At 34.6% G+C, this 144,179-nt stretch overlaps 1 protein-coding gene across 2 annotated transcripts; it reads left to right on the forward strand.

The window, feature by feature from the left end:
• Positions 1–4,192: 4,192 nt before the first annotated feature.
• 5-HT2B (5-hydroxytryptamine receptor 2B) lies at positions 4,193–116,296 on the forward strand. Of its 2 annotated transcripts, XM_076124889.1 has the most exons (8): positions 4,193–4,355; positions 57,382–57,844; positions 68,451–68,553; positions 69,014–69,143; positions 78,475–78,673; positions 94,273–94,396; positions 111,870–111,977; positions 112,105–116,296. In XM_076124889.1, the coding sequence occupies exons 2-8, from the start codon at positions 57,508–57,510 to the stop codon at positions 112,997–112,999; spliced, it is 1,896 nt and encodes a 631-aa protein (XP_075981004.1). In that variant the 5' UTR covers positions 4,193–4,355; positions 57,382–57,507; the 3' UTR covers positions 113,000–116,296. The 2 variants fall into 2 exon arrangements, with proteins under 2 accessions (XP_075981004.1, XP_075981012.1); XM_076124897.1 differs by lacking the exon at positions 111,870–111,977.
• Positions 116,297–144,179: the final 27,883 nt, after the last annotated feature.

The following is a 144,179-nucleotide window of genomic DNA, read 5'->3' on the forward strand; positions in this document are numbered from 1 at the left end:
TGCCTCTCTAAGCGTTATGGTTAACTGTGGGTGACGGGTAAGGTGGGCTATATTCAGCAGACCTGTGTATTTATGCTCTCATAAGACCTTAAACTACATGGAACCTTTGTAAGTATCTCAAAGAGAAATCGCCACTGTTTAAACGTTCACAATTTCAGGGGATTTGTTGCAACTACTAGTCTTAAATATTAGTACCATAATATTATGTCGGGGCAAAAGTATTTTCGCATTATGGTATGTATGAACTTGTAATAAAATCTCTTTGGCTTCACGGTTCATTAGGTTTCCTTTTGTGAGCTCGTGAGGTACCCAAATATCGAGCTATTTTGTGTAGAGAAAAGATTTTATTACAAGTTCATACATACTATAATGCGAAAAGACTTTTTCTCTAACCTAATAATACGGAACACATCAAGGTTTAATTTAGGGAAATTCTTTTTTCATTTTATTTAATCAAAGGAGCATGTTAATAGAATAAGAGGGATTAGTTTCTAAGCTCACGCTAACGAAAAGTCGGGTCAATAATGATTAATATAATCATAATACCACTCTTGTTTTACCCTAAGGTGTAGGAAGAGGTCGTATAAGATACCCACATTTCGCCTATGTAGTAGGAGGTGAGCCTATTGACATTTACTGAACACGCTACCAATCTCCGGCCCACTATGGAGAATTATTCTAGATAGCTGACTCGCGCAACTTTTCTTGCGTCACATAAGAGAGAATGGGTCAGAATTTTCCCGGTTTTTTTGACATTTTTTACTGGTACTCTGCTCCTATTTGTCGTAGCGTGATGATATATACTCTGAAAGAATTTTTCAAATCGGACCAGTGGTTCCTGAGATTTGCGCATTCAAACAAACAAACAAACAAACTCTTCAGCTTTATAATATTAGTATAGATTAAATTAGAAAACTACTTTACCCAACGTGGAAATCGAACCCAAGACCTCACGGCCATCAATCGGAAACATTACCGACCGCGGGACAGAGGCAGACTAGTAGTAATTTTTATGCAAAATTTACATTTTGTAAAATATAATCGATTATCGCATTAATCGTTCAATAATAAAAAGTATCGATATACAAGAAACATACAAGAGTGGGTTAGGCTCTATACTAAATTAAAACCTTTACAAAGTTGGATAGCGATAGTGTAAGTGACCCAGTAACCCGATTTGGACCCCATTATTCCGTCGGTCACAGAAGTTCGCAAGTATATCTATTGGTGTACTAAATATACGCCCTTGGTTTGTCTTCCAAGTGGCTGAGAATGCTGTGCAGGGGATTTGACTTGAAGACTTGAGGCTGAATAGTAGAGCCAGTAGTATCTTTAAGAATTGTCTGGAAAAGGTTTGTGGAATTTGAAAAAAAAATTACTAGTTATAGGTATATTACTAGAAACAAAATAAATATATTTTTTTTATCAAATATTTTAAAACTGACTCTTTTACCGTGACTAATCATTATTAACAATATGTTGGGTTATATCCTTTAATCAATGTTTTTTCATTATGTATAAACGATAATAAATACAGTAATATGGATAAAAGCTCGACCGTGAGTGCATTTTATACACCTCTGCCTACACCTTAAAGTGTAAAGTTAAAATACGAGGACGTTGAACCCTTTAGTATTTGAAAATATTTTTATTCACAATTTATTGTTTGTTCTAAGAAAGCTCAAGTTTTAATAGCATTACTGCATTTGTTTATAAAAACACTCAATTTATATTTAACTTTATGATCCGCTTACCAAGTTTGTCGGGACTCCTTTCTTTGAAGCCAATTATGTAGCGATTTACAAGGGTCCAGGACCGCGTGTGAACGTCACTGTCAAAACAATATTTATTCTAAAAATAGACGATTTTGTACAAACAAAATGTTATTGTATCTTAGTTGGACAACTTACGCAGTCATCTGATTTAAAATCAAGCAAAAAATTGACTACAGTAGTATCCAGATATCTATAGTTTTATAACTTTGTAAAGAGCTATCATGGGCATACATACCTGTATTGCACAGATTCCGTGTAATGTATAAGTATAAATTGGCCCAAACAAAGTAGCCGTAGCAAACCGGCAATCGTTAACAGCACTATTAGTGACTGATTTTCTAAATTCTGCATTTGAAATACATTTGTGACCCGCGCACCTTGGCTACGTGACTTTCTACTGATTTGATGGAGTATAGTTTTACTTTCTTACATTACAGGGATTGACGTGAGCATACGTTTGATCTTGAATTGCTTGACGTTTCAACGAAGGTTACATTGGCCATAATCTCAGAAATTGTCAGTCGGCTACGTCATTCAAACATGCAATGCGTAAGGTTAAATGTTGATGTTATGAAGAAATTTAGTATCGTGGATCATTCAGTACCGATCAATCAGAATAAACAATTAAATGATGATTAAAAAAAACATATTATGGTGGCGCCTCTACCCAAAGAAATGTAAAAAAAATGTATCAAATATTTCGGTCCGTCATTTTGTGGTTGGAACTTGTGACAAATTCATTTCAAAAGTCCAAGTGATTGACGTCATCAACAACTTGGGACTCATCTTAACTTGCAAATGACGTTTAAGATTAATCAAAAGTTTTTGGTAAACGAGTTACCAATTAAAATTGCTACGCCGTAGCTTTCGTAGCACGCGTAGACTCTATTGTATTCGTAGCACGTAGAAGTTACACTTCGCATACTAATATTCGTAGGCTCTATTTTTATAATTCGCAAATAGATATTCTGTGAACTAATTTAAATAATTACAGACTTCAATTTGAAATATTTAAGATGTATTCTTTGGGGACTGTTCGATTGAATATTAAACGCAAAAGCAATTACGGCTGCGTAGGCTCTACTAATTTATTATATTTAAAAATAACTTATTTTGCACGATTGCAATTCAATTATAGAATTATATTAAAAAATATATTCCAAAAATCGGTACTCCTAATTACATTTATTGTCCTCATTGTTCGACCTTAATACAGGTATTTTCTTTTACTTATATACTAAAATCTCCAACCCGGACTTGGCCATAGTGGAGGACTTAAGGCCTAACTTCTCCCTTATTCCGGGTGAAGACCCTTGTCCAACAGTGGGACAACAATTTATTATTACCTATTATTATTACTTACTAAAATATGCATAATAACTCATGTATCAACCTCTAGATTTAAATTCGCAAGAATTAAAAGCAAAACTGCTATGCTAACTTGCATCGTTTTGCATTCGCAACAGTCGGCGAATGGAGTTATTGCTAAGTGATTTCATTATGGCGTCTTAACTTTATTATTGCATCCCTTAATAAAACTTCATAACATCGTAAAAATACCATTAATAACAACAGTAACACACACATACATCTGCAAATAGTAATATTCTATACATATTTAATAAACTAGCTGACCCCGCACACTTCGTATCACCTAACAGCAAATTTTTAATAAATAAATAAATAATTCATGAATCTCTTTTTTTTCAATTCTTTTTCTCCATCAGAACCAACCCCGTACTTCAGGGAATAATATATATAATACAAGAATTCGTTAAATCGGTCTAACCGTTCACGTGTGATGGTGTGACCAAGGGAAATAGATATTAATTTTTATATACATATACATATATTAATCCCTGATTGAACTTCATTTATTTTTCGTTTCGACAACTTTTATGACTTCGTTTATGACAAACAGCGCGGTTGTAATGGTGTCTTGTCAACTCTAATGATAACACTTCAACAGAGTCAAAGCTTTACCTCCAATATAAACCGTTTAATAAATAAAGCAAAATGGGAAAACTCATCATTTGACCTTAACGCCTGTTAAATTTCCAATAGCAATCAGCCGTGACACTATTAATTGCAACTTTATTTCTGTAGTTGTGAAGATCATGTAGATCTTCATGCAACATTTTTTTTTATTTCTTGAATACAGTTAAACAACAGTCTTTCTTCTATATTCAAAAAAAAAGTTAAGATGTACCTAAGAAATTTTTGCGTAACAAAACCTGTTTCTGTTCATAATTTATAATCTTTTGTTTCACGATGTTGGATAAAGAAAGAAGATTCGATAGTTATGCTTTAAGTGTGAAACTGGCCCTTACTAAAGTAGCATTTTAGCGCTACACCAACTTCATAGGCGAGAAGTAAGTCCCAACAGGTGCGCCGTCCATTCGGCCGCGTTCGTCGTCGTGGCCGCACGCGTCTCCGCTCCTCCGCGCCGCTGAAAACTAAACAAAAAATATATATTAAGTGTTTGTGTTAGTGCGAAAGTGACAGTTAAAGTTTAAATTCTTTTTTAAATTATTACTTTTTTTATTTAGTGTTGTGCTTATTATGGAGTAAGTTTTCAAGGTATGTTTTTAATTTTTTTTTATTGTTTCTGGTTTGTTTTGTACGTGTGATAAATATATTATTAAATATGTTAATATGTAATAAATATTGTTCGTCAGTTTTTTTATGCATCGCGTCTTTTCGAAAATTTTTAACAGCTCTTTTTTCTTGTATTTTTTTTAATTTAATAAAAATAAATATTAACTAATGAATATCATAATTAAAGAAATATTTTAACCAATAATAAAGTTTTTTTTGGTATACGTATACGCCTACGGGTTTAAAAAAAAAAAGCACGCGTGTAATCAAATTCATGCGAAAATAACGCACACGTTATAATAAGTACATTTTCACAAAATAACATCACTTTTGATGAAACTTTGTAACGAATTGCGTTGCAATGAACGAAACCATAGGATACGAAACGATTAGTTCCAGATTGATTAAAAGCCGTAGGACACGACTGTGCCTGGTTCATACTAGTATGTATCTCGAATTCACTCGCTACATGGTTAATACCAACTGCCCTGTCTTTTACATACTTAACACGTTCGCTGCCCCTGACGCGTATGTGCGTTTTGTAGAACGCACATACGCGTCGCGGGCAGGGAACGTGTTAAATAAAATATTATGAAGATCGAGACTAGAATCAAGTTTTGGATTTTAATAAAATACGTATAGCGGGGCATTTAATTTTATTAATCCTAAAGCAATTTTATTAAAAATTTCGAGTGTTTCTCGACACATTGGGTCTTCCACTGCGTTCCAAAATTGTTAAAACTGCGGCGTTTTTTTGATAATATTCAAATTACTTAAGATGAAGCATAAATTGCTCACAATGTGATCTTATAGAAAACATGTACAATGTGACATCATGTGACATCAAGCGTTTTTCACACTCTATAGAGATTAACTGATTACCATAATTATGACGTGAAAAATATACTGATGTATTTACATTGGGATCATGTGATGATTAATAAATATACTGTTTTGATAGTTAACTATTGCAAATTTCAACATGCTGAAGGAAAGAATATTACATGCTTAAAGATTTCAACACCTGTATACACAAGATATACTGGTTTTTATGTTTTCCGATGACTCAGTGAAATGATCATTTGCAATACACTTTTAATATGACGTCTACTTGCTTTTTCTGGTACATTTCAAGCATTAAATATTACTATAACATGATGTCTTATTAAATACTAGCGGCCGCTTGGGACTTTTTTAGTTTTCCCGTTTTCACCTTTATTACTGCTGATTTTCATAATTAATTTAAAAAATCCGCACTCACGGCCGTTTTCTTCATCGAAAGTAATAGCCAAAGTATGGGGGTAACAGGAAAATTTGTCTCTTAACGAATTGAAAAAAAATGTCAATGGCTTTAGCTGTTATTTTAGATCTGTTTTTTATGTATGAAGAAACTGGCAGTTAGTTCTTTTCAACACTTGTCAAGAAATCTTTATACTCAATTTTAACTTCCTACGCCCAATAGTTTCGACTTTGTCCATAAGTCAGTCACTCAGTAAGGGAAGAGTTTCATAAAGGACTATGGGCGGAATCGTCCCCACCCATCAACAAAAATGAAATGTAGCTCAGTTGATATATCTTGGCAAGACGATATTTTTATACTATGGCGACATTGCCCAAATGCATGGGGTTCTCATAGTATCTTACGTTCAAACAAATATCTCGTTAACGTATTATTGACGACTAATTCCAAAATACATGCTCATTTATTTATTAATTAGTGCACAGCGGCGGACGCCGCATGCACATAAAGATAGCTGGGTACAAAATAACCCCCTCCCCCCGCTCTCCAACCCACGATTTTAGATTTGATCAGATTTTAATCTGCCAGCGCATCTGTTAGACAGCATTATAATTGACGAGTAAAAATAATTATTGGAATATGAAATCAATAACATGTATTAACCATATAATGGAAATTATATAAGTATATACATATGAGTGCCTCTGTGGCGCGGTCGGTAGTATATGCGACTGCGGTGCGAGAGGTCTCGGGTTCGAATCCTGGGTCGGGCCAAACAGTCTTTTCTGAGATTTTCTGTTAAAAATTTCCTAGAGTTGCCCGGAGTTAGGAAGTTGGGGTCGAAGACCTCCGTGCCTCGGAGAGCACGTAAAGCCGTCGGTCCTGCGCCTGACCTCTCACTGGTCGTGTCGGTTATCCGTCCCACCAAACTATGAGAGTGATGGAATAGAGAGTGTACCTGTGTATTGTGCACACACTTGGACACTATAAACAAAGTCCGGCACAGATGGCCAGTTTCAATGAAACTGATCGCCGTAGCCGTATATCGGCTAGGAGGACATTATTATACATATGAGTTAGTACTGTAATATAACAATAATGTTAAAATAACTTACAAATGTAAAATAAAAATATACGTTAAATAATAATTACAAATTGTTTTCTTTTTTTTTAAATATATATTCCCACTGATGTATCAAAAACAAAGGAATTTAATTAAATAGGGGGCACTTTATGAACACGTTGGTATCAGTTCCATGTTTGTTGGTAGGTGGGGACGGAGCCCATACATTTTTGCCCATAGTCCTTTTATTGAATAAAAATTTATAAAAAGGAGGATACATTTTCCATTACTAATTTGTCGAAAAAAAAAACTCAATTCAGGTAACATAAAACACAGTTGCCTATAGTTTTCGGTTACATTGAAAATTGGGTCACACACAGATCATATCGGGGATGTTTCAATAAGGATAGATGTGTAGTATCGTAACTGGTGAGCATATGCGATGAGATATGAATGTGGTGCGGAAAAATATGTAGTGATCGTAGCAAGTCGCGTTCGGGCAATGGTAACACGTGAAAGAAAAAAGGGGTGCTATGTAATGTTTGTATGAAGTGAGCAATATTTAGTACCTGATACTTCCATAGAAACAAAATGTAATGATCTGTAGCTCAATTCTCTACTACTATCGACTGCCGACAACTGGTTTGTCATCGCGAAATTTTGTATGAAAATCTGATCAGCGCCTCTAACGGGCGTCGTAGGAAATATTTTGGCAGTACATTCTAAATGTCAAACTCTCGATACTCGAAAGTTTTGCTTGAACAGAATTGCGCTACTGTTCCAGACTCTTAGGACCGTTTTTTTATCGTTAGATTGTATTCGTTGAATAACTGCGAATGCCTTGAGAGGTTACTCTACATTTTATTTGTAAAATATGACAAATATATTGGCACCAAAAAAGAATCGGCCTTTGATTTCTATGACTAAGCGCTTTCAGTAAATAATTGGTAAAAAAAGACTTAGAATGATTTTGAATGACAGGTAAGAAAAATAATGTTTTTTTTTTTAGATTACGGCCGAAGTAGCTTGTCATTATTAATTGCCACATTAAAACATTGAAAAATGATCACAATATCTATAAGTTTAGCATTAAATAAAGTATAAATGTATAAATATAAATATTTATTCCGTTTTTTTTAATGGTATAAAATTTTTATATTCCCCGATTAGAGAGTATAGATACACTACATAAAATATATACCCTATTAGCTTCTGCCTGGAAACTTACCGAAAAGACTTTCCTAGAAAAAAGCCCATGTTATTATTAATCCGGGTTATAAATTATCTGCACCAAATTTTATCAAAGTCCTTTTTGTGGTTTTTGCGAGATAGAGTCTAAATACATATGCACACATCGTCAAAACATTCATATTTATAATAAAAAATATGCTTTCCACTTCACGATTAAAGAGTACAGACACAAATGAACTATTCCCTATTTCATTCTATGAAGTGATGTAGTGATTATTTCAGAATGACGTCAAACCCTATTGCATTGAAAGCGCCATTTGCAAAGCCGTCTTTGTTGCTTTCGTAGCAGGCCTTTCATCATGTAAACTAGATGCGCTTGAAAAATTACATTCCTCGGATGTTATTTATTCTAAAAGCTGTGATAGACTATATCTATAGAACTACTTCTATTATAAACGCGAAGAATGTTGAGGGTGTATGTATGTTTGATATTTAATTATGCGGAAACTACTGAACGGTCTTTAATGGAAGTTGCCATATAGATATTACTAGCTGACCCGGCAAACGTTGTTATGCCATATACCTAATTAAAAAAAGTGTCACCTAGAGGTATGAAAAATAGATGTTGGCTGATTCTCAGACCTACTTAATATGACAATTTATGTAGAGACTGTCAAAGACACTAATATTATTCCTATAGATATCGCACGATGGGAAAAATCGGCTCTTAAACGCGATTAAAACTTAGCTATTATTACCTGTAGTAATTTACTATACTCCGACAAAATTAATATAATATTTTAAACTTATAATATCTTAAAAGGATGCCATAGAATTCAAAGTCATCTAGCGGATTTTCTCTCCAAAGCCTTAGCGTGCGCGACAAAGCAAAACTTTTCTCTTGAAAAGGTATTCGAAGGATTTCATAAAGGGGCTAAAAATAACTTGGAATTAAATAATGCTTACACACAACGTGTCATTTAGTGGAAATTCCTAACATTTTCTTTTAAGTAAAATTTAACCTTATTTTCGTAACATTATAACTCATTCCATATGAAATACTGGTTCGATAGTTCAAGTTAAGCAATGGTGTAAAGGACTGGAATTTGATGGGTTACAGTTAAAAAAAGTATATTTTCTTGTTTGGGGTTTTCTCATAAATATACAATAATATCATGAATTTTACCAAGGATTAGACAATTTACAAAGTCTTCAAAAGTATAAGATGCTTATGCGATGCTCCATGTCTGTTTTTATTGTTCGTTAACAAAAACACTTTTTTAGAAATTAACTTCGACATGCACAATAAAGTAATTTGCCAGAGTTCTGTAGCGCGATTCTGTACAGTCGGTACTGTCAAGTATCGAAATATTTACATTTAGAATGTACTACCAAAATGTTTAATAAGACATCCGTCAGAAGCGCTGATCACATTTTCATACAAAGTTTCTCGATGACAGTCGGTTATCGGTGGTCGATAGTAGTAGAGAATCGAGCTACTGATGACCAGAAACACCACTGTCTATGGTAAAGGAGTGTCGGTATTCTTAATTATTACTATTATGTTTGCATTATTAAAGTATCTGTTCTCCCTGATTGTTGAAACTGACCTTACTGCAGCAATTATCAATTTATTGCTTTGCTGTTTGATAGCGCAGGAAATAGGATAGATAGTTGATTATTTATAGCATATAAACAATACTACTGCAACAATTGGGTAGTTGACTGGGTTAACGAAAAATTATTATACTTATACTCGTGAAAGGTTTACCTAAAATGCTCAGACTTTGTAACTTTTTTCGTAAATTATGTTGAAATTGTAATTGTTACAGACTGAAACATTTTGTTAGACACTCATTTGATACCAACGAAAATATGACATAGTGACGTCACTATATCGTATTTCTATACTAATATGTGTTTTTGACATTTCATGAAGAGTTGGATTTCATTTGACGGGTAGGAAACTACCGTATAACCTATAACTGTTTCTGCGGAACAGTCGGCAGTGTATCTAACCGCTGATCACGAAATCTCGGGTTTAATTCCAGGTTGGGGTAAAGTGCTATTGATATTTTCTAATTTATACTGAAATTAGTCTCAAATATAGCCTGAATCTAGTAACGTGTCAGATATATGGCAATAGGCTCGCAAAACGTGGGTGTATTTAATACTCCTTTGGTAGTAATCTTCCGATTTGGCAGGCGCGATACTATGTATTATTTATTGTATTTAAACACTGTTAAATTAGTATTAAATACTGAAACAATTGTGTGAAGACGATGAGCTCATCATATCACCTGAAATAATTTAAAGAAATAATACTAAGCTAACCATTAAACTAAGGCCGTAACATAAATTACAACTTATCAAAATTCATATTTATTATATGAATTTTGTATTTTTCATTTCATATTTATTCAACAGCTAGTTTTTGAGTAACAAACATCACAACAGCTAAACATTCAAAATATAAGTACAATGAGATATGACAACATACGTCCAATATTGAAAATCTTTGGTACAATTTTTCAATAATTTAAGAATAAATGAATCAATAAAGGTGCGTTTTTCCAATAACGGTTAACAATCTTCGCTGATCTTGTTCGAGAAACAAGTCAATTATTGTCCACTTTTGTTCGTTGCGAGGGTCCGGGAGTGCTACAATTAGATTTCAGATGCGGCTCAAAGCCTCTTTTATTTGCCTTTTTATTGATTGGTTATCTTAATAAAAAACTTTATAGGTTTCTAGATTCGTGTAAACTGTTGAATGAAAAACTGTTTGAATGGTGAATACATACTTAGATACATACAAAATATTATATGCTTACATAATGCATACATACATACATAATATCACGCCTTTTACTATAAGTGTAGGCAGGGAAGAACGCCACTTTGTATGATCCTTACAAACTTCCTTAGCCTCACTTACATTGTTACGTCATTAAATGATGAATACCTAGATAAAAATTACAAGCAGAGAGTTTAAATTGTTTAGTTGTTTGTAAAATTGTTGTAGAACCCGAAGCATTGTGCGTAAATATACGATTGAAAAAGATTTCTAGTGATACACTCGGGGACAGTGAATGTCCTGCTATGCGTGTCGCCAGCGACATAAGTTGCGTGATGTCGCTAAACAAGATCACACTACTGCTTCGTTGTCGTGCGACAATGAATTTGTCTCTTAGTGTAGCTCTTGCTTCGAAGTAGTTATAAACAGTAATAAGAGAGATATGGGCTATCAACTTATCTCTATAAAAAATTTCTACGTACTTGGCCAGTCTTAATGAAACCGGCCATTTACTTCTAATATCAACCGGGAGATTATTATTACTTGTATCCACAAACAATATATTTAGCCATGAATGAAGCTACAACACGTATTCTATAATTTCGTAATTAGTTTTTGTCTTAGTCGAACTTCGAACCCGAGACGTGTAACTAAAAGGCCGCTCATTGTTTTTGTTGTATATTTTCCTCGTGAGGCAAAAAATCAATTATACCTACAGTTATTGATTAAATACAAATTACCACCAGCTGTGCTGTAATTTGTATACTTATTTAATAAAAATGGCCGCGTTTGGTTGCCTCCGTGGTTTTAGCGACTGCCTATACTAATGTCTCGGATTCGATTCTCGTGTTAGGTAAAGTAAATTGTGTCGGAATCCCACTAGTATTTTAGGATTTGTATGTATGTTATGCTCTCACGCATTAAAACTAAACTGATTTTGATGACATCAGATATACAAGGTGTATGATCTGGATTACTACATGCTGCTATTTATTCCCAAGAATATTTACATCTTATGTGCTAATCGCGGTTATAAATTATCTTCAAAATCCAAATGTAGTTACCAAGTTTCAACAGAATTCGTTTATAACCTATATTTACAAATGTTACTTTTTATTCCAAGAAAGTTTTTCAGCCCATGTGCTTATGACAGTTACTGTACAACAAATTTCATCAAAATCCGTTCAGTATTTACGTGAAGGCAACAAACACATACAAACAAACCGTAATCAGAAACTATTCGCTAATACCCCACACGTGTAACGAAACATCACAAAGCAAATATATTTGATTTGTGTGCGGATGTTAGACTATTAACCGATACAGGAAAAGGAAGCGGGACTGTATTCACTTACCCGAGAATGCGTGATAATCGCTTATAAACCGGCATAAACCTGGCGTGTTTTCAAACTACCCTACATTTATTTTATTGTTATGCTTTCCGAGGTTTAGTGTTTGCGGGTATAGATTTGTTTAACGAATAACTTAGTTAAAACGTCTATTTAAAATAACTTATTGTATTTTTTTTTACACAGTTAGAGATATCGATTTTTCCTATCGGTAGACATAGTACGTAATCGAAAGGAATTTATAGAGTTTCAGCGAAAACACCACTTCAGCTTACGTGATAAGCATCAAAAATGTCAAAGAAGGAAAATCTATTACCTTTCTGTTACTATGCTCACATCTGTATTTTGCTATTCTTTAACACAAGCTGTTGAGAAGTGTTATCTGAAAATCTGATCCGCGCCTCTAGCGGGGGTTGTAGGAACTTTTTTTGCAGTATATTTAAAATCTCAAACTCTCGATAGTATAGGCTACCAACTATAGAGAACCGCGCAACAGTTCTAACTTCTTAAAAGAAAAATTCCTAAATACATTTTATTTAACCTAAACATTTACTTTACACAACAGCTTAGATAGTAAAATGTCTGTACCTGCTCTAAAAATAAAATACAATGTTCACTAGACGTATTTATTTATTAAAATGTATACAAATACTGCGACATCTTTCATTCATCTGTATGCAAACTGTTTACTAAGCCACGTACTTTGAAACCGGTGTAAAGTAAGGCTGCAACTGAAATATAAGCGAAGAGAGAAATAAAATGTACCTTGATTTTCAAAACTCAACACTCAACTTACTTTAAAATACTTTAGAAAAAATACACACCGCGGAATATCCTAGAGTCTAATCAGAAGCGCAATTTTTTACCACTATTGAGTGTCGACAACCGGTTAGTCAACTATTGAGAAAAGGAGAATGGGCACTCCTGGGCGGTCGGCGGCCATTAATGAAAGTAGTGTCAAATTAAAGTAATGATAACTAGGAACAACTTTTACTAAGAACGTTTCGCTGCAATCCTTTCAGGAAACAATATATTGACATGTAAATATAATGGAATTTCATAGAACAAATACAATTATTTCGTGTCTGTAATGCATTTAATGTTGTGTAATAACGTTACATCTTCTTATAACGATTGCAATGCCATCAAAATGAACAATAATCGTAACTCGTATCTATCTACCATATGGTTCACCTAGTTTCAAAGTTGTTCAAGCCGCCCGAATGTTATCTTAGTTGACAACAACCGGGACCGACTTTTTACGTGCCCTCGGAAGCACAGAGAAGCTCAGTTCAAATACCACAATGTGGTCACCCATCTATAGAATGACCGCGCCAACGGTTGCTTAACCAACAGATCGTTTACCGACCAGTGAGCGCAACTGGCTATGAACGCCTCGTTTTTAAGCTGAGATATTTATATATTTACATGTTATGATTGTTCGAATATTAATAATGTCTACATTTGTATGCAATAATATAAATAGTACTTTTTATTTAATCTCCGAATATGAGCCAAAAATATGTTTTTATACTATTAAAAGTGCTCAAAAACAAAAATGTATTTTGTTCGTCATATAAGTGCGTCGCGGCAATAAAACTTCTACACGGTAATTATAGGACTAAACTACATTAAAAAACAAAAAATCAAGTTTGGCCGCGGATCGCCCAGGCTCCATACTATTTTGCCCATTCTCCTTTGTATGAAAATCGGATCAGCGCCTCTGGCGGACGCTGTAGGAACTACTTTTGCTGTACATTTTAAATATCAAATCTCGATACTCGATACTCGATAGGAGCGACTGTAAAGAATCGCGCTTCAGTTGCCAATAATATTATTGAAAAAGTAATCTAGTGTGATTGTTACAAGTAATAACTATTTATTTAGCGTTCGAGCGCGAGCAATGACTTTAAAAAAGAATCGCCGGTGAAATCACTTTTCTTTAAAAAAGCGGTTTCAAGCAAAACTTTTCTTGCAACACTCCGCTTACCGCTGCGCTCATGTTGAATTGCAGCCTAAGCAGAGCTTATCGCAGCACTACGCGATGTATTCTGTTACTTTATTGCAAGAGTTCTTGCCTCTTTGTAAGAGAATCACTTTGTTGTAGTGTTTCTATGAAAACGTAGATTTTTCAGTCGTGACCTGTGTTTCAATGTGTTTTCACAGTTATATTCTCGGTATATAAATGTGGCGAGTATATTATTTCTTTTTTTGTTGTACACGTTTTTTGCTTTTGTATTGTCATTTTGTTTTACTTTTTTTTCGGTTTTAGTTGCAGGTTTTTTAAGTAGTTTGTATTGTCGTTCTGCAAAATTTCGTTTGAAATGGTTCAGTTGTTTCATCGTTATAGCATAACATACTTGCAAAGTTACTTTCACTCTTTATTACAGATTTTAGTTCGGATTTAGAAAAGTTCTGGGTTCAGTGTACGAGTATTTAACTTTTATATGCCAAAGATTTTTTTTCTAGTTATGGCAACTATATCTATGTAGATCGGATATTTCTAAACTGAATTTGATAAACTTGATATAAACACGCAGCTTATAACCAGGATTAACACACGATACTTTTTATCCCAAAAATCGCTTTACACGCGAACGAAGTCGCAGACACGAGCTAGTTGCACATAGGCAATGAAATGTAACTTTTTCCTTTTAAAATATGCCGCAGTCGTCCTACATTTTGTGCTTCACTCGGACGTTGAATAAGAAAGCTTATTACCATAATCACTTGCTATTCAGATGCATTCTACTTACCAATAATGCAATGGAAATTAGTAGTTCCAGTTCACTTTAAGTTTCGAGTTTGAAAGAAGCACTTAATGCCAGTTGGACTGGTTAAATTGAATAGAAGGCGTGATTTTCATAGGGTTTAAGAATTTTGTATTTCATTTACTGTAGTTTTACTTGATTTACGAGCAAATACTCAATCGACACCCAATACGCATGCTCATAGTCATATCCATCGCGAAAACACAATAATTGCACCTTTACTCACCTTTACTCAGTAATATTAAGTAAATGAAGCCCATCTGGTCTACGTAGGTACTCATCAAATTGTAATGATCAATGATTTCTATAAGCGCATCAATGCGTTCTGTACTTTTTAATGTTACCCCCTCGTACTAACTCAAAAAAAAAAGTTTTGCTCTTTATTAAACTCGTAGTATCATATTGTAATATGTATTTACTAGCTGACCCGCGCAACTTCGTTTGCGTGTATCCCGCTACTTCGACAAATACAGTGACGCTGCCCCCGCCGCCGCGGCCGGCCCGTACCGTGCCGCAATACTAATATCGTGATATCTCCTAAACTATATGTCTAAATAACAAACTGTAAACTGCAAAAATAATCTAAATTAAATGCTCGTGATGATGAACTTACTTATTTTGATAAGGATATATGTATTATTGGTTATATCACCAGTTAAACATCACCCAACGAATTAAATGTTTTTTTAATACAGAAAAGTAGTTTTTGTGACTTAAATAAAAAAGCTGGATATATGTCATCACGGACTTTTTTGTAGAACTAATAAATACCAATGTTTTTGCTATGCATTGTTCTTACTTGTATCCAACGGTATAAGCGGCGCACGCACAAATGCAATCTTCAATTAGATTTTTTTTCTGACTTCTTGGACATAAATCGCTATAACTCAGCTAATATAGTTTCAATGTATTTCAATTATATATAAAAACCTGTCGGAGAAAATATTCTTTCTATTAGTGAAAACCGCATCAAAATCCGTTGCGTAGTTTTAAAGTTTTATGCATACGAAGGGACTACAGACAAAATGGGCGACTTTGTTTTATACTATGTAGTGATTTGGCATCATGTGTTATATAGTACTAGCAGTTTTGTTAACCGATCTAGCAAAGGTTTCAGGTAGCAGAGTATTCCTAGAATTAATTTCACATAGGGATTCGTACCTAGGACCCTCTACTCAATTGCAACACCGCGACCACCACCACAACCACTTGACTGGTCCACATAACAACTAAGTTCATATTCCATTAGTTCTAAGAAACTGCGTTTTCTAAAGTTTCCCTGAACCTAATAGAATGTCATCATCACACAGCTATTTCAGACTTTGTTCTGAAACATGGACACTCGGAAATTGCTATCAGGCGCCATAATGTACATGACAGATAGCAGTATTAATAAACTCTGAAGTTTTGTCATTACATATTGTAATGTTACGAATGCGATTGTATGTCAGTCTGTTACGTTAATGCTTAACCACTGAACCAATTTTGATAAAATTTAGCGTAGAATTAGAAGATACGACAAACTAATGTTATTTTTCTTAATAACAGTGAATCATTGATTTTTTTTATTTTACATTTAATTTACATAAAAATATTAGGTAAAATATAAAGACAAAAATAAAAATCGGGCAAACTTATAAAAACTATACAGCAGTCTAGTCAAAGAGCTGCGGAGTAGATTTTTTATAGTAAAGTTACTAGTGTAATGGATAACTATTAGCAATGAAATTAAAGCCTTCCACTTAGTTCTTGGGCTCATTGAAAGTTGAAAGTAAAGTTCTTTATTGTTTCAGCGCTCATATTCTATATCATAGGAAAGCTGGCAACCTGGCATGCCAACGTAGTAAGTTCGGTCCTAAGTGTACCATATATTATGACCACAAAAAAATGCATTTGATTTGATTTAAAAATCAGTGCTTCATTAATTGAATTTGACTAAACCTGTATGTGAATACAGAGCTTTAGATATAAATTTTTCCTTTTTAAAAGCAAAGCCACGCTTAAAGCACAGATTATAATTATTAATAATGAACTAGCTTTTCAAACGGTTTGGATGACACAAGCTTGATCTGTAGGCTTACTTGCAATCTTCTCGGGCAAAGGCTTCCTGCTAAATCTACCGTCAAATGAACGTCGGGATATATTTTGAGGTGTCAGTGCTAGCGGGGACTCTAGCGTTTTAACCGACTAACCCCCGGTTTCTGTGGTACATATATTTGGCGATAGTTTATCTATTTAATAGCGTTTAAACTCATATACGCTAAATGTATTCAGAAACTGGGGGTAAAAAAATAATAAATAATGAAGGTTCTTAATCCATCTGTGTTTTTGTTGTACTTGAATTATGTAGTTTTAAAGAGACAAATAATAGTTCCACAATAAAAACTGGACACACAGCAGACGAAATGCGAAGCAAGAATCAGAGTATTAATTTTTTTCATGCAACCATTGTTGCTATTTCATAATATATGATTATGGTGAAAAGTTGTATTAAGTTTTTTAATATAACCTTATTAGTAATTTTAATAGTGAACTCTTTAGGTTTACATCTATTTCAGAATATTTAGAAGTGCGAGTAAAGTAATTGTTTCACATATATTCCCTTGGGAAAAGATCATCCCCGCTAGCACAGAGACTCGAGCCTTATACATAAAACCGTACATTAATATATTTCCCGTCAACGGACAGACATGATAATCCCTTGCGTAAAGGACCGTAGGATGTTTGGTTTTAGCTTCACTGAAGTTACCCTTTGAATAGGGCAAGAAATATCACTAACATTATCGGAAATTCCTTTGTGGTTGGTGTATACGACTGTCGAGTCGTATACACCAAGTAGTCTGTTTGATTTTTTTGTTTCAAAATGCTATTGTTTTTTTCTAATTATAAATTAGAATATTATTAGTATAAGTTGCATTATTATTGTACTTTAAATTAGAAAAATAAAACAATAGCATTTGTAGCTCTGGTTGGATTTCATAGTCGACAAAAATGCTTTTGGTCTTTTCTAGCCCGGAGTTTAATAACGACTCGCTCTCTATTACATGGGACTAACATTGTGAATGGTGAATAAATTGTAGGTGTATTTAATACACCTTGGCATCTTCGCTTATAAACTGTACAAGTCAGTGACGTCACTGGTCATATCAACTGATCGTATACTGTTTTCTCTTTTAGGCTATAAAGAAGAAATACATATCCATAGCAATCTGAAATTTATATACAAATACATAAAAACGTAAACATCCCTATTGGAGATTTTTGAAGATTACACATAAATATATGTTAATGGAAGTCAGAATCGATTTTCAACGTAATATATGTACATATTCTGTATGATTTATGAAAAGGAACATGCAAATACTATCGCTTGTTTATATTTTATAGAGCTACTTGGTAGTTCGCGAATATCTTACGAAACTGATATTGATTTTAGTATGAAATACTCTCGTACACGCGGATAGTCTCATGTAAATAGGAAGCGAGCCTATTGCTACATACTGGACCCTTTACCAAACTCCGTGCATGAACAATGAGAAATGAGATTCTTATAAATATTCTAATATAAATTAGATAACTCTTATTTAAATCACAGTTTTGGGGGAATACAAAGAAAGCGTGGTGAACTTAAGGCCTAACCTCTCCCTTGCTGCCTAGTCTGGCAGGGGACAGTCATGGCATAAAAAAATTGAAAACTTTTTCGATTTCATCTGAACAGAGAACCAAACTCAAGACCTCTTTCAAGACAGTCTAAGTTCTAAGAAAAGCAGTGTTATTGCTTTCACAAATATTACGTTAGTGTGAAATTACAGCTTCATCGCGAACAAACTGGATTGTCATAGGATCGTAATTTTACTTCAAAGTTCTAGCAGAATGCAATTTCTTCCTTCTGGAATGTTCATTAGAAGCCTGACGAGACCTTTGTGACGGCTTCACTCAGTGATAAATGAAGCTAATCCTTTTAAGCTGACGAATTCAAAAATATGTATAGCTCTGTCCCTTTCTTGTTAATTGTGTGCCTGTATTTCTATCTCGCTTTGCTTTGCAGGGTTGTTTAAGCTGTATCTGCGAAGTAAATTACTATTTTAATTGTTAATGACTTCTGAAGGTTTGTTCAATATTAGCTATATTTTTTCGTAGAATTACTAAAAGTCTTTGGTTTCTTGGAGTTAAATAGTGTTTATTCTCAAAATGAATCGTATTATATTATACCTTCGATTTTATAACATCTCTACAAAAAGTTTTGTCAAAAAATAATAATAATTTCGCCTGAAATATTTGCTTTTTGTAAAGTTTAAGGCCACCAAAGGTTTTTAACAAAGCTTACTTACTTCTTGAATAGTCGACAACATAGATCGTCTTTCCGAAGCACGGAGATAATAAGCTCAAATACTACTAAGCGACCACCCATCTGTGGAAAGTCCGTCCCTGAGTTTGCTTAACACATTATTCGTTAACTAAATACAGCTTTGAATACCTCTGTCCAATAGATTATTACTTAATACTAAACCGAAAACAATTCAAAGATTTGTGGGTAATTAATTCTTAAAGTCCGTTTCTGTATTATGCACAGTGGTTTAATGAATTTCGACGAGTTCCCAACGCTCAAATATTTATGGTTTAATTTGAAAAATTACGCGGCCGTTTGGGATTTTATAGCCTTTGTTTACAGCTTTTCAGGTGAATATATCTATGCTTTTTCAGTATTAAATAGGCTTTTGGGTACAGCAGTTTTCAAAAGAAAAAAATATGTAAAATATTTTTAGTCGAAGTGCTAAGTTTTTGTTATTTATTCTGCCCATTAGACATTGGTATGTCTAAAGTCAACTACGTCTTTTTTCAACATTTAGCAATGGCATTTATGCAGCTGCAAGCGCTCACCCCTCTGTGATATATCCGCACCGAAGGCTCTTTAACACATTGATTGTTTACTCACTGTTTAGTTAAACTGGTACCAAGCTGCCACCAATCTGGAAATGTCCGCTCGAAAGGTTGCTTAACCCGCTGATCGGTTACCAACCGGTGAGTTAAACTGGCTGTGAGCGCCTTAATGAATTCCAATACATTATATTCATAGAAATATCCAGTAAACATTTAACCGATTAATAACTTTAGCTCAAACATAACAAAAACAGTTGTTTGTGTCTTGAAACCTTTGACCTCAATATGTTATTGTCGATGTTAAGTTAATATTATTTCTAATAATGATGTCATTGTACCTTATTGAATTAACGTTATTAATTTTATCAGGTTTTCTTCCATTTGACAAACGTTTTTTCCTTGTAAAAAAACTGCCTAGCAACACATGAACAAACTCATTCCTTTCATGCTCTTTTAGAGACAATAAGGGGATGAACGACTACACGTGAAGTTAATTTGAAAATGTAATATAAATAAGACAGAAATCCGAACTTTCTCCTAAATTTTCACTTTTTTTATCACGTGGCTCCTCACTTATTTCATGTTTTATTCCCCATTTCGACCATCGAAAGATTGTTTTTTTTTATTAAACTTAGTTTTCTATTTTTGATACTAGGTCTTAAACAATCTACATACATTCTAAATTTCATCAGAATCCGTTGAGGGATTTTATCCATGAAAGTTTAGTGTTAGTTTAGTATGAAAAACTAACTATATAAAATGTATAAATACTACCGTTAACAATAATTGACGATAGTAGAAGAACGTCGGTGATACGTCGACAACGTATTTGTTTCTCATGTGAAAAAAATTAAACCCGCAAGTCATTGTTTCGACTTGGTTGCACTTTTTGTTACTTGCTTATTATCAATTTAGATGGAAACGGTAATCGCTGTAACTATTGGTTTGTTTAAAATTTATTTAGTTTGAAGGATCATTTAAGTACATATATAATTTTTGAATGTAGCCAGAGGTATTCTTCTCATTGACGGCCTTAACATTCGCGTACGATTTTTTGTATATAGGTAGGTACTCTTGCCTGCGACAAAATTTTGCATGAACTACAGTTTAATGGCTTATCATCCGCATAGTCACTGTTCCCGTGGGATTTCTGGGATAAACCTATCATATCAGTTTCTTGGGTCTTTAACTATCGTTATACAAATTTTCATTCAAATTTAATCGAAGATTCTTCCGAAGCATGTAGAAGAGACAGACGGATTTCCGCATTTATAATATTAAGTAGGGATATAGTACGTAAATAGTAGGTATGCACGAATATAGTACGTAAGCCAAAGCATTTTCGTCAAGGGAAATATTCGGGAAAACAACGGTAACCCGACACTTGACGAAACCAAATCTACAAAAGGATGTATACTAATCAAATCAGATCAATTGGAACCAATTGCGGTAGTGACCAAAACCAAGGTTAATATTTAACTAGAATCGACACGCACCGGTACAGACAGTTGATGACGTCACCATGAGATCATGTAGGGTCTTGACCAATGACCTTTTATGTGGTTATGTGAACATTGTTACTAATGCGGCTTATGTAATAAATAGCTTCGATTACTTGTGGGAAAATAAAATAGATTTTTGATTTTATCACAATCGGATCATTGGTTTACCTGTGAAAGCACACGTAGACTGATAAACTGGTGTATTTATAGTGAAAATCAATTTGCAATTATATGATTATGTTGTCATTTTGTTGTATTGAAAGTTAAGTACATAATAGTTGTATGTATAACGTCGTAGCAAAATAAATCTTTTTCAAAATTTTGAGCAGCATAATCAATTCAGAGAAATTTCCAAACGAACAAACGAAATATCAAGTTTTTCAAGAGCAACCTTAACATCCAGTCCAACTATAAGAAAAGAAAATATAATATTTTTTACTCTCGAAAGCGGCAAATACAGTTTTTGCAAAACAGTCCCGCATCTTGCAAGACCGAAACGGTGATCATAGTGTCACAATAAAAACATGTCAGAGAGTAGCGCTTGTGTCAACGTAACACAAAGAATGAAAAGGAAAAACCGGCCGAGAATTTTCTTTGAAATTCCTCACAGCTTTTTATGCCGAACATTTTTAAGGTAATGTACATGTTTTCGATTTGAATGTCGGTTTAATTAAACATTGCTGAGGTTTGTGACATTCAACTTCTTAAATTCGTGAACACAAATATGCCTTATAGATTGTGGGAACTTGTACTTTTTTTAAATATATAGGTACTGTAGCTCGATTCTCTATTACTATCGACTACCGACAACCGGCTAGGTACCTAGAAATTTAACACGAAAATTTGTTTAGCGCCTCTATCGGGCTTCGTAAGAACTATTTTGGCAGAACGTTTTAAATGTCAAACGTTCGATACTCGACAGTACAGACTATACAGAATTGAGCTACAGATTATGGCATACCTACCCTTTAATGTTAAGTCAACTTTACTTGCTGTAGAATACAATTATTTGCTCTATGCACCATCTTTTGGATGAAAGTCGAGAGTAGGTAGCGCATAATACTTTTAGTCTATGGGGAAACCACATCCAGGATTAAAAGCTACGGTTAATCGTCACTCGAGTTTCATGTTCATAAATAAGTATAATATTTCTACTCAAGGCCTAACCCCTCCCTCATACCGGGAGGAGACCCTTACCCAGTAGTGGGACATAAATGGGTTTAATTTTATATTTCTACACTTATCATCAAATTATCGATAAGAAATTATCATGTTAAATTCTACGCGTAAACATATTATTGTCCAACATTAGAGGTCGTTTTATAATTATAAAAATAACTCGTGATTAGCAGTCGTATTTACTACAAAAGACCACAAAAGCACCAATTACCTAAATACAGTTGTATTTTAGTAAATTTTAGTTCTAACCTTGGAAAAAACTAATTCTTCACTAGAATTTAGGTAGACGGTTGTCGATAAGGGCCGGGAGAATAATGACAGTAGTTCGGATCGATTTAGTGGTACCGTTGCCAGCGCCATTCGTCATTGTCAATTACTTTCTACCTTCGTGATGGCTTTGTATTGGGGTGAACAGATCCCAGCTGTTGGTGTATGATTTAACAAAATGTAATGGATATGGTTAAATTTGTTTTTATAGGTTTTCATTTTGATAATTATTCTATTTATGGTATAAAGCTCATTTTAGAAATGAGAGAGATATTCTGCCAAATAAAGTACCTAAATCTTCAGAAAATATTAATTATTTTTGTCATTTTTAAAGGTTCACTCACAGCCTAGTGTGCAGTGAGACAATCAAAAACAGGGTCAAATAAAGGCTAAGGTTTATTTTTAATCTTCTTCTTATCGTATGGTCAGTCTAGTGTCAAAGTTGTTCAAGCCGCCCGAAGGCTTTTGACATGGCTTAACGACTGTTACCTTAGTAGATAACAGCCGGGACCGACTTTTTACGTGCCCTCCGAAGCACAGAGACGCCCAGTTCAAATACCACTATGTGGTCACCCATCTATGGAATGACCGCGCCAACGGTTGCTTAACCCACGGATCGTTTACCGACCGGTGAGCACAACTGGCTATGGGCGCCTCGAAATAAGTACCCATAAGTGGCTGAAACTAAAAGCGAAGAGGAACTAATAAGTATTAACAAAAGCTACATTATGGTTCCTATCGATAATGATTCGAATACATACTGTACACAGCAAACATGTATATACCTACTAGCCGAGGAGCATAAGTTATAAGGTGACATTACCTTAAAAATGATTTGCAGCTCGCTCGTCTCCCTTGCCCTTTCAATCTGCAACGTCATAACTTCCGTAGCACCTTATCAGTGGGTGTCCCATTTTCAAAAAAAGTAGGGTAAGTCATCCGACTTTCGCAACGGAACGTTAATTTTAAACGTGACACGTCTTAACAGATAAGAAGGTAATGGTCGAAATATTTTAATGGCTTACAAAGTATCATCATTTATCTTGAAGCTAATCTTAAGAAGATGAAATGAATTTTATGCTCTGGTTTATAGTTGTGAATTAAAATAATTACGTGATGTTTTTGAACTTTGTTTGCTTGATGTTTAGGTATACTTGGGGATGTTCGTAATCGGTGCTTACATTAAACAAACTAATGGGAAAAGGCAATATGTTTGCCTCCTGTTACAAGGGACTGACTTTGTCAGTGGCAAAATGCTTTAGTTGGTTTATGTTAGTTGCAAAATGTAAATATTCACTAATAGGCAGCTCATGGCTCCGCTCACTATATTATAGGAGTCTATGCACTTCTTTACGAAATAATCTAGTACCTACCCTGCACACTGCACAGTTCCATTTAAATCTATTTAACTGTTTTGACGCAAAAGCAGGACAAATAAACACATTTTCACTTTCATTCGTACTTACTAAGTAACGTACAGGTACATAATGTAATATATGTGTACATAAATATAATGAATATTACAGCAAGAAATCACTTAAACTAAACTTCGAGTAAGTTGGGAAACCAACCGTGAATACCTGATAAGTAATATCTTACTTAATGTTCATATAACTTAGACGTTACTTATAAACTAAGTCTGTAGCGTCATGTCAAACGATTTTAAGTTGCTTGAAAAACTTTGACATTGGGTTCACTACTAATTACAATAATGCCTTACTAGCCGATATTCAGTTACCAGTTTCACTGAAACCTGTTAACTGTGTTTGAATTTGTTTATAGTGGCTAAATTAATGCATAATATACAGGAATACCAGTGAAAGAATGAGCTGAGCTGAGCTGGTATTCTGAACTGCATAAGGCTTAACGTGCTCTACGAGGCACAGATGTCTACAACCTCAACTTCCTTATTCTGGGCAAACACTGTGCATTTCTTGATCAATAATAGCTTTTAGTTTCGAATCAAATACCTGTGCATACCGACCAATCATACGAAAGGAAGAAATCAAATATTTTAATAATTCTCTTTTAGACCTCTTGTCTGTTTATCTGTGAAAATTTCAACTGTTTAACTAAATATACAGCCTGATAATAGTCAGATTGAGAAGTCTCAGTAATAGGGTCCTTTTGGTACGGAGCCATTAAAAGGCCATTCTAAAATCTTTCAAAACAATAGTTTCAATACTAGTAAGAACACTTTTAAAAATGGTAGGAAAACTACATAACCACTTGTTTTACACCCTTTTCCCAAATCAGTTTAAAAGCAAACAAAACCGCGTAATTTCACAAAATGTACAACATTTTTCTTTCTCCCGCGGGACACGTAACACGGTATTACAAAAAATTCTAAAAGCTTTCGTGTCGGTCGTTGTTGAACGTTGTTTAAGCTGGACGCACATTCAGCACAATCGGCACTATCCAGTATCAAGGCACTCTGATGTGATTTTCATAGAAAATATATGGAAAGTTTTTGATAGTCGATATTGGTAGAAAATTGTTCCTCTGTTCCGTTATTTGAATAGTCATTCAATTTGTAACATTTTCACCGCAAGGCGCTCCACACTTAATAATTTGATGAATTTTCATCCGTGTTTCGTCATTTACTATGTTAGCCGGTAGGTACGTTTAGGTAGGTACTGCTAGGTACGTTTGAAAACTTCAGGCTTGTAATTCTAATCAAATCATTTATTGGTGTGGTTAAAAGAATCGATGGAATATTAAAAGAAAAATCCCAAAACATAGTTGTACTACTATCACAGCAAGCACAGCTTAGTTTGAAATCGTTCTGACCGAGTTATCTGAAGATAGTAATTTAATTAAATCGTCAATGTGCGACAATCCTAATTCCTTGACGCGCCTTACCGGGCGAGCTGGGTAATGAATACCAGTACTTAATGTAATGTCAACTGCAATTTTAAAGCCTTTTAAATACATTGTTGGGTCTTTAGTGGTTCTTAAGTGAAACCACTTACTAGTGGTGCAATGTAAGACGTGTAGATAAAGTTGTCGTGTTTTTGTTTAGTTGGACTAAATGTGTTTGTTACTCTTTCTTTTTGGCCTTGCCTTGTTTGATAGTATGTACAGAAAGCACATTTATGCTCTACCAACTTCGTATTATCGGTAGCTGAGAAAAGATATTCTCAGCATGAAAGGATTTCCCATGATAAAAAGTTATATACGTTTTGGTCCAAGCTATAAACTATCCATATGCAAAATTTCTTCAAGATCCGTTGAGTAGTTTTGGCGTGACTAGGTAGTTTGGTAGGACTAAGTGGTTTGGTAGGACTTCAAATATTCGGTTTTTTTAAATAAGTAAGATAGAAAAATAATCATGCATGAAATCCAATAGTAGTTTAAAGCCAGATATAATAAAGCCTTATAAAATTCTATCTACAAGTATTCTAAACTCGGCTGCAAGCTTACCTGTTCAACTTTAATGGACTATTTTTAAGTTCTAGAAAGTTTCGCTTCGGTTACTCTCGTGTCCACTTCGGCAATTTTCGTTTCTATAGAATCTGCGGTTCGGAAGTTTCTTAGCAAATGTCTTATAATTCTTGTTTTAGCTATTAAATTCTTCAACGTTTATTAACTTTACATTGAATATCGTTCTGTGGTTTTGGAATTCGAGTTTGGGATGTTTATTTCTGATATTGTAGGAATCTTTGGCTTTTCAAGGTATTTAAGGAAATACCTTGAAGTTTGAATCTTGTTTTCATCTTCATGAATTATTTATTTGGAACGTTGTGATGTTTCATAATTAGTATGTACAATTTTATGCTACTAACTGATCCTTCTTACTCTGTTTGTGCTAAAAGTTTCATTTCCTACTTAATCTGGTAAGGGGTTGATTTGTAAAAATATATTAGCAGCGACAGCCGTGGCCACAAGTTATTTGTAAAGTAAAAAAACTGCGCAGAAACGTTTAGCAATGCAAAGTAAAGAGGTATAGGGCTGAGGCAGCTTTGTTTTAAAATGAACCCATAATTGGTCATTGATAGTGTAAGTCCCACTTAATAGGTGGCGAGCCTATTGGCAAATGCAAAAGACTCGCTACCAATTATTGCTGAGCTCGTTATGAAACTATTAATATTGAGAAAAATCCAATATAATTTAGAAAAGCATTTCACTAAACCGGGGAAACAGACACAAAACCTCGTCTGTCGCATACCCGCTCAGACGACTACAGTACCTATAGTATAGTAATTGACTTTCCATCAAGTGTATTATAACACAAAAAAGTAAGGGACCACAGCTGGGTGCCGAATTTATTTAATAATGTAAAAAGCCTTGACGCAAGATTGAACGTCTTTCGAAATCGGGCTACCTACGTAAGTGAAATGAGGGCAAAAATGGAATTGCTAACACTAAATTTTTATTAGCAGCTAAATTCGTGCGACCAGGTGACCCATGATTGGACTTGTTTGGTCTTTGAAGGGAAAATTGGTTTGAATTTTGGCTTATACGCAGGTTTATTTACATAATGATTATGAGTAGTAATTTTTTAGGAACTTTACCTATACAATGTTTTTGAAGGCTTAATTTTCCAAAATGTTCATTTACTTCTGCACAAAAAGTTTTCGAACAGGCAGTTCTTATAAAATCATATCAATTATTTTGGTCTACCTCTGTTGCGAGGTCAGGCAACCTGTTGGTTTTTTCTCATTTTAATTAGTATATTTGTCAATAGTAACCCGTAGTTTCTTAACGTTCCCTGTATATGCAATAAGCTCGCTCACTATTTCATGGGACTGGCTATAAATGGCAAAACGTGGGTGCATTTTCATACACCTCTATGTGCACCTTCAAGTACAACATAACTTACGTATCAATGATTTTGATACCAATAATTTATGCTGGAAGTCACTTCAGTATCGTAACTAAGCTTCAAATTTAATTACACTAAATAGTTCAAAGCATTTCCAAAATGACATAAATAATAATGACTGGAACATTTGTCATTGAAGTTAGAACATTTCGGAACTGAACAAACTTGTCAACTAGTATACTAAGTAATCCTACTTCAGGCTTATGTAGGTCTATTAGTTAAAGTTTGTATGGATGTTCGTGACCTTTTCTTGCAAAAACTACTCACTGAATTTCGAAACGTTAACACACTAAACACAGATGGTATAAGTTAATTATTACAAATTATTATTAAAAGTATTATTGCAATTAATTATTACACACTAAAACGTTATATAGGCATCCATTTTTAGCGCAATTCTCTACAGTCGGCACTGTCGAGTATCGAGAGTTTGACATTTAAAATGTACTGCCAAAATATTTCTTACGGAGCCCGGTAGAAGCGCTAAACAGATTTTTGTGTAAAATTTCTCGATAGCTAGTCGGTTGTCGGTAGTCAATAGCAGTAAAGAATCGAGCTATTGATATATCTACCTATAACTGTCGCATTTCTGTCCTAAAATGTGTTTTTGACATTTCTAAATAAGTAGTTGATTTGACTGGTAGTCAACTAACCTATTTTTCAAAATTAACACGTGGGCTGGCGAAGGTATACGTTTTTTTAATGTCTGTCACCCGTACCTCGATTCTCTATCACTATCGACTCCCGAAAACCGGCTAGCTATCGACATTTGACATTTAGAATGTACTGCCAAAATGTTTCCTGCGACACCCGTCAGAGGCGCTGATCAGATTTTCATACATTTCTCGATGACAGTTCGGTTGTCGGTAGTCGATAGTAGTAGAGAATCGAGGCACTGATATATGCAGCGAACGGTTGCCAGTTAGCTACGGCAACTTTTTAGACTTACATTGAGTTCAGTAAGACAAAAAAAAATCAGTCCAAGTTTACAATGTTTTTAAGAACCACACTAGGCGTTGCCTGTATCGTGGCATTCAATTGATTACCAGATAGGACTAGTTAATTAATTATATTATTAATCACAATTAGATTAGTTCCCTACTGCTGAGTAAGTTTGATCCGGATTGAATGAGAACAGATTACTACTTCATATAAAATCGTGCAGCTACTTGGTACTTGTTTATAATTGCAAGGAAAATGCCATTACGAGGTCCAAAATACCGCTGTCCTCAAGAAAAACAATGGAAAGACGAAAGTGTTATTTTTATTACAGTTCCAAATGTGTCGTGTAAGATCCTCTACGTACATTTAATGGCTTCACTTGGGACTTGAAGGTCCAGGTATGATAGTGGACACTTGATTTAGTGTTATTGTCTGTGGAGTCACGAAGTAAGCGGTCAGTTAGTTTTACTCGTGGAATAACTTTTAGTAGCGGTTTTTTATGCCTGGATTTATGAAGAAAAATAAAAGGGAGAAGCTGTGGGACACCTTTTTTTGTTCAAAGTGTTTCGTTGCAGATTTCGGTGTTAATCGGTCTTAAAGTAGAGCATAATAAAAATTGAAAATAATTTTCAAACTATTTCGAACACACAAAAAACTTTAATAATATGATTTTCCCGTTATAATCAAATGTAAACGTTACTATTTTTACATCCGAAATTGTTTTTTTAATTATCAAAAAAACATACACGAGCCGTCTGAGTAGAAATTACGCGATAATTTGCCTTATTTTACAAACCTGCCCCATACAGTCAGTGCCTAGTGACGTTATCACAGTTCTATGTAAAATATTGTAAAACTGAATTGATAATAAATCTTTTTTTACACCTCTTATTCCCCTTCAAACTCAATCAAGTTTCACAAAATGGACGACTCTTTATCAACGAAAAAACAGAGTCCAATATCAGTAATTCGAAACATTTCACCGTCAACAATACCTAAAGCTCTCAATACAGCATTTATTGCCGGTTTAATGGCCCCAATCTCTATAAGTCGACTGCGACAATTACGAGCCTTCATTGCTACGTTCCAACTCGTTCAAATTACACCCACTTTTCTTTTACGCAGGCACCTTTGTGTTGACATCTTAATTTGCCTGCATTATAGCCTTAAGGAACTTATTAAGGTTCTCTTTTGAATGCAAGTTCTTAGAGAATAACTCTTTTACTGTGCTAGTTACCTGTTGCGTACAATGCATATTTTCATACTTATTTGTACTTCTACAGTATCGTAGTTTGTACTTTTGTTGCGAATGCGAAAGTTTGAATGTTCATGTTTAAACGTTTCGACTGATGTTTGTTACTCAATTACGCCAAAAAATCTGAACCTATTGTTATGAAATTTGACAGTATTGAAGCTCTAACATTGGAGTGGTACATAAGCTATTTAAACATCAGCATTTGCTTATGGTTTTAACAATAACATAACGTAAACTATGATCTGGTTTGTAATAATATACACACGTAATATCACGCCCATTATACCCAAAGATAAAGGCAAAGGTGCAATATACTCACGTTTCCCCATTATAAAGTTAGTCCCATGAAATTATATATACTCAATATTACCCAACCATCATGTTAACAAATCCATGTACATAAATTTGCCCAACATACATCCATCTCTTTTACTCCTATAATTTAGGTATGTCACTTTTCTCACTCTACATCAAATATAGCAAAATTACACAAAGAATCGTCGTAATGACAAATGGGACACTTTTGTTCGCTTGAAACATTCATTAGCGCGACGTAAATTTTGTTAAACGCCATCTAGCGAGCTTTGACAGAGATAAATGCATTATACGAATACACGCAGTAATTTTATTAATGTATCACAATTTGTATGTTTTATCCTACTTATTCCATTTACCTGAAGTAAATGGAGTAAGCCATTTACTATAGGTAAATATAATAAGTATTTTAAAAATCTGATTTTGATTATGTTTGCCTGCTTTCTATTCACCTCTCATTTCCATTTTGGAAATATTTATTTGCAGACCGTATTTTTTTGGAGTCAATGGCAATATCAGTGCTAAAAATCTTCAGTTAAATTTCGTTATTTTAAATTCAAAACCAATCATACATTCATATGTCAAAATAGTTGATTGTACAGATTGTACTGAAACGTACAGCTACCGCCATTTTTTAAGAATTCATTTTGAAGATAGGGCCGTTCAGAAGAACTTACAGCAAACTCTTGACCGCTTTTTCAATTGATTGACAATCGCAAGTGGTAATCCTAGCAACAAAATGATTCGATATATAAGCAGTTTCTCCAACTGAATTTAAAATAATATAATTTTCCTCACTATTAGCCCTTTTCTTAATCCAAGCATTGATTTTGATTATGCAACTGATTGTTTTCGAAATTGGTTCAGTAATTGGAAATTTAGAACGATTGCCGTATCTGGTATCTAATGATGTGCCCTCATCGGAATTGGTTTCATTTAAAATCTTCAGGGTCCAAAATGTCAAATGAGGCCGGTTATTCGGTTAAATCGTCCACTTTATTTGTAAATTTCAATGGCGGAAAGAATACAGATTATTTAAGTAAAATATTGTGTTTTTTTTCGTTAGGTAAAACGACCTTTCTATATTTTTTTGTACTACAAAAGAAGTCAAATCTCGAAAATCTGTGCTATTCTATTGTTGGGAAAAGCTCAACATCGTCATGATCGTTGGGGTCCTGGAAATATTCAGATTATAATACTATGTATTTATAAATGCGAAAGTTTATCTTTTTATCACCCTGAACGCTATGACTAAAAGCATAGAGAAAGTTAGATGGATTAAAACTGCTGAACGGTTTTTTGAATTTGGTACGCACCTAGTTATCAGTCTGGTTAACATGGGGCATTTTCAACTAGCAAAATTGCCATAAGCGCGCAAAAGCTATTTCCATAAAAAGATTATATTACAAATTAAATTCTCAAACGAGATCTGCATTCGTTACAATAATGTACTTTATAAAAACTTCAAACAAATGTGCTGGAGAGCGGCGATCCTCATAATTTATAAAGCAAAATGCTAATTTGTTACAAAATATTCGGAAGAGACATAAAACAGTTCTCAAGTTTTAACAAGAAAAGTCGTCCCCTTACTTTAACGTTTTACATTAAAACCATTTGTTAACAAAATTAATGGATATACCTGGGAATTTTTAAACTATCATTAAATTTATTTCTCATATCGCACCGTTACCGCCACCATCACTTTAATTCTTAAAGTGACTTAACTCAAGATTAAAAAAAAAATAACTTTAATACGCTGAACAATTTTGAAATACATATTCCATCACTTCATTATTTTGTTTTCGCTATATTATGGCTAGTTCAACCTAGGACGCAAGTTAAACCGCTTGAAGGCCTTTAATATAACTAAACCACTTATTACGTGCCCTTTGAAAAATGGAGACACTAGCCTAAAATACTTCTAAGCGGCTACCCATCTGCGGCATGTCCGTGCTAAAGGTTGTTTAACTCACCGGTAAAATGGGATATTTTTATTGGAAAAAATGTTTCCAATTCCAACGACACTCTATTCTATGTAGATTTCAATTTACTGCATTTTAGCACTCCTTTGCACACCACCACTGAGTTTTAATTGGCTCTTCTGGAAAATCTAATGCAATTTTCACTAATGTTTGACGTCCTTTCAGTCGTATAAAATTTACCTGTTAGGGGAGAATATATTATGCATATTTTTATTTTACCCGCGACTTCGTTCGCCACCTGAATTTTTGCATGAGAATGCGTCATTTTCCCTGGGTAAAAAGTAGCCTATGTCCTTTCTCAGATATCAAAATATCTTCATACTAAATTTCATGCAAATTGGTTCAGTAGTTTAGGCGTGAATGAGTAACAGACAGACAGACAGAGTTACTTTTGCATTTATAATATTAGTATGGATATGCATTAGCGTTTAGTGTGTTCACTATGTATGCATGTACAATGCGTGTTAACGTTTTTTCTCACTAGTAGTATATCATGCTAGAGGCCGCCTGCGACTTCGTCCGCGTGGAAACCCTTCCCGTGTAAATCCCGATCCCTTCGGAAACTCCGGAATAAAAAGTAGCCTATGTGTTATTCTGGGTCTTCAGCTATCCATAGACCAAATTTCATTGTAATCGGTTCAGTAGTATTTGCGTGAAAGAGAAACAAACATCCATCCATCCATACATACATACATCCTCACAAACTTTCGCATTTATAATATTAGTAGGGTTCTAACACAGTGTATGCAGATTTGTTTGCTAGTTATCTCACGGTTCCTACTAACAAATTAAATGCAGGTAATCAACACAGTGCGCGTTGATAATTAACAGGAGCTTAATCACTAAACCGTTGATAGAGTTGCGACAAACTAATTAAGATTATTTTGTTGATTAAAATATAATCTTTCAAGGTTATGGAAATAATCATGATGAAACCTCATCTTGCATGCCTAAGAGTTCTTTAAAGTATTTTAAATTGTTGAAGCAATCGGCCGGTGTGATGGGTAAACCTAACCTCTCTCATTCAGAAGATTCAGCTGGAAAACAATAATTATGGTTGATAGTCCGGAATACCAATTACAAATCTATCAACATATACCTACCAATAAAAGGATTTTCTAAGTTGACTATAGTAACTACAAGTATTAGATTGGAGTTGTAATTTTGGCAAAATTTCAATTTTTGTAGTAATATTTTGTAGAATAGTTAGTTATTGTTAATTTGAAACGCATGATATATCTGCAACATTGATAAAATACCTTTATAGATTAATTAGGCAATAGATAAATCAAATAACATATAAACTAATGGATGCAAAACCGTCTCTACTATTCCTTTAAAACACAGAGGTGATCAAACTACCTCTGATTTTCAACTATAGAAGGCTTCAACTAGTTAATAGTTAATTCAAAGATTAAACATCAGGATAGACGGTCTTGATTCAACATCGCGTTATCGGCGCCAACTTTGTAGGGTCCGTACTTAACCTAAACTGTATCACGCGATGAGAAACTTACCTAAGCAGTTCTATGTTTAGAACTATGTATTGAAAGCAATTTAGACGCTCACCGGTTAGTTATAAATTAGTCTGTTAAGTCTTACCGCCGACATTTTAAAGATGGGTGACCGTAGTTGGGTTGCGTCTCCAAGCTTTTGAGTTAGAACTTGCGTTTTAAGTTTCAGAAACAGTTTTGAGGAGTTTTTGCGAAAGTAACGTCACGCGTAGCCATTCTTTGATTTCCAAGTTGACAAAAACCAGTACAACCTGGCACGAAAAATGATACTGTATAGCTGTCTTAAGCGGCTAAAGAACGGAACTGATTTATAAAAAATTTTCCCGATTTGGTGATGTTTAACTTCTTTATTTTAAACTCTTCGTACGAATGAAGCCGTGGTAAAAAGTAACCATTAATTAAATCACAAAATGTCAACAGAACCTTTATGCAAAAAAAGCGGTAAAAATTTAAATAAAAAGCGATAAGGTTACTCTTAAAAAAACCTGTATAACGAAGGCACGTGCCTGTCTTTTACACGAAAACAACACTCGCATTCTTAAATACGATACGAAGCTAGGAGAGTAGTAAGTTTTATGTTAGGTACTCATTCAATACTTAAATGTCATTGGACTCATCATTGGACAACTCACACGATCATTTGATTCCAAACTAAACAGAACTTGGGCTATGGCAACTAAATAACAGATAATCATACTTATACACTTCTAAATACATACTAATATAGTTTATCACCAATATTTGTCATGTAAAGGGGACTAATCGTCTGGTTCTGAGCTATCCTACACTCGAAACTATCGCATATTGAGCGCTGATATCACACAAATTTTCTCGATATCTGCACGATTGGAATAGTCAACGTAAAGCGACAGTGTTTGAGAGTGGCATTACACATAAACATTTTTTTATAGGCCAGCATGGTGAAGAAAAAGTGCCCAGCCAGCGGTAAATGATTGAATTCCCTCCTATTTTGACTAGAAATAAAAAATGCCCATGTATAATTGATCGTACAAGCCTTAACCAAATTTAAATTTATCTAAAAACAACCGTAAGGGGAAGAAAGGGGTGCAAAGGGAGGCTTTTAACCAACACTGTTACATTAAGGTCTAATGAATTAATGTATGTATAGCTCATGCGTTAATTTCTTAAGGGGTAAACATTGGCCGTACCGTGTAATTTCAAAGAAAAACATTTGACTGCCCGAAATATTCAGTGTTAGGGTTATTTTTCAGGCATTTGAATAACAAATTAGATGCTAAAGGCAATGTTTGTAGACGAAAAATATTTAAAACTTATATTCACAGTGTAAAAGTCTGTAAAAATAGCTAACAGCATGATACAAAAGGGGTGAATGCATTTGTCTCCTACATCAGTGGTTGACTGTTCGAACCCAAGACTGCAGTTTTCATTGAAACAGTCAACTACCTATGTTTTTTTTAAATAAAATGTTACTCGTTACAACGGTTTTTTAACGAAGATTTTAAAGACATGCAAACTCTTACCCAACGGTGTGACAACAATGAATGAACTGATACCCATAATTATATACTTCTAAATACATAATTATATAGATACATTAACATCAGAACAAATTTCAAAACATTCGACTCTTGTACTATTAATCACATGTAATATGTGGCCTGAATAGAATAGTGATACTTTTTACAGTTTTTCTCCTCAGAAATACCTCTACACAGTCGAAAAAATGGTGCATATAATATAAAGCTTTGTATCCCTACGCTCAATAACCTGCAGTCTTAGAAGTGCTTTAACCGCTCTTTATCATACGTTATTGAATTTCTTAAATAATTAATTAGACTAGATATCTTATCTTCAATGAATATTATATCCAAGTGAATATTACAGGGAAGGCTTTGACGACAAGGCTTCAAGTTAGAACAGATTCGGGAATATTATTTTGATAAGTATTAGGTTTTAGCCCCGATTTTCATCATAGTACTTAAAAATAATGAAAATAGACTGGTATAAATACCCTTAGCAGTAGGACCGCCTAAATACACCTATGTATGTACATGAAGTTTCAAATAAATAAATAAAAGTTACAGACAAATTATATAGAACTAGCTTATGCTTACTACTACGTCCGTCCGTGTGAAAACATTTCCCGGATAATCCCGGATATAAACTATCTGAGTACCACATCTATACAGGAACTTCTGGTCCGATTTGAAAAATTATTTCAGTGTTAGATAGCCCATTTATCGAGGAAGGCTACAGGCTATATATATATCATCACGCTACGACCAATAGGAGCAGAGTAACAGTAAAAAATGTTACCAAAACGGGGAAAAGTTTGACCCATTCTCTCTTATGTGACGCAAGTGAAGTTGCGCGAGTTAACTAGTTTCATATAAATCCATTCAGTCGTTTTTGCATGAACGAGTAACAAACATACATTCTTACATCGAAACTTACAAACTTTTGCATTTATAGTAGCTTGATAGGATATCCGTAATAATACTAGAGGAGTCTACACACCCCAAACCACTGACCCACAAGCCATAACATATTTTTTTTTGAATTTTACTCGTATCTATGGGAACTAAGGTTTCGTAATAATTACTGAACAAAGTAAAATATAGAATCATGTTTTTTGGCATCGGATCTCCTTAGATTTTACCCTGTCAACTTCATTCTACAGGCAGAACTATATACAAGTGCAGAAAGGGTAGTAATACGAAAATAAAACGTAGCACTAATGAAAATAGCCTGCGTTATTGTATTCCCAAACACAAACAATACAGGTCAAATGTTTGTTTAGTTCGCAAATGTTTGAACGAGAGTCCGATCCATAACAGCCTGGTATCAACACAGTCATGTGGATTTTTGATAAGCAACTACTATTTAGACGAAAAAGGAGTTATTTTTGGAAAAATGTAAATAAATGACTAATGTGTGTGGAGAGATCATACATGGTCATTTCTAATTAAGTAAAGCTATTGAAAGAAGAGATAGATAGACTGCCTCCGTGGCGCAGTGGTTAGGTCGCCACGCCGATACCACTGCAACGGGAGGTCGTGGGTTCGATTCCCACACGGAGCAATTATTTGTGCGATCCACAAATAATTGCTTCGGGTCTGGTTGTGCTTTGTGTCCGTAGTTTGTATGTTTGTAAAAGTCCCCGCGACACAAGAGCAATTCTTAGTGCGGGAGTTGTCTTTTTCAAACAAAAAAAAAAAAAATATAAGAGAGAATTATTGACCAAAATTCAAAAATATGTATACTCGTGTTTATCTCGCATTTACTGGTCCCGGGTGATATTTGGATCTACCACACACGGTCATAACAGAAATTTTACAACAACTACTGTGTATGAATGTGTACTGCTCAATCACGCTAAAATTACAGCATCGATTTTGTTAAAATATGGTACACTAGAAACGAGTGGAAGAAAAAGAAGACTCTGCAACTGACCCTATTTTACTTATCATTACAAGGTTGTCAATTTCTAGCAAAAAAAAACTACGCAGGCGGAACTGAGTGCATAAGCTAGTATTCAAATAAATCTTTACAAATCTTTATTCCGTGGGATGACCCAATTCTGTCCCCTCAATTTCAGATTATTTAATTGTTCGTAAGCCCGGAAGCAAAAGTAATTGTTTCAAAATATTTGCTGAAAGTATCATCTTCTAATCTTTTTATTGTTATTTAATAATATAGCTATTGCCTTTTCTTCGGATTTTGACAACGTTTTTTGAAGGTTTTTTCTGTTGAAACATTTTGGACCCAAAAAAGATTTTTTAAATTGATTTGATGGTAGGAAAAATCCGAAAGCGTTTTAAGTCAACATGGTAAACCAAAGACCTCTCATGATGGGATGAGACCTTAGCCCAGAAGTGGTACAGTTGAGTTCGTTACAATGATTATTTAATGATTTTTCTGTCCGGAGACTCTAGCCCAGCCGTGCACAGTGTTTTCAATAATAGTAAGACAAAACATTCTCGAAGCTAAAGAGTCGTTTTGCTTCGCAATGTCACAAATGATCCGGATTTTCCAATGTGTTTCCAACCAAAGTTCGTACGATAATCATGTTGGCAACATCAGCTGTCAAGGATTGCGGTCGCATCATTCTCGGTGTCGCCCGAAAATATTTCGCATTTGCCCCAGAAATGTTTGGCTATTCGGCGTCACTGCTACCGGCGTGGAAGAAGAAATGACATTACTAAGTGATAAAAATGTATTTTTAAGCTCAGTTGCGCGATTCTCTACAGTCGGTATTAACGAGTATCGGGAGTTTGACGTTTAAAACGTATTGCAAAAATAGTTCCTCTGTCGCCCGCTACAGGCGCTGATCAGATTTTTTCATACAATTTTTATTAATGGCTGGCTGGTTGTCATAGATCATAGTGGTAGAGAATTGCGCTACTGATATGACAGCTTCTTAATAAGTATTGTTTAACTTAATAGATGAAGTTTTGACAGTTATTATCATACATGTTACTTTATCCATCAGATCCTTATCAATGAGCCATGAAACTCGCACTTAAACTTTGAAATTGCATGATTTCAAAGTTTAAGTGCATTATACTTTTTTGAATAATTGTAATATTGTAAATGGGGAAGATATGATGTATGTTATTGAGTAACAGAAATTTGTTATTCAACAACTCGGAAACTACTGAACAGGTTTTGATTAAACTTTACAGTTTGCCTAATATCGTGCTATCAGAGTCGCGCGAGTCGAGATGCATGCACACATATCACATTTACTATACCAGAAAATTTAGGTAGAGATGTGTGAAATACACCCACGTTTCACCATTAACAATGTTAGTCCTAGTACCTATTACATGGGACTAACATTGTTAATGGGCGAACCTATTGCCATTTACCTGGCATAAACTTGGCCGAGCGGGTCAGCTAGTCCCTAACTGTATTAGAAATGTTGTAGTAAATAACTTAAATATGAGACAAACTTAGGTTTTTACAGTATCCGTGTCGTATTAATTAAAATCTTGGCTCAGGTCCCGCGTAATCACATTTAAAATAATAATGTTCTACCTCGTGTATATTCATGATGTGTTCCTTTGAGAGCTTTACTAAATACCGATTACACTAGCTGTACGGCTTAGAATACAGTAAGGTGTAAATATGTTAAAAAAAGGGGTACATTAACCCTTTTAATATTTTAAATTTTTATAAATTAAAATGCTTAAACGCGCGGCTCTGCCCATATACAGATTTTAGCCCTTAAGGATAGTCTGGTATGTTTGATTCAAAATTTTCCACTATTTTCGTGCAATTTTCAAAAAAATAATGTCAGCTTTAGCCGTGAAAACTATATTCTTGCTTCTTATTTATAAACGATCTACGATAAGCGACATGTCAAGCGGACATTCAATGGATGGGTGGTAGCATCCCCGTACTTCGGATTAAAAGTTGATCTCCCTTGCTGTCAATTACGACAGCAGTAGTTAAACCACGTTATAGGCCTTTCGAGCTGCTTAAACAATTAAAATTAATACTATGTAGACTAGCCATACGATAAATAAATAATTGAAGGCTAACCTTTTAACACGAGACTGTAAGTACTTCATGTTTCAATAAACGTATTTATATTGTACAGCAACAGGTGCGTGAGGGAGAAATCGATACGCTATTAACACAATGAATACTGAAATATCAATAGTTGTTAAGTATTCAGGTTCGTGAATACATGCCTACTTTTATACTATTCTATCTCTTTATAGACCGTCTAGCCGATTTTCAACTTTTGTTGTTAGTTTTACTAAGCCAGCTAATTGTGCAGGAGTTTATTCACTCTCTTTTCCCTTTTTTAAAAAAGTCTCACACTAAGAATTGCTCTTAGGTCGCGGGGACTTTTACAACCATTCAAACAACGCACAGAAACTACAATCAGACCCGAAATAATTATTTTTGCGATCCGCATTGTAATTGCCGCAATGGTAGCGGCGTATTTTCATACAACCTTTCATACGCCATTTTATTCCCCTGGAGTTGATCAAAATCTTTCTTATTTTTAATTTCTTAGTGGATGCCTACGTCATAACATCTACCTGTATACCAAATTTCAGCCCGATCCGTCCAGTAGTTTGAGCTGTGCGTTGATAAATCACTATCTCAGTCAGTCAGACAGTCATCTTTGAGTTATATACATTTAGATGTCAAAGTTGCACAATACATAGATATACTCTCTATTCCATCACTCTCATAGCTTGATGAGATGGTTAACCAACATGACTGATGACTGACCTAGTGACGTATTCTGAGCACATCATTCAACTAATAATATTCAAACCGTCCAGCTAGAACCAAACATCTATTTTTCATGCCCCTAAGTGACACTTATTTTAAATGGCACAACAACGTTTGCCGGTTCAGCTAGTTTATTTTTATTTTTTAGTAATGGTTGTTATAGCGGCAAAAGGAAATACATCATATGTAAAAAAAAATTCTAGCCATCACGGTTTATGAGGTACAGCCGGCAGACAGACAGACCAACAGACAGACAGCGGAGTCTCGTTTACCTTTTGGGTATGGAACCCTTAAAACGATCACACTAACAAAACTCTAGGCTACTATTAAAAACATTCCAATTGAAATCGGATGAACTATGGCACTTTTTGGTGATCTCCAAATCGACCCTAAGACTAGTCGTAAACACTAGCGCACCACGTCGGCGTTTAGATACTAAATATTTAACTTTGTCAAAGCACAAAATATTATAGCTCTGTACATAGGGCGTTTGTCGCGGTTTCACTCCAGAACAGACTTACCGCAACAGAATACAATATCAATTCACCCAGTGTTTACGTTGAACCACTAAACGTACAATAAACTATGAATAGTTAGCACTAGAGCCTAGCTAAAGCCTTTTCTTCATTGCTTTAAAAATCGTAGTATAGTAATCTCTTAAGACGTTTTCAGACTAGCGTTGTTCTCTGCACGTTTCGGCACACGCGTTTCACGCACTGCTTATTATAATTATTAATTACTAGCTGACTCGCGCAACTTCGCTTGCGTCACATAAGAGAGAATGGGTCAACATTTTCCCCGTTTTTGTAACATTTTTTATTAGTACTCTGCTCCTATTGGTCATAGCGTGATAGCGTATAGCCTTCCTCGATAAATGGACTATCTAGCCCAGAAAGAATTGTAAATCGGACCAGTAGTTCCTGAGATTAGCGCGTTCAAACAAACTCTTCATCTTTATAACATTAGTATAGATTATAAGCGCATCGATTTGATTCGATTAACGCTTATGGCAAATGGCTGGCCTTTGCGCGCCTAAATTGGCTCCCAAAACGTGTTTAAACGCGTGTACAAATCGCAAGACTGAAACCTCTGTTATTTTATAACTTTATTGCATGACAATCGTTTACGTTCACAATTTTATAGAAAAACTAATGAAAATGTAAAATTAAGTGTTTACGATTACGAACTATATTTATTTTCTGAGTATATTATTATGGTAGTTATTAAGAAAATTATAGGCTTTTTCCGGTAAACTATAGCCGTATTATTTCAAACAACTTTATTATGAGTTTGAACAAGCAGACTTCAATATCGGGTTCGGTAGGTTTATTTTTACTGATAGAACGGTTTTCGGCCACGATTATTTGAAAAATACACTGGTATAGAAAAGCATATTTGTGTTATACGGTAGCAAAATCGGTTGATAGAAAAATGAACCAAGATTTAGCGTGGTCTGATTCACTGTTTTTAAATCCAGACTAGAGTAGTGATACTTTAAAAAGTATTCCCCAAATCGAAGCATCAACAATAATCAAGATAATATATTTCAAATGTATATTGAATCGTATCAAGATTTTCATAAACTCTTAATCTACTTTAAAAATATTTGTAACTATTTGAAAACAATATGAAAATTTTTAATATATCGCAAGAAATCAGACAGATACGGCGAGGTACTTTCATTTTATAATAATAATATGAAGTGATGCTGAAACTATTATTTTGGTCCAAAGAATCTATTTCTATGCTTAGAATAAAGTATGAATACATATTATCGAATTTACATTTATATTGTCGCTTATGGTATTAAATAATGGATAATGTTTTTAAAGATGAATAGATGTATTATATATACCAAGGTTCATTTTTTCTATTTATAAAATACAGAGCGTAAAAAGTGTAAAAGGTTTCATAATTCCATGAAAGAAATACATTGGTATTTTGCAACCAAGTAGTGTAAATTGTACACGACACTATAATTATGAAGCATTGTTACAGTGTGTAAACAGAAAATAATATTATTTTATGAACTTTCCTATGTATAGATGTGTGTAAGTTTACTTTTCTTAACTATACCGAAAACATTTATTTTCCTAGGGTTGTAAAGACTGCCCAGATGCGTTAAGTCCGCCTACGCTAATTAATTTCCCATAAAACTAAAAAAATATAAGTATAAAGAAACCTCGCTAGTCCTTTGCCAAAACTAAATTCAAACAAATCCTAAGAACTCCTAATACGAAAACTCAAATTTTATTGCTCCCAAGAATTTTAATAATACTTTTACGATAGGAAGGTAATTCCATGGATATTGCTTTATTTTGTTTTATGGCCGGGCACTGGCCATTTAAATATTATGTCTCCAATGAATGAAAAAAAAGAATGGAACACACAAAAAACGAGAGCGTTTTCAACGCGTGAGTTGGACTGTGCATTGACGTTATAAACAATGCAGGTACAGGCCGAATGCTGGTTATTTTCATGTGCTCTTTAACTTTGTGTGATTGTATATAGCAACAAGTTGCTTTGCAGATGACGAAAAAAAAACAAAAGATCTAATGAGGCTGTTCTTCAGGTCTGTCACCCGCATTTTACCTATCCTTATTAATTTTCAATTTTTATTCGCACGAAGATTGAAAATAGTGTTAGCTGCAGCGGTTGCTACAAGTAACACTTATCACCCGAACTAAGCCTAACTCACTTGTGTTTGTAGAAAACGACTATATATTACTTTGAATAGGGATTTTTCTGAGGTAACAGAACATAAATTATAATAAGTCCGCCAGTCAGGCAAAGAAAAATAATAGATACGTATTTTTTATTAAAAACCAATAAAGTGACTTACTCAAAAAGCATTAAAGTTATGGAGTAGGGGCTAATGACGTCACGGTGTTGTACATCTTCTACTCTAAAGTGACGTCATACGACTTTTCAACTCAATGTATCGCGGTAATAATTTGATTATGCACAAAAATTATCAATACGTATGTTATTATTTTTCACAAACTACTACATGGAATAAAAAACAAAATTAGTCATCATCCCTATTAACCTGCCATACTCAAGTTACGTACCGCAACCGTCCCGCAACCGCGCGCCGTGTGGTGCTTTAAGAAAAAGTTGGATTTTTACTGTTGGTTAGTAAGCGTTTTCTGTGCACTGAAAAAAGCTGCCAGCTTTAATTTTGTTTTTTGTTTTCGCTCGCTTTATGCAATATTGGAGTAAGTTGGGAAACTTGTTGAACTGAATTCATGGAGTAATTAAATCGAATTTTTTGTTTGACGAATCTATACGAGCGTTGCATGCGACTGTTGATTGCTAAGTCGATTCACAAATCGAATGAAGTGAGTTAATCTCATAAATTGGATAGGTTATATGAATTCTTTGCCGCTTCTATTTTGGTTCATATTTATAGGCTAGAATCTATGCATTAATGAATATTTATGATGTTCCTGTGAAGAATAAAATAATTAGCTTATACTTCTTTTGGAAATATGTACGGGATATGATCCGTTACTCTCTCGTTTTTATGCGATAGAAAAATAAACCAACATTTTTCTACGTTTATAATTTTAATTTGATAAAGTGGTAGTAAATCATTATAATAGCCCCACGATCACTCTGAAAATAATGCTTAAAATTTACAAACATAAAATCCTTATCATATTATCCTGTAATGTCTTTCTAATTATAGCGCCATTTTCACCCTAAACCTCGGAAAATTTGCCTTAAAATAAACAAATTAGAGTCTAATTTAGAACAAATAGCCTGTTCAAATATCTAATAATGATTTTTAAACTTCACTTAATGGCCGTTGGTTTACGATTTCCGTATCAAATTAAATAAATTTAAAAGGGTAAGAGCAAAGTCGGCAACGACAGTAATTTGATTACGTGATTTAATTTCTCTAATTTAAATCCTTGGTGTAATAAAAAGGCCAAAAAAGTTTCCTTGAATTTCCATTCAACGCTGAGTTTCCAATTTGTACGGAATGCTTACAGATAAATCTGGTAGGATTTAAGTCACGAGCAAATGTAGTACGTAGGTATGTTATATTTAGCTTTATTGTTATCAACGAAACGAAAATGTTAAACAATAAAATTATCTATAATGACATACAAAATATCACACCTGTTATACATCAAGGTGTAGGCAGAGGTGTATTAAGAACACCCACGTTTCGTCATTTTCATCTATGTAATAGTGGGCGATTTTGAGGGGGGGGGCGATCTTGGGAGTTATCTTACCATTAACCGAGCACGTTACTTATATTACTATTGAGAAATATTATAATTTAAATTAGAAACGAGAACTAGCACTATACCCGATCTGGGAATCAAACCCGCGAATTTCGATCAATTTTGAGACTGTTTTATGACTGAAAAAGAAAAACACTGTTAAACTCAACAGTAGTGCGATTCTCTACAGTCGTCGTCCTATCGAGTATAGACCGCTTGACATATAAAATGTACTACAAAATAGTTCCTGCGATGACCGCTGGAGGCGCTGAGCAGATTTTCATGTAACATTTCGACAGTTTCCCGCTTTTTGAAAGTGGGTAGTAGTAGAGAATTGCGCTACTGAGCTTTCACGGCGTTTATTATAAAGACAGTGATTGTTTCATGTCTATAAATAAATAAACAAGAGAACATTCAAAGATAATATTCTCAGTGACAATAATATTACTTTGTCTAAATACCCACCTACGACGAACAGAAATATTATGAGATTAAATGAGAAACTGGTGTTATTTGTGTTCTATTTGTTATTCATAATAATAGGTACTCGTGTGAGAAATATGTGCTTGTTAAATATATCCTAAGGAACATAGGCTATAATAACCAACCTACACGTGGGCAATTATGTTCTGTTGTTGAATTAAGGCCATTATAATAAATTTCAAAGTTCAAGTAAAAGTAATTCCTGTTTTCAGTGTATGTTTACGATATTGCGTATTATTCCCGTTTGAGACAAAAAATGCTTCGATCTCTAATTTATCTTTATCTAAATTTACAGAATCAATAAGTTTTCTTGCACTATTCGTTGCTATACAGTTCAATTCTGAGAAACACACACTACAAAATGTAACGAATATAGATCGGGAACGGCAAAGCAATACAAAAATATGGCGAAAAACCACAAATACCACGAAGTAATTTTCGCCAAAATTATCTGGAAGTACTTCATCAATTCTAATCAAAGCGCCGCATCAAAACAGTAATCACAGGAAGGGCCCAAATCAACATTTTTGTAGGAAGCAATCCAAGTGAAAAGATTAAAAAAATAAAAGGAAAAAAAATGCCTCGCTCGTTCCGTTTGAATACAAAAAGGGGTAGTCGTGATTGGAAACTTATTTTAGATCTAATTCATTTATAGTTCTGCTCGAACTTTTGTTCATGGATTGCAATGGCCGTTTTAATTAGTAAAGAAAGAAAGTTCATTAATTAAGAGTAGTGGTCAACTTTGTGGTAACGCTTTGTGGTTCAATGGACTCTTTTTTTACTTTTGTAGACGGACTCGAAAGCTTGACACGGGTTTTCTGGGGTCCCTCAGGGATCGTCCCTGGGCCCTCATTACAATAATATGTAAAAAAGTAGATACATAAGAGAACATTCTTTTTTGATTCACGCAGTACATTCCTTCACCCATTTATAATTCGTTCACTGCATAACTAACGTATTACGCACACTACATGGATGTACGTTTGTTATTTAATTACACCAAAACCACTAAATAAAGATATTGATGGAATATGGCGCACAGATAGTTAATAGCCTGGATAAAAACATTAAATTCCTTTTACTCCAAGAAATTGAACGAAGTCGCAGACAGAAGCTAGTTTATTAAACGTCAAGATTAGGCAAAGTATTTCATCATACCGCAAAAGTAAGTTTAACTGCCACCCACCCGTATAAGCCTGCTCCCACGTAATGCGTAATTCTATTTGGAGACTGAGCTTCAATGATAATATTAAATTATTTAACGCATAAAATTTATGTTCTGAATTACTGCTGTCTTTTTCTATTATTGCGTTAACAAGTCATAAAGGACAAGTTATGAATCACATGATAGGCAGGTCTACGAGAATACAGCCGAGTGCTAGCCGAGCACTATAGCTCAACCATTTAGTAGAAAGCTTTATTGCCATGTTCACAATTTAGAACTTCTATGATCAGGAGCTGACAGTGACCTGTTTGACACAGCTACCTTTTTCGGAAATATCCAGAAATATTAACTATGATCTAGATAGGCTATGCATGCCAAGACTCTCTACTTGATTGTCCGGCTATCATTTATTTTAGAGGCGGTACTCTTTCGAGGCATGTAAATCATTCCATAAACTGGTGCTACGGTCCGGACTCGTCCTACCTTGAAACTACCTGGCTATTGACGCGGAACGAGGCTGTGGTGCGGAGAAACGGAGAAGTATTAACTAATCGGATTGAACCATACGCAACGCATACATTAACTAATCTAATATATAAAATTCTCGCGTCACAGTTTTCGTTACCATACTCCTCCGAAACGGCTTGACCGATTCTCATGAAATTTTGTGAGCATATTGAGAAGGTCAAAAAATCGGCCAACATCTATTTTTCCTACCCCTAAGTGACACTTTTTTTTATATGGCACAACAACGTCTGCCGGGTCAGTCTAGTCTATATATAAAAGAGAGTGGTGCTAGTTACACTACTTATAACTCAAGAACGGCTAAACATATTTAGTTGAAAATTGTTGGTGAGGTAGCTTAAAACCGGGAAACGGACATTGGATACTTTTTATATTTTTTTTAATAAAAATATGTTGCTCCGCGCAAGACTCAAGATTGGCTCTACAAGTTCGACTTATTGTTTTGTGAAATTGTATTGAAGATACGGGAAAGGAAGGTTTTTATGGAGAGAAGAAAGCAAAAAAATGCGTGAGCAGAGCAGCATATTTGTATATTCCTTTATTTTATATTCGTAATAAGCAGATTTTATTAAATATCTTGTTATAAAGTACCGGCATTGAAACGCAAAGTTTTGTAAGACAGATTTCTCTCAGCAAAATCTGAAAGTAGATTACGCTTAGTTTTTTCATTCTACAAACTTGTATAAAGTTTAAAACACTACGAATCAGTTTATGAGAGCTCCTTCCAGAGCATTACTTAGACTAATGAAACAGAAACTGATACTTTTATATGAAATTACTTTTTTTTTCTTATCTCGTTCCTCTGATATCTTCTTTGAGACGATTTGAAAACTCTTTAAAGTTGAACCATTGGAAGAAAATTTGCAGAAAAGCAACACGATTAAACCGTCCACGGCTTGTTCGGGATTATTTATTTATTTAAGCCTTTATTGCTGATGAAGTAAACATTACGCAATAGCATTTAGGCTATTATTATTAATGTATTTACTTAGTAGCTGACCCGTGCAACTTCGCTTGCGTCACATGAGAGAGAATGGGTCATAATTTTCCCCGTTTTTTTAACATTTTTTACTGGTACTCTGCTCCTATTGGTCGTAGCATGATGATATATAGCCTATAACCTTCCTCGATAAATGGGCTATCTTACACTGAAAGATTTTTTCAAATCGGACCAGTAGTTCCTGAGATTAGCGCGTTCAAACAAACAAACAAACTCTTCAGCTTTATAATATTAGTATAGATATATTATTTCAGTACATCGGATTGCCAGATTTAATGTTCAGCGAGTCATGTGTCTTCCAAGCACTTATATTCTACCCTGGCTTTTGCAGCAGCTTTTGTACATTTTATAATAACTTTATCTATCAAATAAATTATCCAACAGTTATCTATAACCCTTAAAACTATCATTAGCAAACTTACAAATATTTCTCCAGAAGTTGTGAAAGCCGATAAAAAGCAATAGATGAACCTATCCAATAGTTATCTAGCAGTGAACAAGGCCTGATCAAGTTGTAATTAAGTTTCGAGTCTACTGTCAGACACTGCCTGTAATTACTCGTCACCGTATCAAAGGCAAGATTATGTATGCATTTTCTTCTAGTATTAAGTCTTGCTACATGTATAAGGCTTGCGAATTATGTTCGCTGATCAAGACTGAGAGTCTATTCAATTTTTTATTTTATTTTATCCTATGGTTAGTAATAGTCAACCTGGTAAAGTGGTAAATGTAAATGCCATCAAAAACATTCTGTAAAAACCTCAAGTCTCGCCGTAAAAAGTTGTGAGATCGATATAATACCAAGTCGATTAATCTATTTAGTCTCTACTTAAAGGACCTTCTGTCTTAAGTTATTACGTATGTTATTATCATGCCAATTAAAAAAAAAATACCTTTAAAACAAATAGACCGACCTGGCCATCGCATGATTTCATTATTAGTATGTATCACACTACACAGCACGACGAGAAGTTACCTGAAATGTTAATGGCGAATTTGTGTTTTCTTGCGATGACCAAGTCGATCTTTTTGTTTTAAAGGTATTTTTTTTTATTGGCATGATAATAACATACGTAATAACTTAAGACAGAAGGTCCTTTAAGTAGAGACTAAATAGATTAATCGACTTGGTATTATATCGATCTCACAACTTTTTACGGCGAGACTTGAGGTTTTTACAGAATGTTTTTGATGGCATCTCACTTCTTTTTGTAGAGCGAACATAAGTCCAATTTGTATGGACAGACGTTATTTTTTCATAATTCAACATATTTTCCTATGGGAATGTTGTTCAGTTTCATGGGCTAAACACCCTTGCCCACCCTATACCCCCTCCCGTTATGCCTCATATAGTATGTACCTATTTACACCTATTTATTTTATTTTCTACAGTAATAATAATTCATTAACTGCAAATGTAACCTTGTAATCTTATACATTTATATGGGATTGCAAAGTTATTGTTGCAGTTGGTGTATTTAGAAAACTGGACCGAAATTAGAAAATATTAAATTTTTCCCATGATTAAGACACTAAACCCTATTTGTATTCTAAATTTTAAGCTTCTAAGTCTGCTAGAAGTACCTTAGACTTTTGATGATCGGTGAGTCAGTGAGTCAGTGAATCAGTGAATCAGTGAGTGACAAAATTCAAAATTTTAACAAGTTGTCATTCTTAAACTACCGGTTCAAATTGACTGAAATTTTAAATATACCGTATTTATACAATGACTGATTAGTTGCTGAAAATCCAGGCTTCTTGTTTTATCCACAACGAAATTATAGGGGTGTCAAAAATAGCCCGAATTGCTTCGAGAAAAGGATGTTACGGCCGTGCCGCTTTTTTTTTGCTCGACTTGCGGGGGCACTTCCGTGCCCCCAGATTTGACTGCCTCCGTGGCGCAGTGTTCTTTTCGCCACGCCACTCTACAATTGAGTCGGGAGGTCGTCGGGGTTCGATTACCACACGTAACAATTATTTGTGCGATCCGCAAATAATTGTTCCGGGTCTGGTTATAGTTTGTGTCCGTTGATTGTATGTTTGTAAAAGTCCCCGCGGCACAAGAGAAATTTTTAGTGCGGGAGTTGTCTTTTAAAAATAACAAATTATCCAAGACCGAAAGCTCTTTCATATATCTTAATTAACTAGGACCGAAGATTTACGTGCCCTCGGAAACGTGGACACAATCAGCTCAAATACCACTATCCGATCTATGCAATAACCGCGTCAAGGGCTGCTTAACTCATACGAAAAAACCCCGGCATTATAAATAACCAATAATTATTTTATTTATTTACGTTATGAAAAACTATCAAAGAGGAATCTAAACATCGCTATGTTTTCTTATAAATCCAATTTTCGGAGTTACTTGAATATTTAATGCTGTAGTAAACACGAAATATTACTTAACTTTAAGAAAAGGATAACAAGATTATAAAAAAAAATATAAATGTTTTCAAACAAAAGTTTGGATTTAATTTTAACCACGAACCCTCAAAGCTGCTAGGGGTTGTTTGCGCTGCTATAGATTTAAGTTAATTTGTATTGTCCTTTGCCTAAATTTAGAGCCAGTTTCACGGCTCATAGATAACTTTCGGATAAAATATTCGGTAGATAAAGTGACAGCTAATGTGTGAAAACAACCGTCAAAATTCTACGTGATGATTTGATAATAGTTAAACCGTATCAGACATACTGTATGTCTGATACGGTTTAACGTCAAGACTCTGTTCAATGAAATGAAAACTAAAATCATGAAACTTATTTACAAACGAAATACGCAGCTGTTGAACCGATAGTGATAAAATTTTGTATTAAGATACTGTCAAATACAAGCTACTTCACTATCCGACATCCAAACAAACTCGCCGGCAAAAATACAAATACATACGAAAATAACACTTTGCATACCAAAACAATATGCTTCTCCACCCATTTCAATATAAAAATATCAGAACAAAATATACTGGCAAATGAAGTCAACGATTGCGTCGTATTTGGTTGCATATTGTCAAAAGCCTCTTCCTCTGCAAATAAAATGATAGTCGAGTGTATTATTAAAATATTCTGTACTATATACAATGCGGGATGTTGTTCGTGCGGAGAACATGCAATCGAAATGAACACGCAATGTATTAAGTAACCATTTTATTGGTAGTCGGGGGTTTTCATTCTTGGTAGAAGGTACAAGTCTAGAAATGTTCGTGAGATAGAAAATTTATGTTCAAAACCGGCGTTTACAGAGTTTTTACAAATAAAACGGTCTCCGGAAGACCTTTTGAAGGGAAAAACCGAGGTCAAATAATCAGTAACAAAAATACCCAGGTGCCAAATTTCATTTAAATGTTTTTTCTCAATCTGACTGTCCCGTCTTTAGCTCTCTACCAAATTCATATGTAATAGTTTTTTATTTAAGGCAAGCATCCATATTCTCTCATCGGTTTCATTATATCGATTAGCCGACTCGTTTGGGCTCCTCAGCTTTTCAATATGGCGTTCCCAACCACATCAAATTTGATTTTTGAAACAAATTGTGTCATATATTTGACCTCAGATCTTCATTTATCTCTAAATTTAGTTTAACCAAGTTCAAGGACTTAGCCGTGAAAGCCCAATCGATTGACAAATAAATTTCATTTTTATGACAGTGCATGTATAATATTAATAGGTAATGTTCTTAAAATGTGTAAGTATTTGATCTTCCAATCACCAAACAGTTTAGCTTAACACGGCTATAAATTAAGCTAATACTTAAGCAAAAACCCAATTACACGTAAGGCCTGAAAGCTTACCCAGAATCTTGTAAGCGTTGGCCTCGTTTTTGCTAGTCTAGACCTTTAGGTTAACGTAATTGATACTTTTACTCCCACTTTTGTATATACTTGGTATATAGGAGGTGTATATAGGTTATATTAAACTTGTGGTTCTTCCTTTGCTGGCTTTTTTTGAAAAGCCAACTCCCGCACTAAGAATTTCTCTTGTGTCATCTAAAAAACAAACAACAGATACAAAGTACAACCAGACCCGAAACAATTATTTGTGGATCGTATAAATAATTGTTCCGTGTGGGAATCGAACCCACAACCTCCCGACGCAATGGTAGCGGCGAGGCGACCTTAACACACTTGCGCTACGGAGGCAAAAAAAAGAGGAGGTTTAAAAGACCTGTATTATTTTTCGACTTCATTACGTTTGTTACGTTTTCATTCAATTTTTAACTTTGAGGTAAATGATGATTTACGCGTTATTATCAAGATTTATTTCTTTTGATAAAAGTATTTTTGTCTTTAGAAAATTTTATGATGGTTAATTTTATTACTCCTAACAAATTTAAAACCACTTAAAAAAATATTTCCATCTGTTCAAACAAAGTACGACAATATACAAAAAAAAAATACAATTTCCATATCCATTTATAAAGTTCAAACTTAAAATAATCTGGGGGCACGGAAGTGCCCCCGCAAGTCGAGCAAAAAAAAGCGGCACGGCCGTAACATCCTTTTCTCGAAGCAATTCGGGCTATTTTTGACACCCCTATAATTTCGTTGTGGATAAAACAAGAAGCCTGGATTTTCAGCAACTAATCAGTCATTGTATATACACGGTATATTTAAAATTTCAGTCAATTTGAACCAGTAGTTTAAGAATGACAACTTGTTAAAATTTTGAATTTTGTCACTCACTGATTCACTGATTCACTGACTCACTGACTCACTGACTCACCGATCATCAAAAGTCTAAGGTCCTTCTAGCAGACTTAGAAGCTTAAAATTTAGAATACAAATAGGGTTTAGTGTCTTAATCATGGGAAAAATTTAATATTTTCTAATTTCGGTCCAGTTTTCTAAATACACCAACTGCAACAATAACTTTGTAATCCCATATAAATGTATAAGATTACAAGGTTACATTTGCAGTTAATGAATTATTATTACTGTAGAAAATAAAATAAATAGGTGTAAATAGGTACCTACTATATGACGCATAACGGGAGGGGGTAAAGGGTGGGTAAGGGTGTTTAGCCCATGAAACTGAACAACATTCCCATAAGAAAATATGTTGAATTATGAAAAAAAAAGTCTTTCTATACAAATTGGACTTATGTTCGCTCTACAAAAAGAAGTGAGATGCCATCAAAAACATTCTGTAAAAACCTCAAGTCTCGCCGTAAAAAGTTGTGAGATGTATATAATACCAAGTCGATTTATCTATTTAGTCTCTACTTAAAGGACCTTCTGTCTTAAGTTATTACGTATGTTATTATCATGCCAATTTTATAAAAATACCTTTAAAACAAATAGATCGACTTGGTCATCGCAAGAAAACACAAATTCGCCATTATTAACATTTCAGGAGCATTAACTTCTTGTCGTGCTGTGTAGTGTGATACATACTAATAATCAAATCATGCGATGGCCAGGTCGGTCTATTTGTTTTAAAGGTATTTCTTTAAAATTGGCATGACAATAACATACGTAATAACTTAAGACAGAAGGTCCTTTAAGTAGAGACTAAATAGATAAATCGACTTGGTATTATATACATCTCACAACTTTTTACGGCGAGACTTGAGGTTTTTACAGAATGTTTTTGATGGCATATATCATTCTGAAAGATACCACTTTACTGTAAGATTCTTCTAAGAGACAGAAAACTACACCATCCACTATATTTGAAGACATGACCACGCTCGTGCGATGTCGTAGTTTCTAATTATAGATAATATATATACTAAAAATCAAATAAGGCACCACATTTATGTAAATTATTTTAACTCGTACAAGTGCACTTACAACGGCATAACGACATCACTAATTTGTTCAAAAATTTTAACCCGCGTCTAAAACGGCATAAAATTGTACATAATGACCTAGTACAAGTTTGACATATTTTGTAGAATTATTTATTAATCTAATTTTGTTCAATTATGCTTATTATATTCAGCATTTTCTTCACATTCAATACTATTATTAACACTAACCTCGATATAACACAAAACCTAGAGGGACAGCAAAAAGTTTCTGACAAATTTGCGTTAAAACACGTGATAAAAAGCAAAGCGCATGAACGTGGACATAGCTGGAAGGTTTCGTCTGTGGTCGCAAATAATTTATAGCCTCGTTTTCCGCAAGCCCCCGTTATCCAAGATTGCCAACGAGCTACGTTAAAAGGGGACCTTTGAAAATGACTAGTTAAAAGGTTTTTTTCAAGCCAAAGGATAAGCGGTGACGGAGATTTAAAGTTGTTGAAACTGTGTGTAATGGTTGCAATAAATTGTTGAAGATGTGCAAATGGTGTGCTTCAGTATTTATGTCCTTTTGAATACAAGTTGTTACGATGTATTTTTTTACCGTGATTCGTTGAAATGGAATGTTTACTTTTACCGACATAAGGAGGTGGTTCCCAAATATTCTGTATTTTTTTGTTTGTTTGTTTCCTCATAATTATATTTGTATTGGGTAAAACGATTTCAGACATTCGATTCAGCTCGAACTAATGGATGATAATTGAAATTGTTTGTTTTTGTCTAGACAAAAACGTTTGCAATTTTATTAAGCTTGCACATTTAAGGTTACACATTAAATCATCTATTGAAGTACATCAAATATTAAAAGCAAAATTTATTACTGAGATAGAATCTTTAAAAAGTTCCATCCAGCAAAACTTTTTTCATAATATTTCCTTGATATCCAAACACACAACAGAAATATGATATTTGTTGAACACAACTTAATCTTTTCTCCAAAGATCGAAGGTCGGCAAGCTGCCTGCAACAAACAGAATCCTAAACAAACTTAACATCTGTAAGCCGAAGACCAATAAGCCGACAACCCATAACCGATAAATATCTTATAACGGGAACCAATAATGGCTATTGGTACTGGCTTACCAGGAAGGTCGACTTGCACCATACATTTGGACTCTATTAAATCCACGTTATAGGCAATTTCTATCAATTGATATCGACAATTGGAATAATATACGATATCTATTAGTATCTTAGTTAATATTAATGATAATTGCTTATTGCACTGCGTGATATTATAACTACATAACAGTGAGCACAATGTATGTAAACGAAGTAAATCTATCCTTAGCGGTAAAGAAAAAACATCGTGATTAAGCCTTGATGCCTAAAAAATATATAATACATGTCTTGAGTGCATGCAAAGTCCCCAACCTACATTTGGTCAGCATAGTGGACTCAAGACCTAACTCTTCTCTCGTTAGGAAGGAGACCATTGCCCAGCAGTGGGACAGCAATGTGTAAAAAAACACTATTTTCAAAATTCATTATGTTACATTTTACCTTACAAAGACATGAAACATGCTCCCTATTCGTATGATATATCTAGCAACCCCAGACTATTGGAATACAAAATCAAATACTGACTAATAATCGGTAAATATTTATCAAATCGATGCAAGATTTAATTAACAAATTACCGATACATCAGTTGTAAACACAAGAAAAGTTATCTTAACAATGCTTGAGACCTATATTATTCACCCGCCCACATTCGAAATTGCACCCTACACTACGATTTTAAGGTTGATTTTGTATTGAAAAAGAATGTGTGTCAATAATGCTCGGAGTTGAAACGGTTGTGAACTAAAATACGACGATTATGTACATATGATACAGGGTGAGGATTTATGAAGGTTTCATATACAGAGTGTTCATATATCTGATGTGGCTGAAATCCAGATAAATCTACATATTTCGAACCAAATTATTTTCCGAAACGTGTAAGAAATTGATAAACAATTTTTTACAGCCAGGCATGTTTTTTTTACAATTACAAACTACTTGTATCGCTAATTATTTGTTCCGTTGGCCAAGGAAGCTGTCAAAAATTAATATAGTTTTAATATGAAACAGTTTTTGGCTATACACCTTGACTGTTTTAGTGCTAGTCATACTTCTCCTACGGGATTGAGAGATGGGCTCAGCCTTGAAACCGGAGCTAAGGAATGCTAATATGTAAAGTAGGTATTTAATACATAACAGCAGTGGCAGCTTAATTCATTTTTGCATCGGACTTGCCATCGAGATTTCAGAGGGCTCGCATTCCACATATATTTGAAGAGATTAACAAAACAAATACTCAAATCTACAAAACTTTCATACTATCGTCTTTTCTTGCTACTAGCATAATTTTAGCAAAACTGTAAGCGCAAAAAGAGGAAAAATTAAAACCAAATAAGGCTTTCATAAGTAGCTATACTCAGCGACCTTTGTACAGAAAAGCTTTCTTGAACCTTGAACAAGTTTCCAAACTCTTTACAGTAAAGGGATGATGAAACGAGAATTAATTGATATTATTAAGTTAGGCGATTGACAGCCTGTTGAAACTTGTCTGGCCTTCGTTAACTAAAGATTTCCAGGGCTCCAGTTTATATGCTCGGTCGTAAATGTTCCCAAAATTTAATTCTCTTAGCGAAATTCTTGTGGCGTCCCGAAATCCTCACGTCTTTCCGACGTGAATGCTTTAAATTCTGTAAATTTTTTCGCCGCTTTTTGTAACGCAAGGCTTTAGTATAACTGACTAGCTTATGCCCGCGGTTTCTTTTTTACTGAAAATGTAGACGATGTAATTTATAAGCCTATAATAAACTGGGCCGAGATGCCAAGCAAAATAAGAAAATAATAAGTTTGAAGTCGCTTGTAACTACAGTTACACTAAGAATTAAATGTTCCACGACACGTATCGCCAGGGACTTCAGGTGAAGTGATGCGACGTCACTGGACTTTACTCGGGCGGGGCTTTACGTAGCGCAATTTTATTCTTCGATTGACCGGCTTGATTTATACTTTTTTGTGATGAGCCGATCAGCGCCCCTAGCGGGCGCCGTGGGAACACATTTTTACGTACATTTTGAATATCAATCTTTCGATACTTAATAGTAGTACCGACTTACCGACCGTCGAAAATCTACCTACCGTTCAATTTTATGTTAACCTACGTATAGATTTCATGACATTTGAATACTATTTTCGGAATCCAATTAGGTCGTTTTGTCTCTAATATTGACTTTAATTAAAGCGACAATAGTTTAATCGCTAAATTCATGGCTGTGATTGTGGCTTCTATAATAATTCAATGTAGAATTGACGTCAACCCACGTTTAATACTTGGAACTCAAGTAATAGGGGTTAATAAAGAAGATTATCCGTATTAACACTTATAATATAATTAGTTAATTACGCTAATATATCTAAACCGCTAGATCGACATAGATGGTAAAAATGGAATAAAAACAAAATGAAATACGTGTGCACGCCGCGATAGTTTAAAAAACGTTACAGGATTCGTTATTTTAATTCTGACCCTAAATTACTTCTGGTCATCCTAGTTAGCGATAGCTAATTCTTACACAAGTTCAATTCCCGAGTCGGAGGAAATTTAAGTTATAAGTCGTTGAAAAACGAATCATATGATTTTTAAAACCGATATTTTAAACAGTAACTGACCACACAAACATACATTAGTATATTATATAGTCTGTCGCAACAAATGTTCATAATTTCAAAACAAAACCATAACTTTATTCTCGTAAATCTTGAAATAGTAATCTTTAGAGATATGAAGGGTCAAAGGAATTTCTTTCGCTTCAGATATTGAAACACCTAAATCATACTAATACGAAACCTTTGAGGGTAGAACAATCATAATTTTGCATTTTTGATATCGAATGGTACGAAAAAATAATATTATCTTTCTTACCTTACCTTGAGTTTATAGGTAGCGGTATATTTTCAGTAATAGAAGGCAATTCTGCTAAAAGTATAGATTTCTGGATAGGAATTCACATATCCATTGTGTATGACTACAAACGACTAGAATGCCAAAAAAAAATAATGACCTAGCTTTTAGAACTCATTTTAATAACATTTGTAAATTAATAAACTAACTTTTTCGAGCTTTTTGATTAGTTGAGGTGAAAAGCACACACAATTTGAGTAGAATGCAGAGGAGCCTACCACTATCAATTATTGACAAACCGCTATCTATCGATAAACTTTGTAGATATTTGATTAACGACCCTAGTTGATGCCATGGGAACTATTTTTTAAATAAAATTTAAAGCTCGCTAGTCGCTAGAACCAGTTATAGAAAATCGTGCTAGTGATTACCAGGTCTCAAGTTCTATTTCTGGTTTTTGTGCGCAGTTTTATTTACTTTCAATTTGACGTACAATTTCGCGTATAAAAATAATATCTAAATGTAATCCTTTCACTCGAAATCACAAGGGAAACAAAACTTTAACATCAATCTATATTTGTTACAGATGTTAAACAAAGGCAAGGAACGTTGAGAGCGAACCATGTATCTACAGACGATCCACATTTACGAAATAAGATGAATGGAGTACAACCAAAGATGAGATTGATAAAGAAGGAAATAAACGTACACAATGCATGAATATAGCCATACATCTTTATCAAACAATGTCGAAAGCTTAACTGAAGATACAGTCAATTATACTATAGACAATTACTTTGGAGATTTTAGTAATGAAACGGGGAATGCAACTGATTTGTACGAAGGGAATGAAGTGAACAATTGGTGGGCATTAGTGGCTCTGATGCTGGTGGTGTGTACGGCTGCAGGGAATGTGTTAGTGTGTTTGGCGATATACTTGGAGAGACGGTTGCAGAATGTAACGAATTATTTCTTGATGTCGTTGGCGATAACTGATCTGCTGGTCGCGATATTGGTGATGCCGCTCGGGATTTTAACGCTGGTTCGAGGTAAGATGTTTTTATTCTGTTATCCTAAATTGATACTAATTTTATGAATGTGGAAGTCTATTTGTCTAATTTATACGCTTGTCTAAACCTGCAATCAGGGTTGCCGTTGAAAATGAGTTCAGTAACTCTTTTTGATGGCAAGAGAATAGTTAAAGACCCGGGGTCAACATGTTTTTTTTTTGTCAGAGAGCTATTCTTAAATTTTACATAAACACAAGCAGCTAGTGTGAAACTCGAAATAATTTTTGATTTTAAAATTTTAGACGCTCATTGAAAATATCGGACAATCATTGACTCTTATAGATTTTAAATCTTATTACAACCATAATTAATCAAACTAAAGTAGTATCACTGCCAGGACTAAACATAACTACAAAACAATAAGATCTGTTACACACTACCGCCGAACCAAAGCAAACACAACCCCTCAATTGTCTGAACATAATATAACCATAATACGTAAAGGTATTATTCCATCGCGAACGTATTAGTTATTGTAATTCAGTCATGCCCAAATTACACGTATTACGCACAATATGAAGCCTGCGTGCGTCGCAAATTCCTTGAGTTTCTCATGATATGTGGTATGTTACGTAAAATATTTGTATTATTATAATTCTACTAGCTAACCCACGCGGTCGTACCACGTGTTACAACCCTCTTAGAGTTGATTTGTAAAGAAATAGTAATTTATGGTTTCTTAATAACTTAACCTTAAACTTGAACATTAAAATCAGTTTGATTTTGACTACGAAAGCGTTATAAATGAAGAGACTTATTTTCACTAGATTTTCTTTTATGACCGATTTTTTTTAGGTAAAATGGACTAATTCTGTTTTTTTTTTGCGCCAATCATTTACTCGTACTATTGACATTATCTGGTAAACAGTTTAATCATAAAAGATAAAACGATAAACAGACAAACCGACAGACTTTCACATATTTAATATGATTATGGAATCATGAGTAAACAAGTAATGAATGTATGAAAAGTATCATAATGGTTTATTTTGGGGGATGTTTGTTAAGGCTCGTGTTTATGTACCGTTTGAATAAAACCCGGGTAATCAGGGTATGTTTGCCTCCCTTGCAGGGGTTAAGAATACAAAACCTAGCACGCTTTTTGACTTTCAAAATTATGGGTGTTGATTTTAACCTCGGTTTCAATAACATAAACATACTTTTTTTAATTTATAACAGCCCTTGTTTTTCCTTAGCTAAATGTTCTTTATGTTTTTAATAATTTGTCTAAGAAAAGAAACAGTTCACGCTCGAGTTGATTTTATAATCATAATTAACAACAAATAAAAATGAGTTTTAGATATTAGGTACTCTTTTAAGTAAAACTTTAAGATTCTCATTTTTCTGTTTCTTTCCAAATATTTTTGCCCTGCCCTAATTTCTTATAAGACCCTTTTCTGATAATCTGCTGATTTCTTATAATCTGCCCCCTAAGCGACTAACATTGTAAATGGCAATCTGTTGGTGTGTTTTAAACACCTGTTCCTAAACCTTCAGATATAATGTTCTTGTTCTGATACAAATATTTCACGTAGACAGTCTCTAACCACTTGGCCAGCATGGTGGACTCAGCCTAATCCCACCCTCATTACGAGAAGAGATTCTTGCCTAGGAGTAGGATCGATTTGAGTTTTTTTTTTTAATTTTACGACACTAAATTGACATGGCGACCAGAATAACCACTGCGCTACGGCTACAGTTCTCTCATGTGACCCACATTCTTCAGTCAACAAAATCTCCATATGTTAGCTGCAACACAACAGGATCAATGACATAATGTATTCGAGGTATCGGTCTGGAGTAAACAGACTTCGGAAGCCAGAACATTGTACTACGCAAATCGATTTGTACAAAGGAATTTCCTTGCAAGCACAAATTTTAAGCGGCATTGTTACCCGGTAATGTAATCCCACTATACTAAACGGTTTTTCAAAAGCAAATAGCAGGATCGAGGGTTGGCTAGTTTAAATAGACAAACAAATAGTTACACATATTACGAAATATCATGGCCATACAATTTGGTTTGCATAGAAGAAAATGATTTTAGTTAAGAGTTTCTGGCTATGTATGAGTTTCTGGATTCAACTATATTACGAAGCTAAACATGGCATGCCTGAAAGTTCTTTAAACAGCTCTTGAAGGAACGATATTCACCGACCCGATTTGGCCAGTTAACCGCACTTTTAATTCCTACAGAGGACCTGTGCAGTAGGACAGTAATGGGCTTAATCCATTTTAATTACTTGTCAATTTTCTTAAACAAGATTATACGCGTCAAAAAATCGCTACCTAAAAGCACTTTTAAAGTGTAATCACCTTTACACAGAAGCAATTTCGCCTACACAGGTACTTTACCACAAAATAATCACATTGTCTTCTCAATCAGTTGATAACAGGCTTGTTTCTTCCACAAATTAATTCTGCGTAGCTCTAATCGATGTTGTGCAAACCAAAATTAAGTTACGCCCCCTCTACGAAGTTGGGAAGGTTTCGTGGAAATTTGATTGCTTATAAAGCTTTGAACCTCTATTTTCTTTCTGAATCATATTTGTGACAAAAATATTATCTTTGCTTGAATATAATCGAAGTCTATCTGTTACGCCTTCATGGGTAAGTTGCTGAACTGATTTCGAAGCTACCCGGGATCCTAATAAACGTGATCAGCGCCCCTAGCGGGTTTCGATAGAACCAATTTTTCAAGTAGTATTTTACTATGAAATGTTTGATAATCGATAGTAGGTATGTACTAAGCGCAGGATAATGGAGCTATAGTATAAAACAGATAAGGAGATTATTTTTCAGGGACATAAATCCAATATTACGTACATTTTATCTTTTAACATAAACTAATTAAAGCGCCCGTGTACAGTAATTTGTCAAACTAAATTGCAAAGTTAATTTTATTGTCGACGCTTAGTGGAGGAATTCCTGAGCTTTTTGTTACGGTGGAGAGTACCCTTATAAATTTATTCATTATCACCATCAGCTAAGACTCGTTTAGAATTTATTGGGTTTCCTACTAATTTCACTTTTATAATAGCGCTCCTGTTCTTCCGAAGGTTAAATAAGATACCTGAATATTACTTACAATATGTCTTTTGCGATTGTTTCATCGTATCAAAATAAATTTGCTATCGACAGTCAGTAATCGAGTAGCTATGTAATGAACGCTGATCAGTGCCCCTAACGTATTCCACAAGAACTATTTTGTTCAAATAATTTATGCCGAATGCGACTTGCATTGATTGCAGGAATTTACTACAGATAGGATTCAAAGAATAATGTTTATGCTATGAGGAAAAATATTCAATAAATACAATTATTTGTTAATTAAGAAATTTACTTTACGAAATAAAACGTTTGGAAACTCTCTTTTATCGAATACATTAACCAAATAATACCGAAGAATATTTACCTGTCAAAATATAACTGTATACAACTCGCCTTTTCACAAAATACATTTGTAGCGTAAAAAGCGAACTATTTTCTTAACATTGTGTACAATTTCGTTTACGAAGCGCATAATTCGAGTTAATGTTAGTATGAAAGGCGTTGATGGATGGATCTCACAAAGCGTGCACAATGTGGCTAATGGAGACCGGCTTGATCAGATGTTACGTAATTGTGTGAACACGTGCTAAAAGAACGTATTGTTCGGGGCTTTTAGAAATGTACGATAATGTGGAGTATTTTGTTGCATTTTGGGCCTTTCTTAACGCTAAATAGCTTTTGTGTATATGAACAAATATTGTAGTAAAGCCCTTCAGACTATTTTATATAATTATTTCCTATCAAAAGTTATACTTAGACATTACTTGGCGGCGTAAGGAGATGCAGTGGCAACCATTTTCTAATTTTGTTTCACAATCTCTTTTTTTAATTTCTATTATATTTTATGGACATTATGTTCTGGATTCCAAGCTAAACACAGTTTTTACCACGGTACCCGGACAACTGAAAAACATACTCATGTACTTTAAAATAAGTGTATATTTTATACTACCCCCGTGATTTCGTCCGCCACCCGAATTTCCCCATGGGAATGCGTCTTTTTCCCGGGGTAAAAAGTAGCCTATGTTCTTTTTCGGGTATCAAAATATCTCCATACCAAATTTTACTCGCGGCGCGACGTCCGTCATTGCGACGAGGTGACCAAGTTATTCTCTGCGCGACTTTAGAAGTAATTAATTTACACGTGTTTTTCATAAGTCTACCTTTCTAAACATTTTAGTTTTAAACCACATTTTTCCCGTAACCTAAACTTTTCGTCTTCTTAAATAAACAAAATATTAAAAAAATATACCACAGAAATAGAACAGTACCTCCTAATACAGTTCACAGGCTCCAGTGAGACAGTCTTAACAAGAAAACATCCCAACAAGAACAATTACAGACCTTAGTCCCAACGTAATTGAAACATAACACGTGCTCTACCTATCTCTAAAATTAATGGATTACATTAGTTCCCCAAACGGCGGACTCCAACTACGGTCAATTTTATTATGGTAAACTGTAGACAGTAATTGCTAACGTGATTTAATATTAAGTTCGTGAATTACTTGTCAAATGTTAAGGTAACGGGTTTGGAAGTGAAACTTGCTAATTGGAAAACGATCAACTTTGATTGTGTATTAATTTATGTGTTACTTACTGTACCTCGATTCTCTACCACTATCGACTACCGACAACCGGATAGCTATCGAAATTTAGACATTTAGAATGTACTGCTAAAAAAGTTTCTACGACGCCCGTCAGAGGCGGACTTTAAATTTGTAACGGATATTTGCCATTCTATAAGGGCAGACTGATATCTGACGCCGTTTTTTTATAAAAAAATCTATAACTTCACATACGAATATTCGATAAGTGCATCGATGTATTCCGCCGTGATTCTACCAGTTCCTGCCGTAAAACTTACTGTCTCAACATAAAATCATGCATATTATTTGCCTTCAGACTCAGTCAAATAATATGCATGATCGCGCTAATACCCGTATCGTGCGAGTCGATACGAATGTCATATCGTATTGTGGTTTCATAACGGCACTATAGTAGAACGGGTACGGATCTGTATCCACTTAGGCATATAGGTATTTTAATATTTTGTTCTGAGCTCGTAAGTAAGACAAAATCATAAGTATCTCTAACGGAGGAAAACATCATGAGGGCATGCAAAGTTCCCAACTCAAACTTGGCTAGCGTTATGGACTCAAGGCTTAACCCCTCCCTCGTTTGGGAGGAGACCCTTGCTCAGCAGTGAAACAGTAACGAGTAAAACAAAAACAAAAAACCTCTAACGTTCTACTAACAGCTTATAATCACGATTGAAAGACAAATTTTACCCCGGGAAATCTTTTAACGTTTCTTTTTGTTAATAACTATCCCACTGCCATGCAATGGTCTCTTTTCGGTATGAGGGAGGGATTAGGCATTGAGTCCATGCGCTGATGAACTGCAAGATGAAGACTCATCTTTAACTTGAAACAAAATGAAATAAATGCGAATTTTGTTACCCAAGTTGTTTTTCTTTTATTGTTAGTCAAAATATATATTATTATGAAGTCTCTTGTTTTAATAAATACATTTTACTCAAGTACAATTTAAAGTTACATTTACTTAAATTTTTAAATCTAAGAAACCAACCACACATTATTCAGAATTAAGACGAACAAATGAATCTCGCAGCAAATGGCGTTACATTTGAAACATGTCTCAGTAATTTCACACGGATTACTTCGTTCATATCTTGTTGCTGTTTTCACTGGGGATTTATCGCAGCATTTATTTTAATACATATACCTTGTGTAGCGTTCATTTTGTTCGGTCTGCTTTAGGGCCCTCACACACGACATTTTAACGGCAGCGACACGCGTTAAACGCAATTAAGACGTCTTGCAAACGCTGTGACTTCAACGCGTTGTTATAGCTCCTATACACGGTATTTTTTAACGTCGAAGTGCGTCGAACACAATTAGAACGCCGAAAAAACGTAGGACCTTCCACCTATGTACACGATGCTTGCGATTGTGACACTACAAATGCCCATATAGCAATACGAATTCCCTATGAGTGAATAAAAATGTGTGAGTGATAAAAACACCCGCGTATAAAATGTGTTTCACTTGCGTTTGTTTTAGTAAATTTATTTATTTGCTTCATATACAAAAGTTGTATAAAGGCAAACTTAATGCCAATGACATTCTCTACCAGTCAACCTACGATATATTTTAGTATATAATTTTAATCACGAGTGGAGGACGCGTTTATAAAAACGCGCGTTCTCATCGCGTTACTATAGCGTCGTGTGCAAAGGCTCTTAGGTTTGTGAGTTATGTGGAACAACATTAGGGGTGTTTCCCTTATATTGTTATGGAGATGACGAGTCATTTCTCATGTTGTTTTTGAAGGGAAAGTAACTTGCCTGAAAAATGATACGGTGCTGAGATTTTTTTGGAAATGGTAGAGTAAATAAAAGGAATATTGATAAAGTTTGCACTGATTTTTAAAGTTGATCAAATCATGGTTTATTTTAAACAAACGAAAGATGGAGCTGACAATTCTAAGATCTTTTGAATCGTTTTTCGGATTAAAGTAACTTTATATTGATCAGAAACTCAACTCACACTTTTTCCTTCTCTACTTATTAGAAACGTAACTTAAAACTAATTTCATGTGAAAATGGCCAAACGTATTTATTTATGTACAAGTCTAGTTTAATAGCGGCAAATGTATATAAAAATACGTTTTTAAGAGAGCGTATAAAACACGTGCTAAGTCTAAAAATAAGTCACGTTTCAAACTTAAACCGAACATTTGTTTTGCTTTCATCCTAAATGTATTTTGCCACACTCATCCTCCTTTAATCTTCAACACAATTTCTCAAGACCAGCACTAAAGCGACTGAAAATATCTAAGAAAATAAAGCAAAATTTGTCCAAACTTTCAACTTAATCTTGTAGACTACTACTATTTAGAAAAATCCCGTCACACCAAGGAGTTATTGTTGACCTTTTCACAAAAAATAAACAAAGATTCGTCTATATTTTTTTTGATTTCCCGAAGGGTTTCGTAAAAAGCAGGAATGAGTCGACGGATCTAGTGTTTCGAGTTCATATATCATATTACTGTCTGATTGTCTGTTTGAGCTTTTGTCAAAATTTATAGCGGATTGCTATCCCCAATAAGGTTATTTGGGTTTCTTTATGGTTTTGGCTTCTATAAATGTATATTTCTGCTCGTGATTTTACCTATTTATAGAGAGGAACGGAAAAACTCATTAATTACAAGGAGATTTCACAAATATTTGTTCCGTGTAAACATCTTGGAACTTTGTACACCTACTTATAGATACTGACAAACAATTTCCTGCCTTCAACGCCTACGCAACTACTAGAAAAATACCAGAGGACCGATTTTCTACGACAACCGCCAACAAATTTTGTACGAATATTGATCAGCGCCTCTAACGGGTGCTTTAAGAACTAATTTTAAGTAGATTTTAAATGTCAAACTTATACATTAAAGCAGTGTCTGTAGGAAATCGCTCTAAAGGTACATGCCATCTAACCAAAGTTTATAATTTCGATGATATAACGCCTTAATAATAGCTTTCCGATCCAATAAACTTGGGTCGAGTAGGTTAGACGTTTTCCTCTGTGACGCTCAAATTTTGGGAGCACCCTATAAGGAATATGATCCCTTGAGAATTTTACTTAATAGCTGTGAATTTTAGGTAGGCGTATAAATGGGATAACGCGGTCAACAATATCCCTTACTTGTGTGTAATGAAACGGTGAGTAGTATCTACAGTTCCTGGCGCTACTACCGTAAACGTTACAATTTTCATGAGATTGAAGCATGGAGATCTTTTAAAACCGGGGATAAAATATTACACTGCAGTACTTACTCACTTACGAGGAGCTCCTGGCTTACTCGTAGTTCACAACAGCTGCACGGATAGATCTCTGAGGTCTCTGAGGTCTAAGCCACGCTTGCCGATGTTGTTCTATGGATGGGTGACCATCTTATACATATCGAGTTTTAGTTTTGATAAAAAAATTGATAAAATTTAAGGCTGAACGTCGTACGTGACTCAACAAGTCAAAAATTAACATTAAAAATCACTATACTACAACAACATATACAGTTAACACCCTTTTCGTAATCGCCATCATTTTGTCCACAACAACCTGCGTAAATGTCGTCCCATTTCCTTCGGCATAATATTCCCCGTAATTTGGCGTCGGCAAACATCGATTGCTGGTTAATGAGTGATATTTAGGGCTGCGTGTGTTGGTTCAGCCTCGCCTACCAGTTTATTGACAAATTTGTTAAAAGCCATCACGAAATTGATATGCTGGGTAATAGAACGGGGTTTTTCGAAGTCGGTTTTTAATTGGCATATATTGTTGGTACAGACATTGATTTTTGAGCGATGAATTTTGTAGTTTGTCAAGAAAATATGACGATGTTCGTTGCGTATAGGTTTTGACAACTAGAATACGCAAAGGTACAACAAATGTTTGTCTGATACATTTAACTTTTTGGAAAAGACAGATAAAGTGTATTCATATCAAATAGTTATATTGATTGTATAAAGTACTTTAATGTGTAAATGTGTAGCAAAAGTAGTCCAACGGTAAAAATTAAAACAACTGATTAATCTAATAAGATGATAAAAATAAACAGAAAAAGATACCCACAAATACAAATACGACAAATTACTTAAACAAATAACAATAATATTTCACAGAAACGAACTGATTTCACAACACAAAATAATAATCTTTATCCAGATATTACACATAGACTACGTAATGTTATCCGAATATATCTAAAATGAATGTTTCGTGGAAGCTCTTATATCTTCGGCAATCATGATCTTGGGATTCCTAAAATACCTTGCTCCTATGGGTCGTATTTCGAGAAAGATCGAGACGAAATTTGGCATGTTTATAGCTTAGACCCAACTCACCAAATATGAACTTGAAAGCAGAAATATATTTTTTGATGAACATTTTATTTTTGCGATCGTAAAAAGAAATACTTCTGTTAATGTATTATAATACTTAAAAAATGTTACGCTAGGGTTTCATTATTATTAAGTTATCTCTAGACAAACATTTTTTCCCAATTTATTTGCCCCAAGGAAGAGAGAATAATGTCATAATTCATAATTTTTTTTCACTCTGTTTAATATGTTGTGTCTGTTTGTAACGCTTTTGCGGATACATACTAAACTGATTTAGGTAAAATTGTTTAATGTGAAAATTGATGATATAACTTAGTTTTCATAGAAAAATCCAGGCGAACGAAGCAACAAAACCGGATAAGTTTAAAAATGTTGCAATATTTAGGCACGGTTTTTTTTTCATTTCCGAATATCTATAAGATAGCTTATCCGTCACTTATTTTTCAACAGTGAAACTGACCCTTGGATGTATGTTTGCTCTTTAAATCGAAAAGAACTGAATGAGTTTTTGTAAAATTTTCCATATTAGTAGTTTGGACTCAAGGCCTAACCCCTCCCTCATTACAGGAGGAGACCCTTGCCCAGCAGTGGGACATTAATGGGTTAAATTTATTTATTTATTAGTAGTTTATAACTTTGACTTTGACTGCCTCTGTGGCGCAGCGCTTTAGGTCACCACGCCAACACCACTGCGTCGGGAAGTCGTGGGTTCGATCTCCACACGGAACAATTATATTATTTGTGCGATCCACAAATAATTGTTTCGGGTCTGGTTGTGCTTTGTGTCCGTTGTTTTTATGTTTGTAAAAGTCCCCGCGACACAAGAGCAATTCTTAGTGCGGGAGATGTCTTTCAAAAAAAAAAAGAAAAAAAAAATAACATTCAGGTTCTTCTTAAATGACCACTTAAATAAATATGAACTAATTTAATCTTTAATAATACATACTATTTAAACCTACTACTAATAGTAACTATTTACGCCCTAAACTAAACCCCTTTTTGCATGCAGACAAAGTCGTAGGCAGAAACGGGTATGAGTATTCTCATCCAACAATTTTCTGTCTACAATTTGTTTAGTTTAACGTGTCCCCAGTGCTGTATGTTGGCATCGTTACCTCATAACATAAATTTGTACAATTTCCTCACATATGTCGTTTGTTTTGTCAACATTTGACTCCAGAGAGCTGTTATAGCTAATACAATTGTATTTTGAAAAGTATTTTACTTATATATTAAAGTTTGAGACCTAGTTATTTGTTTATTTTTTTAATTTTCTTTAGAAGTCAGTTGTATCATTAGACTGCTTGTATGAATTCTCTGGTATGAATAATGAGGAAGTCCGCTTATCCCAATTGTTAAAACATTCATATAGCGAGCATTTGCCACTTAAATAACTCGAAATAGATAGTTTTTCGATATACACTAGAGCACTAATCAGATTTCATACAAAATTGTTGGCCAATAGTGGTAGGAAATGGCCTTTACTGCCAGAGGTTTTAAAACTATTGCACATAGAGTCGGTTTCATATTTCTATTTTTTCCTATCAAAGATTTTAGAGCAAAGCGGTGTACAAGTTAGTGAACAAAACCTTAAATGTTTTTATCTTGTTCCAGGTTATTTCCCACTGCCCGCCGTGTACTGTCTGACGTGGATCTGTCTCGACGTACTCCTCTGCACAGCCTCCATCATGCATCTTTGTACTATTAGCGTTGACAGGTAGGTATATTAAATCTTTGCTTAATACGTTAACTAGTATGTTGCCCATATAGAGTAAAGAACCTAATGCCCGAATTAAAATTGGGCCAAGTATGCGATGCAACCGGAGAGATATATAGATGGGTGCCACAATATGGTCAGCTAAGAGGCCCAAATGTAACTGGATGTGCCTTTGGATAGAGTGCCAGAAGCAACAAATGACTGAGAAAAAAGTGCGGACGAGGACTCAGACCGAAAAGATATAAGTAGGTCCCGTCCCCGGCGAAAAAAAAAACACTTTTCCTGAACAATAGATCTTGGTAACCATCAACATACACTACAGCTAACTTTGTCATTAAAGGGCGGCTAATGTCAAGTAAAATTGTGCGCTGAATTCTACTACCAAAACCATAATAAATGGTTCGAAATTATTAAAAAGAGAAAAAAAATTATAAATTGAGTCAATAATATATTGTTTCAGATATCTTTCACTCCGGTATCCAATGAGGTTTGGCCGAAACAAGACGAGAAAAAGAGTGACGGTGAAGATCGCCTTCGTGTGGATGCTGTCATCTGCTATGAGTCTTCCATTGAGTTTAAAATATTCTAAAGTAAGTACTAGTATTAGTATTTAAATTATTGCATGTTGTATACGTTGGAGAATAGAACATTAATTGATATCATAGTACATGGTATAGGGAACAAAGTATGGGCCGTGGATTTACGAAGATTTGAAGTAATTCCTTGATAGAAAACAGGTTAGTATTTTTAACAATAACATATTCAAAAATCTTTAATTTATGCTTACGTGTCATCAATGTTCGAAATCGCAATACGTAGCGGTAGATACATAAAAAATAAGTATTTAAAAGGTTACTAACCTTAGCAACAATGTATAAGATATTGAAAATTTCGATATATTTACACATAATTTATTTTAAACAAATCTAAGACCGCGAATAACTCACGAATATTATACTTCAAAACCAATAAAATAAACATTAGAGATTGAAATTCAATTTAGTTTCAAAACTATCGAATTAATTTATTTCTTTGAAATAATATTAATTGCAATAGTTTAAAATTAACCGCTAACTAAAAGTCTAGACTTATTCGCGTTTAAGTATAGGCTAATGACCTGTGGTATACCGATATAAGGGGGAGTACACACTCAACAAACTGTACCTACTGAAGATTGCTTTTTAGCAGTCAACGGTCATCAGAGTAGATATTTTCTACTACTATTTACTAATTTACATACCAATTTTGTAGAAAGTTGTGAAAAACCAATCGGTAATGCACTAGGCATTAAGCACGCATTATTTTCTAAGTAATGTAATGTCAAAAGATTGCTAGTGATCAGTTTAATAAACTGCGTATTTCAACGAAAATATATTGTTTTTGTGAAAACTTTGTTAGCACTTCTTGACGTCAGTAAGACAAGATCTAGAACACGAACAATAATTAGAACATAAAAAAAACAATCGTTTACTCGATAGTAACGCACATACTATTTAGTGTATACTAGTATGTGCTTGATAATTAAAAATTTCCTACCAACTAGTACCGATAAATTTGACATGTAGTTTATTTAGCTAATCGACCATGAATTCTTTGCAAAGTTACAACCCACTCTTAAATAGTTCGAAATATTTAATTACTAAATCGAAAATAGTGGCAGACTAATTTAGTTAATTGAGCTAAGTACTATTTTGAATTAAAATAATACCTACTGATTGAAATTATATTGAGCCCTGAACTTTAATTTTGACTGAATAAATTAATTATGGCTGATTGATAGCCGAATGGTTTACATTAAGCTTCTGACGCAACTGGTCGCTAATTCGAACCCAAGGTAATACACTATAAACTTTTCAAAATTATACTGAAACAGCTTGTAACCTGCACCGAAACTTTAGGCATTAGTAGTTTAGTAAAATGCGTGTTCGTTAACTCCCGTACTATATTATATGATTACTATCGATGTATCTATTATACAGTACCTCGATTCGGGTCTATCCCACTAGTCCCGTTGAGTTGTCCCGTGACGGGACAACTGGCACTATTTTGTCCCAGTTGTCCCGTGGCGGGACAAGTGACACTGTTTTAGTGTCAGTTGTCCCGTTGCAGAAAAATCACGGGACTAATGGGACAGACGGAGGGGTCAAAACAACTGGTTCCATTGAGTTGTTGTGTGACAACAGGTACTTGGTACTTTGGTAATAAAGCAGACGTTATAGGTTGTGTTGTAGTACATTTTTACTTCATTTCTAGTAGATAAGTTAAAATTACATTAGGTACATGTTGAATTGACTTGAGTGTTTGAGCTGCTTCAGGGGCCTGTAACAATATATTTTTAGTTTCCTTACATTATGTTTTTTCAGGTAGGGAATTTCGGATAAGCATGTATAATGCTTTATGGTATGGAAGGTCATAGATATAGACACTCTTGTCAATTTAATTATAAAGTAAAAAGCCCAAATAGTAAAAAAAACTTCTTGTGAATTTAAAGTTTACATAGAGTAGCGTACAATTCATCATATGCTATCTTACCAAAGTACCAAGTACCTGTTGTCACACAACAATTCAATGGAACCAGTTGTTTTGACCCTTCCGTCTGTCCCATTAGTCCCGTTATTTTTCTGCAACGGGACAACTGGCACCAAAACAGTGTCACTTGTCCCGCCACGGGACAACTGGGACAAAATAGTGCCAGTTGTCCCGTCACGGGACAACTCAACGGGACTAGTGGGATAGACCCCTCGATTCTCTTCCACTATCGACTACCGACAACCGGCTAGCTATCGAAATTTTGACATTTAGAATGTACTGCCAAAATGTTTCCTACGACACCCGTCAGAGGCGCTGATCAGGTTTTCATACAAAATTCCTCGATGACAGTTCGGTTGTCGGTAGTCGATAGTAGTAGAGAATCGAGGCACAGTACCTCAATTATTTACCACTATCGACTACCGACAACCGGCTAGCAATCGAAAATTGACATTTAGAATATACTGCCAAAAAGTTCCTACGACGTCCGTCAGAGGCGCTCATTAGATTTTCATATAAAATTTATCGATGACAGTCGGCTGTCGGTAGTCGATAGTAATAGAGAATCAAGCTCCTGGACCGATCTTCATAATATTCAATATGAAGATAATTCGAAAAATAATTGAAAAATAACCTAATTTAGTCTTTTAAAACACAAGAGTACTAAAATATGTGCCCGTGAGCGGACCCATGTGGATCAGCTAATAGCAAATATATTTGACTTCAAAAGAATTCAAGTAAATATTACTAAGTAACAGTAAAACTACATTTCACTGAATATTTTCATGTCTTAAAAGAAAACTTAAGTTAAAAGCATTTTGAAGTCAAGAATATGATATTCAAAGACTCACTTTATGGGCACTTGAACAAGTAATTTATTGTAATCGTGTGCACTAAGCTTAAAATATATGATTTATGAAATGAACACTTATATTCTGTTCAAGTTATAAATTATTCTTTATGTAAATACCATCACTATATACTTGTATCATAAAACAAAGGCCCTCATATTTGTCTGTTTGGCTTTTAGCGATAAAATCATAAAACACTGAACAAATTTTTAGACAGTTTTCAAAACAGACCGGATAATTCATAAGGGAACGTAGCTATAAGAGTTTTACGTACATCTCTGCATACGTCTTCCTGTGTAACAGACGGTATGCTATAAAAAAACCTCAAGAATTATGAAAGTACCCATATTGATACATGTATGTATGTACTCGTATATTTCTTACTCGTTCACGCAATAAATACTAAACCGATTTACCGATAAAATGATGTACTCCTTGATAGTTTATAATATCGATTAACACCTTTTATCCATATGATATCCTTTCACGCGAACGAATTTGATAGAAACTTGTTATATAATGAAAAAATCACGCAACGCGAAAGCTCAAAAGTAACAAACTTTAGCTTGTGCAAAAGTATTTCGCTTTGGTTTCGAACTTGAACCTTTCGCAAGGTTGATACCACTGCGCAATATCGATTTTAAACCATTATAATAAGACTAGTTACTACAATGACGTCATTTGTTAATAAGAAATTCTCCACACGCGGAGTTCCCATGGCTTTTTGCATCGTTCGCCAATTATTAATTTATAGATACTATTATAGTAAGTAATTGTGCTATTATTACACTCAGCCGTAGTATTACAAATGTCAAAATGTTTTTGTTTGTTTATTATTCCTTCACAATAAAACGGCTTAATCGATTCTGATACTTTGGTAAGGTGGAAAACCAACCCTGGCGATGGACTCGGGCTTCTCGATACACACTATTAACTAGGCGGTCCAAGTTATAATACTAGATAGAAAAACATTCACGAAACCACAAAATTCAATAAATATCCCTACATTCCCCACTATTTGACATTTAAGCCGCAAGATCAATAGATTATCTCCATAACATATCACCTGTCATACGATCATGATCCACTGTACACTACGAGCCAGTCAATGATCGTGAACCGTGAAATTAAGGACGTATCCATTGTCAGATGGAATTGATTTCGAATTTTTACGTCCCACCATGGGAATGGAACACGATAGCGATCTCGTAAAGGATTTCCTTCATGTCACACAATGGAAAATACGATTGTTGTTTAAATTTTATTCGAAAAGCTTTTTAAAGTAAGTCGTGTGTTTGTTTATATGTTTTCTATTCATGCGATTTTGCGAGAGTTTGTTTACGGTTTATTGTTGGTTTTTTTCTTCGATTCGATTGTTTATTTTTTCCGTTTCTTGTTATTAGATTGGTTACCAATTATATAGTACTTTATTGCATAGTTACATAGTTATGATTACAAATGCTTTTTAACTACTATTAAATAATAAATATTTAAAACTCGAGCCCATATTTAAGCAATACTTAACAATAAAGTAATCAATAATGCGTTCAACAGCGACTCACCCACGAAAGCATAACCAGTTTTCTTTAAAAAAGGAAAGCTGAAAACGTGTTAAAAATAGTATTATAAAACCAAAAAACATCACATTTATTTTCATAAAAAAAAATCTTTACGACGAAATGCTACATAAATAAAAAATGAACCAAAAAAAATGCAGCAGTGAAACGCGTAAATCGGAAAATTACGGTCGGATTTCGCACATCACTATTGATTAACACCGCTTTTATTTTCGTTCACCGAAAAACCGAAAGATAAGTTACCGATTACACACGAACCGTAAAATTAAAAAGCTTTATATTTATGATCGTATTTTTTATTTATTGTAGACTTTGAGGGGAGAAATTTCTCTTTATTATCTTCTAAGGTCAAGTGTCGCCAACCTTGAAGTCCCATTGTGACGTCTTTATTTTGAAATGGACCCGAAAATGGTTGAAAAAAATATAATGACGATAATTTTGCGGAGCGCTATTCAATCTTGTCTCAAAAGGGACTCGAACTGTGACCTTGGGCTACTGTTCGGTGATGTTATTATGTACAATACTTAAGTATTGAAATACTAACATATGTATAAAGGCTCTTGAAAAGTCTGTCTTACTAATAAAATTCGTGTAAGCTCTGCTTTAATATACTGTGTTTTGTCACTTTCATCACACCTTGAAACTGTATATGAGTGAACAAGACAAAATATGTACAATAAATTTAACTAATCAGAGCTATGACGATTAGAACTTTGATGCCTGGACATTAACAACCAGGTACCTGTAGATACAATTTGTATGAAAAACGGCGCCATAAAAACGTCCCGTATAAACTATTTTATCATAATTATAATTTTAATTTCAATCTCTCGATTCTCGATCGTACTGAGTATAGAAAATCAGTCTATAGTTTTATAACAACGACAACAAGTATTTACGTCACAATTTCTCACAAAGTCTAAATCTAACTTCAAATATCAGAGCACTTTAATCAATCTTCATAACATTTGCTCCGGTCAATAAAGCACATTTATTTTCCAATACATTTTTCCAACTTCATTCAGCGAAGCAAACCAACTAAAACAATTGCTTTTAGTATTAACAAGATAATTGGCAATTTAAGACTCAATTTCACAATCAAACAAGTATTAAAACTTTTCCAATCTTCATCTGTATTTAATTTGATCTTAAAATATAGAAAAGTCTATGAGATTGCCTGAGAATCCTGCAATACAAAAGTTTGTGAAAATTGATGTTTGTTACTCAATCACGCCAAAACTAATGATCGAATTTAAATAAACTTTGCAAAACTGATAGCTTATAATTTTTTGAACCCATAGAATACTTTTATAGGTTGTATGCCAAGATGTATGGAAGTTACGAAAACCTTATTCCATGGGAACAAAAGGCGTGATTTTATATATTTTATTAGATTTTCGTTTTTATATTTTACCATGTAAAGTACACTAATGTAATTCTGATTCCGATTATGTTAATATAAGCAAAAAAATTGGTAAATTATTTCATTAAAATACACAGGTGAATCAACTGTAATAATCTAGTTAATAATAGCAGTTCTAATTATATTTGTAAAACGTATTGAAATCAAACTTTGTGACTAATTAATGAACGATTTAATTTCATTGATAGTTGCCAATATGTGGTAAAATGTCCGTTTTATTTATTTGTCGCAAATGTTTAGAATTAAACATAATAATATAAGTTACGTATGTATGATACATTTATATCTGCCTTTTGCCTACAACTTTGTGCGCTTACAAGATTGCTAGGATAAATAGTATTCTTTGTGTCGAATTTAAGTATTGAACTATCTAGGTACCAAATTCTACTAAAATTCATTAGTTATTTTAAGTGTGAGTGAGTAACAAACGTCCATCACAATATCCAATTCTTCGCATTTATAATATTAATATGGTGTTTAGTTATCAACTGAAATGTTGTGAGTAAAATAATCCGAAACATACAAAAATATAAATAATACTTTAAGTCGGGATTGTTCAATACATTATTTAGGAATAAGCTTTAAACGATTACCTTGAGCAAATAATATTCTATCGAAAAGTTTTTTCGAGTGTAGGTCAATATCGTTTTCAGCCTTTTAAATATTATAATTTTAACAAGTTATAATCAAATTCAAATGACATGTAAAACAACATTGTCTTTAGTACAGTTTGACATGGTCCCTAAAGGCCAAAGCAAATAATCATAATAAGCTTAATTTAAGCCTTCTTTCGTGACCCTAATCAGGAGCGTCTTGTTTCGCTATCTTAATAGGTTCATTAAGGGCCCTACCTTTCGTAAGCTTGTTGCCACTCGCTGTAACGAAGGCTTAAATACAATAAACTTATTACCGAGTATTTGTTGTCAAGAGAAAATAAATATTTTTATAATATATCCTAGATACATACGTATATTATAACGGAAAAACGAGGATTTTGCGTGTTTATATCTAGAAATTAATATCCAGAATCATATTACAGTCAACTTGGGTAACTTTAAATCATTTGGGTAACATTAAACGTGGGAATTTGAACTAGTTTCGATTATTTTTTCATACGAAACCAACACAATTGATAAATGTTTGCAAAACTATAATGAATCTTTATTAACTGTGTTGGTTTTATATGAAAAAATAATCGAAACTAGTTCAAATTCCCACGTTCAATGTTACTCAAATGAATGATTGTGATGTTTTATAAATGATTTTAAAAGTCTTAGAATTTAACAAGAGTACTTTACAGATGAGCCTGAGTTGTAAACATGGTTGAAGAGAATGGGTGACATTTTTCCCCGTTTTTGTAACATTAATTACTGGTACTCAGCAGAGTACCAGTAATTAATGTTACAAACACACACCACGACCAACGCTACGACCAAAAGGAGCACCTTTTGGTCGTAGCGTGATGATATGTACCCTATGTCCTTTCTCGGGTATCAAAATATCTCCATACCAAATTTCATGCGAATTGGTTCAGTAGTTTAGGCGTGATTGAGTAGCAGACAGACAGACAGGCAGAGTTACTTTCACATTTATAATATTAGTATGGAAGTATGGAGTCTTCACTTACGCCTACCACAGAAATGTTTCGCTAAAATTTGTACTGCAAACACATAACAACTACCTTTTACAAGTGTAAAACTCCTCAAACGAATCGATAGTCGCTTGTAAGGTTAATGAGTTATTGTCAATAGCACAACCAACAATAGGGAATCGAATGAAATTAATTGATACTCCCACATACTGACAACGAAATTTTATACTTATATCATTGACACAAAGTTGAAATTCGTACATCATGGTTTGTGTCAGATGTGCCTATTTTGCTTTTGAAACTTTTGTTAATTTACTACGAAAAAAGTGTAGGTTTTGAATACAAGTGTTGAATTCTGAAAAACTTACTTTTGTACAATGAATATTTTTGGAGGTGAAATCGAATGGTTTCTTTCAAAGAAATATTCACAAAATTAATTAAACAATAAATCACTAGTTGTTTCCATGGATATAAGACCAATAAGGAGTGACCGAATAATACCACTTGCTCTTATCGAAATTCTTTTGTTTTAAACTAATTGGAAAATCATGTCGTACAACATGAACGCTATTAACGCAATTTAAGATTATACAGAACTCTTAAGTAAAAATATTTTTGGCCTATCCCGAGATTCAAGCCCAAAATATCTTCTATCATCAAACTGTTGCCACAGCATAGAAGTCAAGAGTAAAAAAAAAGGCTAATTGAAACCTAAAATAATTATGGAACTGTAAACTATCGGTATTAAAAGGTTAGTTTTCAATATAAAGCAGTTATTACGCTTACTTATAATTACAGTTATTAGTTAGCTTCGTGTGGAAATTAATATGTAAGGGAGTAACGAATATGAATGTTCATGTCATTTGACTTGTAATTTATTCTTTCGGAATTAAGGTGACTTATTAGGTATTTTACGACATTATTGAAACACAGTTAGAATATAATTTGTATTTGTATTTTACAAGTAAATAAAATCTACATAAAAATGTGAGGAAATGAATGACACAACTTTAAGTATAAAAGGATGTAGCCTTGATCTGATGTGACTTAAAATTTTGGTTAGCACTTCAAGAACAGTCGTTACCCGTGTTACCAGCCTTCAAACGGCTTCAACAACGTTGATAAGAGTTTGACCGCTTGCATCATTAGTCGCTTCATCCACAAATCGGTGAACGCAACTATCTTTAAACGCCTAAAATAATGTATCAAGTATATTTGTAACTTCGGGTACGCAGTATTCACCTCAGTGTCTAAGTTATTCAACACCCTGCTTATTTTTATATTAAGCCATCCCGTCCAATTCTCGCTAACATGATTCTTGGGCACCAATAACAATAAATGTTTACGATATTGCTGCCCTGAGTGCCGACGAATATCTAGATTGGCAATAAGCGATACTTATCTTAACTTCTAAAGGAAATAATGGGTAAATAAAGGATTGGAGATAGCAGAAAAAGTAGCCACTCAACGCAGAATATTTTATAGAATGTTTGGTTATGATAATGGAATAACTGAGTCTAGATTTGTCAATTTTGTAGCATTATCGTAAAAAATAAGCACTGTTGTCAATTTTTAATAACATTCTGTTACTTTAGCAAGTATCAGAGTTAATAAGAAGTTTTTCATTTCTGTTTGTAGGAAGGAGGAGTCAATTAACTTTTAATTATGCAGATCCTGAGATTATTTTGCTCGTGCTTTCGGGTTAACAAAAACCGACCGTCAATGTAGAATCTTGTAAATTTGACAAATATATAAATAGTTGAGTTTAAAAAAAGGCACATTTTAAAAAACGTGCTCTCCTTTTTCATACCTACCAAGTCACCTCCAGGCGTATCATTGCCAGTGACACTCAACATTTAAAATATACATTTCCATTTTAATTTTTTTGGTAATGTTATAAAAATTGGTATTGCTATCTTCATATAATTTAATGCTCACTTTCTTCCACAGAACGCAGAATCAGTCCTCATCGATGGTTCCTGTCAAGTGCCAGACCCATTGTACAAGGCCATCGGATCCATCATCTCTTTCTACATACCTTTGGGAGTGATGCTGCTGACGTATGCTCTGACGATACAACTCCTGGCGCGGCAGAGGAAGGGGCTTGGCGCTGGATGGGCCCCAGGCTGGCTTGGTGCTCCTCCAATAGGTATGTCATGCATTTTGTATAGAAGATTACGAGACTTTTGCCTACCAATATTTGGCCAAAGGTTGGTTTCAATAGTGACTTGTTTTGCGATGGTTTACTATTGATGATACAATTATTTAATTAGATATAAGTATATTACTCTAGTCTAAACGATGGAGTGGGTGATTGCTCATGATAACATTAGTTTTATAACACCGAGCCCACGACCAACATTTTTGTCTCATAGTAATCCAGCCACAGTATTATCAAATTGGTAGCTTTAATTATTTTGAACTGGAAAATATCAATTTCTGTTGAAATTTCCTTAAAAATAGCCATGTAACGAGTCCAGTATATGGTACTTTGCCTGCTATCACGAGAGTAATAATGTCAATCTTAACGTTGAAATATGGTTGTTTTTTAAGCATAATAATTATCTTCTATCACTTTTGGACGTATTAATCGTAGTTAAGTTAAAGAAAATATTTACCGTTTAAAAAATACAATTCCATATGCAAATAATAGTCCGAACCAAGCAAAACACGCAAAAGTAGAAACGAGGCTTTCTAGTTCTGATCCATTAAAGAATATTGCGTGTGACAAATCAAAATTTGCTGAAATAATTAACCTAAATAACGGTATATTCTACGAAGATAATGTAGGCGTTATCACTAATGATACTATTACCACTAATTTGTCAAAGACGCCCACGTAATTTAGATTTTTATATAATACAAAAGACATTTTTCCTAGATTTTAGGCTAACTAGATTAGTTTTAAATGAAGATGGATTGTAGAAGACGACATAATACAGTATTCTAGGAATTTTTACAAAAGAAATCCGGATAGTGTTAAAATGATGGTATTCTTTTGCAGTGTTATATGAGCATAATGAATGTATTGTCTAAGTGTGTTGTTTTTATCAAACGCTGAAAAATAAAAATAGCAGTTTGTGCTATTCAACTTTGGTCAGCAATTATTTAAAATCTCTCGCACTTAATTGACCCCTTATTTTGTTAACTCTTATATAAAGTTACAAAATTTAATTTACATGAAAAATAATTATAATTACTTTTGCCTCGAACATTTCTTGCAAAAAGCAAAATGTGCTTTTACATTTTGAAAAGCCTTCATTTTTAAATATTATCAGATGGCAATAAAACAGTTCCATTAAATTTTAAATTACTATTTTTTTAATTTTTCATATCTTTGACAATAGCAACTTAATTTATCCTAAGATTTGTTCAGCCGGTCGAAAGGGGCCCCAGAGATTAAAAACCACTCACACCGAGTAGGCTTGATTTTAATAGGATTTAGAGACTGAATTTTCATCTGATAGGACACACGGGGCCCCAAATTGTAAAATATTACTTCATTGATATCTGATTGCATTGCGTAATATTTTTTTATTGTTTGAGTGTCAAGCTTTAGCCATAATGTTTAGATTAATTTTTTCCATCAAATTCAATAAAAAGATCAGATTATTAGTCAGGATTTTCAAAAATAAGCAACACATCCTGACTGACAGAGCTATGATTTTTTTTTCATAATACAAGATCTTTTTATTGTTACATGTGGTCAGAATTTATTACAGAAGTGTTTTCATAGGAAAAAATCCCTTTTAAAATTTAATTTTCATAGTAAGCCGATGATTTGTAACATAGTTAAATACACTTTTGATTATTTTTTAAACTTTACTGTTATATTATAAAACACATCAAATTTCTCCGGCTAAATAACTACATTCTAATCTTTATACGAACAATAATAATATAATTGAAAACTGTAGATCTGAGTAATATACCTAGTTTGTATTATGAAGTTTCGCAACTCTATAAATCTATGATAGACTATTAAATTTCATACTAAGAGAAGTGCAGCAATAAGAAAAGTTACTCAAACAACTTAAAAGAAGCCGACAAAACAAACATAATATATTTCTATCTCTTTGATAAAAGTTTTCCTTTTCCAGTACATTTTATTTAAGATTTAACACACCACAAGGATTTCAATTCAATCCGATCAATGTGAAACGGCAAGGAATGGAAAACGTTTTTTTAAGATTACCTGAGACCTAATTTGAGTCGATATTTCAATTTGTTATAAGTAGATTTGGAATGTCGTAAAATCTCGTATGAGATTCAAAGGGACTCAAAATTTAAAACAAACGACGGCAAAAAATCCTGCATTCTCTATCCCTTTCTCTTACTCCCGTTTATCCCTTTCTCTCTCCTCCTCCTTTGCTGGTTATTGTTTTTAACGTTGCATAATGTTCTGCACTACATAACTAGAAGCTGTCGAAATTATTTAACATAAATTGATCAGCGCCCTAGCGTATTATAAAAAGACTATTTTATTCCCAGTATTTAGCTAGAAACCACACAAGTAACTTAAGGGTCTGAAAGTCTAACAGAGAACTCAGCAATAGGACACATAATATTTAAAACAAAAGTCTATAATAAAATGTCAAACATTACACGAAAGACTGAGTGTAAAAAAACCCCGCTAAATATGTTATTAAAAACTAACTGACCCGCGCAACTTCACTTGCGTCACATAAGTGGGAATGGGTCATAATTTTCCCCATTTTTGTAATATTTTTCGTTGCTACTCCACTCTTATTGGCCCTAGCGTTTTATAGCCTTCCTCAATAAATGGGCTATCTAACACTGAAAGAATTTTTCAAATCGGACCAGTAGGTTCTGAGATTAGCGCGTTCAAACGAACAAACAAACAAATAAACTCTTCAGCTTCATAATACTAGTAGATACAGATTACGCTTCTAAAAGAAATGGTCACTCATCAAATTATTTTTTCATTAACCAATGAAGTGGACTATAGCTTTATTTCACTCTGTGTTTCATTCATGCCTAACAATGAAGCAATCACAAAACCTATTAATATTCATTACCAGTTGTTAGTTCATGGGAAAAACAAAATCAACTCGTTTTCCTCGTTAAACCAAGCCATGTATGACTTTAAAAGGCCAAACTTTTACTACTAAAAATAGGTATTTCTGATATCTTTTAGTTTTTTTTAAGGTTAGACAGATTGACAGCAATCGATACAATGCCGTCGAATGTTTTGCGTTTTAGGAATTGGCATTTAGTTTATGTACATTACGTTTAAACGAAACCCTAAGTATTAAATCCTAAAATTATTAAATTTATTCTTTTTAAAAAAGACAATTCCTGTACTAAGAATTTCTCTTGTGTCGCGGGGACTTTTACAGGTATACAACCAGATCCGAAACAGTTATTAGTGGATTGCACTATAATTGCTCCGGGTTCGAATCGAACCACCCCACTTAAACCCCTGCGCCACGGAAGCAGTCATAGGCAAAATCCTAAAATATAAAAAAAATACGTGGAGTTTTACAAACATACATAAAGTGAAGGCTTTTCGTATCAGAGTCTCTGTCTCTCTCTTAGTCTCATGTACATATGTTTAATTTGAAGTCCAAAATATTATTAAGATTTATATATTACATTTCATAATCTTTTTTGGTATTATTATAAAAAGTCCAGCTTAAAAATTGCTGTCAAATAAGTTGTACGTCTTTGATCGGTTGTGTGTCCCGTATTTCTTGGTAACCCAAATAAGCACCCTTATTCATCTTCACGGAATGATCGAGATATAATAATTATGGAGTAAAAAATGCTTTTTGCGTAAATCCCTTACGTTCGTGATTAGAGGGCCGATATGCGAGTCGATCCGCGGATTAGGGTAACCTTCCTCAAGGTTTATCTCTGGTTTGATGAACTGCGGCCACAAAAATATATTTAATGACTACGGTTTTTGTAAGCGATGGGTATTTTGGAAAATTGAATTTTCTTTTTCTCGCATCTCGTATAAATTATCGTCTTATATTTCAGCCAAAAAATTATTTAACTGTCACCCGTCTACGTAACATCAGTACAAAAGGTCGCTTAACTGATCGCTCATCAAACAATAATGTCTATAAGCATCTCAAATTCATATCAGGTATCTTATTAATTAGTTCGTGTATTATCTGCAACACGTAAATGAGAAGCCAAAACAACTCTACGTAATTAATAACATACTTACACATGGATAATTTCGAATTAACGGTAACTGAACTTGTTAGGTATTTTGGAAAATTTTCCACAGAAATTTCGCGGCTCTTTGCAAAGTTATTAAACATCAAAAATCTTCTATTAATTTGATCTCGTCACAATTTAATTTCTGTACAAACTTGATTATGAAATATGAAGTTAATTAGTCCGTAATGTCACGGACAAAGTGACGTGCCTTTGATTATATCAGACAGACAGTAATTGACATAATATTCTACATACGGTTTTCATAGCGATAGAAAATAATCGTATCAACATTTGAAATACAGAAGTTTGTAACCGTGAAAGCGTAACAGTTGGACAGATGAAGAGACTAGGCTAGATTCATGGTATTATTTATGTATAGATGCAAAATTGTTTAATTTTGCAAATCAACAAATAGACGCAATTTAAATAACACCCAAACGCAAAATCGTTTAAAAAACATAAAGCCTAAAATACCAAAAAATATTTATTTTTATTTCGACTGCAAAAAGCCTTTGCATAGTACAGTCAACTTAGTATTACCGCAACATTTTTTCGCTAGGGAAACCGTCCAAAACGACAGAGGATTAACAAAATGAATAGCCGTCACCCTTGTAATCCTCAGAGCGGTAGGCAGAGGTGTTTTATCTCGCCCACGCGCCAGATTCTATCGTCATTCAGACGTAGCACGCGGTTCCAATGTTACCGTAATGATTGAGATTCTCTTTTGATAAAAGACCCAATTATTCAGTTGTGTTTGTGTTACTGGTTTGGAGGGAGAGGTCAATAAACTTTATGAATATTATAATAGGGCGTCTAAACAATGATGAGTAAACGTGTGTTGTCATTATTTTAAGGCAAATCGGTTTGATAACAAAGTTGCAGGGTGAATAATAATGCCTAAAGACTAAGTGAGCAATACATTTCAAATAAAATAAAAAAATATAAGTAAATGATAAATATATTTAAGAATCACCCAATGCAACAATGGACTAATGATGAGAAAATTTCGGCATAGTAGTGGCAGTAATCAGCAATTTTTTAACGAAACTATACTCACTTAAGTTCCCCATATCTGAAAGCAGTTCAACCAAAAATCTGTCAGCTACAAAATATAGCTCCAAACATTAATAAGCCGAACTACATTCTCGTAATACGTAAGAAAGTATTGGTACGCCAACATTAATCCGATGAAAGCTTTTATAGAGAGCAAATCTTTATGTCCTTCGAAAGGCACTCGACCAATATTTGCGATACAGAATTTGTCTCGATCGGGAACCTTTTTATTTCAATGTTTGTCTTTAAGAGATCGGATTATAGAAACCTGAAGTGGTCGATTCTTTGTGGGATTATGAGTTACGTTTAAAGTACTGGTATTACAAGTAGAATATTCAAACCGTTAAATAAAATAACGGCTTTTGTGGCGCGGTCGGTAGTGTACCCGATTATTGGTCATGAAGAAGGTTGGATTCTCTGATTAGGTAAAGTACTATTCTGTTTCTAATTTATATTTAAAAAGCGTGTCCCAGTAAAAGGCAATTGGCTCGTCCTCTATTACTTGAGACGAACATTATTAATGGCTAAACGGGAGTGTACTTATTACATATTATTATTGTGTCTAATTTTTCGCGCTTTATATTTACAGGCGAGATATTATGTGAAAACTGCTTTCACGCGGAAGAAGTCACAGGCAGATCTATATTAAATATATTATACTCTCGTTTAGCCAGTAACACGGCAGAAAACATAAACTTTGACTAGTACATTTATATATCAGCAACGAAGCCTCTCAGCCACTCAGAATTTCTTCGAAAGCTTCACATTTTTCCCCAACTAACGTTATCGAGCATAAAAATGTCAGCACACGTGACATTTATTACTCACACAACCCATTCCCCAATTGGCACGATCTAAAGCCGTGAAAAAAATAACCTTAATCAATCCTTCCCGAGGCATTTATGAAAATGCCTTGTCATTTAGCCAAATGCCACATTTAGCTAATGCCTGTTCACTTACCTACTTGCATAAATATGGTGTGTTGTAGTTCAGCAACTTGGTAGAGTTGGATTCCACGGATTTATCTACATTGTGGATAAGAATTCAGTGTACTTTTTTTGGGGTGCTCATAGCCAATTGCAATCACCGGTCAGTAAACTATCTGTGGGTTAAGCAACCTTGGTGCGTTCAATCTATAGATGGGTGACCACTTAGTGGTGTTCGAATTTAGCGTCTCCGTGCTTCAAAATGTATATTCAAAGCCGGGCCCGTTTGTTGTCAATTAAGATAACAGTCGTCAAGCCATGTCCAAAACCCACCCCTTAAACATACGATAAAAAGAAATAAATAAAAAAAATATATCCATGATAAAGTACCTATAACAAACAGAATATTGCCAGCTACATACACGTACGGATCATTGATGGTCTAAATTCTGAATTTTCTTATAACTCCACCAGCCTAACCCTGCATCCAAGGCTTTCTACTAAGTTGTTGGATTACAGATACGGATGTGTGGGTGTAATGGCTACATTTCTCCGGTGCTAATTCCAGATCTGTCGTTGGATAAGTCTGGGAACAAATCTGTGTGTTAATTTTATCGTTTGTGGTTGTAAATAAGCTTGTAGGTACGAGGTTTGACTAGGTAAGAGCGAAGATAATAACGATTCGTAGAAGATGAGAAATAAATCAAATTTCGTTACTTCTCCTCTATTTTTCTTCTACTGCGCAGCGGTTGGTAAAATGGTACTTACTAAGATATCAGATTGTTATGTATGTGACGCTAGGGTTATAACAATACTTTAGTTATAACACTTTTCTTTTCACAGTTATTAGGTAAATTTTATTGACAAGCTAAGAATTGGCAAAATGTATACACATAAAATCCGCCTTTTTCATATAGAGGTAGGCTGAGATCAAAAACCGCCCCTTGGTACAATCCTTACGAACTTTCTTGGCTACATTCACGTCTGTACATCATGTTTGTTTGTTAATAAAAACAAACAATATCCTTCAAATTAAATCCTTAAAAAAGCAAAGTCGTAGTAAATAATGATAAAACAAGATATTTTATTTAAAAAACTGTCCATCCACTCGAGGGTATCCAAACAACCTACAGAGCTCCAACTGGAAACTAATATCGAAGGAAAGTTTACCCTTAACATGTGCACATGACGTGGTTTTATTTTTAGACCTTCGTATGACGTATAGAAGATAACTCGAAAGTTCTAACAGTTCAAACCTGTAGTTTGTCATGAGAGGATTATGAAGTTCTTAATGAGTTTGATTTTATATAAATAAATACATAAATATCATTGGACAACTCACACACATTCATTTGATTCCAAACGAATAGAGCTTGTACTATGGTCACTTGTACTTTGAGGCGCCCATAGCCAGTTGCGCTCACCGGTCGGTAAACGATCTGTGCGTGAAGCAACCGTTGGCGCGATCATTCCATAGATGGGTGACCGCATATTGGTATTTGAACTGGGCGTCTCCGTGCTTCGGAGGGTACGTAAAAAGTCGGTCCCGGTTGTTGTCGATTAAGATAACAGTCGTTAAGCCATGTCAAAGGCCTTCGGGCGGCTTGCAACTTTGACACTAGGTTGACCACTAACCAAACGATAAGAAAAAAAAGACTATGGTAACCAAATAACTGATAAACATGCTTATATACTTCTAAAGACATACTTATAGATACATTAACATCCAGGCTCAGAACAAATACTCGTGCTCATCACACAGAATTGTCCCGGGTGGGATTGGAAATTAGCTATCATTTCAACAAACAAAAATAAAACTAAGTAAGTTTTATATTTTTGCACGTTCTCATATTTTTATTGTTATCCAATCAACCAATTGTATCCAATTAAAAATACCGCAAAATATATTGTAAAGTTCAACCTATTCTCGGATATCGGCTACAAATATCACTCGCGTGGCATTCACATGAATACGCGTACGAATATTACCATTTTCACCTGAGTATTGGGCCCATGTGCGAGCCTTGGGGAACACCAATTGACATCTGTCGCACTAGAAGCCCTTTACACGCAACGACTCATGCCTCGCTGCTAAATATAGGTTTAAATATTGTAAGTGCATTTCGTTGTGACTGCTTGATGAAATTCATTCTATGAATCTATACTAATATTATAAAGCTGAAGAGTTTGTTTGTTTGTTTGAACGCGCTAATCTCAGGAACTACTGGTTCGATTTGAAAAATTCTTTCACTGTTAGATAGCCCATTTATCGAGGAAGGTTATAGGCTATATATCATCACGCTACGACCAATAGGAGCAGAGTACGAGTAAAAAATGTTACAAAAACGGGGAAAATTTTAACTATTCTCTCTTATATGACGCAAGCGAAGTTGCGCGGGTCAGCTAGTTTTTCATATTTTTGATGATGCTGCGACTAAAATAATTCTCGTTTTATCGTTCTGGCCAAATTAATTGACTCCAAAGTTTGAAAAACTGCCATTGCTTTAGTATTTGACTATAAAATGGTATTTTTTGGACACGTTTGTCTATTTTCAATGTTAAACATACCTGTTATGTAGGAATAGGCAAACGACATTACCAAGTTTTGTAGTTAATAAAGTTGAGCCCATGAAATAGGGGGCGAGCCCAAATTCCAGCTTAAAATTGAAAATATTATAAAGAAAATTAGAAACATCAATTTACTAGTTTATTGAGGGAATCAAAATCTAGTCATCAGAATCACAATTATTATTTTAAAATATTGTGTGTTGTATTTGAATCGAGTTATATTGAACCAGATGACAGATCTAGTTAAATGGATGGGTGAAAATTGACGCGTAAAAGTAGCACAATGCATTTGAAACAGGCATTGTTTACTCAATAAACGAAATACATACTGAACACATTAATGGTTCGTATTGACAGATGATAATATACGTGTAAGAGTCCACACCATTGCGATTTCATCAAAAAATTCGCGTTCATCTTTGTTTAGCATATTCCTCTGAGGCATGTTTGTGCATGGTCCTTTTTACTTGATTGTTATATCAGAGCACGCTTTATAGAACAGGTTAATTAAAAAAAAAAAAGTCTTTAAAAGGTATTTTTAAAGAAAGGGACTGTGATAACCGAGTGGTATACAAGTTTCAAAACTTGTATACGTGGATGTGTGTGAGTTGTCCAATGATATTTATGTATAATTAATTATTTATTTATATGAAATCAAACTCATTAGGAACTTCATAATCCTCTCATGACAAACTCCAGGTTTGAACTGTTAGAACTTTCGAGTTATCTTCTATACGTCATACGAAGGTCTAAAAATAAAACCAAGTTTCAAAACTTGTATACCACTTTCGAATCAGATTACAATTGAGCATTCAAAACTATGTGTGAATTAGAAACATTATTCTATGGGAAATAATCACTTGTTCTATAAGTGAAAGTAAAACAAAGCTTACATTTGCATGCTTGAGATTTATTTGAAATAGTTCTAGAAATTATATCAATTTCTTATAAACACTTACCCCCGGTTTCTGAGGTACATTTAGCGGTAGTTTATCTATTCAATAGCGTTTAAACTGAAATAAAAAAACGCTATTGAATAGATAAACTATCGTTAAATGTACTCAGAAACTGAGAGTTAGTCAACATGTTGGAGATACATGAATATGGTTTAATCACTCCATTATTTTGTAGGGAGACCCGTTCTGTTTAATAGAGCGCTAATTTATGCGCAAGTTTACATACATTCGTCCATTTAATTCATGACAGGCCATATTGCATACAAATAATAAAAGATCAATAAATAAAATATGTAAGATGAATATTAAAGCGCGCAGGTGTGGCCATTTCCTTTACTCTTTAACCAAATCATTGAATGCGTTCGTCGGTAACTGAAAAAGCAAATATTTACATTCACCGGTAGATGTTTATTTATTTTATGAATGAAACGTATTTTTGAATGAATTTATTTCGTGGGAGATGATGATATTTATTCGAATTTAAATACAGTGATATTAATAGTTTGTTTTAAAAGTGTGGGATGTAAAGGGTTCATGAAAGGTTTTAACTGTTACGTACTAATATTACTGTTAAATTCGATTGTTCTTGGAATATAAGCTTACCTGCATGCGGCCGTCTATAATCAATTGATATTGGCGATTTTGACTCTAACATTATAATATATAAAAATGTGTTTATTTATTTGTCTTTGACGTTAAAACGACTGAACCGATTGGTTTACAATTTGAAAGATTAATATAGTAAGTCCTGAACAAGAATATAGGCCACTATTTTTGAGGGCTAATATTTTAATATACAATGAATGATGTAAATGAGATAGAAAGTCTATTTAAAAAAAAAAACTACTACTAGTTTGACAGACAGTAAATGCCAACAAACTTTCTTATATAACTCCATATAGATTGTAAGTGTTGTAAGTTAAATCGATAAAGCTATTTAAATATGCAGGCAGAAATATCTGGAACTCAACGATATTTAGGTCATTAGTAACTAAAGTAGAAATAGCAGCTGTCAAGGGCTGCCGATATACCATTTGGCTTTTCCTAAAATAATAAGTCTGGCTCCGTGGGGCGATCGGTAGTGTAAGCGACTGTCTCGGGTCCGAATCCTGGGTGAAGTAAATAAGTTGCTTCCGAGCTTTTCTGTTAATTATATAATTTGTCAGTTATTGCCCAGAAAAGAAAGTCGATGTTACGGTTGTAGTTAGTAGTAAAGATTGTGTTAGGTCTGATTATTTAATTTTATTCTATTACTGTTAATATGAGTAATCAGAGCTTAGTTTAAAAAAATAAAATATTGGCAGCTTCAATTTTGGAATTCTTTATGAATGAAAAGGATAAAAAATATCAAGACGTATGCATAAGACGGTGAGTGTACAATAGTATGCATTGTACAATGCCTTTGTCTAAAATTAGCTTTATACTTGTCACGGGAAAGCTTTAAAAATAGCCGTAATTCGATTAATTTGTATCAATAAAGGTTTCCGAAACAAATCGTGGACGTCACGCCACCGTCACTGCTAAGCCGCACTTTTTAATCTATTTTAATCGAACGCAGTCCATTGGGAATCTATTCAATTATTGTCACCTCAAATTGGGAAAATGACATTTGCAAAAATCCAATTTGCATGAAGTGATGTGTAATACCTTTGTTTTATAATTGTTTTAGAAAATTGTTTTTCGACAACTGTTTGAGGTTAGAGGATTAACCGGTCCGATTGTTTTGTTGTTTGTTTATTAAGATTTTGTTTGTTCGGTGTTAATGAAAAACGTGACTATGTGCGGCATATGTTTAGAATTATTGTACTAAAATTCATATATTTTGTATAGGCAAAGAGTTGTTCTTTTAAATAATAATTAAACTTTATTATTTATAGACATTTAAATACGAATCTGATATTTAGGACAGTTTGCGAGCCAAAAAAATAAAGATTTTTTTCGTATCTTCGACTTACTTCTCTCAAGCTCTGCACTTACTCAATTGGTCTTTTTAAATTGTACGGGTCTGGATTGTTAAAAGCACCAGATAATTACCTAATTACTAGAATTTATTGAAGAAGACCAAATAAGAACATCTTTCGTCGCTTTGCAGAAAAGTCTAGTCTTATTTAACAACAATACTACGAAAGTGTACACCCGTTTGTTACAAATCGATAACAGTTTCAGTTACAGCAACATCAGATTTATGAAACAGCTCGCCATTTGTTCGATAGAAATTCTAAAGGTAGATCTACACTACACGATCACGAGCGAAACACAAGCCGAGCACAAACTTGTAGAGTTCCCATGGGCCCTTCGTAGAGAATACGTCTAACCAAATCTCCGACTCTTAAAGCAACTACCGCCTTGCAAATCCATTTGTGGGACGAACGTTGACGATGCGATGCGTGTACAAACCTTAATTGATTTGTATGACAATAGCCGGGTGAAGACCATAATCGTTGAGTAACCTAACCAGTCTAGAACAAACTCGTTTCTATTGATTTAAGTTGTGAAGGTTATTCAGACGTACAGTTAGAACTTTTAAAAATTGGGGTACCGTTAATTACTATTTTTAGAATAATATAATATTTAAAAGCAATGCGTCTATCTTCTATCACTTCCTCCTATACCAAAACCTCTGAATGAACAAGATGGCGGAAAACGGTTACAATATTTAGTCATTTGAATTTGTTACCTTTTTTTTAATAACATTTGTTAACGGCGAAACGTGTGTAATTTATACACCTCTGTCTTCTCTGTTAAGAATTCGTGATTTATAATAAAATAAATGCCATCAAAAACATTCTGTAAAAAACCTCAAGTCTCGCCGTAAAAAGTTGTGAGATCTATATAATACCAAGTCGATTAATCTATTTAGTCTCTATTTAAAGGACCTTCTGTCTTAAGTTATTACGTATGTTATTATCATGCCAATTTAAAAAAAATACCTCTAAAACAAATAGACCGACCTGGCCATCGCATGATTTGATTATTAGTATGTATCACACTACACAGCACGACAAGAAGTTAATGCTCCTGAAATGTTAATGGCGAATTTGTGTTTTCTTGCGATGACCAAGTCGATCTATTTGTTTTAAAGGTATTTTTTAAAAAATTGGCATGATCATAACATACGTAATAACTTAAGACAGAAGGTCCTTTAAGTAGAGACTAAATAGATTAATCGACTTGGTATTATATAGATCTCACAACTTTTTACGGCGAGACTTGAGGTTTTTTACAGAATGTTTTTGATGGCATCTCACTTCTTTTTGTAGAGCGAACATAAGTCCAATTTGTATGGAAAGACGTTTTTTTTTTCATAATTCAACATATTTTCCTATGGGAATGTTGTTCAGTTTCATGGGCTAAACACCCTTACCCACCCTATACCCCCTCCCGTTATGCCTCATATAGTAGGTACCTATTTACACCTATTTATTTTTATTTTATTTTCTACAGTAATAATAATTCATTAACTGCAAATGTAACCTTGTAATCTTTTACATTTATATGGGATTACAAAGTTATTGTTGCAGTTGGTGTATTTAGAAAACTGGACCGAAATTAGAAAATATTTAATTTTTCCCATGATTAAGACACTAAACCCTATTTGTATTCTAAATTTTAAGCTTCTAAGTCTGCTAGAAGTACCTTAGACTTTTGATGATCGGTGAGTCAGTGAGTCAGTGAATCAGTGAGTGACAAAATTCAAAATTTTAACAAGTTGTCATTCTTAAACTACTGGTTCGAATTGACTGAAATTTCAAATATACCGTGTTTATACAATGACTGATTAGTTGCTGAAAATCCAGGCTTCTGGTTTTATCCACAACGAAATTATGGGGGGGTCAAAAATAGCCCGAATTGCTTCGAGAAAAGGATGTTACGGCCGTGCCGCTTTTTTTTTGCTCGACTTGCGGGGGCACTTCCGTGCCCCCAGATTCAACAGCTTTTGAAATAAACTTGTGCTCGTCTCCTCTAGTGTATATCCACCTGAATTTTACCCGCGAACACTCCTTATATATTATGCGCTTTTACAATAAGAAATCGAATAATACAATATATTGTTGCGAATGCTGTACTCACCACCTATTTTCGGTGTAGCCTTCTTCTTTTATTTACAGCAACGTGATGATTGAATTTCAGATAATTTGATACCATATTTTTGGATTCTACTTTGTGCTTTGCAATTCTAGGAGTTCCATTAAACAAAGTTTAATATATTTCTTCATAAATGGAAATTTATATGTTGTGAAGTTGCTGTTGACCAAAGTCGCTTACACCTAACTATAGTATTGTCCGCACTTGGTCATCTAGAGTCCTCCGACCCGAAGTCCCACTCTCTCATGTACATATAAGTGTATCGGAGATTCTCGCCCAGCAGTGGGACAGAACTAATTTAAAATGTTTTAGTACAATAGTGCTCTTAGATAGGTAATAGGCATTTTAAATGTGCATTGTAAAGCTCAATCAAGCTAAAACATTTTTTTATGAAAAATGACGTCGTTGTAACTTATATACTGATCACAGACGATCAGATACAATTAACATTTTGAAACTCTCGCGACTTGTACGTATAATATCATAAAGCAACGGGTCTTAAACGCGATTGAAAAATTGAAGGTTAGGATACTTGACATCAAATAAGGATCATTGATCAGATACAGATGTTTTTACAGACGGAGTCACATGCAAAGCAAAGAGCCTGTTATTATACATACAGAAATATGATCAAAGCACATTCTATTGTCATAATAACCATGTTCATAACACAATAGGTTGCTACAGCCTCCGGATGACGTCATTAGTTTCGAACAGTCACTGAACAATGTCTAATACGAATTGATAGGCGAAGACAATAAGCCAGAATCATGTAATAATAGGTATAGTTCAACTAAGGAATTGTATAATTGTATTTATGTATCATTCGAGAAGTTATAGCCGAGTGGTCACAGCATTTGGCTTCCACACAAGTGCAACTTTTCATAATATATACTAAAATCACCAAACATGCATCAAAGACGAAAGAAATATTTTTCGAAATTAGGTGACGAATAACGCCCCGTTAAACTGAAGGTCTTAAAGGGAAGTAAAGTTCCGAACTTTGTTAAATTATTGGACTCGAGGCCTTATTCCTTCTTCATCTCGAGAAAAGATTTTTGCAATTTTAAGTGTTGTTTTTAGTCGATTCGAATTTGATATTTCTGATTGTCAAAATTCGTGTTACTGTACAGTCAAAACTTAAAAATATGTACGCACTGTGTCATTTTTAGTCATACTTTTTGTATGAAAATATGGTTATTATGATTTCATAGTTGCTAGTCAACAATAAATAATATACCGTAATCATTTTTATATTCCTATTAATAAGCGAGTAGTTGATATAAGTCAGTTGACACATAGGTACATACTTTTTTTTTCAACTTAGTTAACTATACTTTCTGGTTGTACTGTCTATAATGTACTAATACATAGGTTCTAATTTATAACACAGGAGCAAAGCCGTACAGTTTAACTAGTTCCCAATAAACTTTGTAGATGTGTTAGTTAACCACTGTTAATGGAACAAGCATAAGCTATGCGAATCCGCAACTACTATCGTAGAATAGGTCGATTGAATTCCTGATAAAGAGGGAGGTTCAACTGAAGGGGTAACTAATGCTAGTATGTATTGTATGTACTACTCAGAATTAAATCTGTTTAACAGTCTGATTGTGTTGCAAACACCACAAAAACACATAGTTTGGTCATAACTTTGATCATATTATGTTTTAATGGAAAAGTTGAAACATGTTTATTATTGCTGCAAACTTTTATACACTACAATGAACTTAATTAAACACAGATTTTTTTGCTAATAGAGTACATTCAAAAGATTTTATTGTACGAAAATAAAGTTGTGATGGGGTGTTACTGATGAACTAAGTCGGATCGATTGACTTAACTACTTTCCGATTTACTTTAAATATTATGTTGTGTGTTAGTGCATTGTAAAATAAATATAAAAAAAAAATAATTAGATCTATTAACTTCCCGCATCTAGTAAATATCTTCGTTTCTTCCACCAGGTCGTCGCTGCACCTGGCGAAGGTTCCTCGGCCCTCGTGGTGGAACTCCTCAGCATTCTGCAGCATCGACGGAGACGGAACTGCCTCCGATAGACACAAGAGACCTGTGGATACAAGACTCAAGGTAAAGTATAAGGTATTCTGTGTTTAGTGCGCTAGTTCTTAGATATAGGCTAGTATCAATTAATTTAAAAAAATACTTTTTTATATTGATCACTGTTTTAGGGGTGACTAAAAAAATGTTATTACGGGAATTGGGAGAAAATCAATAATTTCACTTTTGGTAAAATATATTTATTTTGATGGAATGACTCCTAAGTCTACGTATAAAACGTAGAATAAAAAAAAATACAATGACTGCAATGACTATTATTCGGGTATTAAGATTTGGATAAATATACGTATGAACGGAAAAAAGTCTTTCCCCAAAACCTCTATCATTTTGTAAAAAGCAGGAAACAGAAAACAGTTTTAAAATATTACATTTTCGACCATAAAAATTGCAACATATTGTACAAAAAATAAAATACCGCATGCACTCTAAGCAGACGCAATTTATCCCTTAGGATGCTGCAAAGAATTGAATTTATCGGCCTCTTGTATACAGTTTCAGCGGCAGAGCACTTGTGTTTATGACTTTATACTTTGTAGTATACGACTTTAGGTTTATTTTTTATAAAACTGTCCGCTGCTCTAGTGGGTACTTGAATATTTATGAAAAGATATTCTTGTTAGTGTGGCATAAAGGAAAAACCTTGAAGTAAAATGCGCTTGTCAAAAGATTAAGAGCCCGTTTCACACCTTCTGTTTAGTTTTAGATAACTTATTTGATAGATAAAGTGACAAATAATTATGAAAAAAATCTGTCAAAATTCTACCCGATGCTTGTGTAAGAGTGATGAAACCGTGCAAAAGGGTGAATTTGGAATAACGAATATAATTTGAAATGAAAAATTTGATTTGCCATTGAAAGTAAAATGGTCAAAATGTGCCTGCGAACAAAAAAAAGAATAAGTAAAAGTTCCTTTTTATGTAAAAGACTGGAAAACTTGCCCTCGTAGACGGGGCAGTATTCCTCAAAAAATTGGTGACCTGTGGATTTAGATGTATCTGATTGTAATAAATTAATTATACAATTTCTACATTATTATGATATTACTAATAATGTTATTTCAAACGACTGCTATCAAGAAAATCATGTTAATTTACTTTTGTTCAACTAATAATATTAATACTGGTATTTTATGTACTTAGGTCACTACTTATATTTTGAGCCTTGACGAATCTGATTGTTTTAGACCCCATTTGATGTTTTCATCGTAAAGTTTGACCTTTTTGACTACTACATTCCTAAGAAAGTTTTGAAATCTGCGCTGAAAATATTTTCAATATCGTCGATCGAAAATTGTAAGTGTGCGGGAAAATGGTATTAGGATGTTAACATTTTCGTGCAAATATTTTTTACGACTTTCGACGTGACTTATAGAAACAGTCGTGTCTATATCGACTTATTTATTATTTTGGTGATAAAGTCCGATCTTTTGAAAATTTAAAACGCTAATATGTAGAGTTCTATCATGATTATTTTTCCCTCACCAATGAAAATCCTGAAGGTCGTCCAAGGTCACCAGTTGTGTCCGGGAAAATCGATGCTGGGCGAAAATTAATTATGCATTTTCGTTTCCTGACACATCAATAGATCGATACAATCCTATACATTATTTCCACTCTTAGATATAAAATATTTGGAGAGAACATTTCCGTTTAGAAGTTTTTTTCTCAATGAGCCAATTTTTTTTCTGCAAGAATTCGCAAAGGTACTCGCGCCGATTAGTGTGAACAAATGCTTGAAAATTCTATCGTTTTGCTTCAAAATACATGTATCAAATCGTGACAGACCACAGATCTAGGATCTATGTGCATAAGCCGAAAAGTAAACGTCAGTCGACTTTATGGGTGCTTCAAAATGAACCAAATCCAGAAAAAGTTTTTCGCGCTCGAAGCACTTCGAAACAAATAGTCCCTTGATTTTTTATAAAAACTTTGTCACGGCCCAAAATGTCTTTAGGAATATGTAGAATGGTTAATTCTCATTGATTTACAGTCAAAAGTTTACCGAAAGACTGGTTTAAAATATGGAAAAACCACAAAATCCTACAGGTCGAGTGCCATAATGAAAATGCCCGCCCCAACGCATCTTGTTAAACAACCGGCTGTTATGTGTACGAAAATAATCGAATAATTTAGTTTCTCGCTATACATTACAGTTTGACATCAAATAACTTTATTTAGTTCCAAAACGTCAAGAATAAATAGCATTAACCTTTATTTTTCATCGCCTCAAGAAACTGGTTATGCTTTTAAACACCCTGTTTTGAGGGGTCTTCGGGAAAGAAAAAAAAATATTTAAAAAATATTTCGATCGGATAAAAATCTATCTAGATCATGCATAAGAATACCCGAGAACACGATAAAGTGGTTTTCACTCACATATTTACCGTTTTTCATAGTTAGGCTCAAAATATAAGTAGTGGCCCACGTATTAATTTGCATGATGAATGTGTAAATGTTTCATGGCTATTCCGTGTTTAAAGGCTGAAGGGACTGCTGAAGTATGTTTGTAGTAAAATGCTTTTAAAGTGGTTTGTTGCTTATCAATTAGGTACATGGAAAGAAGATTCTGTTTAACTGTAATTTAACGTTTCTGTTATATAAAAAAAATAGTGGTTGCATAAAATATTATAAACTAGGTGCCAGCCCGGCTTCGCCCGGTTTAAAAATAAATCGTAACGATTTTTATACCTAAAACTCTCGAATCACTCTATCTACAAAAAAAACCGCATCACGTAGTGTAGATTAAAAGATTCTAAGCTTACATGCAAGTGACTTTGCTTTATACTATGTAGTGACAAAACGCGCCGTTAACTATGTGTATTGGAATATAAGAACGAGGCGAAACAAATTATAAGAGGCGTAAACAAGGAGTGCAGGGAACAGATATGTAACAAGGACGGCGTTCTTCTGTCACCCGCACTTCTTGTCTTCTCTTGTATTTATTTTCGAATTTCGTGCAACGGTTTGTTGTTTTATTCAGACCTAAAATTAAAAGGCGCATACAAGATATACTGCATTAATTGGATCCAAAAATCTTTTACTCATTATACGTCACACAAAAAATGGCCAAAGACATTTTTTTAATGGCCAAATATACGAAGAATTTCATTGTAAAAATCACTTAAAGAGAAGGAGTACGCATTAGTACTACCCTTGTGCTTTAAAATACTATTTAATTTAAAAAACTCTTTTACTTAAACTTTATTGTACTCAATAAAGCCTAGTTTGTTTAAAAAATCCTTTGTTTAAAATTCTTTGCAGCTACAAATTCTAGACGTGATTAAATAGCATCCATTAACAAAAAGCAGCTCACATTACACAAAATAGTTTGAAACACGTTGAAATTGCTAAAACAGCTTGTAATAAAATGAAACCACGCCTATAGTCCAACAACTTTGTAAAGAGCCTTGTGTGTAAAACTCATGGCTGGTGGAGGTATACAAAATTCAGACATTAGGACACCATTGGCTTATGGTAGTAAACAACTGACGGTATTTGGTACATCTACTTAATTTTGAAAAGACACAGAATTATTAATTATAATCTAGATAAAATAAAATTTGCAAGACGTACACAGATTATATAGGTGATGTCTTGTAAAATGGTCAGGTGTGTGGTACTTGCAATTGTTGGTCCTGTATGACAAGATATAGTAAAGAGAATGAAGCAATTGAAGATTGGAAGGACAGTACCAAATGGCGATCTCTGCTCTCCGTCAACCCCTATGAAAAAAAGAGTGATTTTATGTATGTATGTTTGTTTGTTTGTTTTTATGTATGTAGGTATAAACCGTGAACGCTAAGGCTCTCTACTATGTGGTTGGACTATAATCTGGTGTTTAAAACACTTAGTAAAATTACTGAGAACGGTTTACTGCATAATCGTGGTTCTATGGAAGTAAAACTTTGCTATATTGCAATCGCAACGTTGTATTGCAAGACACGCGAACGTGAAATTACTTTGTGACGTGTCAACCTAACACTTTGATTCCAAACTCCCTGTTTCGAAATTTCCCAAAGGGTTTTCTAACAAAGACTGTTATCTGAAATTGTTAAACACATAACCCTTTTAGCGATAATGTGAATTATATGTGACAGTTCGTTTTCGGCGTATATAATTTATAATTTGCTAAAAATACGGTTTTTACCCTCTGCTCTTCAAATCCAAATACAAAATATCCTTTGTTTTGTAAACTTTGTATACATTTGAAATATATATAATATTTTTTTGACTCTTTTATTCCGCTACCTTCTTCATTGTACTGCAGAAACACTTTATTTATAAAAAGTATATTGTTGTAAACATACAAACTGACATTGGCCCTCAGTTGGACAGTAGTTATACTGGATTTGGTTGGTTCGATTTCTACGTCACAAATATATACAAGATTAATCCATGAATAATTTTAAGTCTGGCTGTACCTTGTACGTGGGCCACTACTTATATTTTGAGCCTTACTATGCAAAACGGTAAATATGTGAGTGAAAACTACTTTGTCGTGTTCTCGGGTATTCTTTTGTATGATCTTGATAGATTTTTATCCGATCGAAATATTTTTTTAATATTTTTTTTTCTTTCCCGAAGACCCCTCAAAAACAGGGTGTTTAAAAGCATAACCTGTTACTTGAGCCGATGAAAAATTAATGTTTACGGTATTTATTGTTGACGTTTTTGAATAAAATAAAATCATTTGATGTCAAACTGTACCGGTATGGCGAGAAACTCATTCATTCGATTTTTTTGTCCACATATTAGCCGGTTGTTTAACAAGATGCGTTAAGGCTGACATTGTTTTTATAGAACTCGACCTGTAGGATTTTGTGGCTTTTCGATATTTTAAACAAGACTTTAAGCACATTTTTGGTTGTAAATCAATAAAAATTAACCATTCTACATTTTTCTGAAGACACTTTGTGCAGTAATAACGTTTTTATAAAAAATCAAGGGACCGTTTGTTTCGAAATGCTTCGAGCGCGAATAACTTTTTCTAGATTTGGTTCATCTTAAAGCACCCATAAAGTCGACTGGTGTTTATTTTTCGGCTCATGCGCATAGATCCTAGATCGGCGTTCTATCACGATTTGATACATGTATTTTGAAGCAAAACGATAGATTTTTCAAGCATTTATTTGCGCTAATCGGCGCGAGGTCCTTATCTAATTGTTGTAAAAAAAAATGGTTCATTTAGAAAAAATCTTCTAATTGGAAATGTTGCCACCTAATATTGTATATCTAAAAGTGGAAATAATGTTTAGGATTGTGTCATTCTTTTCTTGTATCAGGAAACTAAAATGCATAATTAATTTTCGCACAGCATCATTTTTTCCGGAGACAACTGGTGACCTTCAGGAATTTCATTGGTGATGGAAAAATAATCATGATAGAACTCTATTTATTGGCGTTTTAAATTTTCAAAGGATCAGACTTTATCACCAAAATAATAAATAAGTCGATATAGACACGACTGTTTCTATAAGTCACGTCGAAAGTCGTAAAAAATATTTGCACGAAAATGTTAACATCCTAATGCCATTTTCCCGCACACTTACAATTTTCGATCGACGATATTGAAAATATTTTCAGCGCAGATTTCAAAACTTTCTCAGGAATGTAGTAGTCAAAAAGGTCAAACTTTACGATGAAAACGCCAAATGGGGTCTAAGACAATTAGATTCGTCAAGGCTCAAAATATAAGTAGTGACCTAAGTACCACGTCTTTAGGACACCATAGTTACTTTTTTGTTGATAGTCTTGTATATTTAAATTTTAAACCAAATAGCTGACCTATAAAGCTTTATTTGTCTCAAACATTGCGAAAATTGATTTTGAAAAGTTACCTAACCCTTCTTCAGAATAATACAATCTATCACCAACTTTGGTCAAAATCGATTCAGCCAAAATGTTGCTAAAATTTTATAAGGATATAACATGCATATTCAGAATAATAATAAACAAATCTACATTTAACTCAATAATACATTCTAAACGAATATTCCATCATAAACATCGCACTTGACCCCACTCGATACGATACATTGTTTAATGCACCGCACACCGAGTACATTTCCAATTTGTACCTGCGAGTCCTGCGACAGGCAGCTTTATACTCAACGGCTTATTTCTGTTTATATACCGGGAAATTGAAGATGTTGCAATTTATTCTATTTTTGTTAGAGTTTTATTGCAGTGTCACTTCGATTAAATCGTTTTCTGAAGTTGGTAGAATAAAATATTGCTGCGTCTAGTGACACTGGAAGCCGACTGTAATATAGTTGGAAGAAAGGTTAGGCTGATTTTAGTAAAACGCAGTAGACTTTTTATTTAACGTCTGTTATGTTAGTAAAATGGTAGCGCAGTCGGTAGTGTTTGCGACTGCCACGCAGAGGTCCTAAATTAGAATCCAGGGTCGGGCCAAAAAGTTGTTTTTATTATTTTTCTGTAAAAAAAATCTTGATTCTATTATATTAGGTTGCGTAAAAAGTCTTTTCGCATTATAGTATGTATGAGCTTGTAATAAAATCTCTTTGGCTTCAAGAATCACAAATGAGTACACGGTTCATTAGGTTTCTTTCAGTGAAAAGACTTTTTCCCTGACCTAATATATTCATAAAATCTCGCTATGTTCTCCAGGATCAGTAGAGATCAAACGCGACAAAATTCTATCAATACAGCTGCTTTTAAAGTAGCCAAAATTGCCAAAAATGTTTACTAAATTTTTATCAATACCCAAAGTGACTATTTTCATTTTGCGTAAGAACGTTTACCTGTAACTTTATATAAAGAAAATCGATACTTGCTGATGACGTGCGACGCGGAACTTGTGATCGGCACAGAGGTAAACAGAAAAGACCCTGACTTTCTCGCGGCCGTACTGTTATTGCACTTGAATATCTAAGTTTTTAAACGCGGCTTGTACTGAAATGATAGACGGCGATGAGAATTTTTAGTAAAGAACCAAGGGTATTTTTTCATACATAATATTACATCTCATATAAGAACATTACCAGACTATTATCACAGACTACTTTCGAAAATACTCTAGTATTAATTCGGAAAGCAGTATATTTTTACTTTTTTTAACCTTTACTGTCCCATATTGTCGGGCAAAGGTCTCCCCCAAACTCCTCCACCGGTCTCTATCTTCAGCTATTTCCTGCCAACCTTCCTGATAAGTCTCCAAATCGTCACGCCAACGTTTCCTCGGCCTGTCTTTACTTAATTTTTTTACTTAGACACGTAAAAAGAACCTAACACACCGCGATCTGCAATCGTATAAACCACCTTCTGCAGTATAGCGACAGTCAAATATCCATAAAATAATTTAACTAATTCAAAACTTAACCCTCTTCACATAAAAGCATACTAGAACAATATTTTCTTTCATTACACCAGCTTTTAAATTATTCAAACACGAATTAATTACTAACACATACATTGGATTAAATTAACGTTTCATGGAATTATCGCCGTGAATCGTGATAACACACCCTTGTCTATTTGCATTAGTGTTAATGAAATCTGTGAATTGTAAGTTCACTTTATATGAAATGATTCAAATTGACCTGTAGTCTATAATCTGTACCTCGATGATCTACCACTATCGACTATCGACAACTGGCTAGTTATCGGGAAATGTTGTATGAAAATCTGATCAGCGCCTCTATCGGGCGTCTTACGAACTACTTTGTCAGTACATTTTAAATGTCAAACTTTCGATACTCGACAATATCGACTGTAGAGAATTACGCTACTGATGGACATTTTTATAAGGTAATACAATTTTTTATTCATAAATTAAATTAACGTTTCATGGAATTATCGCCGTGAATCGTGATAACACACCCATGTCTATTTGCATTAGTGTTAATGAAATCTGTGAATTGTAAGTTCACTTTATATAAATTGGTTCAAATTGACCTGTAGGTTAATACCTATTGTGGTTGTTTGCCCTTCTTTCACGTCTAAACGGCTCAGCCGATTTGAATAAAATTTGGTAGAGTGATAGATTATCAGTATACAGAAAGAAAACGAGGCTCATTGTTACCGCAAGTGAGGTGACAGGCATAATCTAGTCACATTATAAAATTCAAAGAGTTTGTGTGTGTGAGAAACTCTACACAAATACTCGTACCAATATAATACATTAAAAAAATAATAAAATATATCATAATTCTATTAAAATTAAACATTTGCGAAAACCATACACCAAAAACTTATCTATAGAACAAAACAAAACATACAATACATCTAAAATTCTTTGAAAGTTCATTCAGAACGCCATACAGTGCTTTGACCCGTTCCCTATTGTTCCACCCCTATCAAAAATCCGGTCAAGGGAAAACCTTCTAATAGATAACGTTGACAGCATGTCATAATATTGTGCAAGTTTGTTTACCTGAGGCCCATTAAAACTTTATAATCAGATTCGGCCCTTCAGTTTCGCTTTTAATGCATGATAATGATTTATTTATGAATTCTCTGTCACGTCAAAACTTCATTTGAAAAGGGATTCATACATTCTATACTTTTTGACTGTCTCCGTGACGCAGTGGCTTAGGTCGCCACGCCGCTACCATTGCGCCGGGAGGTCGTGGGTCGGATTCCTACACGAAAAAGATGTTTTTGTGATCTACAAATAATTGTTTCAGGTTTGGTTGTAGTTTGTGTCCGTTGTTTATAAGATTGTTAAAGTCCCCGCGACACAAGAGCAATGCTTAATAAGAGGGTTGTCCTTCAAAAGAAACAAATAAAAAAGACTTACATAATGAACATCACGCCTGTTTTACCCGGTGTAAGCAGAGGTGTATGAAATAAACCCACTATTCATCATTAAAAGGCAATAGGGGCGCGCTTATTGCTCTGTACCGGATATTTTACAAAACGTTTATACTACTATACATACATATTATCACGGCTGTTGTACCTAAACGTATAGCTGTGATGTATGACACACACGTGTTTCTCCATTAACAATATTAGTCCCATTTGATAATTATTGCCATAATTCTATTCAATATTTTAATGTGGAAATCTGACTGTGACTTCAAAACCAATCCGAAGACCGAGGAACAAATAAAGGCTATCGTTTTGTTAAAATGGAACTCCTAAGCTGCTGAAAGAGGAAATGAAACTTTGTTCACGAGTGGAGCCGACGGGTCAGCTAGTGGCCCATTTTTTATTACTAGTTTCTGACTGCAACTTCGATCACGTGAAAAGATTTCCCGGGGAAAAGTATCTTACGTGTTAATCCAAGTTTTAGGCTGAATGTATCAAATTTCAGAGCAAAGTGTATCAAATTTCATAAAATCCGTTCCGTAGTTTTTTCACACAAATACGTCCATCCATATTTACGAAATTTCGCGTTTATAATACCAGAAGAATAGTAAAGCAATGTGAGAAACAGTACCGCAATTCTCTACCACTATCGACTTCAACCGGCTAGCTGTCGAAAAAAATATTTGACAATCTGATCAGCGCCTCTGGCGGGCAGCGTGGAAACTATTTGTGCAGTACATTTTAAATGTCAAACTATCGATGTTCCATGGTTTCAATTGTAAAGAATTGTACAACAGGTGCTTTTCAAAGATAATTATTAATAATCCGTACGAGTTACATTCGGTATTTTTAACCCTAAAGGTATTCTAAGAATTTTAGGTTCGCCCAAAAACCTTTCCTCAGTTATTTAACTAAAAGGTACAAGTTATTGTTCCAAAAATTTATCGAGTCGCGTCTCATGATTTATTGTTCTTGTTTACAAATTAATGGATCGGTTGTAATAACAATGGAAATGAAAGGTTACGTCCAAAATACCTGCTTAGATATAATTTAAATTGTTTCCAGGTAAAGGAATAAGGGGATTGTAGGAAGGTTTCTGCTTATTTACTGTTGCGCAGTAATTTATAAATGCCTAATTTGACTGCCTCTGTGGCGCACTCGGTAAAGTGTCCGGCTGCTGATCATGAGGTTTCAAGTTCGATTCTCGGGTTGATCTCAAAGTAAATTTGGCCTTGTCTGATTTAATTAGAAATCAGGACTTTGGGTACGTGCCCGGTAAATGGCAATAGAGTATAATATAGCTTGTATCCTGCATTTTATTAAACTCCGGACTACTTTTGAGGTCTGTTCTCAAATAACACGTGCATCTTTGTTTGTAAAAAAATGTGTATAATTACATCCTTTACTAGGTGGCCTAGGTGGGAGTAATGAAACTTTCACTAGAAAAATAAAATTTATCCAAAATGAATCTAAAGAAAGAATTAAATAGCAGATCAGACCAGTAATTCGTGAGATTAGTCCGATGATTCTTTTATACACCTACGTCCTACAATTCACTTTACTTACTTAACCTAATACAAAAGTATATCTAGATAATATAAACTCAAGCAAAGTTATTTTTCGTTTCATAATACATTCTACTAAACGAATAATATGTTAGATTTTTTAGAAAGCATAAGTATAAAACCTTCAACTAAATAAAAATTACGTAGGCAGGCTATAGGTATACGAAGCAACATTATCATCTGTTCGAAAAGACCAATTTCGGGAGCAGGTGTTCGAGTGTACTCCAAATGCATCCATTGACATCAAGGGTCTCGTTTGTTGAAGCATACTCCTCAGTCGAGATCGCCTTCGACACTTGAAGTACTACATCAAAATTATTGGAAAACACATAAAAACAGACCTTTCTACTTGATTAATATACGCACTTTTTCTCTACAATAGTTTTTTCCATCGATGAAGGGGACGAAATATTTTTCGAGCAGCTTAAAATATTACTAAGATATTTTTTTAAGACAACTCCTGCACTAAGAAATGCTTTTGTGTTGCGGGGACTTTTACAAACATACATACATACAACGGACATAAGGTACAACAAGACTCGTAACAACTATTTATGGATCGCACAAATAATATTATAATTGGTCTCGTGTTGGGAATCGAATCTACCTCCCGACGCCTATTTTGACGAGCTCTGTAGCGCGGTGGTTAAGGTGGTCGCCATGCCGCTACCGTTTGGAGTTTCGTTGTTTGTATGTTGGCACAAGTTCCCGCGACACAAGAGCAATTTTGAGTGCTGGAGTTGTTTTTAAAAAAATAGTCGAAGTAACATTTTAAGCTACTCGAAAAATATTTTGTTTTACAAACGAAGAAGACTAAATTAGTTTTTTGAAGATTTTCTCAGCTGTACCTCTAAAGAATTCAACTGTTAATTTTTCTTCTTATTTAACTAGCACTCACTCGGCGAGATTTCATTTGAAATAAGATGACTTTGTCTGAGTTTTTCTTTCATAAAGATTTCTAGCTGCGCTTTTGAGATAATTTTCTTATAGCACAGCAACTAAATAGAGAACCTTAGCGTTCAGGAAAAATATAGATATTTTATTCGTTGGTTTAAAATCTATTTTAATAACTTACATCCATTAAATATTCTTAAAAAAATCCTTTTCAAATTGAAGTATGCAAAAGAAAAACACAAAAAATTGCATAAAACAAAAATAAGGACTATAATATTGATTGTAATTACTAATTTTCATAAATTAAATATATCAGACAGGTAACTGTCAACTACATAGCCACGTGGCTCACAGTAGTTCTTAATTCTGAATGTTGTTTACCTCTGGCTTGCGCGATGCTTGTGTCCAAGCCTCTCTACTAAGTTGTTGAACTATATTATTGTTGTAGGATTATACCTTGCGGCGTGACTTCTTCTTCTTCTTGTCGTATGGTTAGTGGTCAACCTAGTGCCAAAGTTGTTCAAGCCGCCCGAAGGCCTTTGACGTGGCTTAACGACTGTTATCTTAATTGACAACAACCGGGACCGACTTTTTACGTGCCCTCCGAAGCACGGAGACGCCCTGTTCAAATACCACTATGCGGTCACCCATCTATGAAATGACCGCGCCAAGGTTTGCTTAACCCACAGATCGTTTACCGACCGGTGAGCGCTATTGGCTACGGGCGCCTCAATTTGCGGCGTGACTGAAATTATATCTTGCTTATAAATTAGAAGCTGTCGTTTCTAGCAAACCATTTATTTGTTACAATAACTTGATTGAAATAATATTTGTATTCGGCACTAACGATAACGATGACCCTGCCCTCACTAAGGTAGTGTTTTGGATTCGTGTTACCTTCCCTTTTTAACGAAAGATTATTTTCCACTACTAGCAATGTAACAGTAATGAGTATTCTTGTAATTTATTATATATATTATTATTATATTGGCAGCGCCTCGCATGATCAATTATTGTATCAACCACATTGTAAAACTATTGGCGATTGAAAAGAGTGGCCGTGAATTTCTTGCTAGCTCTTCTCATAAGGCTCTATCTACCCTCTTTCCGAGCTAGTGGTAGATTCAGTAATTGTAACGACTGTCATAAGTGTCATAATGTGACCTAAATGAATAAATGATTTGATTTTGATTTATTTAAAATATTCTAGTTACATTTCTTACGTTGTCCAATACTCAAATGCTGACCAAAACATTGCCTACATCAGATATATCAATTATACAGATCGCTGTGCCTTTGAGAGCTAATCGAGTGGCTATTATCATAGCTACCTGATATTGAGTATGTCCATTCACTGTCAAATACGCACAATATGATGTATCGTGAATAATGGGATTTCACAATATCGATACCGATATTATTTAGTTGATTGTGTTTGTTGTAGGCTTATCAGTTCTTGATAATAGCTTCATAATAGTGTTATACAGTTCAGACTACTTATGTGTATGCATCCGTTTCATTATAGTATGAAAAGTTCGTTGCGTTTGGCTAACACGGTGGAGTCAAAGTCTACCCCACGGTTCGTAAAGTCCCGAACACACACTTGGCCAGTTGGACAAACGCTGAACCCATAGCATAATCCCCCCAATAAATGAAACTTACGTATATCAAGTTCCCAACTCACACTTTGCCAGCATAGTGGACCCATAGACAAACTCCCCTTAATAGCAGTGGGACATACATACAAAGGCCTGCCATACCCTAAGCTGAAATGGAAATAATGTTCATACTTAGTACCCGGTCTTCAACTCAATTTATTCTTAACCCTGTCGCAACTGATTCTTCAGTTTAGTCGTGAAAGTGTCCTACCTAATCTCTCTCCCAAATAAATTGACAGCAAATGTATGACAACGATTCAAAGTACAATCTGATAAGCTATCTAAAAGTGATGATTCAGATAATATGAATTACTAAATTATACACTTCATTGTCCATTATTCTATCATGTTGCATCTTGTATGATACGTAGCAATTTCCAGACATCTAATCCTATAAAGAGAATCTCGGAGTACAATCAACATAATATCTAAATATATGCTCAAAACAATAGTATGGATTTAGGGTATAGTCACTCATAATTGTGACCTTCTAGCCGATATACAGCTTTGGTAAGTTTCATTGAAAATATCCAACGGTGCCGGACGGTGTTTAAAGTGTGTGTAAAATACTCAGGTACACTCTCTGTTCCTTCACTCTCATAGCATTGGGACGGCTAAACTATCACGACCAGAGACCGCTTTACGTGCTTTCCGAGGCACGAACGCCTAGAACCTCTACTTCCTAACTTCGAGAAATTCGCCAAACATTTTTTGACAAAAACACTGACTACTAATTTTATGGCTTGACGCGTGCTCTAGACCTGGCTCTAGACTGAGGGCAAAAGCCAGTTAAGAAATAGTTACCAAAACTGTAATTTTAGAAAGAACGAAAATAGCAAGCGAATAGATAGAATTTTCTACAATAATTCTAAGGCTCTCAATCTCAGTGGTCTCAGATATAATTACTTGATTGTAGTAGACGGTGTAGACTCATAGACAGTGATTAACATATTGTGAAACCCAATTACTGAATGAATCTAATTTTAATTGGATATCAGTTAAGAAACTTTAGATTCACTGAGAACACTTTAGATTCGCTGAATTTATACTAATATAATAAAGCTGAAGAGTTTGTTTGTTTGTTTGAACGCGCTAAACTCGGTAACTACTGGTCCGATTTGAAAAATTATTTCAGTGTTAGATAGCCCATTTATCGAGGAAGGCTTTAGGCTATATATCATCACGCTACGACCAATAGGAGCAGAGTACCAGTGAAAAATGTTACAAAAACGGGGAAAATTATGATTCTCTTATGTGACGCAAGCGAAGTTGCGCGGATCAGCTAGTAAAATATAGTTTTAGTGTTTTAATAGCAAATGTTTACCTCAATATAAATAGTATCGTTAGTATTTTGGGTTTGTGACCTCACAAAAAAGCAATTTATAAACAGCTTTTATCCGTGAAATATATTATATTATTTTGCCAAAATTATTTTCAGTCACATCATAATTTCATTAAGCTAATCGGCGTAAACGTGTTCGACAGACAACATTTTGACCTAATAATATCAATAAACTAAATGCTGAAATAACTTAGAAAATATCCTACAGAAAAAACGCGGAACTATAAGCTCAAAAAGCCATTGTTGGTACTTGAACTATTGACAAATATATGGTTCAATCACGTAAGGAAATACCTACTTCGTCTCACAAATAGGCTCAACTACGCCAGTACTGCAAACTCAAAAGATATATTACAAATAAATCCCGAACATAAACTAAAGTGTCGGTATAAATCTACAATGAGAGGGCTATCTATCCGATCATGAAGACCCATTTGATACAAGCACGTTTCACTCGTCATAAATATATCACAAAGAAATCGCACATATATTTTGTTTTACAATTCTTATCAAAAAGTAAGAAAACCGGCCAAGTGTGAGTCAGCCCCACGCACGTAAGGTTCCGTACCGTTGTAATAAAAAAAACACGTTATTTTTACTTTTTTCATTTAGCAGCTTTCTAGCTATCACGGTTTATGAGATACAGCCTGGAGACAGACAGACAGATAGACACAGAAAGACAGAGGAGTCTTAGTAATAGGGTCCCGTTTTGCCCTTTGGGTACGAAACCCTAAAAATATTTATCACGCCATTTAACAAGTGGTCTGTTTTCTGTGTGGCAATAATTTATTTATAAAAAATGTGTTTCCTTTTATCTCATGAACCGAAACCTTCATGTATAGAAAAAATATTTTTATGAAAAAACTTTTTTAATATTCATGAAATTATTTCGATCTCGACATTCGACGTGGAAGGACTTTTGGACGGTTTGTTTTTTCCTGCTACCGGTTATTGTGCAGTTGAATGCTCAGTGGCCTTTTTTAATTCCACTTGTAACCTTTCTGGGAATTTGGTGTTGTCTACACTTCTGTAGCGCGATTCACAACGGACCGTCTGAGCGCTTTTACATATACAACAGGCTATATTCAGTCAGATTTGCAACTAATACTTACAGACCCATTTTGTTTTTGAGTAGAAGTCGATCTTGAGACGTAAGATGGTAACTACCTTTACCACTGCGTCGCTTTACTTTTATACTATAACAACAGTAGCTCGATTCTCTACTACTATCGTCTACCGACAACCGTCTTGTCATCAAGAAATTTTGTATGAAAATCTGATCAGCGCCTCTGACGTGTGTCGTAGGAAATATTTTGGCAGTACGTTCTAAATGTCAAAATTTCGATACTCGACAGTACTGACTGTACAGAATGGCGATACTGTACGTTTTCGCTATAAAATAGTCTTCCCTTACACTTACTAATTAAAAAGATTTATAAGTACTGCGAGTCTTGAGGTAGTACTTCCACAGTATATAATAAAGCTTTAATGAATAGGAAACATTTTATATAATGAGGCGCTCATAGTTAATTGCGCTCAATGTCGGTTAATGATCAAGGATGTTAAGTAACCTTAGTGTGGTGTACTACAGATGGGTTACCAAATAGTAGTTATTGATCTGAGTGGCTCTGTGTTTCGGAGGGGACGTAAAAAGTTTGTTGAGTTGATAACAATCGTTAAGAAATGTCAAAGGCTTCCGGCTTAAACAACTTTACCACTAGGTTGACGAAACTATACAATACGATGTATGCATGTATTAATTTATACAATCTTACAAATAAACATAAAAAATGCGATAGCTAAATGAATAATGTATAATAGAATACGGGAATTAACGCGAACACGCATTTTAGCGCGCAGGTTGCACTCGCCGTGGTCGCAGGCTGACTCTGCGCCGAAACGTTAGGCATTTTAAGGTAAAATGCGTGTTCGCGTTAATTCCCGTATTCTATTACACATTAAACATGCAACGCGAGAGTTTAAAAGTTATGAGCTAAATGAATGTTATTTAGCTGTTATGGCAAAATTATTGGCTTTAGTTGTTCGTTAGAAAGTGCTCCTATGTGTCGCTTTTATGTGTGTGCGTTTGATTCATATGTGTGGAACATCTAGTTGCTTCTGTGTATGTGCATAAGCAAAATTAATTCAGCAACATACTACAGAAAATTACTTACGTCATCCAAGGAACATTGTGAAAACTATTTTCCAGTTCAATGCTGTTTTTGATTATAATTCCGAAATGAGAATCTCAGCCACCAAGCAATGGACTGTGAAATCGAATTCGAAATTAGTATTTTTATGACGTCAATTTTAAATAATTACATTCATAAATTTATTTTTATCTGAATCGGCACCTACTGAATAAGCTTTATTTGATTTAACAAAAAGTCTTCGAAAGCCATCATCAGACGCTTCCATTCCATTGCTGTTCAATCCCGTCAAATCAAAGGACCCGATCATTTGAATTGTAAATTCTATGTCATTAGCATAAAGTACAAAATTCAGTGAAGCTTAAGTAGTATTCATTTGACTGGGAGCTCAAATCACATTGATGTTTAAATGTGTCCATAATTTGAAGCTTCGAGCTTTTATCGCGAGTAATCAGTTTAATATGATATTATTGGAAATGAATACGGCAAGAATTTAATAATGTTATATCATATTACAATAAAATATTTGTGAAACCTTTCAACTGTAACGTGTAATTTGTAAAAATGTAATACTTACATACTTTATAAAAAAACTCAATAAAGGACATACTCATATTCATACATACAAATTCAAAGATATCAAGGCTTACTCACATAACGTTTTATAAAACGGTTGAATGCTACATATTTAGGTCTCACACTCTACAAATCAGTCTTATTACCGCCATTTTAGCCTCATTCCTAAAAAACTGACTCCAAACTCGGACACAATAATATATTTTATAAATACAAATGAAAAGGTAAATGAGGTTAATGTGGCGAGGCTTCCTCGTACAAAATAAATGAACGTGAAGATTTTAATGAAATAATTATCACCCAAGTGGGCCTGCAAACGAAATTTGACATCATTTTATATTGAAGCATCATTGAGCACATTTAACATGACAGTGAATGTTTAACTAACCGAAATGTTCTCATCATCATTTTTCAGCGCTTGCTTTGCATATACTGATGTACTAACCATACTACTTGTTGTCATCCATGTCTCCATGTGTATGTCAATGTGTAGTCCTCATACATTATGTGTTGTGTTGCACAGCGAGCCCGCCCCGTCAGCAATGACTGCACTGCATCAGTTTGGGGCAGAGATGTTGCGTCTATCTCGCGGCTTGGAAGCTTCTGCGGCGACAAAGCCACAATACAGAGGGTATATAACAATTGGCATTATTTGTTCGCTTCAAAATTAACCCATTTTGGTGATTGGCTGTTCGAACGATCAGGTTTTCCGTGCCCGTCTACACAAGGATCCAATTTAACATGTGTATCTTTCGCAGGACGAATATTTCTGAACGAGGCGGGATGCTTACGCCGGGCTCTCTGAGTGTCTCATCGAGCTCTCCATCATCCATGCTCCAAGATCGACGACGGCCTTCATCAGCAGGAGAACAAAATACTCCGATTCACAGGCCAAGAAGTGCATCCGACGATGAAAGTAATGAAGGTCTCCTAGCACCAGGAGCTCTGACAGCTAAATCACGTAGTTCCGAAGACGGTCTCTTATTACCACCGCCTTGCACTTGCCCATATTTTGGTTCTGAATCTACTCCTCCGAGACGCACTACTGAGGTCATTATAGTCCCCGGGGGAGATATAAACGGGTGTAACGGGTATCCTAGAAACGGCAATATGAAAGATGAGCCATCTACTCCGTTTTTTAGAAGGTCAAGTCGTGGAGCTGCGTCCATGGTCACGTGGGACGAGGCTCGACGATTTCGTAGGGGTTCAAGTTTCGGTGGGGCGAGGACCACTCTGTCCACTCCAGTCCGAAACGTTCGTGCTCAAAGAACAATAGTAAGGTCTCAGCAAGTAACTGCTAGTCCTCAACGACAGACGCCAAGAACGCATCATTCTAGAAATTCTAGCGTAATATCGCGCAATTCCTCCCGCCACGGTAGAATTTTACGCTTAGAACAAAAAGCTACCAAGGTGTTAGGAGTTGTATTTTTCACTTTCGTAATTCTGTGGGCGCCATTTTTTGTCTTGAACATGGTGCCAGCATTGTGTCCTCTCTGTGAAGAGAGGATTCCTCCCTGGGTTTTTGACTGTGCGCTGTGGTTGGGGTACGCTAGTTCTATGGTGAACCCAATTTTCTACACGATATTCAATAAGGTATTCAGACAAGCTTTCAAAAAAGTGCTGATGTGCCAGTACTGTAGGTCCATGAGGTAGCCGGCACCCTGGGAGCGCGTTCGTCCGACTTCAGATCCTGGCCTCGGAGCGCTCTCAGTCAACAGAAATATCCGATCTCAATTCGTATGAACTCACTGAAGAGCTTTAAGTATTACGCTTCTAGGTTTTAGTATGCGTCAGTGGTTTTAGTTAAGCGTATGGTTACAGTTCAAATGAATACTGAGCAGTTTTTAAATGACAATCATAAATATTTTATAAAGCTTGTGGATCAATACGGTTTTGTTAAGACGAGGGTGACTAGAGTAGTTTTTTGTGCGTCCTAAAAAACCTTTTAATAAATCTGTTTCATTCCTCAACCTATATTCGACACACCCCACAAAACGTACAATAGAGTTGGTGATAAACTTTGTCGGAATTCCCGTCGTAACATGTGAAATAACGCAATAAAAACCACCCTAGCGGCCCTCACGTTTAGTGGGAGTTCATAAACGTTTATTTTTTAATCATAGAGCTGTGTACCAACCACTTACTTTAATGCGGCGCACAAATAGAAATATTTGCCTTCATTCTGACCTCATTACTTTACGTCTAATCATTTATAAGGAACCAAACACTAAAAATAGTCATAGTTGAAGGGTATATTGTAACATGAATAAATAAATTAAGAAATAAAATTCACTGTAAATCTGTGCATTGACGCTTAATTCTTATATTTGGACTATGCAGACTTACATAAAAAGAAGTTTGATGACAAAACATTTTCTTTACAGTACCTAACTAATCTAATCTTTGAAATAAATGTTCTGTAAAAATTGCTTCGTCTTAGAGAAGAAAAATAGCTACAAGAAGGACTTATTTTTTAAGACTGATTGTTTTAATAGAACGTATGTAGCTGCACTTCAAATCATTTTGTTACAAGCCTATGAATGTTAATATAGTGAAAAAAATAATGAGTCGCGATGGATTATGAATACATAATAATGGAGTTTGTTTTAGTACATAAATGCGTATAGATGTTACTGGTAGTTGTTGACTCTGCAAAACACTATCCTAATAAATGAAAATGGATCACTTAAATGTATGTAAACGCAGCATAACTTTTGAACAACTAAACTAAATTGATTAAATTTTTTAATGTTTGTAACTGTCAGGACTGGATTTGTATGGTATCAATATTCCCTCGCGAACGGAATCACAGGGATAAAATTGTACCATACCCGGGCGAAGTGGGCCAGTCCGCTAGTAAGCAATAAAAAGCTGAATAGTATTTAAAAGCACTTATCTCAGTAACTACGAGTACCAATTGATGATCAACTTTTCTGTAAAAAAGTCCAGTTATTGAGGAAGGCTATATATAGGTTATATAACAACATGCTATGACAAATAGGAGTGGAGCAGCAATAACAATTATCAATACGGAAAACTACAACCTCGCTGTCAAATTTGCGGACCACCTCTAGTTAAATTATACGTTAAATAAATAACATATTGAAAGTGAGGCTATAAATTGTGTAGTGGTTCAAATTGCAAGTGTTGCTCTTAGCCTATTCGGAATTTGGAACTGTGCCCAGTTGACGACAATGTTTAACTCCCTATAGTACTAACTGGTACTGGACGAACATCGTTCCATTTAATTGTTCTATTTCATTGAACGAAGATAGATTCTTCAGTTAAATACCTCTTAAATTACTTTCACTCACTTGATACTGAGTTTGCTATCCTCGACTGGGTAAATATCAAATTTTCATAATGGGCAATTTTTTGGAGAAACGTTAAATAAAACGTAATAAGTAACACCTAGCCGAATATTACCTCATTTAAAAAAGAAAATAAATGTATCAACTTCGATTAAACTTTTAAAAATATCACACTAACATAAATCATAAACCATGCATCATAATGAGTTTAAAAGGGTAGCCTCGTGGTTTATGCCAGTTACGTACATTTATGTACTAATACCACTAGTGCGTGTTACATAATTGAATATGCAAGACAATTTTAAAACAATTTTGCAGAGTCAACTGCTGCCAAATGTATACTGTAATCACTTTTGTATAAAATACATAATAATTTGTACGTAGATATGTGTTCATTATGGTCGTTTCGTTCGCATGAAATGCCAAGCTTTTAGTATTGTGTTTTTGGGTAGCTACACATACAATCGAGCCGGGATTTTTCGTTCGGCCGTATTTGCCGAAAACCTTGCCGCTTTCAGCAAGCACTTACTATATTTTTTCGGCATAATTGACTTATTACAACCAGTAAAAGCCAATCGGCATAAGTCAGTTTTGCCAAGCTGAATGGAACACAATCATAAATTAAGCGATGCGAGCGAAAATTCACGTAGTCTAAGCAGTTTCAATACTCGAACGTTCATCGCCGTATAGTCGATTTTACCGACCGGCTATGCCGAATAATGCCGGTCCGAGTTTGTGTGTAGCAATCTTCATAGATTTAGTGTTTATTCAATGTGATGTTAAATAAGATTTCATTAACATTAGACATTATTTGAATAGTTAATGGAATGTGTCTGTACTTCTATGTGTTGCCCAAAATAAAAAATGTTTTTGTCCATTTATTGACAGAAATCTTTGATACGATTTTAAGTTACGGAATAGTTTTCACTATTTCTACTGTGACGCATAAATAAGCCAATTGAAAATATCTAAAAAAATACAAACACTTGCGTTTCTAATAAAAAGTTGGTACTAAATGCATTTAAACTTTCAAAGCACAATAAATATCAAATACAAGCTCAAGACCTTTTTTGTGTTCTCATTTGGTGTGGCGTAGTGTAGTGGTGGTGCAGTACCAAAGAGACTCACTCGGTTTTGTAAGCTTTTCTGAAAAGAGATTTAGTATTACTTCTCTTGATAAATACTGCTGGTACCAACATGTTTCCATAATGAATGAGACAGAATTGTTCGGTTACTAAACAACGTTTGTTATTTCTATGTAGATAGTCTATCTTTTACTGAAGATAAGTTATTGAGACCAAACTTAAAATCACTACAAATGAACGTTTGTGATCAATTTCAGTTTTGTGCTTATCAATTAATAAGATTTGATTTTGAAAGTAATTAACCATCGAACAAAAAATCACAAAAACAGTTGACATAATAGATTTTCATGGCCCTAAGATACGAGTAATACTCAACTATATTTAATTTTTGTATTTTTTTAATTAAGTAAGTTAGATAGATTCAGAACAAATAAATATCTAGTCGTTTCACGCAAAAATGTAAATACAAAAAAAATATATATTATAAAAATGTTAAATGAAAATAATAATCGATAAATGTAAATAAAATTTAATATATGGCAATGTTTAAAAGAAAATGGTGTCAATATAATGATTTTATCGTTAAAAATAATAAACGATTGGATCGTGTATGTTCTTGTTTTACTTAAACCAAATTATTACGATAATGATGTATAAATAAGTCAGTAATGATCACAAAATAATGTGTTTTTGCAATCATCATACTAAGTAGTAGCCTGATAGTATTTGTTATAATAATTATTATGGCATATCATTTTGGTATTGGACATATTTTCAAACCTGTGAATATATTTTTATAAATAAATCTGGAACTAGAAATAACACAAACAAATTGTGGTCATGACTGTACAATAGTTTTCCTTCTATTCACAAGGACACGAGATACTAAGTTTGAGCAGAGGATCCACACATCAGCAGCGGCGTGGTAAGCATTAAACTTTTCAATATTTTTCAAATAAATGTATTTAACGACTATCGTAAGTGTCATATTAAAATGTACTAAAAAAGTTTCCAAGCGCCCGATAGGGGCGTTTGTTTTCATTCAAATTAATTGATGTGGAAAATATTATCAAGATCAATCAACCCACTGTCTAATCGGCATTGCAAAAAAATACTCCCGACAATCATTGCCACGAATATGTACGAAAATCCGTCCACTAGTTTTGGAGTATTTTGCAAATATGCAGACAGACTGATAGCAGAGAGCTTTTATGTAGTATATATTGATAATAGCCAAACAAGTAAATGCTATCAAACCGTAAATCGCATTAGTAACGACATTTGCACAGTCACACTTACAAATAACTATCATTCGAGCCCCTAAATAATAAATGACTCGGAGAGCTTGCAACCACTATGCTATAGAACCGAAAGGTCATAAATAATGTATGTATTATCAATCCTACTTAGCCGCTTTTATCACGGTTAATCTAATCTTAAGAGATCCCCTATACATTGGCTAATGCAGTATAAATGCGACTGTTAAGCGAAATGTCCGAGTACCTAATAAGGGTCCTGAGATTTTATTGTTTTGTCCATCTTGTTGTTTGAGAAAAAATATTGATTATTGTTCTTTTTCGTTCGTTATCTGATCGTTAGACTAATTTGGGATAGGATTGAAAGCGTAACAGACAGGCTATAACAAATAAAAATTAAAGTGACCTTCTCCTTACGATTCCGCCTTTCATTGAGATCGGCCAACGGTACGGAATGGTGTCAATAATGTCTAAGTGTGATCTGTAACTCCAATTTCTTAATTATCGGCAACTCATTCAGCAATTCTTGATAAAAACTCAGGAAACATTTTAGTCCTGACCCAGGATTCGATCCCGAAACCGGATACACTATAGACCGCGCCACACATGCAGTCAGAAGCAAATATTAAAATAAGTAAAATAATCTTAAATGCAATTTCAACATTCGCCAATCTACACAGCACCTTTTCAACCACTTTGCATGTATTAAACATATTCTTTTCTTTTCTCAAAGCTCTTTGCCCTTTATCAGTGGAATGAAAATGTAATCAATTCTGCAGCCTCTGCAGCAAAGAAACGTTTAAAAAGCTAATTTATATATATGTATTATTCTTTACCGTTTTGGAGATCTGTACTTGAAAGATTTACATTTAAAATGCTGCATATTGGATTGTCTGTGTTTTATTCTATCTATCATATTTTAATATATTAAAGCAAAACTTCATCTGGTTGTATAACAGTAATGTACGAACTATAGTCGATACTCTATCAGAGTTCAGTGGCTTAATTCTCTACAGCCGGTACTGCCGAGTATCGACGGTTTGACATTTAAAATGTACTGCCCAAATAGTTCTTACGGAGCCCCTTTAGAGGCGCTTAACACATTTTTGTGCAAAATTTTCCGATAGGTTACTGGTAGAGAACTAACTAATAGAGAATTGAGCTATTGTTTTGAAATAATAGAGTCAATAAAATAAGTATAGCCAAGAATAAAAGTTGGTTTAAAAAAAATCACCTAAATTGCTTTAAAATATCTAGCTACACGTCTATTAAGTAAGTGCATATAATGCACTACTAACAAAAAAATTGCATAAATCACACTTTAGTTGTTGTTTTATTTTTATATGGAATCATAAAATAAACAGATACGCAACTCAATAAGTTTTTATAATACGAAAATATTGAAATTATATACAGAACCGCACATCAAAGCAGAATACTTTTGCTTTTTACATACTGAAAGCATTCTCAAAGAAAGCTAATGCAGTCTTTATTTTACTTTACAAGGAGTATTTATGCAGTACATAGAATATAACTGCTGCTTTTAATATTACTGGAAAGATTAGTCCTTTGAAAAAGCATTTATTTTTTGAGTTGAGAAACATTAAAACTTCGTTATATTGTTTGTCCAATACAGATTTGAATATCTGTTTAAACTTTAAGCTTAGACCTTCTCTCGTTCTTCAATACAATAACTTGAAAACGCAAACATAGTATATGAATGAAATTACTCGGGACTATCAGATCAGTGAGACGCTTTTCTACCACCATTGTCTGCCGACAAATTTTATACAACCAACAGGTCAGCGCCTTTAGCGTATACTACAAGAACTATATAGTCTTTATAACATTTAAAATTTAAGTGACTTCATTCGCGTGAAACCATTTTCTTGATATAAATGTACTATGAGTTAACCTAAGAAATAAACTATCTGTGTGCCGAATTTCATCCAAAACCATTCAGAAGATATTACGTAAAAGAGTAACAAACATCCATTCAAACTAGCATTAATAATATTAGTAGGATAGTACGTTTTTACCACAAAGTAATACATTGATCCAATAGAATACCCAACTCGGAGTAATATTGTAGTTTGTCAAAACATATAATACGTTTATGACGTCAATAATTCTGCTATAAACTACCCTGGTTTATGGTAAGATTATTGCTGCCACGACTGGCAATACTGGCCAGGGAAATGCCATGTTTCTCTTTATAGTACCCATAAATTCTATTCGCTTTTACGTAAAACGTTTTCCAAATCAAAAGTTTGGGGTACATTGGGTTTGAAGGCATAGTAAGTATATTTTGCGATGATAGACTCGAAAAAAAAAGTGTGAGTAATAATGATACCGAAAATACTAAGAAATAATACCTACGCATTGTACTGAAATTAAGTACTTTATCTATTCACAAGACAGTGATGTGCATATTTATTCTATCGTATATAAATGTAATAAGAATTATTCTTAGTAAACTTAATGTTGATGATTGGTTGATTATTCAAGTAGGGGCGATTTTTTTCCTCAATTTACGGTTTAGTAGAGAATGTACCTAATAGAAAATGGGTAACTCAAATGAACTATGATTAGTTATGCAGTGCTTTGTCCTTTTCACTCATGTACAGTTTCAAATTTGGATCAGAGCTTCAAGACCCTTATTAGTACGACAGTAAATGTATAAAGTCAAACTCTCGATACTATACTAAGTTGATCGAATCGCGCTGCAGTTAGCGACGACCTCAACCTGACTCACAAACGGCTAAATTTAAAACAGCGCCACATTTATTCCACGCCTACGAAGGCCTGAAAACAAATCCTACCGGAATTTAATAGCATTCTAAAAAACATAAAACCTAAATAATCTACAAAACACGTACATTGGAGAGAAATCCCATTTTGTTGCTCATTTCCCGATAAAAATTGTGGCGACAACAGATAATAGGCGCCTTATCATTTTGTTATACCCATTTCCCCGCAATGAATAGGATGTTTTTGGATTCAATATTAAATTTATATCTTTTTTCACCTAGGAACGAAGATTTACTCGGCTAACATCTTAAATACCTATCTTTATGAAGAATCTTTTTTTTAACGTTGTGGGGAAACATTGCATTTCTGTAATGTCTTTTCAACAGGCTTTTAAGTGCAGTCTGCAACACTCGGTATTAAAGTCCTACGACTTAGTCAAAACTGTGTATTGCTAAAATAAAGTGAATGTATCAAACATACCAACGTTAGCTGCTTAAGCCTATGGGACCCTGATGTCTGTCAATCTATTTACATTCTAACTTGTTTTACCTCCGATAGCAATTAAATTATAAGTTTAGTCCTACAGTTGAGAACTTGTATGCATACAAGGTTCTCCACTGTAGGACTATATCGGGAGAAGCCCACATTTAAATCTTACAAGGAAAATGGTTGTTCCGGAACTCACTAGAGGCGCCGATTGGGCATGAAATTAAAATCATCAAAACAATTGTCATCGTAATAACAGTCTGAAATACATTAGAAAGATAACTGTGTTGAATAATGAATAGTATAAAGTGTTTCAGTCACGTACTTCCACCGCAAGCCGCGGTACGACACGGTACGGCACGGCAAGGCACGGTCCGACCCACTACAATTAATCACGGCAAACCGGACCGCGCCAGTGTCGAAAGTAAATAGGATTCCCAAACTTTATGTATTAATGAAATAAAATTACAAGTTTTTTATTTACTTTGATGAGATTTTAACCGTATTATAGTGTTAGTTTCAGAGATTTTTTGGTACGAAGGTGTATAGATATAATACCCATGTTCCTTTATAAGGGTTGTGGGTCCCATTGAGTATTGCAATATAAATTAGAGAAGGCGAATAGAGCTTTACCAGCCTGGGAATCAGTCAAATCATACCATCGACTAGACCATAGAGACGGTCAAAATATATTTTCATAAAAATATATCGTTGATTACTAACTAAAATTAATAAATTGTCCTCGCGTGTCTAACAGTCGAACTATTAAAAGTATTAATAATAAAACTTTTTTATTTCCGGACTGATCGAACGATAGTGAGAATTACTCCAAATAATTTGATCCGAAAATATAATCCTAGAATCGATTCCTGGAATGAGCTAAGTTTTATTAGATTTTTTCGGCAAGTAATTTTCTCTAGATTAACTATATTACGATCAAAGTTGATATAAGCTCTCTTTAGACACACACTATCGCACGTTCTTAGAAGCGTGCAGGATTACACGCGGAAAAGCAGCGCGGTCTTCGCTCACGATTTTTTCGCGGGCTTGAGAGATGAGCGCGGCGCATGGTCTTTCCGTTCCCTTTGCACGCGCGCTCTTTCACGCACGATTGTTGTCTCATGCGCGATAGAGTGTGTGTGTAAATTTACAAGTCTTACCTCTACAGACAAATGAGGTTACAGTAGTGCGATTCTTTACTACTGTGGACTGTCGACAATCGGCTGGTTTTCGAAAAATGTTTTATGAAAAGCGGATCAGTGCCTCTAGCGAGCTCCGTAGGAACTATTTTTGCAGTACATTTTAAATTTCAACCCCTCGATACTCGACCGTACCGTAGTAAGTAGGTAGTATAAAATCGGGTTACAGTACCTCGATTCTCTACCACTATCGACTACCGACAACCGGCTAGCTATCGAAATTTTGACATTTAGAATGTACTGCCAAAATGTTTCCTACGACACCCGTCAGAGGCGCTGATCAATTTTCATACAAATTTCTCGATGACAGGTCGGTTGTCGGTAGTCGATAGTAGTAGAGAATCGAGGCACTGGTATGTGGATCGCTACAGGAATCAGTAGAGTGTCAAATAGCTGTGTTATAAATATCAGACAAAAATTACAAAAATATGTTACACGTGCATGCAGTATCCGATAGCCGTGACACAAGTGGTCGATGGTTTAAACTCGACGCAACAAATCATATCGTGTTTTGGAAAAAAGTAACACTTGTTCTTACAGTGAAGGAAACAATTGAGATGAAACCTCGCATGCACGAGAGTTCTTTAACAGTTCTTGAAGACCCTTGCTCAGAAGTGGAACTAAGGGATTAAATTAATATTATTTATTTAGGCACCCATAGCCAATTGCGCTCAAATAATCTGTGGGTTAATTAACCTTTGGCGCGGTCTTTCATAGATGGGTGACCGCATAGCAGTATTTGAAATGGGCGTGTCCGTGCTTCGGAGGGTACGAAAAATTCGGTCGCCGTTGTTGTCAATTAAGATAACATTGGTTAAGCCACATCAAAGGTCTTCGGGCGGCTTGAACAACTTTGACACTAGGTTGACCACTAACCATACCCATACACCATATAAGAAGAAGGGTTATATATATGTGATATAGAAGAATACATATCAAATTGTCACCTTGAACACCTGCCTTGACATGGGAACGCCCAGCTGCCAGTTTTTACAGGCACCGGAAAATTACCTCGAATTGCATACTCCATGAATATTTAATAAAGATACACCACCTTTGGCTCTTATAAAGGCTTAAAAGAAATTGAATAGTGCGAGTGACCGTTAGAAGGTATTACCTAAATTATACCTTTTAAGTAGATAAGGTCAGTCAATTAAATTGTGGGTGTTATTTTCAAAGATCTTTGACAGTCGTTAACAGTAGTCAGAAGCTTGAAAGCCTGACAACCAGTCTTATCGAAAGGTATCGTGTTATAATCCTGGGTAACTGTGTTACAACACTTTATGGAAGTCCGAGGTCTGTCACATTCTATATCTGAAAAATGTAAAAAGGAGTTGATGATTTTCAATCGGTCATCAATCCACAGAGGAAAAGCACCAAAGGTGCACCAAAAGCACCAAAACCTGGTGATAATTTTACCGCAACTAGCTCTCAGCACCAACTTGCTTCATAATATTTCGCATAAACTTAGGGGTCAATGGTTAAAGTAAAAAATAATAAAAGCAACGTCTTAAAAATACCAGCCTATTCAAAATATATCAGAAGGATACAAAGGCCTGGTTTTCATCCAATAAAATATGGCCAGGCTGCATGCTTAATAGTATTTTTTCGTATTATCAAGCCGGAATCGTATGAAACATTTTTTCTTTCGTATTTTTTATGGCCGACGCTTTGCACAGAGACGAACTCTGTTTATAAATTTTATGAAACTTAGTAGAACATGTCTGTATTTAAGTAAATGTGTATTAAGTCCTAGGCTTTTCTTACAGGACAAGTGAGATTACGTGTGTTGGCTTTTTAGATACAAAAGATGTATGCAGGTATGATTGCAGTGTGAGATTGAGTAAGTTGATTTCTAGAGTTTTCGATACTGGTTACACTAGTTGCGTTTGTGGCCACTTGCTTCAAACTAAACCTGAGTAAACCAAGGGAAATCTATTCCCAGGGGGCTTGTAAAATAATATGTTCTCAGTAGATAAATTGCTTGATAGTCTTTAATTTTTTTTTTCTAAAATAGCTATGATTTTTATTATGGCCCTCAGACTTACGTACACTAGTCACTAAAGACGTTTTATTTTTAAAATCCGTCCCTGTTTTCGTCCTCCGATGACACGCTACCGCTTCGTCGATGATAGATGTTGGTTTTTGCAAACCAATCTATTGAATTGGAACTTTGCCAGTCATAAATCCATATTCTGTAAATCTTGTTAAAAGTCTAACTTGTAGGATCTGTTTGGGTGTTATGCACTTATCAATTTGCTAATAATCATGTGAGTGCGTTACGGCCAGTTTTTTCATCAAAAGGAACAGCCAAAGTACAGGGGTAAAGTGAAAATGACAGTCAAATTTGTTTCCTCACGAATTTACTGATAGTTTTATGAAGAAAAAGATTCACTATACTAAGCCAAGGAAACATTAAAAACGATTACTTCACATTTGTATGAAGGAAAAAAGCCGTAAGTATTAAATTAAACAAACTTCAGTCAGTGACTTTGTCCGTGTAAGAATGATTTCCAGAAGTAATAAGACTTTGCTACAAAAAAGTTGATTTTACTTCTATAAAACTCGCCAACAGTAGCTCGATTCTCTACTACTATCGAATACCGACAACCGACCTGTCATCGAAAAATTTTGTAAGAAAATCTGATCAGAGCCTCTGACTGGTGTCGTAGGAAATATTTTGGCAGTACATTCTAAATGTCAAAATATCGATAGCTAGCCGGTTGTCGGTAGTCGATAGTGGTAGAGAATCGTGGTACTGTGCAGGACTTTGTTTATAGTGGCCAAGTCTGTGCACAATATACAGGTACACTTGTTATTTCTTTACTCTCATAGTCCGGTGGGACAACTAAACCGACGCGACCAAGGAGAGATCAGGGCACCACCGCACAATAAGGACGAGGCAAATACAGGATCTGCCTTTGATACGGTTCGAAAGTAAAGGTATACAAACGTGCATACGTTATTTTACCTTCTATGCACTTTAGTACTATTTGTGACGTAGAGATAATAAATCTGAACGAGAATAGACCGGCAATCGGATTAGTGTTTTAAAAGGTCAAAGCTATTTATTTTTACACTAGATTTTTCCCGCTAACCCATCATATTAGTTTTTTCTTTGCTGGGATAATTTCGAGCGCTAAGGCTAATTTTATACTAAGTTCATAACTTTTAAACTCTCGCGTTGCATGTTTAATATATAATAGGATACGGGAATTAACGCGAACACGCATTTTACCTTAATATGCCTAACGTTTCGGCGCAGGTTGCACTCGCCGTGGTCGCAGGCTGACTGCGATTTTAAGGTAAAATGAGTGTTGGCGTTAATTTCCGTATCCTATTATATATTTTTCCTAAGCTGTTGGACATTGACGATCTTTTGCAAAATTTGCCAATTTTCATCCACTGTGTCCCCTGGGTAGAGGGGACTACTGGGAATGTCATGTTTTTCTGTGGAAACGAAACATATGTGCATACTCGTACATACCAGTTACGGCATTTCTAATGAGTTCGTGACGATATTTCTTTTTTTTCATAAACGACGGCAGATGTCCAAATTATGATAAGTATATTAGGAAAGTAAAGAAAAGTCTCTTCGCATTATACTATGTATGAACTTGTAATAAAATCTCTTTGGCTTCAAGAATCACAAATGAGTATACGGTTCATTAAGTTTCAAGTTCATACATAGTATAATGCGAAAAGACTTTTTCCCCGACCTAATATTATATTTGGTCCGAATATAAAAAATATAAATAATCCATTTCTTATTTTTGTTTAGTGGCAGTCGATACCTACATATTTCTCTATTTAAGAAACTGGACCGGTCATTGACCTGTATCGAAATCCACTTTTCCCACAAATCTAAAACATTTTAGTACGTTTAAATAAACAATTTAAGGCATGTGTTACCAATATATTACTAAAGTGTTCTCTGTAATTGATAGATAGAAACATTTTTATCATTGAAAGTGGTTTCAGGCGCTCATCGGTCGGTAAACGATTAGTGAGTTAAACAATCTTAGTACAGACTTCTCATAGATGGTGGTTGATATGATGAATCATGATGAGGATGGTTGTACTTATTAGAGTGGGGTTTTTCTATACTTCAGAAGCCACGTAAACGTTTTAGATTATAATGTCATTCATAGCACTACCGAGCTTTTAATTTATTTATACTATTATATTTACAACAGCCCGAATTTCGTTACATACGCATATTCGTTACATATATTCGTTACGTAGAGCTAATATTGTACATTGCAAAGTCGAGTTGTATTTCCTTTGCTATATTTCATACATATTGAAATATAACAGGCGTTATGTAAGAAAAATAAATTATAACAAAAATCCTTTAGCACTCTGATTAAAAATACTGATACAAACTTAACTTTATAGTACTTTCTCCAGAAGTACCGGCAAAAATTCAACTTCATGAACATAAACGAATGAAAACTTAACAAAACTGACACGCCGTAAACAGAGGAGATTACGTTTAAACAACCGTTTCGGAAACTATGAGGGAACATTAAAATAATAGTCGGAGAATGAAAGTTTAAATTGAATCGGATCCCGAGGGATCCAGCCGTCATTCTCAGCGAGAGGGAAACTTTTGCAAATATTATGCTTCATCTTTTCAAAGATACGTTGCAAATAGTTTTTTTTTGACGCTGTCTGATTGTGTTGGAAGAATTTTCGTTTTACAGTTGAGTAGTGTGTTAAGGAGTGATTTAATATGGTTTATTGTTTTATAGCTATGCTATTAAGAACTGTTTTAGAGCTTTTACATTTTGACTTATTTATTTTATATCTTGCGGTCATGTAATAAGAGGCTGGTTTATGATTACATCATAATAATATAGGTTTTTACAAACCTTACCAGGTATTCATATCTAATCAGGTTTATGCAGCTGACTGACTTTACTTTGAAAATACACATAATTATAATCTATATTTAGAAATTGTACATGACAACGCTTTCTAATATTTTGTCGGACTACAGCTAAGTTACTATGGTGTCGATACACGTCATAAATTATTGTTATATCTGAGCAACGATGTTTCCTTGAAGGTGGACAGCCTCTAGTCATTAATTTACCTACTTTATTGATAAACCTCGAGGCACAGGTGTCTCAACGTTCAATGAGATAGTGAAGAGTAGTCCACAAAACTCATCAGTTAAATGCTGATGGCGAACTTTACACCTACTTCGAAATCACTAAACAAAATTTCAGGGATGTGACGTATGAATAGAAATTATTAATAAGACGAAGTTTGTTGAATTTTTTCTGCCTACACCGGAACAAGGCGTGATTTAATATATTTTTTTCAACACATTACTGTCCTATTAGTGAATGTAGAGTGGTATAAGTTAACACTTCCCACGCAAGTGGTAGACGGTTCAAACCCAAGACAACACTTACTCTAACGATGAAAGAAAACAAAGTGATAAAACCTTGCATGCTTAAAAAAATTGATACATTTCTTGAGAGCAGGCAAAGTTCGCAACTCCCAATTGACAACCGTGGCGGACTTAAGACTCTTGTCCAGCAGTGGGACAGATTTTTTAACCGATTACTGTCCCACTGCTGGGCCAGCGTCTACGAACCTTCCTTCTCGAACAATAAAGACACTTTTTACTTCGAAAAATCTTTCCACGCGGAAATCGCGAGCAGTATCTAGTCTTTATAAAGCACTACATGCATACAAAAGTAATACGTAGCACATTAAGCTTTCCATTCATACTAAAACGATTGGACGAGAGTAGCGTCTTCAGACAAAATTTCCTAAAGTGTACAATGCTCGGAGGCTGCATCGTGAAATATACAGTAGGTCGCGTCTGACGGCGGAACAAAGAGCCAAGACGACTTATATTTTAACGAATCACTATTATGCACTAGTGGGGATAATTTCCTTAAATGCTTTTGTTAAAATTATAAAAGACTAGCTTTTACCCGCGACTTTGTCCGCCACCTGAATTTTCCCATTGGAATGCGTCATTTTCCCGGGGTAAAAAGTAGCCTATGTCCTTTCTCGGGTATCAAAATATCTCCATACCAAATTTCATGCAAATTGGTTCAGTAGTTTAGGCGTGATTGAGTAACAGACATACAGACAGACAGAGTTACTTCCGCATTTATAATATTAGTATGGATTTGAGATATATTCATTAGTGGTATTTATCCCGAGCGTCGAGAGATTCAAAGAGTACGTAAAAAGTAAATTAGTTCCAGTATCGCGATTCTGTACAATTTGCATTGTCGAGTATCGAGAGTTTGACATTTAAAATGTACTTTAGAAATAGTTTCCAAGGCGCCCGCTAAAGACGCTGATTAACTTTTCATGCAAAATTATATATCAATCGATCATCAATCAAATCATCATAGCCGGTTGTCAATAGTCGATAGTTGTAGAGAATCGCGATAATATGACAAAATACAATTTCTGAACTTTTAATACAGTCTATATTTTTTCTTTAACAAAAACCAACCCCTTTTTATGAGTGTTCACTATGTTTTGCGCTCTCCCTTAGTAGATTAGTCCTTGTCACAAAAACAGGCTGATACCCACATTGTCCGGCTACCTCGTCCGGCTATTAATAAACAATGACCGCACCCGTCTACCCGACTTGCCTAGAAAAACGACGGAGAATATAGCTGTACTATAACTAAATTATTTTGGCCTGATTACGAGGTACAGAAAATGAGAAAAGGGTTTTTTATTTACTAAGTTGGTACTTGGTTTCGGTTTAAGAGAGTTACTTTATTGCATCACTCATATTCACTTTTTATGCATAATATGGTACATTTACTAATTACTTTGCATGCCTTCAAGATAAGCATTTTACTATTTTTAAGCACATGACGACTTGGGCGCGTTCCTGGAAGGTTGGCCAGAAGCAGCAAGCGACTGAAGGGACTGGAAGTCTAGGGGAGAGGCCTTTGCTCAGCAGTGGGACACAGTAATAGGCTAGATAAAAAAAAGCACATAAGTTTTTGAAACAACTGAAAATTATTTCTAATACACACGTAACTTCAAAAAGTCATGTGTATGTTGCTACGGGTTCGGACCGTCCGCTTTCGTGGGACACGCATGTTCTAACGCACGGCTAACAGCGCTCTTGCAAAAGAAAATACATACTATAAATTTCAACTCAAAACATAAATAAAATTAAACAAAGACATTTAAAACGGCTCTCAAAGCTTTCGAGTGTTCAGTGTCCATAACAAAGCTTTAATCCGAGGTAAGTTAGCAAGTTAACCAAAGATATAACAGTGCAGCGTGCCAAGTCTCTTTATCGTTGGACTGTAGCCGATCTCGGATAGTTTACAAACCATTTGTCTTAGTTTGTTTCAGTAAATGTTGCTTTTTGTTGAACAACATGTTGCACAAATTAATGGTGATTTTGTTTTGTGGTTTTGAATTGTTGAAGTTATCTTAAAAAAAAGGATTACCGATGGTACCTACTGTATAAGATTACTGACTACGAAGTTCGGGCAATACACTATTGGTTACAAACATCGTAAATGGCGTAACGTGAATGTTCTTCATAACTTATTTTTTTTACGTTGTATGTTAATTTTATAATAAAATACGTGAGTTAACGCGAAGGTCAATATCATACGCCCCTACCTACACCTTGAGGTACAACAGGCATGGTATTATCTATATAGCTGTATATAAAATTCCCGCAGTACATTTTTCCTCACATTGATTCAACAATACAAGTAAATAATAAAAATTGCCACCTGTACAACAAGAGCTTACACACAAATTACAATATCGGGCAAATCCTTTTGTCTGCAAGGCTTAGGCCAACCCGACCCGGCCTTAATTAACTTGGGACCTTACGAACATTTCAATTATAATGGGACCAAACGCTTAAAACGTTATCATTTGCACTCTTGAGGTATGAGCATGTCGTGATGGTAGATTAAGTTTGCTAATATCTTTGAAATATCATTTTCAAATAAATAGTTGATATATATTCTTATTTTCCCAGTATTTAAATGCCTTCTGTAGCAGGTTCTCAATTCGTCTTTATTTTACTTCCTAACTCTTTATTTGGTGGACTCATTTAATGGTTACCATTTTGTTTAAATGGTGGTGCTTCCAACGGAGTTAATTTATTTATGTATGAAAAACAAACAGATTTTAACAAATGTGCAGCTCACAGCTTATCCACAGATTTAATCATAATAGTATTAGAGAACTATTTACTAGAGTGTATTAAGGTTTACAAGAAATAATAAAATATATACCTTTAAAGTTATTTTAAAGTAACAAAAGTGTACAATAGATTTCATAGCCTTTAGTAAAACATTAGTATAAAATAGATATTTTGATATCTACTTTCATTTCATATACGTCTGGCCTATATGAAATTGTTTCATATACTTCGTCATAAGAGTAGTATTCGTCGTAGTCGCTCGTAAACAGCGAATCCATCACCAAAAAAATCAATGAAAAACGTGACCTGCCTTCTCATTATTGTAACAAGTTTAAGGCACTCTTAGCAAGGTGCGCTCAGCGATCGGTATACATTGAATAGATGGGTGACCGCGTAGTGGTATTTGAACAGAGCACCTACGTGCTTCGCAGAGCACGTAAAATGTCGGTCTCGGTTGTTATCAATTAAGTTAACGATATGACAAGATGACAGTTGGTAACGCATGTCCAAGAATCTCGGGAAGGTTGAACAACTTTGGCACAAGGTTGACCCTTTATACGACAAATGAATGAATTATAAGACAAAATAGAAACATACAAAAATTGCGAGTCACAATCTAAATAATACCCCGAACCTCTACATTTCCGTCCATTTTCTCCCACATAAAAATCGTACCGAACCTTTTTTGAAAAGATAACATACAAAAAAACGCACAATTTACTTAAGAATAGAAATTGTGGGAATATTACTTTTTGTTCGCCAATCAAACTCACGGACTGCGCAGATTTACCAAACAATTGGGCTTCGTCTTGCGAAGGGCTGAGGAAATGTGCCAATAGCAAACCCATTTCTCTAGGGCTGCCTGATTAAGAGGTTATATATAGCGGTCACAACGATTTGCCTGTTATATAAGCAGTAATTTGACACGGTTTATTCATAATTCTTACAATAAAGCTGACTTTAAAGCAAAACGTATACGTCATATCGTCGATGCTTAGTAAAAAACGCATTTTAAAAGATGACACAGAAACGGCTCGCTTTATTTTCTTTGAAACAAAATTAAAGGCAATATCAAAATGAGATCACGAAGTAAAAAATTGTGAAAAACGTAAAAAGAGTCGACTAGAGAGCCTCCACTTTTTTTGAAGTCAGTTTAAAGTTAAGCAGTTTTCGTATTTTATCACATAAAAATTTGAAATGTGTAGTATATACATAAAAAAATAAGAAATAATTATTACGGTCTATTTGATTTCTTAAGCTTTGGAATAGTATCGTTCAAATCTACTAATCGTATCATCAATAGTTAAAGATTAGCTGTGACCTCCGAATGACACAGTTCTGTAAATAATCACAGCAGCTAACAAATAAATGTCAAGCCTGACTGATCTATTAATGGCTACTTTGAGCTCTTGCTCAGAATGGCCCGACTATAAATATTTTGTGCTGTAATGTTGTTACATACTTTTATTTATTTGACTGCCTTTGTTGCGTTGGTAATGAATCTGACTGCGGATCATGAGATCATGGGTTCGGTGTCCGCATCGGGGAAATTGCTATTAGTCTGTACAATTTCTTGTAAGAATATATCTCAATAGTATAATAGACTTTGGTAACGTGCCCAGTAAGTGGCAATAGGTTCGCCACTTGTTACATAGGAACAGCTTTGTTCATGGTGAAACGTGGATGTATTGCATACACCTTGGGGTATAACAGTCGTGATATTTCGCATATTTATATTCTATACTAGAGGCCACCAGCGACTTGGTCCGCGTGGAAACCCTTCCCGCGTAAATACCGATCTCTCGGGAACTCCGGGATAAAAAGTCGCCTAGGTGTTATTCTGGGTCTTCAGCTACCTACATACCAAATTTCATCGTAATGCATTCAGTAGTATTTCACAAACTTTCGTATTTATAATACTAATACTATGGTATAATTTGACTAATCCTTAACTATATCAACGAGATTCATAAAAACCCGGCTTCCACGCTAAAACTGCAACGAAAAGCCAGCAAAAAACTTTCAAGAATTTTTTGACGTTTATAAATGGCATTTTAAAGTTAAAAACTTGCCCGGAGTTGAATGAACGTGGACGTCTGAATGAAGACAAATTCACGGGAGGCAACCCTGGATAGACTCATATTTCATCCGCGAATCAGACTCCCCATTGATTTGTCATTGTCGTAGGGGTACGAAGAACGACAGAGATGTAGACTTGATGGAAACGGCGAACAGAAATAGAGCGATGATTTATTATGGTGTACGTTTCACTAGCGTTTACCTTTGATTGAAATATTCTATGGTTCAGTGTATCTTATGACGTGTTGAGATATAAGATCGCTCTTTGCTTTTTACAGAGGCAAACGATTTGGAAACGGTGCAGTTAAATTGACAAACTATTTGTGGTAGTAAAAATATGGTTAAAAAGTCGCAATTCAAACTATAGCGCTTTAAAGTATTTATGCTTTATCCAGCAATGCTTATGACGTGGGTATTAATGCCAGGATATAAATATCAATGTGTATGACGTAAAATGAGTTTGAAGGGATCGTAGCACATTGTAAAAAAGGGTGGGATTAAAACCTGTGGCGATCTTTATTCCATTTCCACTATAATCTCCTTTTTTTTAATTCTTGTTGCTACAACTGCCAATGCAGCAAGCTTCTACACAAAAACGCATAGCCAAAAACCTATCAATAAATCCTTATCGAGAAATATTAATAACTTGTGTGAGAGCTATTTCCATATTAATCAATTCGTATTAATCCGGCTTTGTGCTGAAAACTGGCTTATCGATGTATACCATTACTGCAGCACTTGCATTATTGATAAATGGAAATCACAGTTTTTTGTTCGGGCTTTCACAATCGAAACATACTGCTAATCTCGCAGCCAGATTACTGCAAATGGAAACTGAAATTAGATGGATTCGTAAAAGTAGTGTTATAACAGTAAAAGTTTTTTTGTATAACCGATTACTGTCCTACTGCAGGGCAAGGGTCTCCTCCCGAACAAGGAGGTGCTGGGCCTTTAGTCCACCAAGCTGGCCAAGGACTTTGCATGCGGCCCTCAATAAATGTATGAAACTAAATTTTTAGGCATGCAATTTTCTTCACGATGTTTTCCTTTACCGTTAGAGTAAGTAATAATTATTTCTAATACACACATAACTTCGAAAAGTCATTGGTGTGTTGCCTCGGGTTCGAACCTGCGACCACTTGCGCGGGAGGTGCCAACTTAAACCGCTCGGCTATCACTGCTTGTTTATGTATCTTCATTAAATAGATACAAATACAAAGAACTTGAGGGTCCTTTGTACAAAACAGAAGGGCAATTTTCTTTATTCGGGACGTTTGACTTTAAAAATTACTTGAAGAAAACAGTTTTAGTAAAATACGCAAGAAGTTTTAGCCATTTTTCTCATAAAAATATTGCCTATAGCTACTTGGTTGTCGACAATTGATAGTGGTAGGAACAAATAATTGCCCTATAAAAAACTAAGTGTCTGTACCGCACTCACGAAACTCATGAATGCTTGAAAACAGCAACTGAAGATCTCGCCTGAAGTAAATATAAATTTAGTTTAGTTCAAGTATTCAACAAGTCGGTCTGAATCTTTAAGCAACAACTTGATGCTTAAAATCGATGCTCTATTTCCAGAATTTCATCTCAAAACGGTTCTATTACGGCGTAACCGTTGGGTTGTATCCACAACCCGCTCGAGAAAAACGCCTAGCTACAAAACTAAAGCTCAACAACTTACCAAAGACCTATTTGTACAGGGTTTTCTGATGGCAAATGTATACAAAATCTAGAATTTAAAAAAAGTCTAGTTTATTTCAAAACACAGTGTTTTTATCTTTATATTCCTTTTTCTTTTTTTTGAAGACAACTCCCGCGCTAAGAATTTCTCTCGTGTCGCGGGGACTTTTACAAACATACAAATAACGTATACGAAGTACAACCAGACCCGGAACAATTATTTGTGGATCGCACAAATAATTATTCCGTGTGGGAATTGAACCCACGACCTCCCGACACAATGGTGTAGTGGCGACCTAAACCACTGCGCCACGGAGGCAGTAATTTTTACGCGACTGCACGACACAAAAGAGAGTAATGTTGTTTAAGCCCATAACTTAAATGGATTTAGCCTATAAGTTTCATGTAGACATAATTTTATGTATATACCTATATTTAATAATAAAGAAAATAAAATAACGTTTTCACTAGTTAAGAAGCAAAGAATTGCCTAATTGTTCAGGTACTTCCAGTATTAAGTATCTACTGTAGGTCTGTAAAAGGTCTGATTTTATGTTCACCAAAAATGTGGGTGGGTTGAGGCGGTGAATGTATCAACCATTAGCTTTTGTCCGGGCCTCCACTAATTTGGCTAATGACGACATGAATGACGTCACGTCTTTATCAACTTTACTGATGTGATGTAGCGCTATTTCTGAAGTCGGTGGATATGAGTCATTGAACTTTTTTGCACCGACTTAAAAAAGTAGGTTTTCCATTTGGATGTAATATTTAAAAAGGATGAATTTAAAAAAATTGCTTTTTTGCTCGATAGGAGCTTATTGCAAATTTGGTAATTTTGTTTTAAATTTTTTGTGTTCGATTTTGTAATTGTCATGTTGTTGTATGGCTAATACACAACCTAGCAACAACAAAACATCAAAAACATACGAAGATAAAACAAACGACCACCCATCCAAATCCTAGCCGCGCCAAAGATTGCTACAAAACTTCACCATTTTGCTCAATTCAGCTCAGGTTCAAGGGTACCCAATTAGTTTCATACAAAGTACTGTGTATTATCATACAACATCCATTTAGCGTCCTGAAAACCTACAGAGGGTTAAAGTATAATATTCTCATAAATATGAAGATTATCTCAGAATGTGTATTCTTTATGAAAGTACTAATATTATAAAGGTGTGAATTTAGGAGCCTTTTATATTGTAGTAAGTGATAATAATAATATATGAAAAAGATGAAAACCAGCGTCAAGCACTTATTGTGCTTGACATCAAGCTGATTTGGGTATTTGGTACAGCCATGAGATACATCCTCAACCATTTTATATCGTGTTGTGCTTCTACGTATCTTTCTTGTATGTCTCTGTGGTTTTTACTAAATAAACTTTCTTCTCTTCTTCTATTTCTCTGGAGTTTTTATTGATATCGTAGCGCGACTACGAAGTTTTGATACTGCCACCTCTCTACCGATTGTGTGGTCCAACAACTCACTAGAGTGCCTTGGTGATTTATCTAGATTATCTATACTAATATGATAAAGCTGAAGAGTTTGTTTGTTTGTTTGAACGCGATAATCTCAGGAACTACGGCTCCGATTTGAAAAATTATTTCAGTGTTAGATAGCCCATTTATCGAGAAAGGATATAGGCTAAATATTATCACGCTACGACCAATAAAAGCAGAGTATCAGTCAAAAAGCGACGTTGCACGGGTTAGCTAGTAATAGATAATTCCGTGTAGTTCTAAAATAAAGTAGCTGTATCAGACAGGTCACCGTCACCGTCACCGGTTGCATAGACCTTTGGGATACTGACGTTCTATATCCTGTTTTTTAAGCCTTTACCAGCCGCAGCTCTCTACTAAATCGTTGGGCTATTGTAATGAAAGATTTACAAGGGTGATTGAAGAGGTGCAAATTTAGTCGCGCGGCGAAAAGCAAGCATTTTGACCAAGTAAAAATTGGCTGTTATTTAAAAAAAATAAAATTTATTTTACTAACATAGGATAAGTTGTATGTATTACTAACAATTGTGAGTCTAAAGGTTACTCGAATAAATGAATTTTATTATTTTACAAAACAATTAAAGAAGAAAGTAAAATAAGTCTTCTGCTTACTTTAAGTATGAGATACAAGGAAAATGCAAGCCTCCTTCTTTTTTCAACTTGGTAAAAGATGTCTATGTAGATGACTTAATTTAGTTCATTACATTACATATGTATATATGTAGTTTGACACAGCTTCATAAGATTCTTCGTCCTAACATAACTAACGGACATGATGCGATGCACATATTTTTAGAATTCCATTTTAAAATATCGATAAACTTGAAGACACCTTGCTGTGGCAGCTTTAAGGTTTTGTACTGACTTAGCAGTAGCGTGATTCTCCACCACTATCGACTATCAACAACTAGTTAGCTATCGAGATATTTTGTATGAAAATTTGATCAGCGTTCTTTGAGTGCCGTGCAAGGTACAATTTTTTCAATTCATTTTAAATATCACACTATTTTAAATATCGCGCTTCCTACTAATAAAGAAATAGCAAATTATTATTTAACTGTCGGGTAACTCCAAAGGCCTACCTACTGTCCTCTGCCTTCCACTATGGAAAAAATACGCGATTTTATGACCGCATGTGAGTATTATTAACACATAGGATAATTTTTAGTCTGGAAAAATGTAATCACGCAAACGAAGTAAAAAGTAGCCAGTTAAAGCTTACTTAAATGTTCAAAAACGAATAGTTTGCGTGAAACAAGTTTGCTAAGTTTGAAACGTGCCTCCAACTATCACGTTGGGGATTTATACACGTTATTGGGGTCGTATCGTTAGAATTTTGTACCGGACTCCGGCAAACCTTTTGAAGTTTGACAGGTTTGTTAACATATAGATAAAATTGGACGTCTATTTTTAACTGAAATGTATTTTGGTACGAATTTTTTGCAGAGGTAATGAAACTGTAATAAATAGTCATGGAAGAGATGTAAAAGTTAATAAACTTGTACAAAAACGGGTTGGTAAACGATTTTCTGTCTTACAAAGAAGCGTGGTGTAATAGATAAGTTATTGCATTATTTTATTTTTTAAAACAGTTAGTACATAATAAAATATTTTAAAATAATAACATTTTCTGTGCGAACTTTTCGAAATTGTCATTTTTTCTCCATAATTTCCTAATAATTCCTCATGTTATTGATAGTAAAGTTATACCAAATCCCTCTTAAGATTATATAATATATAACTCAAACTCTAAATAAACGCTTAGTCACACTAAACATCGATAAAGTTTGCAAATGCCTATGCATAAAACGAGCGAACCTTACCTCTATAAAATCTATACAAAATAATCAATCGGGCACAACAAGGTAGTTTGCATTTAATAGACTGTTAGCCGACAAAATTGGATTACCTAGGTCAAACGACACACATTATTATAACACGGCCAGCGTGTAAAGGTATGTTTTATAACACAGGTTAGTGGGTATATGACATTTTGAAATCGGTAGGGTTATATTCATGTTACTAAAATAGGTTGTATGTATCGGAATTCATTTAAGTTTGAAGAAGCAGAATCCTGGTTAATTTCATGCACACATAATATCACGCCTAATATACCCGAAAGTGCAAGTGGAGGTGCATGAAATACGCCTACCTTTCGTCATTTACAATTAGCCCTAAGGCGAGGTGTAGGGGGCGAGCAAGTTGGCATTTACTATATCGCACCCTCGGTGCAACACTGTCACTTATGCAAAAATGTAGTTTTTCAGGAGAAGCATTTAAAACTTTGACACCTCCCACAAAAATGACTTTATATGATATAGATAAGATGAATACTACAGCAAATACTTTTAACTTTACTTTTGCATAAATAATGATAATAGAGAGACAGTAGTAGTGCTTTAAGTCAATTACTTCATAAGTACTTAACTAATTTTTGCATTTTTTTACATAAGTGACATTATTACTCCGGGGTATATGACTTTTTGCTTGTTAACAGCTATAGGTATTCTCATTAATAAGTGTAAATATGTATATGGATTGTAAGACACCTTTCTTGCACGTGTGCGACTCGCTATCGGCCGTTTTAAATTAGGTACGGAGCCCGTTGTGTCCACCCACACTTCGCCGATTTACCGATGCACGCCATATACGCGAGCCGCTACACAAATATTCGGCTCGGCATTATTCGGCTTAGCTCGGCGGCAGAAACCGAATATCGCATAGATAGACCTTTCAGATCGAAATGAGCGGGACCGAGACATTGCCTCGCGAGGCTGCTCGGACAGTCTATACGCGGCTAATGAATGTTCCGGAAAAAATGCCGTTTGGCATCGCGCTTGAATGTTTAAACCGAATTGTGAAGATAGGACCCGAAAGTAGTAATCGATCGGCACAAGTTTAACAAGTGCAGTAATTGCTTCAAGTCGATTTAATTGTTCGATAAAAAGTGCCGAACCAAACGATTCGAATATGGGTGTAGCAGGCCTCAACTAGATACACCTACAAATAAATAAATCTATACTAATACTAATATTATACTATTATCTATACTAATATTATAAAGCTGAAGAGTTTGTTTGTTTGATTGTTTGTTTGAACGCGCTAATCTCGGAAACTACTGGTCCACTTTGAAAAAATATTTCAGTGTTAGATAGCCCATTTATCGAGGAAGGCTATAGGCTATGTATCATTACGCTAAGACCAATAGGAGCAGAGTACCAGTGAAAAATGTTACAAAAACGGGGAAAATTATGATTCTCTTATGTGACGCAAGTGAAGTTGCGCGGGTCAGCTAGTAAATAATATACTTAAGCTACAATTCTTGTATTAATAAAACCGATACGCGTGGGTTTTGCTAAATAAATATCGGTTGGAAGGATACTAAGATGATTACTTCGTTGATTAAGACGCCCACAAGCAAGTCCAGTCATGTTATTGTCACAGAGAAGATTTTCTAAAGGCGACAACCCCCGGTTTCTGAGGCACATTTAGCGGTAGTTCATCTATTCAATAGTTATAAATAAAAAACGCTATTGAATAGATAAACTACCGCTAAATATATCTCAGAAACTAGGGGTAAAACGAAACTTCTATTTAGACTGCCTTTCTAATATGGGTGGTAGTAGATATACCTTTCGATATAAATAAATAATAATAAAATAAATATTAATGGACAACTCACACACGGTCATTTGATTCCAAACTAAGCAGAGCTTGTACTATGGTAACCAAATAACTGATAAACATACTTATATACTTCTAAATACATACTTATAAAGATACATTAACATCCAGGCTCAGAACAAATACTCGTGCTCATCACACAAAGATTTGTCCTGGGATTGGGATTCGAACCCACCACACGCGGCTCCACGGTTGTTGCGGCGAGGTGACCGCTTAAACCACTGCGCCAAACGTGCAGTTATATATTTATCTATCCTGCCACTAGTTTCACTGATACCGGCCAACGGTGCAGGACCTTGTTTATAGTGTCTAAGTTTGTGCACAATACACAGGTACATTCTCTATTCTTTCACTCTCATAGCCCGGTGGGACGGATAACTGACACGGCCAGTGACCTAAACTTAACTCCGGGCAACATCTGAAATATTCCTAACAGAAAAACTCAGAAAAATATTTTTTAAGGTATAACTGCATGCAACAGAATATACGGCTATCTAAAAGTTTAAACACCTTTGTACTATTTTTTACATTAAGCCTCAAAAAGTCCCTTTTCTACCTTAAAATACATATATTATAAGCAAAAATGATGGGTTTTTTTTTTACTATAAAATATAGGCGGTTCAGGTCTCATTTTTGCAATAAAACGATTTTCATTTTTTTTTTAGTTGTGGCCCTTTTGTATTCAAGGAGCGATATATACCTACATACATAATATCATGCCTTTTTCCCATAGGAGTAGGTAGATACCAAGAATGTCACTTCTCGGTACGATATTTACAAACTTCCCTTGCCTCATTCACATCCATACATCTTGTCATACAGGACCGCAGTTAAGAGTAAGAAACATAGTAAAAGCAACATAGTAACCAAGCTAAGAAAGTAGCGAAATTCCTTTTAAACTTGCTCACAATAGTATTATGGGGCCTAACAATAGGCTACAGCGAGGCTTAACTATTCTTTTATGAAATTTTCAATGAAGCCCTTTGTCCTTTTAAAATTGGATATTAAGGAAAATAATAGAATAGACACAGCACTTTGTGGCGTTGTTTTACTTGTAATTTTATTTGAATTGTGTTCTAGAACTAGTTATTTTTTATGACCGGACATGATTTATATGTCCGGTTGCTTGTGTTATTTTTAAAATTCAATTGTACGTAATAAAAATTTTACTAAAGGTCCTTTTTAAGGTAGGCTAATCGTTTTTATGAACTTTTATTGTTCGTAATTTCACACTTTTATGCGTAGAATGTTTCTCCGCCCCCCATTGCATGGGACTGAAACTGTTTCCAGAGAATCGTGGGTGTATTTTATATACCTTTGCCTAAACTTTCGGGTATACCTAATAGGCGTGCTATTATGTATGTAAACGAGTAAAATATAAAATTGTTGCATATAATAAAACACATCGTGTAATATGCTTTCTTCAATAAATATTAGATTCATTTCCAAAATGCGTGGGTGTAAGTTAAATGTCACTGAAAGTTAAAATGCATGAAGTAGCTATTTCCTTCAACTAAAATGTCAGTGTCTGTGGAAATTTCTTAGAAATCTGTTCTAATTGCAGCTCTTCTATTAATATTATGATAGGATGAAATATCACAGTGATATCGATTACATTCCTTTGAATGACGTTAGGTACTTCAAAGGAAAGACATTTTTTTAATTAATTGGTATATAAATAAAAAATATAATTATATTTATTCATATTTAGATACCTCACATAAGATCATCCGATTCAAAACTAAAGAGAGCTTCTACTACGATAACCAGACAACTGATAAACGTTAATAAATAAAACAAATTTAACTCATTAATGTCCCACTGCTGGGCAAGGGTCTCCTCCCGTAATGAGAAAGGGGTTAGGTTAGGTTAGGTTGTCTGGGCTTTTTCCGCACTTAGCCTCCTAATTGGGCCTTTGTGCGTGTAGCTACCCTCTTACATTGGATTCACCCTCACTCCAGCCATCCTAGTTCCTCCCAGAACGTCAGTAGCTTTTTCAAGTTGCTGCAGGCTTCCTGGAGTGTTGTTGGCAATATTTTAGTTCGCGCTCGTTGATCCGCCACGCTGTTGCATTCAACAAGTACATGTTGTGGTGTTTCCTCTGCCTCCATGCATCCTCTGCACAGAGGGCTGTCCGTCACACCTATTGTACATAGATGTTTGTTTAGGGGACAATGGCCGGTTAGGATTCCTATTACCTTGCGTATTTTGTCCCTTTTTAGACTGATAAGGTTGCGGACAAGATTTTTAGGTGCCACCGGAACTGCAGCCTTAGTTTGCCTGCAACCTTTACTGTTGTTCCATTCTTTTAGATGTTTCACTTCGGTGTTTCTGTTCAGCCAAGATTTAATTTGTGCTTGGGGGATTGGCAGTAGTGGTTCCGGTACAAATACTGTTTGATCCCCTTTTAGCTAGTTCATCAGCTGCATCGTTTCCCATTGAGTTGCTGTGCCCTTTGATCCATTGCAGGGTAACCGTGTTCGTATGTGCAATAGCTTGAAGCGCATTGTGGCATTCCAGAACAAGGGCAGATGTTATAACGTTGTTTTGTAAGGCTTGTAGCATGGATGCACTGTCCGAGACAATTTTTATTTTAAGGTCTCTGACATCTCTGGCTGCGACTGCTTGTGCTGCCTTAGTGATTCCTATACATTCTGCTTGGAAGATTGTATTTAGTTTATCTAGGGTGGCTGATATTTTGATATTTAGATCGTTCGAGAAGACACCGGCTCCTGTACCAAGTGCGGTTTTGGATCCGTCAGTGTATATCCTAACTTCGTTGATGCCAGAGTCATCTTTAGATTCCTCTTTAAGTTGGATATTGTATCTTCGGTCGAAAACTTGGTGACACGGCGTTCTGTTTGTAGGTGCATCGAGAAGTGGTATTTCCTTCAGGATACCTTGCAGAATTTTGGTGTGTGTTGTTTCTGGGTTCTGCTGCCATAGCCCGTTTGCTCTTAGTCTTAAGGCAGCCGCCTGTGCCTCCTCCTGTATGACCAAATCTAAGGGTCTAAGGTTCAGGAGATATGAGAAAGGGGTAAGGCCTTGAGTTCACCACGGTGGCCAAGATCAGGACTTTGCATACCGTCAAGAACTGTTCTAGGGAACTCTCAGGCATGTAAGGTTGCAACACATCGTTCTCCCTCACCTTTGAAGCAAGTGATAATCATTTCTAATATACACACAACTTCGAAAAGCCATTAGCCGCGTACTGACTGACCGAGCAGTCCCACTCATTACAATCTGAAAGAAAAGAGACCTAGATATTACCTCGCGAGGCTGCTTGGTCAATCAGTACGCGGCTATTGGTGTGTTGCCTCGGGTACGAACTCTTCCGTGGGAGGCGCAAATTAAACCACTTGGCTACTACTTTTAAATACATACTTATGGAGATAAATTTATATCCAGACACAGTGAACAGTGAAGTGACGTCAGGAAAGACGCTCGTACACATGGGCGTTCTTTAAATTGCAATTAGCTGACAAGGATTTTTAAACAAATTAATGAAAAATTATACTTTGTATTTACATTTCAATCTGAAGCAAATAAAAACGAGATTCCCTTGAATGTACATAATGTCAAGATGTGTTTCATTAATAGAACTACTAGTTCTAGCCAGAATTCCCACCTGGTTTATTTATAGAGGCCTAGGTGGGTCTAGTTTCCTAGAAAAGACTGACAATATTGATTGAAACTAGTTGGTGTAGAGCGACACACCTGCCAGACTTAGGATACCTTTGGTTGTAAAGAGCGAGCAACAAAATTTACTACAAGTTGTCAAAATTCTATAGTCGGTACTAGCAAACGTTTGACATTTGAAATTAGTTGAGTACAATAAATACATATAAGCTGAAAGAAATTTCGTGTCCCTTAGTAGAGCACAAAGGGATAGAAATATTGCGAATGTCAATACACTAAGCATTGCCACTTTAGACTTGGTAGAATCTATTTTTTTTAACTACTAGGTAACCCGCATAGCTGAACTTGCGTGTAATTTAATCTATACTAATTCTATACTAATATAATAAAGCTGAAGAGTTTGTTTGTTTGTTTGAACGCGCTAATCTCAGGAACTACTGGTCCGACTTGAAAAAATTTTTCAGTGTTAGATAGCCCATTTATCGAGGAAGGCTATAGGCTATATATCATTACGCTACGACTTATAGGAGCAGACAGGAAAAAATGTTACAAAAACGGGGAAAAATTTCAACCATTCTCTCTTATATGACGCAAGCGAAGTTGCGCGGGTCAGCTAGTTAAGAATAATTTTTAACATAAATGGCAGCTCATGTTTGGCTGCGGGTCTTCGACTATCTTTGTGCTAAATATTCACAAACTCTTTTTAGCTGTTTGAACGTAACACACAAACAAACGGACTGACAGTCTTACCCTCGGTTTCTGAGGTACATTTAGCGGTAGTTTATGTATTCAATAGCGTTTAGATTCAAACAAAAAAACGCTATTGAATAGATAAACTACCGCTAAATGTACTCAGAAACCGAGTATTACTCATTTATAATTGTTGTAATTATCTTATTTTGCGCCTCAGCGACGAAGTGGCAAAGTGTTAAATTACTAATTATATACCACGAATTATTTAATTGATACTATGAACTTTATTGTTCTAAATTCCTAGTATTTTTTGAGTGTTGATCGCTGCTCGCATATATAATTCAATGAAATACGATTGGCCGTCGCATTCTCAAGTCGGCCATTGGTAAAATTAGACTGAACACATTTAGACGTTAATGTCTTAGAACGAAGGCACTATATTAAAAAAATAACTTGTCATCCAGTTTAGGTTAATGATAAGTTTTTAATATAATACGAAATTGTATTGTTTTAGGTTTCTATTATTTAAGTGTTTTGTTTTTAATAAATTTGATCCTTATATAGGGAAAAAATAAAGCATGCTTTTACAAAATCTATGACGTGATTTTGGTATTTTTTACATAAAATCACATTACCTCATATTATTTCTAAAATGATTTTATGAATAAGTGCATTTTGAAATCATATTCATAATAGCACCATTAGCAATCGTAAAATTAAGTAATAATATCTTTATTTCCCATTTAAATTCACATATGACAATACAACTGATTCCCAAACTAGGCTAAGCCTGTATGTTGGGCAACAGGGTTCAAACCGTGAATCATGTTACAGAATTAAAGAATTTTGTGGATGTGGGATTCAAGTGCATGCATGCATATATTTGTGCGAGCGCATGTGTGCGAGCGCATGTGTGTGAGTGTGAGTGTGGGGTGTGAGAATATGTGTGTATGTGAGTGTGTGTTTGTGTGGTGTGTGTGTGTGTGGTGTGTGTGCGTTTGAGTGTGTTGTGTGTGTGCGTGTTCGTGTGCGTGTGTGTGTGTGTGTTTGTGAGATAGAACAGAATATTAAGTTTGCGGAGAGGTATGCGTTATTGGAGTATGTCAATGATATGATGAATGATGTCTATAATGGAGTCTTTAAGTGGTGAATGCTAAGAGATCTTCTGTCTTATTGTAGTCGAGTTGTAGTAACCAGTAAGTTGAAGGTCGGCAAGAAAATTACTGTATATAATTTACCCTAAAGTAATTAAAAAAATACATTCCACGAAAGTACCAATTCACGTCTCAAAA

Source organism: Anticarsia gemmatalis, chromosome 2, assembly GCF_050436995.1.
Source record: "Anticarsia gemmatalis isolate Benzon Research Colony breed Stoneville strain chromosome 2, ilAntGemm2 primary, whole genome shotgun sequence".
Classification (NCBI taxonomy): domain Eukaryota; kingdom Metazoa; phylum Arthropoda; class Insecta; order Lepidoptera; family Erebidae; genus Anticarsia; species Anticarsia gemmatalis.

What these genes read in the sequence shown, in the direction of transcription:
- 5-HT2B (XM_076124889.1), top strand. Translation starts at nt 57,508, where the DNA reads ATGCATGAATATAGCCATACATCTTTATCAAACAATGTCGAAAGCTTA. An exon ending in GATTTTAACGCTGGTTCGAG is followed by an intron (nt 57,845 to 68,450) that starts GTAAGATGTTTT and finishes ATCTTGTTCCAG; the next exon opens with GTTATTTCCCACTGCCCGCC. An exon ending in TGTACTATTAGCGTTGACAG is followed by an intron (nt 68,554 to 69,013) that starts GTAGGTATATTA and finishes ATATTGTTTCAG; the next exon opens with ATATCTTTCACTCCGGTATC.